Source organism: Nerophis ophidion, linkage group LG09 (assembly GCF_033978795.1).
Source record: "Nerophis ophidion isolate RoL-2023_Sa linkage group LG09, RoL_Noph_v1.0, whole genome shotgun sequence".
NCBI classification, from domain to species: Eukaryota; Metazoa; Chordata; class Actinopteri; order Syngnathiformes; family Syngnathidae; genus Nerophis; species Nerophis ophidion.
This window is the reverse complement of record NC_084619.1, coordinates 8,027,210-8,142,268: the sequence shown is the minus strand read 5'-3', so window position 1 is coordinate 8,142,268 and position 115,059 is coordinate 8,027,210. Positions and strand designations below refer to the sequence as shown.

Below are 115,059 nucleotides of genomic sequence, written 5' to 3'. Positions count from 1 at the left end.
ATATATATATGTATATGTATGTATATATATATATATACATATGTATGTATATATATATATATATACATATGTATGTATATATATCACTTTGATGCCCCTGAATACAAGTCACCATGTCGTACGGTCAATGACGTTTATCACTGAAACCATCTAATTTGAGCACAAAGCACTTAACATCTTACTGTATAAAAAAATAAAAAAAAAAGATTAATAAGTCAACTTTTAAACTGTCTTGGTACACTCACCTGCACATGCGTGAACAAAGCGTATTTGGAAAGCAGATGTTGGGGCTGCACAAAGCAGCTGCAGATGGGAGTAACACATGATCTAAATGTGCAGCCCTCATCTGGCATGACCTGGTCCGGAACTACATGCTTCCAAAGAAAGTACAAACATGTTCCCAGCAGGCACGAGACATTGATACAATGTTGATTGTACAAACATGTCCCTTTTAAAACTGACTTTGAAACAACGTTGCAAAATAAATGTATTTGTAAATTGAAACAACGTTGATGTGCAACGTTGGAGCCATGTGGTTGGTTGGGAAATGACCAAAATTCAATGGTCGAATCAATGTCACAACCTGACATTGAATAAACGTCATCAAAAAGCATGATTGATTGATTAAGGCTTTTATTAGTAGATTGCACAGTTCAGTACATATTCCGTACAATTGACCACTAAATGGTAACACCCCAATAAGTTTTTCAACTTGTTTAAGTCGGGGTCCACGTTAATCAATTCATGGTAGTTTAAACGTACAGTATTTGTGTTGTAGAATATTGGTTATGAAATGACAAAATTTCAAAGGTCAAATCAACGTCAGAACCTGACATTGATTAGATGTCATCAAAAAGCATGTTGTTTCAACGTTACATATGTTTTGTAGAATATTGGTTAGGAAATGACTAAATGTCAATTGTCAAATCAATGTCAGAACCCAACATTGAATAAACGTCATCAAAAAGCAAGTTTCAATGTTACATTTGTGTTGTAGAATATTGGTTTGAAAATGACCAAAATTCAATGATCAAATCAACGTCACAACCTGACATTGAATAAACGTTGTCAAAAAGCATGTTAATACAACGTTATGTTTGTGTTGTAGAATATTGGTTTGAAAATGACCAAAATTCAATGATCAAATCAAAGTCACGATCTGACATTGAATAAACGTCGTCAAAGAGCATGTTGTTTCAACGTTATCTTCGTGTTGTAGAAATATTAGTTTGAAAATGACCAAAATTCAATGATCAAATCAACATCACAAACTGACATCGTCAAAAAACATGTTTTTTAACATCACATTTGTGTTTTAAAATAATGGTTGGAACATGATCAAATTTCAATGGTCAAATCAACGTCAGAACCCAACGTTGATTAAATGTGTCAAAAAAAGTATGTTACATTTGTGTTGTTGAATATTGGTTGGAAAATGACCAAAATTCAATGGTCAAATCAATGTCAGAAACCAACATTGATTAAACGTCATCAAAAAGCATCTTGTTGCACGTTGTATTTGTGTTGTAGAATATTGGTTGGGAAATGACTACATTTCAATGGTCACAACCTGTCATTGAATAAATGTTGTCAAAAAGCATGTTGTTTCAACGTTTGATTGATTGAAACTTTTTTAGTAGATTGCACAGTTCAGTACTAATTCCGTACAATTGACCACTAAATGGTAGCACTCGAATAAGTTTTTCAACTTGTCCACGTTAATCAATTCGTGGTAGTCAACATTGTTTAAACGTTGTCAAAAAGCATGTTGTTTCATTGTTACATTTGTGTTTTAAAATATTGGTTGGAAAATGACCAAATTTCAATGCTCAAATCAACGTCAGAACCCAACGTTGATTAAATATGTCAAAAAGCATGTTGTTTCAATGTTACATTTGTGTTGTAGAATATTGGTTGGGAAATGACTACATTTCAATGGTCACAACCTGACATTGAATAAACGTTGTCAAAAAGCATGTTAATTCAACGTTATGTTTGTGTTGTAGAATATTGGTTAGGAAATGACTAAATTTCAATAATCAAATCAATGTCAAAAAAACAACATTGATTGAATATCATCAGAAAGCATGTTTTTTCACGTTGTATTTGTGTTGTAGAATATTGGTTTGAAAATGACCAAAATTCAATGATCAAATCAACGTCACAATCTGACATTGAATAAACGTTGTTAAAAAGCATGTTGTTTCAACTTTACATTTGTGTTGTAGAATATTGGTCAGAAAATGACCAAATTTCAATGGTCAAATCAATGTCAGAACCAGACATTGATTGAACGTTGTCAAAAATGCATGTTGTTTCAAGTATTTGTGTTGTAGAATATTGGTTTGAAAATGACCAAAATTCAATGATCAAATCAACGTCACAACCTGACAATGAATAAACGTTGTCAAAAAGCATGTTGATTCAATGTTATGTTTGTGTTGTAGAATATTGGCTAGAAAATGACCAAATTTCCATGGTCGAATCAATGTCAGAACCCGACATTGATTTAACGTTGTCAAAAAACATGTTTCAACGTTACATTTGTGTAGTAGAATATTGGTTAGGAAATGACTAAATTTCAATGGTCAAATCAACGTCAGAAGCCAACATTGAATAAACGTCATCAAAAAGCATGTTGTTTCTACGTTACATATGTTTTGTAGAATATTGGTTAGAAAATGACCAAATTTCAATGGTCAAATCAACATCAGAACCAGACATTGATTGAACGTTGTCAAAAATGCATGTTGTTTCAAGTATTTGTGTTGTAGAATATTGGTTTGAAAATGACCAAAATTCAATGATCAAATCAACGTCACAATCTGACAATGAATAAACGTCGTCAAAAAGCATGTTGATTCAACGTTATGTTTGTGTTGTAGAATATTAGCTAGAAAATGACCCAATTTCCATGGTCAAATCAATGTCAGAACCCGACATTGATTAAACGTTGTCAAAAAACATGTTTCAACGTTACATTTGTGTAGTAGAATATTGGTTAGGAAATGACTAAATTTCAATGGTTAAATCAATGTCAGAAACCAACATTGATTAAATGTCATAAAAAGCATGTTGTTTCACGTTGTATTTGTGTTGTAGAATATTTGTTTGATAATGACCAAAATTCAATGATCAAATCAACGTCACAACCTAACATTGAATAAACGTTGTCAAAAAGCATGTTAATTTAACGTTATGTTTGTGTTGTAGAATATTGGTTAGGAAAAGACTAAATTTCAAAGGTCAAATCAACATCAGAACCCAACATTGATTAGATGTCATCAAAAAGCATGTTGTTTCAACGTTACATATGTTTTGTAGAATATTGGTTAGGAAATGACTAAAATTCAATGGTCGAACCAACGTCAGAACCCAACATTGAATAAACGTCATCAAAAAGCATGTTGTTTCAACGTTACATTTGTGTTTGAAAATATTGGTTAGGAAATGACAACATTTCAATAGTCAAATCAACGTCAGAAGCCAACATTGATTAAACCTTGTCAAAAGAGTATTTTGTTTCAATGTTACATTTGTGTTGTAGAATATTGGTTTGAGAATGACCAAAATTCAATGATCAAATCAACGTCACAACCTGACATTGAATAAACGTCAAAAAGCATGTTAATTTAACGTTATGTTTTTGGTGTAGAATATTGGTTAGGAAATGACTAAATTTCAATGGTCAAATCAACGTCAGAAACCAACATTGATTAAATGTCATAAAAAGAATGTTGTTTCACGTTGTATTTGTGTTGCAGAATATTTGTTTGAAAATGACCAAAATTCAATGATCAAATCAACGTCACAACCTGACATTGAATAAACGTCAAAAAGCACGTTAATTTAACGTTATGTTTGTGTTGTAGAATATTGGTTAGGAAATTAACTAAATTTCAATGGTCAAATCAACATCAGAACCTGACAATGATTAGATGTCATCAAAAAGCATGTTGTTTCAACGTTACATATGTTTTGTAGAATATTGGTTAGGAAATGACAAAATTTCAATAGTCAAATCAACGTCAGAAGCCAACATTGATTAAACCTTGTCAAAAGAGTATTTTGTTTCAATGTTACATTTGTGTAGTAGAATATTGGTTTGAAAATGACCAAAATTCAATGATCAAATCAACGTCACAACCTGACATTGAGTAAACGTCAAAAAGCATGTTAATTTAACGTTATGTTTGTGTTGTAGAATATTGGTTTGAAAATGACTAAATTTCAATGGTTAAATCAATGTCAGAAACCAACATTGATTAAATGTCATAAAAAGCATGTTGTTTCAACGTTACATTTGTGTTTTAAAATATTGGTTAGGAAATGACAAAATTTCAATGGTCAAATCAACGTCAGAACCCAACATTGATTAACCGTTGTCAAAAAAGTATGTTGTTTCAACGTTTGTGTTTTAAAATATTGGTTGGGAAATGACTACATTTCAATGGTTTCAACCTGACATTGAATAAACGTCAAAAAGAATGTTGTTTCAACGTTACATATGTGTATTAGAATATTGGTCAGGAAATGACTAAATTTCAATGGTCATATCAATGTCAGAACCCAACATTGATTGAACGTTGTCAAAAATCATGTTGTTTCAAGTATTTGTGTTGTAGAATATTGGTTTGAAAATGACCAAAATTCAATGATCAAATCAACATCGCAACTTGACATTGAATTAACATCAAAAAGCATGTTTTTTCACGTTAAATTTGTGTTTTAAAATATTGGTTGGAAAATGACAAAATTTCAATGGTCAAATCAATGTCAGAACCCAACATTGATTAAACGTCGTCAAAAATCATGTTGTTTCAAGTATTTGTGTTGTAGAATATTGGTTTGAAAATGACCAAAATTCAATGATCAAATCAACGTCACAACCTGATGAATAAACGTCGTCAAAAAGCATGTTTTTTAACATCACATTTGTGTTTTAAAATATTGGTTGGAAAATGACCAAATTTCAATAGTCAAATCAACGTCAGAACCCAACATTGATTAACCGTCGTCAAAAAAGTATGTTGTTTCAACGTTTGTGTTTCAAAATATTGGTTGGGAAATGACTATATTTCAATGGTCACAACCTGACATTGAATAAACGTCAAAAAGAATGTTGTTTCAACGTTACATATGTGTTGTAGAATATTGGTTAGGAAATGACTAAATTTCAATGGTCAAATCAATGTCAGAAACCAACATTTATTAAACGTCGTCAAAAATCATGTTTCACGTTATATTTGTGTTGTGGAATATTAATTAGGAAATGACCAAATTTCAATGGTCAAATCAACGTCAGAACCCAACATTGATTGAACGTTGTCAAAAATCATGTTGTTTCAAGTATTTGTGTTGTAGAATATTGGTTTGAAAATGACCAAAATTCAATGATCAAATCAACATCGCAACTTGACATTGAATTAACATCAAAAAGCATGTTTTTTCACGTTAAATTTGTGTTTTAAAATATTGGTTGGAAAATGACAAAATTTCAATGGTCAAATCAATGTCAGAACCCAACATTGATTAAACGTCGTCAAAAATCATGTTGTTTCAAGTATTTGTGTTGTAGAATATTGGTTTGAAAATGACCAAAATTCAATGATCAAATCAACGTCACAACCTGATGAATAAACGTCGTCAAAAAGCATGTTTTTTAACATCACATTTGTGTTTTAAAATATTGGTTGGAAAATGACCAAATTTCAATAGTCAAATCAACGTCAGAACCCAACATTGATTAACCGTCGTCAAAAAAGTATGTTGTTTCAACGTTTGTGTTTCAAAATATTGGTTGGGAAATGACTATATTTCAATGGTCACAACCTGACATTGAATAAACGTCAAAAAGAATGTTGTTTCAACGTTACATATGTGTTGTAGAATATTGGTTAGGAAATGACTAAATTTCAATGGTCAAATCAATGTCAGAAACCAACATTTATTAAACGTCGTCAAAAATCATGTTTCACGTTATATTTGTGTTGTGGAATATTAATTAGGAAATGACCAAATTTCAATGGTCAAATCAACGTCAGAACCCAACATTGATTGAACGTTGTCAAAAATCATGTTGTTTCAAGTATTTGTGTTGTAGAATATTGGTTTGAAAATGACCAAAATTCAATGATCAAATCAACGTCACAATCTGACATTGAATAAACGTCAAAAAGCACGTTAATTTAACGTTATGTTTGTGTTGTAGAATATTGGTTATGAAATTAACTAAATTTCAATGGTCAAATCAACATCAGAACCTGACATTGATTAGATGTCATCAAAAAGCATGTTGTTTCAACGTTACATATGTTTTGTAGAATATTGGTTAGGAAATGACTAAAATTCAATGGTCGAACCAACGTCAGAACCCAACATTGAATAAACGTTGTCAAAAAGCATGTTGTTTCAACGTTACATTTGTGTTTTAAAATATTGGTTAGGAAATGACAAAATTTCAATAGTCAAATCAACGTCAGAAGCCAACATTGATTAAACCTTGTCAAAAGAGTATTTTGTTTCACTGTTACATTTGTGTAGTAGAATATTGGTTTGAAAATGACCAAAATTCAATGATCAAATCAACGTCACAATCTGACATTGAATAAACGTCGTCAAAGAGCATGTTGTTTCAACGTACCTTCGTGTTGTAGAATATTGGTTTGAAAATGACCAAAATTCAATGATCAAATCAACATCGCAACTTGACATTGAATAAACATCAAAAAGCATGTTTTTTCACGTTAAATTTGTGTTTTAAAATATTGGTTAGGAAATGACCAAATTTCAATGGTCAAATCAATGTCAGAAGCCAACATTGATTAACCGTTGTCAAAAAAGTATGTTGTTTCAACGTTTGTGTTTTAAAATATTGGTTGGGAAATGACTTCATTTCAATGGTCACAACCTGACACTGAATAAACGTCAAAAAGAATGTTGTTTCAACGTTACATATGTGTTGTAGAATATCGGTCAGGAAATGACTAAATTTCAATGGTCAAATCAATGTCAGAAACCAACATTTATTAAACGTCGTCAAAAAAAGTCTGTTGTTTCAATGTTACATTTGTGTTGTATAGGTTTGAAAATGACCAAAATTCAATGATCAAATCAATGTCAGAACCCGACATTGATTAAACGTCAAAAAAGTATGTTGTTTCAACGTTACATTTGTGTTGTGAATATTGGTTGGGAAATGACCAAAATTCAATGGTCAAATCAACATCACAACCTGACATTGAATAAACGTCATCAAAAAGCATGTTTTTTCACGTTAAATTTGTGTTTTAAAATATTGGTTAGGAAATGACAGAATTTCAATGGTCAAATCAATGTCAGAACCCAACATTGATTAACCGTTGTCAAAAAAGTATGTTGTTTCAACGTTTGTGTTTTAAAATATTGGTTGGGAAATGACTATATTTCAATGGTCACAACCTGACATTGAATAAACGTCATCAAAAAGCATGTTTTTTCACGTTAAATTTGTGTTTTAAAATATTGGTTAGGAAATGACAAAATTTCAATGGTCAAATCAATGTCAGAACCCAACATTGATTAACCGTTGTCAAAAAAGTATGTTGTTTCAACGTTTGTGTTTTAAAATATTGGTTGGGAAATGACTTCATTTCAATGGTCACAACCTGACATTGAATAAACGTCAAAAAGAATGTTGTTTCAACGTTACATATGTGTATTAGAATATTGGTCAGGAAATGACTAAATTTCAATGGTCATATCAATGTCAGAACCCGACATTGATTAAACGTCGAAAAAGTATGTTGTTTTAACGTTAAATTTGTGTTTTAAAATATTGGTTAGGAAATGACAAAATTTCAATAGTCAAATCAACGTCAGAACCCAACATTGATTAACCGTTGTCAAAAAAGTATGTTGTTTCAACGTTTGTGTTTTAAAATATTGGTTGGGAAATGACTTCATTTCAATGGTCTCAACCTGACATTGAATAAACGTTGTCAAAAAGAATGTTGTTTCAACGTTACATATGTGTATTAGAATATTGGTCAGGAAATGACTAAATTTCATTGATCATATCAATGTCAGAACCCAACATTGATTAAACGTCGTCAAAAATCATGTTTCACGTTATATTTGTGTTGTGGAATATTAATTAGGAAATGACCAAATTTCAATGGTCAAATCAATGTCAGAACCCAACATTGATTGAACGTTGTCAAAAATCATGTTGTTTCAAGTATTTGTGTTGTAGAATATTGGTTTGAAAATGACCAAAATTCAATGATCAAATCAACGTCACAACCTGACATTGAATAAACGTCAAAAAGCACGTTAATTTAACGTTATGTTTGTGTTGTAGAATATTGGTTATGAAATTAACTAAATTTCAATGGTCAAATCAACATCAGAACCTGACATTGATTAAATGTCATCAAAAAGCATGTTGTTTCAACGTTACATATGTTTTGTAGAATATTGGTTAGGAAATGACTAAAATTCAATGGTCAAATCAATGTCAGAACCCAACATTGAATAAACGTCATCAAAAAGCATGTTGTTTCAACGTTTGTGTTTCAAAATATTGGTTAGGAAATGACAAAATTTCAATAGTCAAATCAACGTCAGAACCCAACATTGATTAACCGTTGTCAAAAAAGTATGTTGTTTCAACGTTTGTGTTTCAAAATATTGGTTGGGAAATGACTATATTTCAATGGTCACAACCTGACACTGAATAAACGTCAAAAAGAATGTTGTTTCAACGTTACATATGTGTTGTAGAATATTGGTCAGGAAATGACTAAATTTCAATGGTCAAATCAACGTCAGAATCCAACATTGTCAAAAAAGTCTGTTGTTTCAACGTTTGTGTTTCAAAATATTGGTTGGGAAATGACTATATTTCAATGGTCACAACCTGACACTGAATAAACGTCAAAAAGAATGTTGTTTCAACGTTACATTTGTGTTGTAGAATATTGGTTAGGAAATGACTAAATTTCAATGGTCAAATCAATGTCAGAAACCAACATTGATTAAACGTCGTCAAAAATCATGTTGTTTCACGTTGTATTTGTGTTGTGGAATATTGGTTGGAAAATGACCACATTTCAATGGTCAAATCAATGTCAGAATCCAACATTGATTGAACGTTGTCAAAAAAGTCTGTTGTTTCAATGTTACATTTGTGTTGTAGAGGTTGGGAAATGACCAAATTTCAATGGTCAAGTCAATGTCAGAACCCAACATTGACTGAACGTTGTCAAAAATCATGTTGTTTCAAGTATTTGTGTTGTAGAATATTGGTTTGAAAATGACCAAAATTCAATGATCAAATCAACATCACAACCTGACATTGAATAAACGTCGTCAAAATGCATGTTGTTTTAACGTTACCTTCATGTTGTAGAATATTGGTTTGAAAATTACCAAAATTCAATGATCAAATCAATGTCAGAACCCGACATTGATTAAACGTCAAAAAAGTATGTTGTTTCAACGTTACATTTGTGTTGTGAATATTGGTTGGAAAATGACCAAAATTCAATGGTCAAATCAACATCACAACCTGACATTGAATAAACGTCGTCAAAATGCATGTTGTTTTAACGTTACCTTCATGTTGTAGAATATTGGTTTGAAAATGACCAAATTTCAATGGTCAAATCAATGTCAGAACCCAACATTGATTAACCGTTGTCAAAAAAGTATGTTGTTTCAACGTTTGTGTTTCAAAATATTGGTTGGGAAATGACTACATTTCAATGGTCACAACCTGACACTGAATAAACGTCAAAAAGAATGTTGTTTCAACGTTACATATGTGTTGTAGAATATCGGTTAGGAAATGACTAAATTTCAATGGTCATATCAATGTCAAAAACCAACATTGATTAAACGTCGTCAAAAATCATGTTTCACGTTATATTTGTGTTGTAGAATATTAATTAGGAAATGACCAAATTTCAATGGTCAAATCAACGTCAGAACCCAACATTGATTAAACCTTGTCAAAAAAGTATGTTGTTTCAACGTTACATTTGTGTTGTAGAGCAATGGTCCCCAATCTTTTTGTATCCGCGGACCGGTCAACGCTTAATATTTTGTCCCGGGGGCGGGGGGGTCATTTTTTTTTTTTTTCTTTGTCATGAAAAAGGGAGTTTTTTGTGGTTGGTGCACTAATTGTATGTGTATATTGTGTTTTTATGTTGATTTAATTTAAAAAAATATATATATATATATATTTTTTAAATAAATATGAATAAAAAATTCTTCTGCGGCCCGGTACCAATCGGGCCACGGCCCGGTGGTTGGGGACCACTGTTGTAGAGTTTGGGAAATGACCAAAATTCAATGGTCAAATCAACGTCAGAACCCAACATTGTTTAATTAAATGTTGTCAAAAAGCATGTTTTAACGTTATGTTTGAGTTGCTCAAGGTCAGGACCTCATCCAACAAGTTCTCAACGTTATTTTCCCGTCTTGTGCCTGCCGGGCTGACAGTATTTTCCATGTCAAATATAGTTATGAGTCGCCAGCACAGTCCACTCTTGGTGATCTTCAGTTATTCAATTTGAAGAAACAACCATGGAGGAGAGTAATCAAGACAAAGTAGCTCGGTCCCAAATGGTTTTCAGAGAGATCCATTTTTGACGAGGTGTTCACGTTTGACAGGTCCGAGTGGTCCAAGTCTGCCTTCGTTCCCCACAGCCCTTCAACGATATGGCACACTTTATTTGGACAAGCCCGTGACAAAACACAGAGTGTCCACATGTCAGCGGCCTCGAACGTGCTGCACTTTGTCAAGAAAATTGTTAGTGATCGTGTGTCAAAATTGGCGCAGCTGGTACGTTTGATGCGAGCGCCTGCACAAGCTAGTACCTGCATGCCGGCATGACCTTCACCTAAAAGCTGGTCCTGGACGGTTTCAATTGGACTGAACTGCAACGCAGGTTATCTCAAGCTGCGAATAGGGCGAGTTGGGTCAAGGAACAAGACAGATGATAGGATTGGGATGAAGCCATAGTGACAACAATATCAGAGAAATGATTACTATTGTCGGTATTAGCGTACTAAACTTGACATATTTCTCCCTCCTACTTAAGCCAGAAATTTCAACAATGGTCCTTAAAGGCCTACTGAAATGAAGTGAAGTGAATTCCATTTATATAGCGCTTTTCTCTAGTGACTCAAAGCGCTTTACATAGTGAAACCCAATATCTAAGTTACATTTAAACCAGTGTGGGTGGCACTGGGAGCAGGTGGGTAAAGTGTCTTGCCCAAGGACACAACGGCAGTGACTAGGATGGCGGAAGCGGGAATCGAACCTGCAACCCTGGAGTTGCTGGCACGGCCGCTCTACCAACCGAGCTATGCCGCCCCAAATGAGATTTTCTTATTCAAACGGGGATAGCAGGTCCATTCTATGTGTCATACTTGATCATTTCGCAATATTGCCATATTTTTGCTGAAAGGATTTAGTAGAGAACATCGACGATAAAGTTCGCAACTTTTGGTCGCTAATAAAAAAGCCTTGCCTGTACCGGAAGTAGCAGACGATGTGTGTGTGACGTCATGAGTTGTAGGGCTCCTCACATCCTCCCATTGTTTATAATCATAGCCACCAGCAGCTATAGCAATTCGGACCGAAAAAGCGACGATTTTCTCATTAATTTGAGCGAGGATGAAAGATTCGTGGATGAGGAAAGTTAGAGTGAAGGACTAGAAAAAAAGGTGAGTGCAGTGGGAGCGATTCAGATGTTATTAGACACATTTACTAGGCTAATTCTGGAAAATCCCTTATCTGCTTATTGTGTTACTAGTGTTTTAGTGAGATTATAAAGTCATACCTGAAAGTCGGAGGGCTGTGGTGACCGCCCGTGTCTCTGAGAGAAGCCAATGGAGGAGCCAAGATGACAGCTCCTGCAGGAGGACGCTAACTCCGCACAAGTCTCCGGTAAGAGCCGAATTAATACCAAAATGTTCTCATCCAAAAACTTTCCATGTTAAGGGATTAAGCAGATAAGGGATTCTGGAAAATCCCTTATCTGCTTATTGTGTTACTAGTGTTTTAGTGAGATTATAAAGTCATACCTGAAAGTCGGAGGGCTGCGGTGACCGCCCGTGTCTCTGAGAGAAGACAATGGAGGAGCCAAGATGACAGCTGCTGCAGGAGGACGCTAACTCCGCACAAGTCTCCGGTAAGAGCCGACTTAATACCAAAATGTTCTCATCCAAAAACTTTCCATGTTAAGGGATTAAGCAGATAAGGGATTCTGGAAAATCCCTTATCTGCTTGTTGTGTTACTAGTGTTTTAGTGAGATTATAAAGTCATACCTGAAAGTCGGAGGGCTGCGGTGACCGCCAGTGTCTCTGAGAGAAGACAATGGAGGAGCCAAGATGCTGCAGGAGGACGCTAACTCCGCACAAGTCTCCGGTAAGAGCCGACTTAATACCAAAATGTTCTCATCCAAAAACTTTCCATGTTAAGGGATTAAGCAGATAAGGGATTCTGGAAAATCCCTTATCTGCTTATTGTGTTACTAGTGTTTTGGTGAGATTATAAAGTCATACCTGAAAGTCGGAGGGCTGCGGTGACCGCCAGTGTCTCTGAGAGAAGCCAATGGAGGAGCCAAGATGACAACTGCTGCAGGAGGACGCTAACTCCGCACAAGTCTCCGGTAAGAGCCGACTTAATACCAAAATGTTCTCATCCAAAAACTTTCCATGTTAAGGGATTAAGCAGATAAGGGATTCTGGAAAATCCCTTATCTGCTTGTTGTGTTACTAGTGTTTTAGTGAGATTATAAAGTCATACCTGAAAGTCGGAGGGCTGCGGTGACCGCCAGTGTCTCTGAGAGAAGACAATGGAGGAGCCAAGATGCTGCAGGAGGACGCTAACTCCGCACAAGTCTCCTGTAAGAGCCGACTTAATACCAAAATGTTCTCATCCAAAAACTTTCCATGTTAAGGGATTAAGCAGATAAGGGATTCTGGAAAATCCCTTATCTGTTTATTGTGTTACTAGTGTTTTGGTGAGATTATAAAGTCATACCTGAAAGTCGGAGGGCTGCGGTGACCGCCAGTGTCTCTGAGAGAAGCCAATGGAGGAGCCAAGATGACAACTGCTGCAGGAGGACGCTAACTCCGCACAAGTCTCCGGTAAGAGCCGAATTAATATCAAAATGTTCTCATCCAGAAACTTTCCATGTTAAGGGATTAAGCAGATAAGGGATTCTGGAAAATCCCTTATCTGCTTATTGTGTTACTAGTGTTTTAGTGAGATTATAAAGTCATACCTGAAAGTCGGAGGGCTGCGGTGACCGCCCGTGTCTCTGAGAGAAGCCAATGGAGGAGCCAAGATGACAGCTTCTGCAGGAGGACGCTAACTCCGCACAGGTCTCCGGTAAGAGCCGACTTAATATCAAAATGTTCTCATCCAAAAACTTGCTGGTTGACATGTGGTAGAGAAACATGTTCGCTAAAGCTTCACAACAAATAAAGAAACACCCGGCTGTGTTTCGGTGGCTAAAGGCAGCTGCAATCCACCAACAGCATTCTTCTTTGACGTCTCCATTATTAATTGAACATATTGCAAAAGATTCAGCAACACAGATGTCCAAAATACTGCGTAATTATGCGATGAAAAGAGAAGACTTTTAGCCGTAAGTGGTGCTGGGCTAAGATATCCGCTCAACCAATAACATCACAAACACGCGTCATCATTCCGCGACGTTTTCAACAAGAAACTCCGCGGGAAATTTAAAATTGTTATTTAGTAAACTAAAAAGGCCGTATTGGCATGTGTTGCAATGTTAATATTTCATCATTGATATATAAACTATCAGACTGCGTGGTCGCTAGTAGTGGCTTTCAGTAGGCCTTTAATATTTGGTCACATGTCCCTTAGCAAGTTTCACTGCAATAAGGCGCTTCTGGTTGAATTTTTGACCATTCCTTTTGACAAAATTGGTGCAATTCAGCTAAATTTGTTGGATTTCTGCCATGGACTTGTTTCTCCAGCATTGTCCACATATTTAAGTCAGGACTTTGGGAAGGCCATTCTAAAACCTTTCTTCTATCCTGATTTAGCCATTCCTTTACCACTTTTGAGGTGTATTTGTGGTCATTGTCCTGTTGGAACACTCAACTGTGCCCAAGACCCAACCTCCAGGATGATGATTTTAGGTTGTCCTGAAGAATTTGGAGGCAATCCTCCTTTTTCTTTGTCTCATTTACTCTCTGTAAAGCTCCATTGGCAGCAAAACAGACCCGGAGCACAATACTACCACCACCATGCTTGACAGGAGGTTTGGTGTTCCTGGGATTAAAGGCCTCACCTTTTCTCCTCCAAACATATAACTGGGTGTTGTGGCCAAACTGCTCAATTTTTGTTTCATCTGACCACAGAACTTTCCTCCAGAAAGTCTTATCTTTGTCCATGTGATGTCAGTTATTGGATGTTATTGGACACTCAAGACAGCCATGACATTATGTTCTTTACAAGTGTATGTCAACTTTTGACCAGGACTATATGTTGCAGGGGTAGGGAACCTGTGGCTCTTTTGATGACTGCATCTGGCTCTCGGATAAATCTGAGCTAACATTGCTTAACACGATAAGTAACGACTAATTCCACTTGTAATCAAAGTGTTAAAAATAACGTTCAAAATATTAAACATTCTCATGCATTTGAATCCGTCTATCCTTTTTCTACTGCACTTTATTCATTAGAATTTTTTTTGGGGTGAAGTGAATTGAAGTGAATTATATTTATATAGCGCTTTTCTCTAGTGACTCAAAGCGCTTTACATAGTGAAACCCAATATCTAAGTTACATTTAAACCAGTGTGGGTGGCACTGGGAGCAGGTGGGTAAAGTGTCTTGCCCAGGGACACAACGGCAGTGACTAGGATGGCGGAAGCGGGAATCGAACCTGCAACCCTCAAGTTGCTGGCACGGCCACTCTACCAACCGAGCTATACCGCCCCTATACTTGCCCTCCTGGGGGTTCTTCAGACCACCAAGCACCGACATGAAAGCCTGTTTCAGGGTTACGATATTTTTTAAATTTTTCAATAAGTCTCTTCAGTTGCTTTCCAGCCTTTGTCTTTTTCTGTTTCGTTCTCGCTCGCACTCTGGCTCCAGCTCCAACCCTGTCTCTCCTCCTGGCTGCTGCTTATAAAAGAGCGACAGGTGATTAGATAACAAGGCCCTACGCACCTGTCGCTGATTTCGAGGCCGGTCCTGGCACACCCCGCTTCGCTGCAGGCCCGCAGGCCACGCCCCCCTCCACAGTTAGCTTCAGAATATCAATGTCATTACAAAGAATAAGAGACCGATTATACTCTAGTAATGTTTGTCTAACTTAAAAATGCACGTGTTTAGTTGTGTTCAGTGTTAAAAAAGAATATTATATGGCTCTTACGGAAACACATTTTAAAATATTCGGATTCTTGGCTCTCTCAGCATAAAAAAGGATCCCGACCCCTGGTCTATGGAGTTATATATTGCAGGGAGTTTTCTGTGCATGTGTAAAAGAGTTAAGTTGTAAATAAAGTTGTGTGAGCTCACATCCGTTATCTCTGACCTCAAACAACAACGAGGCTTGATTGTAAATCAGACTTATCTTACATATCCTCCATGTTGCAAAGGGGCTGTCGGCCACTGTTTATACTCTCTGATCAGGTTTGAAACAAGCAAGGCCCCCCTTTTGCCCTCTTAGCTAACTCCCAGGATGTCTCCCGTGTTTACTAAGCATAAACAGGCGTCAGCGTGAATAAAACTTCACCGAGAGTTGCCGTTTCATCAGATCACTGACGTAGACGACGGCTGCCCAAACCTCAAACTCCTGGCACTCAGGGGCTATTTAAAGCCCAGCAAGGTTAATGTAACATAAATGTTTACACTACGTCGAGCTTCTTTGCCCCGTTCTAAAGGGCCAAGCAACATTCCAAACTAAATATTGTGATACTACACAGATATTTCTAGACATGCAATAAGAGAAAGAACATTTGCCGGGTTTATAATCACCTTGTTGTTGTGTATGATTTGTTTTGACAGTTTTCCCCCTGCCTCCAGGTAACAAAATATTATAACATTTATTTTTTTTCACATGGAAAACACATTAGCAGGCTGTCAATGGCACGCCACAGCAGCAGGTGGTGCCATAACGCCAACTAATAATGTTACCCGAAATGCTGAAAGCATTTTACAGAAAACGCATCACAAAGAATAATGAATGAATAGAAATTGGCTCACTTGGGGAGACATTTTTTTTTAAACTGTGACTGCATTTCCTCTTAAAGGCCTACTGAAATGAGATTTTCTTATTTAAAGGGGGATCGCAGGTCCATTCTGTGTGTCATTTCGCCATATTTTTGCTGAAAGGATTTAGTAGAGAACATCCACGATAAAGTTCGCAACTTTTGGTCGCTAATAAAAAAGCCTCGCCTGTACCGGAAGTAGCAGACGATGTGCGTGTGACGTCACGGGTTGTGGAGCTCCTCACATCTGAACATTGTTTATAATCATGGCCACCAGCAGCAAGAGCGATTCGGACCGAGAAAGCGACATTTTCCCCATTTATTTGAGCCAGGATGAAATATTAGTGGATGAGGAAAGTTAGAGTGAAGCAATAAAATGAAAATAATGGGTTGTACTTGTATAGCGCTTTTCTACCTACAAGGTACTCAAAGCGCTTTGACACTACTTCCACATTCACCCATTCACACACACATTCACACACTGATGGTGGGAGCTGCCATGCAAGGCGCTAACCAGCACCCATCAGGAGCAAGGGTGAAGTGTCTTGCTCAGGACAAAACGGACGTGGCGAGGTTGATACCAGGTGGGGATTGAACCAGGGACCGTCGGGTTGCGCACGGACACTCTCCCACTGCGCCACGCCGTATAAAAAAATAAAAGTCGACGGCTCCAGGCGACGGCAGTGGGAGCGTTTCAGATGTAATTAGACACATTTACTAGGATAATTCTGGAAAATCCCTTATCTGCTTATTGTGTTAATAGTATTTTAGGGAGATTATAAAGTCATACCTTCACGGTGGCAGAGGGGTTAGTGCGTCTGCCTCACAATACGAAGGTCCTGCAGTCCTGGGTTCAAATCCAGGCTCGGGATCTTTCTGTGTGGAGTTTGCATGTTCTCCCCGTGAATGCGTGGGTTCCCTCCGGGTACTCCGGCTTCCTCCCACTTCCAAAGACATGCAGCTGGGGATAGGTTGATTGGCAACACTAAATTGGCCCTAGTGTGTGAATGTGAGTGTGAATGTTGTCTGTCTATCTGTGTTTCCCGTGCGATGAGGTGGCGACTTGTCCAGGGTGTACCCCGCCTCCCGCCCGATTGTAGCTGAGATAGGCGCCAGCGCCCCCCGTGACCACAAAAGCGAATAAGCGGTAGAAAATGGAAATGGATAGAGTCATACCTGAAAGTCGGATGGCTGCGGTGAACGCCAGTGTCTCTGAGAGAAGCCGAGGAGCCAAGATCACAGCTGCCTATTTGAGCTGCAGGATGAGGTCGCGTAATCCACTGAAGTCTCCGGTAAGAGCCAACTTAATATCACAATTTTCCCATCCCAAAAACTTGCTGGTTGACGTAGAGAAACATTTTCGCTTGACCGCTCTGTGTTAAAACTTCCCAACAAACAAAGAAACACCGGCTGTGTTTCGGTTGCTAAAGGCAGCTGCAATCCACCGCTTTCCACCAACAGCATTCTTCTTTGACGTCTCCATTATTAATTGAACAAATTGCAAAAGATTCAGCAACACAGATGTCCAAAATACTGTGTAATTATGCGATGAAAAGAGACGACTTTTAGCCGTGTGTGGTGCTGGGCTAATATGTCCCCTCCAACCAATAACGTCACAAACACGCGTCATCATTCCGCGACGTTTTCAACAGGAAACTCCGCGGGAAATTTCAAATTGTAATTTAGTAAACTAAAAAGGCCGTATTGGCATGTGTTGCAATGTTAATATTTCATCATTGATATATAAACTATCAGACTGCGTGGTCGCTAGTAGTGGCTTTCAGTAGGCCTTTAAAGGCTAACACCTGCCCTGCAAACCCCAAAAGGTACAAGCGGGAGAAAATGCAGCTGCTTAAGGCACCCCAGTTGATTGGAGGACGCGGCCAAAGCAGGTACTCAGACTTGTGTGATTTTTGGACAAAAAATTAAAAAACATCTTGGAGACGCCGTCTGCTCTGCATAGCGAAGTATGATGAATTTGAGGACCGGAGTGATATCCATGCATTTTCTACCGCTTCTCCTTCTCAAAGTCGGGCAAAAAGTGCGGTATACCCTGCACAAGTCGCCACCTCATCCCAGAGCCAACACAGGTAGACAACATTCACACATTAGAACCAATTTAGTGTTGCCAATTAACCTATCCCCATGAGTAGGAGGAAGCCGGAGTACCACACAGAATGATTACATTTCTTTTCACTCGATAAAACACAAACATTGTTTTCTGTATTGTTTTACCTGGCTGCAAGCGACTTGGCAAAGTTGTTGTTTACCTGCACTTCGCCTGTTGTCTCTGCATTTCAAGGTCTCAGATTGACAGAACATAACGTATTTTACAATTTTTTGGTACTGAAGCATTTTCAAGCTTAAAAATGACTAAAGTAAAAAAAACAGTATTCTAGTAATATTGACCACTAGACGAGTCAAATCAATCAGATTGGATTAGAAGACTGTAAAGTTGACTAAGAGGTGTTGTTTGAAAACAATTATTTATAAACTTATTTTTTATGCTCTCACTAGGAAAATATTAGATTTATAATTAATGCGGAAATAAATTAATCGCAGTTATATCCAGTAGCAATTAACAGCAACAAACGAGGGATAACAAACAGGAAACACAACAAAATCCAGTGGCTGGTATGAAACTGTTTAGCCAGAAAAACATTTTTTTAAGGATTACTGACAATTTACAGTTGTTTAATAGCGAATATGTTTAGATATATGTATACATTTTTAGCTGAATTTTGATTGTAAATTGTGGATTGTTTTTTTAATCAACACAAAAATGTGTTATTGATAAAGGTTTTTATCAAACAAAAAAGGGCCATATAAAGCTATAACAAAGTTTAAATAAAATAAATACGTTATATTTAAAATTGTTATATCCTTATCATAATGGAGTTTTTTTATGAAGTTACTTTTCATTGTTCTAAAATGCAAGTGTCCATCCATCCATTTTTCTACCGCTTATTCCCTTTGGGGTCGCGGGGGGCGCTGGCGCCTATCTCAGCTACAATCGGGCGGAAGGCGGAGTACACCCTGGACAAGTCGCCACCTCATCGCAGGGCCAACACAGATAGACAGACAACATTTTCACTCACATTCACACACTAGGGCCAATTTAGTGTTGCCAATCAACCTATCCCCAGGTGCATGTTTTTGGAAGTGGGAGAAGCCGGAGTACCCGGAGGGAACCCACGCAGTCACGGGGAGAACATGCAAACTCCACAGAGAAAGATTCCGAGCCTGGATTCGAACCCAGGACTGCAGGAACTTCGTATTGTGAAGCAGATGCACTAACCCCTTTTCCACCGTGAGGCCCTAAAATGCAAGTAATAAATGTAAATTAAAGTTAAAAAGGCATGCAATAATACTGTATTGGTTTGAAACTATATCATGTTGGCAATATAAACGCAATGATGCAACACCGCTCATGCTTTTGCACCCTTGCTAATTAAAGGCCTACTGAAAGCCACTACTAGCGACCACGCAGTCTGATAGTTTATATATCAATGATGAAATATTAACATTGCAACACATGCCAATACGGCCGCTTTAGTTTACTAAATTACAATTTTAAATTTCCCGCAGAGTGTCCTGTTGAAAACGTCGCGGAATGAAAACGCTTATGTTGACGCGTGTTTGTGACGTTATTGGTTGGAGCGGACACTTTATGCCATCACGGCTGAAAGTGGTCTGCTTTAATCGCATAATTACACAGTATTTTTGACATCTGTGTTGCTGAATCTTTTGCAATTTGTTCAATTAATAATGGAGACTATAGAGAAGAATGCTGTTGGTGGATTGCAGCTGCCTTTAGCAACCAAAACACAGCCGGTGTTTCTTTGTTTGTTCCATCCATCCATCCATCCATCATCTTCCACTTATCCGAGGTCGGGTCGCGGGGGCAACAGCCTAAGCAGGGAAACCCAGACTTCCCTCTCCCCAGCCACTTCGTCTAGCTCTTCCCGGGGGATCCCGAGGCGTTCACAGGCCAGCCGGGAGACATAGTCTTCCCAACGTGTCCTGGGTCTTCCCCGTGGCCTCCTACCGGTTGGACGTGCCCTAAACACCTCCCTCGGGAGGCGTTCGGGTGGCATCCTGACCAGATGCCCGAACCACCTCATCTGGCTCCTCTCGATGTGAAGGAGCAGCGGCTTTACTTTGAGTTCCTCCCGGATGGCAGAGCTTCTCACCCTATCTCTAAGGGAGAGCCCCAAACTCATTTCGGCCGCTTGTACCCGTGATCTTATCCTTTCGGTCATGACCCAAAGCTCATAAATGGGTTGTACTTATAAAGCGCTTTTCTACCTTCAAGGTACTCAAAGCGCTTTGACACTACTTCCACATTTACCCATTCACACACACATTCACACACTGATGGAGGGAGCTGCCATGCAAGGCGCCAACCAGCACCCATCAGGAGCAAGGGTGAAGTGTCTTGCTCAGGACACAACGGACGTGACGAGGTTGGGACTAGGTGGGAATTGAACCAGGGACGCTCAGGTTGCGCACGGCCACTCTCCCCACTGCGCCACGCCGTCCCTGACCATAGGTGAGGATGGGAACGTAGATCGACCGGTAAATTGAGAGCTTTGCCTTCCGGCTCAGCTCCTTCTTCACCACAATGGATCGGTACAACGTCCGCATTACTGAAGACGCCGCACCGATCCGCCTGTCGATCTCACGATCCACTCTTCCCTCACTCGTGAACAAGACTCCTAGGTACTTGAACTCCTCCACTTGGGGCAGGGTCTCCTCCCCAACCCGGAGATGGCACTCCACCCTTTTCCGGGCGAGAACCATGGACTCGGACTTAGAGGTGCTGATTCTCATTCCGGTCGCTTCACACTCGACTGCGAACCGATCCAGCGATCTTTGTTTGTTGTGAAGCTTTAATATGGAAAAGAGCGGTCAAGCGAACATGTTTCTCTACCACATTTCAACCCGCATTTTTCAATGAGAAAATTGTCTTAATAAGTCGGCTCTTACCGGAGACATGAGCGGAGCTTGCGTCCTCCTGCAGCTGTCAAAGAGGCAGCTGCGACTTTCTTGGCTCCTCCATGGCTTCCATCAGAGTCACTGGCGGTCACCACACCCCTCCGACTTTCAGGTATGACTTTATAATCTCACTAAAACACTAGTAACCCGATAAGCAGATAAGGGATTTTCCAGAATTATCCTAGTAAATGTGTCTAATGACATCTGAATCGCTCCCACTGCGTCACCTTGTTTTTGTTTTTTTCTAGTGCTTCACTCTAACTTTCCTCATCCACAAATCTTTCATCCTCGCTCAAATTAATGGGGAAATCGTCGCTTTCTTGGTCCGAATCGCTCTTGCTGCTGGTGGCTATGATTATAAACAATGTGAGGATGTGAGGAGCTCCACAACCCGTGACGTCACGCGCACATCGTCTTCTACTTCCGGTACAGGCGAGGTACACACACTCACATTACTCAAGCATCCATCTACATGCAATTCAAACTCTGTTCTTCCACTCCTAACACTCTTGATAGTGATGGCTATTATCTTTGATAAGGGTCTTTCCCCCTTCCACGGTCCTCTGCATGTCATTCTAAAGAGTCTTTAAGTGGGTGCTTGCCTAAGTTTAGTGCAGACTGATCCTGTGTGACTCCAGGCAGGTAGCGTAAGAAACACGAGGGTTGTGCTATGCGACTAAAGCTTTGAAAGATTTTGATTGATTAAAACTTTTATTAGTAGATTGCACAGTTCAGTACATATTCCGTACAATTGACCACTTAATGGTAACACCGGAATAAGTTTTTCAACTTGACGGCGTGGTGCAGTGGGAGACTGCCCGTGCGCAACCCGAGGGTCCCTGGTTCAATCAATCAATGTTTATTTATATAGCCCCAAATCACAAATGTCTCAAAGGACTGCACAAATCATTACGACTACAACATCCTCGGAAGAACCCACAAAAGGGCAAGGAAAACTCACACCCAGTGGGCAGGGAGAATTCACATCCAGTGGGACGCCAGTGACAATGCTGACTATGAGAAACCTTGGAGAGGACCTCAGATGTGGGCAACCCCCCCCTCTAGGGGACCGAAAGCAATGGATGTCGAGCGGGTCTAACATGATACTCTGAAAGTTCAATCCATAGTGGCTCCAACACAGCCGCGACAGTTCAGTTCAAGCGGATCCAAGACAGCAGCGAGAGTCCTGTCCACAGGAGACCATCTCAAGCGGAGGCGGATCAGCAGCGTAGAGATGTCCCCAACCGATACAGGCGAGCGGTCCATCCTGGGTCTCGACTCTGGACAGCCAGTACTTCATCCAAGGGAGGGGGGACATAGGAGAAAGAAAAGAAGCGGCAGATCAACTGGTCTAAAAAGGAGGTCTATTTAATCTCCACCTAGTACCAACCTCGTCACGTTCGTTGTGTCCTGAGCAAGACACTTCACCCTTGCTCCTGATGGGTGCTGGTTGGCGCCTTGCATGGCAGCTCCCTCCATCAGTGTGTGAATGTGTGTGTGAATGGGTGAATGTGGAAGTAGTGTCAAAGCGCTTTGAGTACCTTGAAGGTAGAAAAGCGCTATACAAGTACAACCCATTTATTTATTTATTTATTTTTTATTAGCGACCAAAAGTTGCAAACTTTATCGTCGATGTTCTCTACTAAATCCTTTCAGCAAAAATATGGCAATATCGCGAAATGATCAAGTATGACACATAGAATGGACCTGCTATCCTCGTTTCAATAAGGAAATCTCATTTCAGTAGGCCTTTAACTTTTACACGAACCCTGTTCAACATATAAAAGGTACAGTTACCATGAAGTGCAATAATTATTAGTGGAGATGTAGAAAATGGATGGATGGACGGATACACATTAGCTCCTGCTGTACACAACAATACAATAGATTCATTCTATGTGGCCTCTTCCTAAGAAATGCAGCTAAAAATCATTCATATTTTAATACTACGAATCCCCACCATCATGCTGACATTCTTCAAACGCCAAGGTTTTTGCGTCAAAGTCAGTGGTCATGTGTTGCACTGAAGGCAGCACATGACTTCATTCTGCAGCACAAGAATTGGGATAACAAATAACGGTGTTTCTTCTGCGCGCGCATTAATACTGTTCAGCCTGCATTGTGGTCACATGACGCGGGAGGTGTGACACGGCTGAAAATGCGGAAGGAAGAGCCGTCCTCCTCAAACATGCACACAAACTACCTGGAGCTTTAAGGACAAGCAAGAGACATCAGGTTGGCATTAATGTCGACATCGGCCGGACTTTACAACATAAAGTAAGTTGTTTTGACGTCGTTAAAAAAATATTTACGCTTGCGGGAAGTTTGATTTTGAGACGATAACTTTTTCTAGTGCGACCAACATGATATCGAATCGAGAAATAGGATTACAGTCAATATGTATTCTGTGAAATGTTGTATTTTTCTGTCCCATTGTATAAACGTTTTTATTTATTTATTAATATTTACCTGTAAACCATAGCCGTTTTACGCTTGACTTGAAGGACACTTCATTAGGTACACGTACACAATGTTGCATGGCTGGGTGGATCGACACAAATATCGGTCATATCGATACCAAGGATATCAAATACTTTAGATTAGGGGTCACCAAGCTTTTTGAAACCAAGAGCTACTTCTTGGGTACTGATTAATGCAAAGGGCTACTAGTTTGATACACACTTAAATAAATTGCCAGAAATAGCCAATTTGCTCAATTTACCTTTACCTCTGTTATTATTAATAATTAATGATATGTATCTTTGTGGAAACACTGATCATCTTAATTATCTTTCACAATTAATATACCGTATTTCCTTGAATTGCCGCCGGGGCGCTAATTAATTTAAAACCTCTTCTCACTCCTGCGCTTACCAAAGGCATGCGGTAAAAGTAAGCATGCACTAATTATTTTCAAACCTCTTCCCATTCCGGCACTTACCAAAGGCATGCAGTAAAAAATTGAGTGTGATGTAAGCTTGGACCTTACATCTTACTGAATAGCTCTTAATCTTCTTCCCTTTATGCGATTTTCAAATGACCGGTATTGAAATCAGCCTCCTACATTTTGAAAATGATGACAAGGGAAGTGTCACAAGTTTGACCAGGCGGTACAACTAAGCATGCGCTAATTACTTTGGGAATAATTCAAGGCAGGCGCATACTATATGCTCTGCGGCAATTCAAGGAAATACGGTACTTTAGATCAGGGGTCACCAAGCTTTTTGAAACCAAGAGCTACTTCTTGGGTACTGATTAATGCGAAGGGCTACCAGTTTGATACACACTTAAATAAATTGCCAGAAATAGCCAATTTGCTCAATTTACCTTTAACTCTATGTTATTGTTAATAATTAATGATATTTATCTTTGTGGAAACACTGATCATCTTAATTATTTTTAATTATTTTTCACAATTAATATACCGTATTTCCTGAATTGCTGCCGGGGCACTAATTAATTTAAAACCTCTTCTCACTCCTGCGCTTACCAAAGGCATGTGGTAAAAGTAAGCATGCGCTAATTATTTTCAAACCTCTTCTCACTCTGGCACTTACCAAAGGCATGCAGTAAAAAATTGAGTGTGATGTAAGCTTGGACCTTACATCTTACTGAATAGCTCTTAATCTTCTTCCCTTTACGCGATTTTCAAATTACCGGTATTGAAATCAGCCTCCTACATTTTGAAAATGATGACAGGGGAAGTGTCACAAGTTTGACCAGGCGGTACAACTAAGCATGCGCTAATTACTTTGGGAATAATTCAAGGCAGGCGCATACTATATGCTCTGCGGCAATTCAAGGAAATACGGTACTTTAGATCAGGGGTCACCAAGCTTTTTGAAACCAAGAGCTACTTCTTGGGTACTGATTAATGCGAAGGGCTACCAGTTTGATACACACTTAAATAAATTGCCAGAAATAGCCAATTTGCTCAATTTACCTTTAACTCTATGTTATTGTTAATAATTAATGATATTTATCTTTGTGGAAACACTGATCATCTTAATGATTTCTCACAATAAATATATATTTTTGATGACATGTTTTAAATCGGGTAAAATCCGATCTGCACTTAAGTTAGAATATATAACAAATTGGACCAAGCTATATATCTAACAAAGACAAATCATTATTTCTTTTAGATTTTTCATAACATTTTTTTAAATAAATTCAAAATACTTTGAAATAAGATTTAAATTTGATTCTACAGATGTTCAAAATTTGCCAGAATATTTTTTTTGAATTTTAATCATAATAAGTTTGAAGAAATATTTCACAAATATTCTTCGTCGAAAAAACAGAAGCTAAAATGAAGAATTAAATTAAAATGTATTTATTATTCTTTACAATATTTTTTTTTTACTTGAACATTGATTTAAATTTTCAGGAAAGAGGAAAAAGGAATTTAAAATGTAAAAAGGTATGTGTTTAAAAATCTTAAAATAATTTTTAAGGTTGTATTTTTTCTCTAAAATTGTCTTTCTGAAAGTTATTAAGCAAAGTAAAAAATTAAATGAATTTATTTAAACAAGTGAAAACCAAGTCTTTAAAATATTTTTTTGCATTTTCAAATTCTATTTGAGTTTTGTCTCTCTTAGAATTAAACATGTCAAGCAAAGCGAGACCAGCTTGCTAGTAAATAAATAAAATTAAAAAAATAGAGGCAGCTCACTGGTAAGTGCTGCTATTTGAGCTATTTTTAGAACAGGCCAGCGGGCGACTCATCTGGTCCTTACGGGCTACTTGGTGCCCGCGGGCACCGCGTTGGTGACCACTGCTTTTGATCGTTCTCCATCCATCCATTTCCTACCGCTTATTCCCTTGGCGTTCTATTTTTTACAAATACATGTTTACTAGTTTGTTTTGTTGCTTGTAACATTTCGGATATTGTTGCATTTATAGATTGTAATATTGTTTACAATCTCAGGGGAAGCCATTAAATGAGTAATTTTTGCTGTTATTTTTGCTGTATTGACTAGTTTTGCTCATTGAAATTAAAGAGAACAAATGAACCATTTAGTCTTTTTTTGAAATTGTTACTTTTTTCACATAGATGTCCATCCATCCATCCATTTTCTACTGCTTGTCCCTTTTTGGGGTCGTGTTCAATCGAATATTCTATAGTTTTCATCCATCCATTTCCTACCGTTTGTCCCTTTCGGGGTTGCTGGAGCCTATCTAAGCTGCATTTGGGCAAAAGGCGTCGTACACTCTGGACAAGTCGCCACCTCATGGCCGTATTCTATAGTTGCCAAAAGTTTTTTTCCTGTGTTCTATTCGGATTCAAATTGTGATCAGCAAATTTAAAGCAAAACCCCCCAAATTATTCAACGTTCTTGCAAAATGATTATATTTACTTAAATGTGCGTTATTGACCACCACTCGTGGACTCTTCATTAGGTACACTCGCACAATATACTTTCAGGGTTGAAATCCTGGAAGTTATGTGCTTTAATGTGAAGTGAAGTGAATTATATTTATATAGCCCTTTTCTCAAGTGACTCAAAGCGCTTTACATAATGACACCCAATATCTAAGTTACATTTAAACCAGTGTGGGTGGCACTGGGAGCAGGTGGGTAAAGTGTCTTGCCCAAGGACACAACGGCAGTAACTAGGATGGCACAAGCGGGAATCGAACCTGCAACCCTCAAGTTGCTGCCACGGCCACTCTACCAACCGAGCTATGCCGCCCATAATCAGTTTGCTGCTTCATTTTTCATTTTTGTTTATTCAGTGCATAACCAACATACAAAATATTGTCTTTTAAAAATAGAAGCTGCAAAGGTATTTTTGTGTTGTTGTTTTTTTTATTTTTTTTTTACAGCGCGATGATTACAGAGCTGTAGAGTGTCCAAATGAAGGCCTTGCTCATCAGCACTGAGAGCGCCGAGGTCCTCTTCCACTGGACCGACCCAGAGTTCCAGCAAAACATCCAGGAGCAGTATGGCGCCTCTCAGGAAGAAGGCCAGGGGGTGAGAGTCAGTGAGAGGTCCGCAATAAAATGTAATTATAATAAAATGCTTTGTATTATTTTGTAGCTGCCAGCCTTTGAAGACAGCATCAGCACCTTGTTTGCCCCCATCATCATCTCCTGCAGCTCCATGGTGGACAGGCTTGGGGACAGCTACACCTGCTTCACCACAGAGAACAACCACATCTATGTGCTCCACCAGGTACACGAGCTGCCCCTCGAAAACAAACGCTGCATTCATTTCCATTTACACGCACTTTAACCCCTAAGTCAGGGGTGTCCAAACTTTTTCCACTGAGGGCCTCACATTGAATAACCAAAGCAAGCGGGGGCCATTTATTTTAAAAACCAATACAACCAATACACTCAGTCTTGATCCCGGGGACCCCAAAGGGTTTTGGTAAAAATAAAATGTTAAAAATGTGTCGTCGTTCAATATTATTATTTTTATTATCATTCAAGTTTTAAATCTCTAGATCAGGGGTGCCCATTACGTCGATCGCGAGCTACCAGTCGACCGCGGGGGGGGTGTCAGTCGATCTCCAGCCAGGCTTTTAAAAAAAATAGACCTAAAAATTTGTGATCATCAATCTTCACCAAATGACATTCACGGTACCGGAGGGTCTTGTGAGATGACGCTGGCTGCTGCAAGATCATTATTATGAAAATATGACCGAGAGGAAGGCGAGAAACACTTTTTATTTCAACAGACTCTCGCGCCGTACCTTCCGTCAAAACTCTAAAGGCCGACTGCACATTTCCTATCTTCACAATAAAAGCCCTGCTTCATGCTGCCTGCGCTAACAAAAAGAGCATAAATCTTAAATCTTTAAAAACGTCATATTGACAGATAGACCTAATGTTGATCTAGAGCAGGGGTGCCCACACTTTTTCTGCAGGTGAGCTACTTTTCAATTGACCAACTCGAGGGGATCTACCTCATTTATATATATCATTTATATTTATTTATTTATGAAAGAGACATTTTTGTAAACAACTTAAATGTGTTTAATGATAATACAAGCATGTGTAACACATATAGATGTCTTTCTTTCACGAAGACAAGAATATAAGTTGGTGTATTACCTGATTCTGATGACTTGCATTGATTGGAATCAGACAGTAATGATGATAACGCCCACATTTTCAAATGGAGGAGAAAAAAAGTTGTCCTTTCTGTACAATACCACATGAAAGTGGTTGGTTTTTGGCATCTAATTCATCCAGCTTCCATACACTTTACAAGAAAAACATTGGCGGCAAATTCCGTAGCTTGCTTGATTGACATTCACGGTACCGGAGGGTCTTGTGAGATGACGCTGGCTGCTGCAAGATCATTATTATGAAAATATGACCGAGAGGAAGGCGAGAAACACTTTTTATTTCAACAGACTCTCGCGCCGTACCTTCCGTCAAAACTCTAAAGGCCGACGGCACATTTCCTATCTTCACAATAAAAGCCCTGCTTCATGCTGCCTGCGCTAACTAAATACAGAGTCTCGGAAAACTGGTGTGCACAAGCGATCCCTCAGAAAGCTGGCGTGCACAAATGATGTGCACGCCAGCTTTCCGAGACTCTTATTTTGTTAGCGCAGGCAGCATGAAGCAGGGCTTTTATTGTGAAGATAGGAAATGTGAAGTCGGCCTTTAGAGTTTTGACGGAAGGGACGGCGCGAAAGTCTGTTGAAATAAAAAGTGTTTCTCGCCTTCCTCTCTGTCATTTTTTCATAATAATGAACTGGCAGCAGCCAGCGTCATCTCACAAGACCCTCGGGTGCCGTGAATGTCAATCAAGCAAGCTACGGAATTTGCCGCCAATGTTTTTCTTGTAAAGTGTATGGAAGCTGGATGAATTAGATGCCAAAAACCAACCACTTTCATGTGGTATTGTACAGAAAGGGCAACTTTTTTTCTCCTCCATTTGAAAATGTGGGCGTTATCATCATTACTGTCTGATTCCAATCAATGCAAGTCATCAGAATCAGGTAATACACCAACTTATGTTCCTGTCTTCGTAAAAGAAAGACATCTATATGTGTTACACATGCTTGTATTATCATTAAACACATTTAACTTGTTTACAAAAATGTATCTTTCAATAATAAATAAATATAAATGATATATATAAATGAGGTAGATCCCCTCGAGTTGGTCAATTGAAAAGTAGCTCGCCTGCAGAAAAAGTGTGGGCACCCCTGCTCTAGATCAACATTAGGTCTATCTGTCAATATGACGTTTTTAAAGATTTAAGATTTATGCTCTTTTTGTCAAAGAAAACCATGTTTATTGAAAAAAACACAAAATATGCAATGTTTTCACACAATAACATTTTTAAGTAGAATGTTTGAGAATATATAATAATTGGAGCCGGAAAAAGGTCAACAACTCATAAGACCATTGATTTTAATTCACTATTATTTTTTGTGCAATGACACTTAAAAACAAAACACACTGATCCAAAAGGGTCCTACTCATTAAAGTGTTAAAAAATAAATTATAATTTTTTTTTTTTACTGTTTACTTTTAACACAATGGTCTCGAGATCATTGTGCGGTTCGCAGCCGAGTGTGAAGCGACCGGAATGAGAATCAGCACCTCCAAGTCCGAGTCCATGGTTCTCGCCCGGAAAAGGGTGGAATGCCATCTCCGGGTTGGGGAGGAGACCCTGCCCCAAGTGGAGGAGTTCAAGTACCTAGGAGTCTTGTTCACGAGTGAGGGAAGAGTGGATCGTGAGATCGACAGGCGGATCGGTGCGGCGTCTTCAGTAATGCAGACGTTGTACCGATCCGTTGTGGTGAAGAAGGAGCTGAGCCGGAAGGCAAAGCTCTCAATTTACCGGTCGATCTACTTTCCCATCCTCACCTATGGTCATGAGCTTTGGGTCATGGCCGAAAGGATAAGATCACGGGTACAAGCGGCCGAAATGAGTTTGGGGCTCTCCCTTAGAGATAGGGTGAGAAGCTCTGCCATCCGGGAGGAACTCAAAGTAAAGCCGCTGCTCCTTTGCTCCTTCACATCGAGAGGAGCCAGATGAGGTGGTTCAGGCATCTGGTCAGGATGCCACCCGAACGCCTCCCTAGGGAGGTGTTTAGGGCACGTCCAACCGGTAGGAGGCCACGGGGAAGACCAAGGACACGTTGAGAAGACTATGTCTCCCGGGTGGCCTGGGAACGCCTTGGGTTCCCCCAGGAAGAGCTAGACGAAGTGGCTGGGGAAAGGGAAGTCTGGGTTTCCCTGCTTAGGCTGTTTAGGCTGTTGCCCCCGCGACCCGACCTCGGATAAGCGGAAGAAGATGGATGGATGGATGGATGGTCTCGAGATCAACTTCAGATTCATCCGTCAATTATAAGTTTTTTTTTTGTTTATGTTTTTTGTTTGTCCGTTTTAGGCCATTCTTAAAAAAAAAAAAAAAACAGCTCCGTTTTTTTATATGGCAAACACAAAATATCCAACATTCGCCCCAAAAAATATCTCAAAGTGGAATATTTAATGTGACGTAACTGGAGCCTTGAATTGGTCAATAATTCATAATTGGTTTTGATTCACCAATTTTTTTTTTTTTTAAAGAAAGAAACAGCCTGCTGGCAGCTTTGTGTTATTAGAGTAAACATTGCAACATGTTCTTGTTACATTTCACCTTTTTGTGTTTTACATTTTTTTCCATAGTATTTTTAAATTGTGCCGTGGGGCCGTTAAAAAATGACCTGCGGACCGCAAATGGCCCCCGGGGCGAACTTTATTCACTAAGTGCATAAATTATTTTCACATAAACAAACCCTCTCTGTAGCCTAAATCCATTCCTTCACAATGACGCATCAGGTTGGTCATGTGATGCTCGCAGAGGAACCAAGCCAAGTTTTACACTTGAATGCATGATTTCTGCTCACATGTTTCCTATGACAACTGCATTAAATCAAAAAGTACACAATGATGTATAAAGTTTAGAATGCATGCACCTTTTTAGGAACACCTGCACTAATGAAATTTGTTTCTAATATTTTGACCATCCATCCATCTATTTTCTACCGCTTGTCCCTTTTGGGGTCGCCAGGCCTGCTGGAGCCTATCTCAACTGCATTCGGGCGGAAGGCGGGGTACACCCTGGACAACTCGCCACCTCATCGCAGATATTTTGAGCATTTTATAAATATTATCACATCCCTCTACTGCAGGGGTCGGCAACCTTTACCACTCCAAGAGCCATTTTGACCCATTTCACACAAAAAAAATAAGACAATGGGGGCCGCAACCATTCTCGCGAATATCTGCTGGTGGTCACCCAGAGAACAATTAAAAGGGCGTGCTATGTAGCCATTGCCTTTGACGACTTCTACAACATGTACAAACAGCTTGCCAGTCCAGTAACATGTTGTATGTAGCTTCCGTAGATACACGTACACGACTGCAAGGCATACTTGTTCAACAGCCATACAGGTTACACTGAAGGTTGTGATATAAACAACTTTAACACTCTTACTAATATGCGCCACACTGTGAACCCACACCAAACAAGAATAACAAACACATTTCGGGAGAATATCTGCACTGTAACACATTATAAATGCAACATAACAATTACCCAGAATCCCATACATCCATGACTCTTCCTGGCTATATTATACACTCCGCTAGCACCAAAGAGCACTGGTTCTTGAACAGTTTGTAAATAAAAAAGTGTATATATTGAAAGTTTCACCATAGAAAACTATTTAAATATGAATAATCGTGTACGACCCTAAATGCTGTTTAAGTTCATTTTATGGAAGGTGCTTTATGTTCATTTACCCAAAATGGGACTATTTACTTTATTTGCATGCTTGGAAAAATTATAGGGTACACTTTATTTGTAATTATTACATTTGTCTCAATAATTTGATGACGTAACTGTTTAATTGCATATATGGCGGAAGGATCCGTGTGGTATTATGGTTTGGACACAAGGTATTATGGGTAATGGCAGTCAAGTATGGGGGAATTGAGCCATACAGTTTTTGGACCTCACTCTTACTTTTTCTAACTCATCCTTACTGTAACAAAGTCGCTTTATTTTTCCATTCATTTGCTCTACGTTGTTATTGTTTTACGTTTTTGAACAATTAAGTTCACAAAGTAAACGATACAAAACGAAGAGGAGCGTCTGGAGTTTTATTTTGTTGTTGCCGCAGCAAGCGGAGCAGGAGAAAGTAGAGGAGTGTCAAGCTAAGGCTTCATTAAGAATCTACAAATAGGTTCTGGACTCGCCAAAAGCCCATATTTTAGTGAAGGTTTGTACAATTTGAGCACAAAATAAAGGATTGAATAACTAACCAAAACATCTGCTACACGAGCTCGCGCACAGAAGTCCCTTTGGTGCCCTCACAAACGATCATAAATCACAACAATCTTTAACTTTAACAACTATAATCCTACAATAATAAACATTCGAACAAGTTAAATCCACTTACATTAACATTGGCAACGGAGGAGTGGATGGAAAAGGAGCAGGCAGACGGTAAGAGAGAAGGGAGGGATCGGTGTGCTTAAAAGAAATGCCACTGTAAAATAAGTCTGCTTTGGCATCTTTTTCCAGAAAAGTCTGGTCTCATCACAATTAAAACTTGCTGTGGTGCGAAGCCTGCTATATCGACTCTTCTAAATTTGTGAGCACCAGTAATGTACTCCTCGTAAAGTCTTTCTTTAACACCACAGCAATTCTCTCCTTCCCATGCTGGTTTGTTCTCTTTTGGGTACTCGTATTGGGTTAGCAAAATGGACAAAACTTGTCAAAAGCTGAAAAGACTCAAGTAGTGTAGTGTACTGCACAGCAAGTGACGTGGAGGACTCCGCCGCTCAAAAAATGTGGCGCCCTACTTTTTGCCTGCAGCCTGAACACAAAATGAATGAATGAAACATTCCTACACAGAGACATGGTTCGCACATGGTGGCATATTTGACTGGACCTGAACGTTCATAAATCGAAAAGTTTGCAAATACCGTATTTCCTTGAATTGCCAGCCGGGTATATATTATGCGCATGATACGTTTCACCGCTTGGTCAAACTCGTTTTGCAGAATAATTACCATGTGCCTCGTTTTACCGCCGGGTCAAACTCGTCACGTCACGAGTGAGACTTCACCTTGACAACAACAGTTTTCTAAAATGGACTTTCAATCAAAGCAGGAGGTAATAATTAAAGGAAGATCTCCATCGAGACAGAGAGACTTTTAAAACTGAAGAAAGATAAGGAAGACTTCTAGAAACAAGTTATCGATGCTTTTGTTCAGAAGGAGCTGCGCATGGACTTCATTTATAAGTAAAGATAAGACCATAATAACGTTTTTTTTTTTTTAATTAAATGTGCTTTTCATGATGGTATCCTTACATCACACTCAAATTTATAAGCGCAGGCCTAAATACACAGCATGCCTTTGGTAAGCGCCGGAGTGAGAAGAGGTTTTAAGTGAGATACCGCCCCAGCGCTAATTCAAGGAAATACGGTATTTCGTATATCGAGTTGAAAGTATGAAAATACTAAACTTAAAACAGTTTTTTGTTTTTAAAGAGGAGCATTAATTTGTGTTTGGCTAAACTTACCAGTCATGATAGTTAATTAAATTAATGGCATGACGCAGTAGGTCGAATGATGCGGACACATTTGTTACTGGATATTTTCTAATACGCTTCTGACTTGGAATCTTTGTATGTGTAATAATAATTATTTAATGCCTGTTTACATTGACAAATATTTTAGATTGCGATATTGTTCAATGAAGGATACTTATTACATATGTCTAGCTTTTGTGCTATTCTTTGCTCAGCTGTTGCGTAGCTGCTAGCTCCTAGTAGCCTACAGACTACCATATTTACCTTTTCTGAATGACTTGACTAAAATAGAACAAAATACCAACCTTGTGTGTTTATTAAATGTTAACAGCTGTGCACAAGTAAACACTTGAGAGTTTACATGCAAGCCGATATCATCCGATGCTTGTTTTTTTTTTTTTTTTGCTGATATCAGACCAATATCCGTTGTTAATATCGGATCAGGACACTCCTACTAAATATAGTCCATCCATCCATCCATTTTCTACTGCTTATTCCCTTTTGGGGTCGCGGGGGGCGCTGGCGCCTATCTCAGCTACAATCTGGCGGAAGGCGGGGTACACCCTGGACAAGTCGCCACCTCATCGCAGGGCCAACACAGATAGACAGACAACATTCACACTCACATTCACATATATTCTATTTTCTTAAAGTTAAGTTAGCACTGGGTAGTTTCATCCATTTTGGAAGCTCACATTTTGTGTCCCCCTTCAGTTTGACGAGTGTCTCTACATCGCCGTGAACGGCGACGGGCAGGAGGAAGAGGATGATCTGAGGAGGAAGATCTACGTGACCAAGAAGATGATCGAGGTGCTCTTCGGCATGGTCACCCTCAGCGGCGGCCTGCTCAGGAGGGAGTAAGAGAGGACGGCAACACGCACTGTGACCGCCAACTGACATCCATGTGTACCATCGTGTGTTCTGTTGATCTCCAGGCTGCGTCCACAAGACACGGAGCAAAGAGGCCGTCTGTGGAAACACCTGCAGGGCCTGCTGGACTCTTATAGCAACCTCCGAGAGAACGACCAGAGCTTCTTAGTGGAGGTAGGTGTAGGTCAGGTGTCACCGCAAGGACCAGATGAGTCGCCCGCTGGCCTGTTCTAAAAATAGTTCAAATCGCAGCACTTACCAGTGAGCTGCCTCTATTTTTTAAATTGTATTTATTTACTAGCAAGCTGGTCTCGCTTTGCTCAACATTTTTAATTCTAAGAGAGACAAAACTCAAATAGAATTTGAAAATCCCCAAAATATTTTAAAGACTTGGTCTTCACTTGTTTAAATAAATTCAGTTATTTTTTTACTTTGCTTCTTATAACTTTCAGAAAAACAGTTTTAGAGAAAAAATACAACCCATCCATCCATCCATCTTCTTCCGCTTATCCGAGGTCGGGTCGCGGGGGCAACAGCCTAAGCAGGGAAACCAAGACTTCCCTCTCCCCAGCCACTTCGTCTAGCTCTTCCCGGGGGATCCCAAGGCGTTCCCAGGCCAGCCGGGAGACATAGTCTTCCCAACATGTCCTGGGTCTTCCCCGTGGCCTCCTACCGGTTGGACGTGCCCTAAACACCTCCCTAGGGAGGCGTTCTGGTGGCATCCTGACCAGATGCCCGAACCACCTCATCTGGCTCCTCTCGATGTGAAGGAGCAGCGGCTTTACTTTGATTGGTTTAGCTCGGTTGGTAGAGTGGCCGTGCCAGCAACTTGAGGGTTGCAGGTTCGATTCCCGCTTCCGCCATCCTAGTCACTGCCGTTGTGTCCTTGGGCAAGACACTTTACCCACCTGCTCCCAGTGCCACCCAAACTGGTTTAAATGTAATTTAGATATTGGGTTTCATTATGTAAAGCGCTTTGAGTCACTAGAGAAAAGCGCTATATAAATATAATTCACTTCACTTCACTTCCTCCCGGATGGCAGAGCTTCTCACCCTATCTCTAAGGGAGAGCCCCAAACTCATTTCGGCCGCTTGTACCCGTGATCTTATCCTTTCGGTCATGACCCAAAGCTCATGACCATAGGTGAGGATGGGAACGTAGATCGATCGGTAAATTGAGAGCTTTGCCTTCCGGCTCAGCTCCTTCTTCACCACAACGGATCGGTACAACGTCCGCATTACTGAAGACGCCGCACCGATCCGCCTGTCGATCTCACGATCCACTCTTCCCCCACTCGTGAACAAGACTCCTAGGTACTTGAACTCCTCCACTTGGGGCAGGGTCTCCTCTCCAACCCGGAGATGGCATTCCACCCTTTTCCAGGCGAGAACCATGGACTCGGACTTGGAGGTCCTGATTCTCATTCCGGTCGCTTCACACTCGGCTGCGAACCGATCCAGTGAGAGCTGAAGATCCCGGTCAGATGAAGCCATCAGGACCACATCATCTGCAAAAAGCAGAGACCTAATCCTGCGGTCACCAAACCGGAACCCCTCAACGCCTTGACTGCCCCTAGAAATTCTGTCCATAAAAGTGATGAACAGAATGGGTGACAAAGGACAGCCTTGGCGGAGTCCAACCCTCACTGGAAATGTGTTTGACTTACTGCCAGCAATGCGGACCAAGCTCTGACACTGATCATACAGGGAGCGGACCGCCACAATAAGACAGTCCGATACCCCATACTCTAAAATACAACCCTAAAAACGATTTTCGGATTTTTAAACACATATACCTTTTTACCTTTTAAATTCCTTCCTCTTCTTTCCTGACATTTTAAATCAATGTTTAAGTATTTTTTTTTTCTATTGTATAGAATAATAAATACATTTTAATTTAATTCTTCATTTTAGCTTCTGTTTTTTCGACAAAGAATATTTGTGAAATATTTCTTCAAACTTATTCGGATTAAAATTAAAAAAAATGTCAAATCTAGAAAATCTGTAGAATGAAATTTAAATCTTATTTAAAAGTCCTTTGAATTTCTTTTAAAAATTTTGTTCTGGAAAATCTAGAAGAAATAAGGATTTGTCTTTGTTAGAAATATAGCTTGAACCAATTTTGTATATATTCTAACAAAGTGCAGATTGGATTTTAACCTATTTAAAACATGTCATCAAAATTGTAAAATTAATCTTAATCAGGAAAAATTACTAATGATGTTCCATAATTTTTTTTTTTTTTTCAAAAAGATTAGAATTAGCTAGTTTTTCTCTTCATTTTTTTCGGTTGAATATCCAATTTTAAAGAGTCGAAATTAAAGATAAACTATGTTTCAAAATTCTATTTTCATTTTTTTCGTGTTTTCTCCTCTTTTAAACCGTTCAATTAAGTGTTTTTTCATCATTTATTCTCTACAAAAAACCTTCCGTAAAAGGAAAAAAAATGTACGACGGAATGACAGACAGAAATGCCCTTGGCATTAATCAGTACCCAAGAAGTAGCTCTTGGTTTCAAAAAGGTTGGTGACCCCTGGTGTAGGTTGTAATGATACCTTCTAAGGTGCAGTTGCAAGTTAGGTACTCTACACTGAAAAATAGAGGTACCAGAATTGACCTAAAATAGTACTCTATCTGTCGCTGGGGATGTACCTTTTTGAGAGACTTTACTGTACTCTTCAGTCCAGGTCTATTGATTGATTGATTGATACTTTTATTAGTAGATTGCACAGTACAGTACATATTCCGTACAATTGACCACTAAATGGTAACACCCCAATAAGTTTTTCAACTTGTTTAAGTCGGGGTCCACGTTAATCATTCTATTTGTGTACATTATAAAATTGTACCAGTTAAAATACAAACATTCTAACACACTTTTAATTTTCCTGAAGGAACTCTCCTGAAGGAATGAATAAAGTACTATCTATCTATCTATCTATCTATCTATCTATCTATCTATCTATCTATCTATCTATCTATCTATCTATCTATCTATCTATCTATCTATCTATCTATCTATCTATCTATCCATCCATCCATCCATCCATCCATCCATCCATCCATCCATCCATCCATCCATCCATCCATCCATCCATCCATCCATCCATCCATCCATCCATCCATCCATCCATCCATCCATCCATCCATCCATCCATCCATCCATCCATCCATCCATCCATCCATCCATCCATCCATCCATCCATCCATCCATCCATCCATCCATCCATCCATCCATCCATCCATCCATCCATCCATCTATCTATCTATCTGTGAATGAATGATGGGTTCCCACTTCTTTGTGAGCGCTTTGAGTATCTAACAATAGAAAAGCGCGATATAAATCCATCCATCCATCCATCCATTTTCTACCGCTTATTCCCTTTCGGGGTCGCGGGGGGCGCTGGCGCCTATCTCAGCTACAATCGGGCGGAAGGCAGGGTACACCCTCCAATTCATTATTATTATCTATCTATCTATCTATCTATCCATCTATCCATCTATCCATCTATCCATCTATCCATCTATCTATCTATCTGTGAATGAATGATGGGTTCCCACTTCTTTGTGAGCGCTTTGAGTATCTAACAATAGAAAAGCGCGATATAAATCCAATTCATTATTATTATTATCTATCTATCTATCTATCTATCTATCTATCTATCTATCTATCTATCTATCTATCTATCTATCTATCTATCTATCTATCTATCATCTATCTATCTATCATCTATCTATCTATCTATCTATCTATCTATCTGTGAATGAATGATGGGTTCCCACTTCTTTGTGAGCGCTTTGAGTATCTAACAATAGAAAAGCGCGATATAAATCCAATTCATTATTATTATTATCTATCTATCTATCTATCTATCTATCTATCTATCTATCTATCTATCTATCTATCTATCTATCTATCTATCTATCTATCTATCTATCTATCTATCTATCTCAGTGGTTCTCAAGTGGGCGTACGCGTACCCCTGGGGGTACTTGAAGGTATGCCAAGGGGTACAGGAGATTTTTTAAAAATAGCAACAATTAAAAAATCCTTTATAAATATATTTATTGAATAATACTTCAACAAAATGTGAAAAGAAATACAACAATGCAATATTAAGTGTTGACAGCTAGATTTTTTGTGGACATGTTCCATAAATATTGATGTTAAAGATTTTTTTTTTTGCAATCCCCAAAGAGGGCACTTTAAGTGGATTACTTCTATGTGTAGAAATCTTTATTTATAATTGAATCACTTGTTTATTTTTCAACAAGTTTTTAGTTTTATCTTTTTTTCCATATAGTTCAAGAAAGACCACTACAAATGAGCAATATTTTGCACTATTATACAATTTAATAAATCCGAAACTGATGACATAGTGCTGTATTTTACTTCTTGATCTCTTTTTACGGTGGCAGAGGGGTTAGTGCGTCTGCCTCACAATACGAAGGTCCTGCAGTCCTGGGTTCAAATCCAGGCTCGGAATCTTTCTGTGTGGAGTTTGCATGTTCTCCCCGTGAATGCGTGGGTTCCCTCCGGATACTCCGGCTTCCTCCCACCTCCAAAGACATGCACCTGGGGATAGGTTGATTGGCAACCTTAAATTGGCCCTAGTGTGTGAATGTGAGTGTGAGTGTTGTCTGTCTATATGTGTTGGCCCTGCGATGAGGTGGCGACTTGTCCAGGGTGTACCCCACCTTCCGCCCGATTGTAGCTGAGATAGGCGCCAGCGCCCCCCGCGACCCCGAAAGGGAATAAGCGGTAGAAAATGGATGGATGGATGGATCTCTTTTTATCAACAATAAATGCTTTGCTCTGATTAGGGGGTACTTGAATTAAAAAAATGTTCACTGGGGGTACATCACTGAAAAAAGGTTGAGAACCACTGATCTATCTAATCCCATACAGCCCAAAGTGCAACACAAGGCAGAAAGCTCTTAAATAGCTGATATTGCCAGAATTATGTAGTGAAGTGAAGTGAATTATATTTATATAGCGCTTTCCTCAAGTGACTCAAAGCGCTTTACATAGTGACACCCAATATCTAAGTTACATTTAAACCAGTGTGGGTGGCACTGGGAGCAGGTGGGTAAAGCGTCTTGCCCAAGGACACAACGGCAGTGACTAGGATGGCACAAGCGGGAATCGAACCTGCAACCCTCAAGTTGCTGGCATGGCCACTCTACCAACCGAGCCATGTTTGTGCATGAACACATAATTATTCATTCATTAACAGGGCTGTTGGTAATGTTTACACAGATGTCTAGAGCAGGCCTGGGCGGTTATTTGGACTCAGTGGGGCCACATTTAGAGAAAAAGAATGTGTCTGGAGACCGGTATGTTTATCTATCTATCTATGTATATATATATACAGTCGCGACCAAAAGTTTACATACACATCACATGGACAAAGATAAGATCTTCTGGAGGAAAGTTCTGTGGTCAGATGAAACAAAAATTTAGCTATTTGGTCACAATACGCAGCGATATGTTTGGAGAAGGGCTTCATGGTGGGAGAGGGGTTAGTGCGTCTGCCTCACAATACGAAGTTCCTGCAGTCCTGGGTTCAAATCCAGGCTCGGGATCTTTCTGTGTGGAGTTTGCATGTTCTCCCCGTGAATGCGTGGGTTCCCTCCGGGTACTCCGGCTTCCTCCCACTTCCACAGACATGCACCTGGGGATAGGTTGATTGGCAACACTAAATGGTCCCTAGTGTGTGAATGTGAGTGTGAATGTTGTCTGTCTATCTGTGTTGGCCCTGCGATGAGGTGGCGACTTGTCCAGGGTGTACCCCGCCTTCCGCCTGATTGTAGCTGAGATAGGCGCCAGCGCCCCCCGCCACCCCAAACGGGAATAAGCGGCAGAAAATGGATGGAAATGGATGTTTGGAGAAGAAAAAGTGAGGCCTTTAATCCCGAGAACACCATGCTTGGTGATGATAGTATTATGCTCTGGACCTGTTTTGCTGCCAATGGAACTGGTGCTGTACAGAGAGTAAATGGGACAATGAAAAAGGAGGATTACCACCAAATTCTTCAGGACAAACTAAAATCATCAGCCCGGAGGTTGGGTCTTGGGCGCAGTTGGGTGTTCCAACAGGACAATGACCTCGAACGCACGTCAAAAGTGGTAAAGGAGTGGTTAAATCAGGCTAGAATTAAGGTTTTTGAATAGCCATCCCAACGTCATGACTTAAACGTGTGGACAATGCTGAAGAAACAAGTCCATGTCAGAAAACCTACAAATTTACCTGAACTGCGGCAATTTTGTCAAGAGGAGTGGTCAAAAATTCAACCAGACGCTTGCCAGAAGCCTGTGGATGACTACCAAAAGCGCCTTATTGCAGTGAAACTTGCGCCCAACTGCGCCCAAGACCCAACCTCCCGGCTGATGATTTTAGGTTGTCCTGAAGAATTTGGAGGTAATCCTCCTTTTTCATTGTCCCATTTAGTCTGTGTGAAGCACCAGTTCCATTGGCAGCGAAACAGGTCCAGTGCATAATAGTATCACCACCATGCTTGACGGTAGGCTTGGTGTTCCTGGTATTGAAGGACTCACCTTCTCTCCTCCAAACATATTGCTGGGTATTGTGGCCAAACAGTTAAATTTTTGTTTCATCTGACATTCCAGGGACAAAGATAAGACCCTGTGGAGGAAAGTTCCATGGTCAGGGACATATAACTAAATTTTAACACTGCTGTACTGTATACTTTTGACCCAGCAGATTTGCTCACATTTTCAGTAGACCCATAATAAATTCATAAAAGAACCAAACTTCATGAATATTTTTTGTGACCAACAAGTGTGTGCTCCAATCAATCTATTACAAAAAAATAAGAGTTGTAGAAATTATTTGAAACTCAAGACAGTCATGACTATATATTCTTTACAAGTGTATGTAAACTTTGATTGCAACTGTATATAAATATACACACACATAAATAAGCTGAGACAATCTGCTGTAATATATTTGTGTGTTTGGGTCCTATTTTTAGGAACACTAATACAAAAACTCCCAATAATGTTTGACAGAATGCTAAAACGTAATGACAGACCACCTTAAAAAAACAAAATGGAATTTAACATTTTCTACTGAATGACACACCCAGACAGTACATGACAATACTGTGGGATTTACGATATTAACTATGAACGGTAAAACACCGAATATTGACAACATACGAACGGCGCTCTGACTTCTCACGTCCCTTCTGGAACGAAATATTTTACAATCTAGCAAAACACAAGAAAAATGCAACAAACACGGCGAAATATGAATGCGAAGGGTAAAAAAACATCACTGGATTAAATATCACTTTTCTTGCAGTACTTTGTTGTGAAAATCTCCTTCCGCGTCTGTCCCTGACACTCGCATTTCAGGCTTGCCGTTCTGGAAACACTCTGTGGAAACGCTCCCCACCCACACTGCTTAGTACCTCGTCTGAGCAGCTGTGACTTAGATTACCATAGTAACTATTTTTTTATGCCAAAGTGCAGATTCCAACCATTGAAATACTTTGTATAGTTCAAGACTTCTGGTAATTTGAAAACATCACTGGACATCATAATGGCAGCTACAGTTTCCATCTCAAAGATCGAAATAAATTATTTAGGAATGTCCGGCGGGCCAGATTGAAAAGCTTAACGGGCCGTGTGCGGCCTTCGGGACTTAATATGTCCAGGTCTGGTCTAGAGGGCGCCTACTTTCCAATGTATTTTACATTCAACCCTTCTTCGATTACGCTTGCACCTCCTGGTACCCCAGCACCTCCAAAACCCTCAAATCTAGACTCCAAACATCCCAGAATAAGCTAGTCCGGTCACTTTTAGACCTCCACCCCAGATCACACCTCAATCCAACCCACTTCTCCAAAGTGGGCTGGCTCAGGGTGGAGGACAGAGTAAAACAACTTGCACTGAGCCTGGTCTATAAAATCCGCTACACCTCCTTGATACCGAAGTACATGTCAAACTACTTCCCATAACCACAACACCAGGGGCAGCTCCACAAACCACGTAAAACCCAGATTCCGATCCAACAAAGGTCTTAACTCATTCTCTTTCTATGCCACATCAATGTGGAATGCACTCCCAACAGGTATAAAAGTAAGTGCATCTCTATATTCCTTCAAAACCGCTCTAAAACAACACCTCCAGGCAACTTCAACACTTTACTAATACCCTCCTCCATTCACATCCCATCTCTCCGGATTATAAACAACTCAAATGTACTTCTAATGTATATACTTGTTCTTATGCTATGTGAACTCACTATGTTCTCTGCTGGCTGTACATATCCTACTAAATAAGACCTACACTGTTTCAATGTCCACATTTCTCTGTTGATGCAATTGTTGATGACTGAAGTTCTGATATCAACCAAAGCTCCTCATCCCACCCCCCGGATTGTAAATAATGTAAATAATTCAATGTATATACTATGATGATTAACTTGTGTGATGACTGTATTATGTTGATAGTATATATTTGTACCATGAATTGATTAACGTGGACTCCGACTTAAACAAGTTGAAAAACTTATTGGGGTGTTACCATTTAGTGGTCAATTGTACGGAATATGTACTGAACTGTGCAATCTACTAATAAAAGTATCAATCAATCAATCAATAGTATATCCCGCCTTCTTCCGGCTTCTAGGATGTAATGATGTAACTACGAGCGTACGTAACACATAGGTGTTGTTCACTAATAATAGCGAATTGGATAGTTAGCGTTTGTTGTGATCCGCTGCCCGGCTCATATTGTGGTTCTGATTTTTGGGTCTTTTTGTGTTTTCGTTTGGTTTTGGACTCATTCGGTTCCGGTGTGTGCGCCTCTCAGTTGTTTCCATGGTTTGTCATTGTTTTCACCTGCCGTTTGCCCCTGACACGCACGTGTCTTGTGATTGCTGTCTTTATTTAAGCCTGCCTTCTACGTTCATTCAGTCTTGCTTCCTAATTTGCCATACACAACAAGTGATGACGTTTGTTCTCGGTTCTGTTTATCCTAGCTTCCATGTTAAGGCTCTTTAGTGTTTCCTAGCTCCCATGCTAGTTCTTTTGCTTTCGTCTAAGTCTGTTTTATTCTAAAATAAATCATTTCCTAGCTGCATGCTCTGTCCAAAGCCAGTCGCATCCTTGGGAGAACACAACCCGCATCACCATGCGACCAACGCGTCACAGCGTTAGCAGTCATTGAATGTATGTTCTATCATAACAACAACATGACTGCAAATTGATTGTTGCTTCTCTTTGACTGCGTTTGTATGTTTGCACGCGTTCCCTGCGCATATGTGTTGACGAGACTGGGTGAGTGACAGCCGAAAACACAGATTATTTTATAAAAGCCGGTAAAAAAATGTAATACACAAACTTTGTAATTGTGAAAAATATACACTGTTTTAACAAAAATCGGGCTTCACGGTGGCAGAGGGGTTAGTGCGTCTGCCTCACAATACGAAGGTCCTGCAGTCCTGGGTTCAAATCCAGGCTCGGGATCTTTCTGTGTGGAGTTTGCATGTTCTCCCCGTGAATGCGTGGGTTCCCTCCGGGTACTCCGGCTTCCTCCCACTTCCAAAGACATGCACCTGGGGATAGGTTGATTGGCAACACTAAATTGGCCCTAGTGTGTGAATGTTGTCTGTCTATCTGTGTTGGCCCTGCGATGAGGTGGCGACTTGTCCAGGGTGTACCCCGCCTTCCGCCCGATTGTAGCTGAGATAGGCGCCAGCGCCCCTTGCGACCCCGAAAGGGAATAAGCGGTAGAAAATGGATGGATGGATTAACAAAAATCTGTTGTGTTAAACCACTAATGGTAACTAACACAAGCGAGCTAATGGTCCATCAATTCATCCATTTCCTACTGCTTGTTCCATTCAGGGTTTCGGGGGGGGGGGCTTAAGTCTATCTCAGCTGCATTCGGGCGGAAGGCGGAGTACACCCTGGACTAGTCACCACCTCATCACAGGGCCAACATAGATAGACAGACAACATTCACACACTAGAGACCATTTAGTGTTGCCAATCAACCTATCCCCCAGGTGCATGTTTTTTGCGGTGGGAGGAAGCCGGAGTACTCGGAGGGAACCCACGCCAGTCACGGTGTTCTTGTTATATATTTTGCTTTGAAAAATGTAACCGTTAACAAGTTTAAAACAGACCCTTTAAGTTAATTCTACCTCTTATTCTTTCATCTACCTCATTTTTTTGCACATTTGTCTACTGCACATATTGTAAATAACGATGCCTTCTTTATACATCTGTTTTTTTTATTGTAACAACCGAAAGGGGGAGGGAAAAGCATGTCTATATTTTCAATGTTTCCATATTAGAATTAACTAAAAATGGATGCATTTTTCAAGGTAAAAAAAACAACTATCTGCATTATACTGTATGTCCATCCATCCATCCATCCATCCATTTTTCTACCGCTTATTCCCTTTCGGGGTCACGGGGGGCGCTGGCGCCTATCTCAGCTACTATCGGGCGGAAGGCGGGGTACACCCTGGACAAGTCGCCACCTCATCACAGGGCCAACACAGATAGACAGACAACATTCACACACTAGGGACCATTTAGTGTTGCCAATCAACATATCCCCAGGTGCATGTCTTTGGAGGTGGGAGGAAGCCGGAGTACCCGGAGGGAACCCACGCAGTCACGGTGTTCGTGTTAAATATTTTGCTTTGAAAAATGTAACTGTGAACAAGTTTAAAACAGACTCTTTAAGTTAATTATACCTCTTATTCTTTCATCTACCTCTTTTTTTTGGCACATTTATCTACTGCACATATTGTAAATAACGATGCCTTCTTTATACATCTGGTTTTTTTATTGTAGCAACCGAAAGGGGGAGGGAAAAGCATGTCTATATTTTCAATGTTTCCATATTAGAAATAACTAAAAATGGATGCATTTTTCAAGGTAAAAAAAACAACTATCTGCATTATACTGTATGTATTATATTAGAACCAAGCATCACTGTCTTGTAATCTTAGTCATTTATTAGTGCAGTTTCAACCACTAGATGGCAGCAACATTTAGTAGTTGCTAAATTGCTTCATACATATGTATGTATAACATTTATTTAATGCTTATAAATGATGAATCACACTCGAGGCCACATTGTGTGAGTACAAAGATCAACTCATTGATGCTACTTGTCAATATTTGTGCGTCTTGCCCTGCCAGGCGGTGGAGAGGCTGATCCACCCCACGCTGTGTGAGCAGTGCATCGAGTTCCTGGAGCGGCGTTTAGTCCAACAGCTTAACAGCAGCGTTGAGAGAGCAGGAGAGGAAGTGCAGCATGCCTTCATCTTGGTGCACACCAAACTGTTGGCCTTCTATTCCAGGTGCGGCCTCTGAAGCAGTTCCACGTTTGCTTTTGTGTCTTCCTGTATATAGCACAAACATTTTCTTTGATTTTTCTTCTGCAGTCGCAATGCCAGCACACTTGCCACTTCAGACCTCTTGGCCCTCATCATCATGGCACAGAATATGTATCCTAGCAACATGGACCTTGATGACCGTGGATCTGAGGTAATGGGGCACTAATCATCCGCCTTTCTTTGAAATTATCCCCTTTTTCGTTTTAACAATGTTACTTGTAATTGTTATTGTGAAGGATGTTGAAAGTACGAGCGGCTCCGGTCCAGAGAGCTTCTACACGCCCCAGCCTTCGCCTACAAACTCCAGTAGTTCAGGTAATTTTCTGAATGTTTTGATTACGGCTGTGAATCTTTGGGCACCACATGATTCCATTCAATATGATTCTTGGGGGGGAACAAGTCAATTCAGAATCGATTTTCGATTCAAACTCAATACTTTATTAAAGCTTTGCTTCTTCCTACTCCTTTTCGGACATGATGTATTGTGTATTGCGAAATGATGAAATTACCTGATTTATAATGTTGTATGTATGTCATGTTCAAAATAAACAAAGAAAAGAAAAGAAAAATAACATTGGATGCCAGTTCATTGATTACTACATTCCTCCATGAAATAGATAAACATATCTGATCAATTTATTTAGTACTCAAAAGAAAACTGGTTTTGCTTAATAAAATGTTTCCCAGACATTTGACAAAGTCAAATACAAATAAGGCTTATTAAACTATGTATTTATGAAAACCTTATACATAACGAGAGAAGTATCCAACACAAAGTAAATCTGTACAGTAAATACGAGCATCGACATCAACAATATGATTTGCCTGGGTGGCTGGATTGAAAAATAAATAGATAATAATAATAGCATACATATATATATATATATATATTTTTTTTTTTATTTATTTATTTATTTTTTTTAATTTATTTATTTTATCATTTTTTTATTATTTTAATATATTAAGAATTGTTGCAAATAAAAATTGCAATTAATCTGAAAATCTATTTTTTTATTTTTATTTTTTTTTTATGATACAAAACGGCAGTATTCCCCAGTCATGCTTTTCTATAAAATCTGTCTTTGTCTCGATTTAAAAATGCTTGCGATTCGGGGCGAAGTGCGTAACATACACAAAAATTAAATGGGAAACACAACATCTAACAGGAATTAATCAACTTTTATTAAACTTTTAATTCTCTCAGGGTTTGAATAAAACATTGTATTTGTGTACTTTGTGTATTTGTGTGTGGGACGGCGTGCGCAACCCGAGGGTTCCTGGTTCAATCCCCACCTAGTACCGACCTCGTCACGTCCGTTGTGTCCTGAGCAAACCACTTCACCCTTGCTCCTGATGGGTGCTGGTTAGCGCCTTGCCTTGCATGGCAGCTCCCTCCATCAGTGTGTGAATGTGTGTGTGAATGGGTGAATGTGGAAGTAGTGTCAAAGCGCTTTGAGTACCTTGAAGGTAGAAATGCGCTATACAAGTACAACCCATTTATCATTTATTTACTGCCTAGTAACTTCTGTTGTAGCCCCTTATGTGGAACGTACCACCACAATTGAATGAAGTGAGTTCAGTAATGCAATAACACAAGGATAGGATGGATTGGATTGACTTGTATACATCTCACAATGCACAAGGGGGAATTCACGGTATGTGGTTGCAGCGCAGATTAAAAAAATCCACAAAAAAGTGTTAAAAGTAGAGCAAAAATCACAAAAGTGCCACTCTTTGTTGCGTAGTCCCGAAATAGTTTAAACCGAAAAGTGAAATAACAAGAATGAAACATTAAAAAACACAAAGGGGGACAAAAAAGAGCACAGAGCTTGTCAAACCAGCTGTCGTTTCAGTGGCGCCATCTGTATAACGCAGGGGTGCCCACACTTTTTCTGCAGGCGAGCTACTTTTCAATTGACCAACTCCAGGGGATCTACCTCATTTATATATATCATTTATATTTATTTATTTATGAAAGAGACATTTTTGTAAACAAGTTAAATGTGTTTAATGATAATACAAGCATGTGTAACACATATAGATGTTTTTCTTTCACAAAGACAAGAATATAAGTTGGTGTATTACCTGATTCTGATGACTTGCATTGTTTGGAATCAGACAGTAATGATGATAACGCCCACATTTTCAAATGGAGGAGAAAAAAAGTTGTCCTTTCTGTACAATACCACATGAAAGTGGTTGGTTTTTGGCATCTAATTCATCCAGCTTCCATACACTTTACAAGAAAAACATTGGCGGCAAATTCCGTAGCTTGCTTGATTGACATTCACGGCACCCGAGGGTCTTGTGAGATGACGCTGGCTGCTGCCAGTTCATTATTATGAAAAAATGACAGAGAGGAAGGCGAGAAACACTTTTTATTTCAACAGACTTTCGCGCCGTCCCTTCTGTCAAAACTCTAAAGGCCGACTGCACATTTCCTATCTTCACAATAAAAGCCCTGCTTCATGCTGCCTGCGCTAACTAAATACAGAGTCTCGGAAAGCTGGCGTGCACAAGTGATGTGCACGCCAACTTTTCTGAGGGATCGATTGTGCACGGCAGTTTTCCGAGACTCTGTATTTAGTTAGCGCAGGCAGCATGAAGCAGGGCTTTTATTGTGAAGATAGGAAATGTGCAGTCGGCCTTTAGAGTTTTGACGGAAGGTACGGCGCGAGAGTCTGTTGAAATAAAAAGTGTTTCTCGCCTTCCTCTCGGTCATATTTTCATAATAATGATCTTGCAGCAGCCAGCGTCATCTCACAAGACCCTCCGGTACCGTGAATGTCATTTAAGTGACGTCTTGGTGAAGATTGATGATCACTAATTTTTAGGTCTATTTTTTTTAAAAGCCTGGCTGGAGATCGACTGACACACCCCCCGCGGTCGACTGGTAGCTCGCGATCGACGTAATGGGCACCCCTGGTATAACGCAATGAAAAACTAAAAATGAGTGATAAATAACACAAAAACACAATCTTTACACCAAAATTCACTTATTCATCAATATTGTTTAAAATTAAATGATGTTCCTAAATAAAAAAAAGTGTCTTTAAAATAAATGTAATACTTCAAAAAGTCAAACTTTTAAAATACCTTTTGAATAAAAAGTTTAAATTTGTTGAAATTTTTACCAAGCTGCATAAAATGGGATTTGTGTTCATTTTGAAATTTGTCTTCTGGCAGAAAAACAAGTGAGACAAGAAACTTCTGTGTTTGAGTTTTTGGATCCAGACATTCAGGTGGGTATCCATTTCCTTCGCAAGGAGGGTTATGTAATCGTGCCGCCGGTTAGTCAGTAAGGTAGTTAGCAACATACCTTAAAGTTTTGGGTGTATTTTCATGAAACTTTCTGGAAATTTCCTCCACCGTCACCATCTTCTGCCTTGCAATGTCCACTTATTATAAGCAACTTTGGGCTTGTTTTTTAAGGTGCGGTTGCTTATTTGGGCTTGCTTTTCTCTCCCCACAATAAAACAAAAAGTAGGTTGTTTTTCTTTTCTAAAAACAACCTTTTCCTGGGTGAGACTGAGAATGTTTGGCAGTAAGTGGGGAAAACCTAATTAACTTAATTTTTTTTTACAGGATTTTGACCAATCCACGTCTATATGTATGAACTGGTGAAGCCTGCTCGGATGAGAGGTGGAATGTTTTCTAATACAATCATTCACGGTTGTGATCGATTGAATGCCCTGAGACTGCAAGTTGGTCAGAATATACCATAGAAAATTCTCAACATTAATTGATCTCTATACAAAGACGTCATGTCGTCATTGAGGATTGTCATTTAGTTAGTTATTGAATATTTTTTGTAACAAAGCTCAAAAAGTTATGAGCAGATTTTGATGAAACTTTCATGAAGGAAACAAGTGCTTAGATTTTGGGGGTTATACTGTCTGGATTTAGGATTTTTTTTTCAAGTTTTCTTAGCTATCGGGACATACAGTGGGGCAAAAAAGTATTTAGTCAGCCACCGATTGTGCAAGTTCTCCCACTTAAAATGATGACAGAGGTCTGTAATTTTCATCATAGGTACACTTCAACTGTGAGAGACAGAATGTGGAAAAAAATCCAGGAATTCACATTGTAGGAATTTTTAAGAATTTATTTGTAAATTATGGTGGAAAATAAGTATTTGGTCAACCATTCAAAGCTCTCACTGATGGAAGGAGGTTTTGGCTCAAAATCTCACGATACATGGCCCCATTCATTCTTTCCTTAACACGGATCAATCGTCCTGTCCCCTTAGCAGAAAAAGAGCCCCAAAGCATGATGTTTCCACCCCCATGCTTCACAGTAGGTATGGTGTTCTTGGGATGCAACTCACGACGAGTTGAGTTTATACCAAAATGGATACATGGATGATACAGCAGAGGATTGGGGGAATGTCATGTGTTCAGATGAAACCAAAATAGAACTTTTTGGTATAAACTCAACTCGTCGTGTTTGGAGGAAGAAGAATACTGAGTTGCATCCCAAGAACACCAGACCTACTGTGAAGCATGGGGGTGGAAACATCATGCTTTGGGGCTGTTTTTCTGCTAAGGGGACAGGACGATTGATCCTTGTTAAGGAAAGAATGAATAGGGCCATGTATCGTGAGATTTTGAGCCAAAACCTCCTTCCATCAGTGACAGCTTTGAATGGTTGACCAAATACTTATTTTCCACCATAATTTATAAATTATTTAAAATTCCTACAATGTGAATTCCTGGATTTTTTTTTCACATTCTGTCTCTCACAGTTGAAGTGTACCTATGATGAAAATTACAGACCTCTGTCATCATTTTAAGTGGGAGAACTTGCACAATCGGTGGCTGACTAAATACTTTTTTGCCCCACTGTATTGCCTGTTGGAGGTTTGCGCTCTCTGAGTGCCTTTTTAGAATTGCATTTGTTGTACTTCTGAGACATAAATACACAGAACATGAATCAAATTTGTGTCCAGATGGCAGAAGACAGCCTCCACGCTTTGGACGTTCCTCCCCCTGACCCCTCCACACCCCGAAGGGTGTTTTTAGAAGTGGCCCACAAGGAAGGGCTGTATCCCATGATGCCTCACTCCATGTACTGTCTTCCACTGTGGCCTGGCATCACACTGGTGTTGCTCGCTAAGGTGCGGGGATGCGCTCTCGTTGCGTTCTCCCCCTCGCTCAGTCTGACGCCTTGTTTTTGCGATAACCCTCACCAGGTTCCCACCAGTGCCGTGGCCGTGTCTGTTTATATGTTCCTGGAGGCCTTTGCCAAGCTGGAGAAGCGTTTAAGTGAAGGCCTGGAAGGATCCTCTGCTACCAGGAGCCAACCAACAATACATGACATTAGAAGCAAACTGGACAAGTTCATCAAGGCTCTAGGCCCCAGTGAGATTAAGGTACGTCTGTGGTGTGCATGTTTTTTTGCACGTTCATCATCATGGAGCATTATCGCGTGATTTTTTTTTTTTTTAACATGAGGCAAGGTTGTCAAACTTGTTTTGTAAGAGGGCCACTTGTAACAGTGAATGTATATGAATATACAGTAAACGTCTTATTATTACACTATTGCAGAGTCATGTATGATATTTTGCCAACAAATTGATTGATCATTTGCTTTGAAATCATAAATCAAGTTACAAGCAGATATTTAAAAAGAAATGATTGGAAAATGTTGATGAGATTACATTAAGGTTTAAAAATATGCCATCCATCCATCCATCATCTTCCGCTTATCCGAGGTCGGGTCGCGGGGGCAGCAGCCTAAGCAGGGAAGCCCAGACTTCCCTCTCCCCAGCCACTTCGTCTAGCTCTTCCCGGGGGATCCTGAGGTGTTCCCAGGCCAGCCGGGAGACATAGTCTTCCCAACGTGTCCTGGGTCTTCCCCGTGGCCTCCTACCAGCTGGACGTGCCCTAAACACCTCCCTAGGGAGGCGTTCGGGTGGCATCCTGACCAGATGCCCGAACCACCTCATCTGGTTCCTCTCGATGTGGAGGAGCAGCGGCTTTACGTTGAGTTCCTCGCGGATGACAGAGCTTCTCACCCTATCTCTAAGGGAGAGCCCCGCCACACGGCGGAGGAAACTCATTTCGGCCGCTTGTACCCGTGATCTTATCCTTTCGGTCATGACCCAAAGCTCATGACCATAGGTGAGGATGGGAACGTAGATCGACCGGTAAATTGAGAGCTTTGCCTTCCGGCTCAGCTCCTTCTTCACCACAACGGATCGATACAACGTCCGCATTACTGAAGACGCCGCACCGATCCGCCTGTCGATCTCACGATCCACTCTTCCCCCACTCGTGAACAAGACTCCTAGGTACTTGAACTCCTCCACTTGGGGCAGGGTCTCCTAAAAAAAAAAATTAAACTTTTAAATTAAAGTTTAAAAAATATGCATTGCATCCAATACATTTTTTGTCAAAATTGAAATAAAAAAGGTGTTTAGCAAGAAAGGTCAAGTGATTTGTTTGATGCACAATATTTCTAGGCTTTTGCAGGTCAAATAAATTACATGGTAGGCCATCATTTGATGTGGCCTGCCACTTCATTGTATGTGGGCCATGTAATGTGGTCCACCACATTATTTGAATTGGCCCAACATATCATCTACGTCAGCTCTGCAGGCGAGCTACTTTTCAATTGACCAACTCGAGGGGATCTACCTCATTTATATATATCATTTATATTTATTTATTTATGAAAGAGACATTTTTGTAAACAAGTTAAATGTGTTTAATGATAATACAAGCATGTGTAACACATATAGATGTCTTTCTTTCACGAAGACAAGAAATAAGTTGGTGTATTACCTGATTCTGATGACTTGCATTGATTGGAATCAGACCGTAATGATGATAACGCCCACATTTTCAAATGGAGGAGAAAAAAAGTTGTCCTTTCTGTACAATACCACATGAAAGTGGTTGGTTTTTGGCATCTAATTCATCCAGCTTCCATACACTTTACAAGAAAAACATTGGCGGCAAATTCCGTAGCTTGTTTGATTGACATTCACGGCACCCGAGGGTCTTGTGAGATGACGCTGGCTGCTGCCAGTTCATTATTATGAAAAAATGACAGAGAGGAAGGCGAGAAACACTTTTTATTTCAACAGACTTTCGCGCCGTCCCTTCCGTCAAAACTCTAAAGGCCGACTGCCCATTTCCTATCTTCACAATAAAAGCCCTGCTTCATGCTGCCTGCGCTAACAAAATAAGAGTCTCGGAAAGCTGGCGTGCACAAGTGCTGTGCACGCCAGCTTTCTGAGGGATCGCTTGTGCACGCCAGTTTTCCGAGACTCTGTATTTAGTTAGCGCAGGCAGCATGAAGCAGGGCTTTTATTGTGAAGATAGGAAATGTGCAGTCGGCCTTTAGAGTTTTGACGGAAGGTACGGCCCGAGAGTCTGTTGAAATAAAAAGTGTTTCTCGCCTTCCTCTCGGTCATATTTTCATAATAATGATCTTGCAGCAGCCAGCGTCATCTCAGAAGACCCTCCGGTACCGTGAATGTCATTTAAGTGACGTCTTGGTGAAGATTGATGATCACTAATTTTTAGGTCTATTTCTTTTTAAAAGCCTGGCTGGAGATCGACTGACACACCCCCCGCGGTCGACTGGTAGCTCGCGATCGACGTAATGGGCACCCCTGATCTACGTGGTCCGCCACATTATTTTGTGTGGTTCGCCCCATTATTTTCTGTGTTTCGCCAGGTAACTTTATGTGGCCCATCATGTAATTTATGTGGTACGCCACGTCATTTAACATGGCCTTCCATATCATTTTGTTTGGTGCCCCATGTCATTTTGTGGTCTGCCACGCAATTTTTTGTGGTGCACCACATTATTTTAATTAGCCTGCCATATCATTTAACGCGGCCTGACATATCATTTAGAGTAGCTTGACATTTCATTTTGTTTGGTTCCCCACGTCATTTTATGTAGTCTGCCTCGTCATTTCATGTGGTCCGCCACGCCATTTACTGTATTTTTCGGACTATAAGTCGCTCCGGAGTATAAGTCGCACCTGCCGAAAATGCATAATAAAGAAGAAAAAGAACATATGAGTCGTACTGGAGTATAAGTTGCAATTTTTGGGGAAATTTATTTGATAAAACACAACACCAAGAATACACATTTAAAAGGCAATTTGAAATAAATAAAGAATAGTGAACAACAGGCTGAATAAGTGTACTTTATATGAGGCATAAATAACCAACTGAGAAGGTGCCTGGTATGTTAACCTAACATATTATGGTAAGAGTCATTCAAATAATTATAACATTTAGAACATGCTATACGTTTACCAAACAATCTGTCACTCCTAATCGATAAATCTCATGAAATCTTCTACGTCTAGTCTCTTGTGAATGAGCTAAATAATAGTATTTGATATTTTACTGTAATGTGTTAATAATTTCACACATAAGTCGCCACTGAGTATAAGTCGCCGGCCAAACTATGACAAAAAACTGCGACTTATAGTCAGAAAAATACGGTAATGTGGCCCGTCACGTCATTTTATGTGGTCTGTCATGTTATTTAAAGTAACCTGCCATATAAAAAGTAAAAGTTAAAGTGCCAATGATTGTCACACACACTAAGTGTGGCAAAAGTATTATTTGCATTTGACCTATCACCCTTGATCACCCCCTGGGAGGTGAGGGAGCAGTGAGCAGCAGCGGTGGCCACGCCCGGAAATAATTTTGCTGATTTAACCCCCAATTCCAACTCTTGATGCTGAGTGCCAAGCAGGGAGGTAATAGGTCACATTTTTATAGTCTTTGGTATGACTCGGCCGGGGTTAGAACTCACAACCTACCGATCTCAGGGCGGACACTCTAACCCAGGCCTGGGCAATTATTTTACTCGGTGCGCCAGATTTAGATAAAAAAGTTTGTCTGATGGCCGGTATATCTATTATTAGGTACCCTAATACAACCTCACATTAATGATAGGAAATCTAGAACTACGGTTATGACAAACTGCCTTAAAAAAACTGAAAGAAATTTGACATTTTTTTACTGAATGAGACACCCAGAATGTACATGAAAATAAAGAATGTGGGATTTACAATATTAACTACCAATGATAAAACATTGAATATTGACAACATATTTTACAATCAACCGAAACAGGACCAAAATGCAACAAACATAGTGAAAAACCCCCCACCTACAATCTGAGATATTTCATAGTGACCATAGTAAGTCATTAGATGACCATAGTAACTAATTAGATGACCATAATAACTAGTATATGATGCAGATTCCAAGCATTGAAAGACTTAGTAAAGTTGAAGACTTCCGGTCATTAGAGAACATAACTGCACATTATAATGGCGGCTACACTTTCCATCTTAAACATCCTAAACAATTATTGGGGAATGTCCGGCGGGCAAGATTGAAAAGTTAAACGGGCAGCATGCGGCCCCCGGCCTTAATTTGCCCGGGTCTGCTCTAACCACTAGGCCAGAGCTTCTCAAATGGGGGTACGCGCACCCCTGGGGGGTACTTGAAGGTATGCCAAGGGGTACGTGAGATTTTTTACAAATATTTTAAAAATAGCAACAATTCAAAAATCCTTTATAAATATACTTATTGAATAATACTTCAACAAAATCTGAATATAAGTTCAAAAACTCTGAAAAAAAATACAACAAAGCAATATTCAGTATTGACAGCTAGATTTTTTGTGGCCATGTTCCATAAATATTGATGTTAAAGTTTTCTTTTTTTTGTGAAGAAATGTTAAGAAAGAAGACATTTTAAGTTGATGATTACTTCTATGTGTAGAAATCTTTATTCATAATTGAATCACTTGTTTATTTTTCAACAAGTTTTTAGTTACTTTTATGTCTTTTTTTCCAAATAGTTTAAGAAAGACCACTACAAATGAGCAATATTTTGCACTGTTATACAAATTAATAAATCAGAAACTTATGACATAGTGCTGTATTTTACTTTTTTATCTCTTTTTTTTCAACCAAAAATGCTTTGCTCTGATTAGGGGGTACTTGAATTAAAAAGATGTTCACAGGGAGTACATCTCTGAAAAAAGGTTGAGAACCACTGCACTGGGCCACTGAGTAGGCAATTTTGTTTGTTCCACCACGTCATATAATTTTCTTTGGTCCGCCACATTATTTGATGTGGTTGGCTACATTATTTTCTGTAGACTGGCACGTCACTTTATGTGGTCTGCAAAAGCCTGGAAATTATAAAGCACTTTCTGACAAATGTATTTTTTTTTTAAATTTTGACAGAAAAATGTACTGCATGCATCAGCACATGTTCTACATTACAATATAACTCATCTTGTAACAAGATATTCCAAGCATAATTTTTTGGGTTATCAAAAATAAATACTTTAATATCTGCTTGTCACCTTGACTTACGACTTCACTGCTAGTCATCCATCAATCGATATATGGTAATCAAAAACAGGTGCCTACACAAACTGTGTAACGATGCTATTATACGTTAATGGGACAACGTGGCGCAGTGGCAGAGTGGCCGTGCGCAACCCGAGGGTCCCTGGTTCAATCCCCACCTAGTACCAACCTCGTCACGTCCGTTGTGTCCTTGAGCAAGACACTTCACCCTTGCTCCTGATGGGTGCTGGTTAGCGCCTTGCATGGCAGCTCCCTCCATCAGTGTGTGAATGTGTGTGTGAATGGCTAAATGTGGAAGTAGTGTCAAAGTGCTTTGAGTACCTTGAAGGTAGAATAGAATAGAATAGAGTTTTATTGTCATTATTGCAATGAACAGGTTCAAAGAACAACGAAATTGGAGCAGCTCCTCCTAAGGTGCATATACAATATGGTAGTATAAATAGTAAAAAAAAAAAAAAGATAGAGATGACAGATGTATATGTATATGTATCCACACAGATGCATATCTGCATGCATATGAATACATATACACACATACATAAAACATTATTGCACATTGTAGTCCGAAAAAATAGAAAAACATTTAAACATTACACATGAGGACATGATGGACATATTGTCCTCACTCAGTGCCTGTTTAGTGCTACTATGGCTCTTGGGTAAAAGCTATTTTTTAGTCTATTGGTGCTCGCTTTTAGCTTTTAGAAAAGCGCTATACAAGTACACCCCATTTATTTATTATTTAATATTAATTAATATTCACTGCTACCAGTGAAGGCAGCCATAATTGCAATGTAGCCCTCAATAAAAACGAGTTTGACACCATTACTATATTTCATACGATACAAAGATGTAAAAGTATTGATGATAATATTTTAAAAATATGGAAGATTTTTATATTCATAATCAATTATTATTATTATTATTATTAAACTAAGGAGATAAAATCAAAAAAAGTACCACTGTTCAAAAGTGAAACACTTTTTTTCTCGGTTAAGTCTTCACAGTTACAAAATGTCTGGAGCGAGTTTAAAACCCGAGCTTTTGCCCGAGGTGGACCTGGGTTCAACAAAGAGTGAGTGTCTTTGCATTCTTATGAATGTTTCCTGGTCGGTGCAAACCATTTAAGAGTTCCTGTGTTTTTCTCGCAGTCTCCTCCCGTGGTGTAAGAACATGAAGACCCAACTGTGCGGCGTTTACCGCCAGTGCTTCCTTAGCAACTCCGGACCCGCCGAGGCAGCTCGGAAACTCTCGCCTGGTCTGCTGGAGCGAGCTCAGACTATGTTGCAGTGTGTACCCGTCTTCTTTCTGGAGGGGAACGTCATTCTGTTTTACTCCCCGCTCTTTCTGACCCTCGCAGGGAGAAGCTGATGGACTGGAAGGACTTTCTGCTGGTGAAAAGCAGGAGAAATATCACCATGGTGTCATATCCTGTCATTGGAACAATCCCTTTCTGACTGATTTATTGCAGTACGAATTGCAATCCAGAAAGTACGGAGGAATGTGTCACTCCCTCTCCTCTGTCTTTTAAACCTTGACCCACTTCTCCCTACATACCTGGAGGACTTCCCAGGCCTCATCCACTTCATCTGCGTGGACAGATCCACTGGCCAGATGATCGCGCCGTCACTCAACGTCACAGAGCGTACAACATCAGAGCTGGGAAAAGGAGCCGTGGCTCAGTTCATCAAAAGCAAGGTGAGTCTCGTACGTTACGTACAGTACAGGTCAAAAGTTTGGACACACCTTCTCCTCATTCAATGTGTTTTCTTTATTTTCATGACTAATTACTAGGGCTGCGAATCTTTGGGTGTCCCACGATTCGATTCAATATCGATTCTTGGGGTCACGATTCGATAATATATCGATTTTTTTTCGATTGGATTGGATTCTCGATTCAAAAACTATATTTTTCCGATTCAAAACAATTCATTCAATACATAGGATTTCAGCAGGATCTACCCCAGTCTGCTGACATGCAAGCAGAGTAGTAGATTTAAAAAAAAAAAACCTTTTATAATTGTAAAGGACAATGTTTTATCAACTGATTGCAATAATGTAAATTTGTTTTAACTATTAAACGAACCAAAAATATGACTTATTTTATCTTTGTGAAAATATTGGACACAGTGTAAGCCACTGTGACACTATTGTTCTTTTTTTTTATTTTTATAAATGTCTAATGATAATGTCAATGAGTAATTTTTAATCAATCAATCAATGTTTATTTATATAGCCCCAAATCACAAATGTCTCAAAGGACTGCACAAATCATTACGACTACAACATCCTCGGAAGAACCCACAAAAGGGCAAGGAAAACTCACACCCAGTGGGCAGGGAGAATTCACATCCAGTGGGACGCCAGTGACAATGCTGACTATGAGAAACCTTGGAGAGGACCTCAGATGTGGGCAACCCCCCCCCCCCTCTAGGGGACCGAAAGCAATGGATGTCGAGCGGGTCTAACATGATACTGTGAAAGTTCAATCCATAGTGGCTCCAAGACAGCAGTGAGAGTCCCGCCCACAGGAAACCATCTCAAGCGGATCAGCAGCGTAGAGATGTCCCCAACCGATACAGGCGAGCGGTCCATCCTGGGTCCCGACGAGCGGTCCATCCTAGGTCTCGACTCACTGCTATGCTGAAATTATAACTAATATTGATACTGTTGTTGATAATATTAATTTTTTTTTCACTACTTTTGGTTTGTTCTGTGTCGTGTTTGTGTCTCCTCTCAATTGCTCTGTTTATTGCAGTTCTGAGTGTTGCTGGGTCAGGTTTGGTTTTGGAATTGGATTGCATTGTTATGGTATTGCTGTGTAGTGGTTTGTTGGATTGATAAAAAATAAATAAATAAAATCGATTTTTTAAAAATGAGAATCGATTCTGAATCGCACATCGTATTCGAATCGATTTTTTTCCCACACCCCTACTATTTACATTGTAGATTGTCACTGAAGGCATGACAACTACGAATGAACACATGTGGAGTTATGTACTTAACAAAAAAAGGTGAAATAACTGAAAACATGTTTTATATTCTAGTTTCTTCAAAATAGTCACCCTTTGCTATGATTTCTGCTTTGCACACTCTTGGCATTCTCCCGATGAGCTTCAAATGGTAGTCACCTGAAATAGTTTTCACTTCTCAAGTATCATAGTTTTGGTGCCTTCAGTGACAATCTACTATGGAAATAAAGAAAACCCATTGAAAGAGAAGGTGTGTCCAAACTTTTAGCCTGTACTGTGTAGCGATCACTACTTTGTGTTTACTGTACATGCTCCAAATATGGCCGAGGTGTTTATTCATCCTTAACAGTGAAAACGACAAGGTGTTTAATGGAGGGAGGCTGTTATCTCAAAAATGTTACAGTTCATTATATAACACATACTTTGTTACCTTTAATAAATACTAGGAATGTATGAGAAAGGACACTCTTTTTCAATCAATCAATCAATCAATGTTTACTTATATAGCCCTAAATCACTAGTGTCTCAAAGGGCTGCACAAACCACTACGACATCCTCGGTAGGCCCACATAAGGGCAAGGAAAACTCACACCCAGTGGGACGTCGGTGACAATGATGACTATGAGAACCTTGGAGAGGAGGAAAGCAATGGATGTCGAGCGGGTTTTTGACCACATAGTTCATGTATCAATAACTTATTTGCACACTAGGCACAAAAATATTTCTTATACATTCATTTATTTTAATGTGGCCCGCCATTAATAGATTTGTTTGCATAAACACATCAAAACACTCCTGGTCTGCCAGAGGATAAGAAGACCGAGCAGGAGGGATCTGTGTTGCTAACTTAGGGTCCTATTCCCCCATTAGCACTTACCTTAAGTCATTTTTTTTTTACGCATGTTTGTCTTTTTAGTATTTTCCCATCCAGCCCTCTCCGCATAAATCAGGCAAACGTGCTTCAGTCGTGAATGAAGGCTCATTTTTTTTCTTGGTTGCAGCGTGGATTTTGACTAACACTTGTGAATGTCATTGAAATCCATAAATAAGATAACACATTACGTTTAAAAATCTATATCAATCCAGGCAGTGCTTCATTCACATCAATGTGTGTTGCCATGGTGATCTAGTGTGTGTGTGTATATGCACGATACAACCGCTTTGTCTGCCTGGCTGAATGTAAACAATAATCCAAAGATGAAACTTTATTTACTTGATATTATAACCAACATGATGTTTGTGTTGTTAAGAGTTCTGTTTAGTATGAATATTTTTGAACCCGTGACGCACCAAAAGAGGCTTGACACCGACTTGTGCGTGTGTGTGCGTGCGTGTGTGTGTGTGTGTGTGTGTGTGTGTGTGTGTGTGTGTGTTCTGGCAATGCTTACTTAATGGGGACATCGCTCTGTTTACACAGTCACCTCTAGGAGACCTCTGACGGTATGGGGACAAAAAAAAGGTCCCCCTAAAGTCAGATCCATTCTGAAGATGCATAAGTGATTTTTAAGCTTTGGCCCATAAAACATGTTTAAAGGTCAGTTTGAGTGTAAGACATTTGCACAGCAGCCCAAATTGCATCCGTACAAATTTGTGTGAATTATGCAAAATTGTTGAAATTTGGCCCCCATGAACCATATTAACTGTTTTTCTCCAGGGTCCCCAGTAAGAATGATCAGCACATTACTTCATCCAATCCAATCCACTTTATTTATATAGCACATTTAAACAACAATAACGTTTCCAAAGTGCTGCACAGCCATGTTAAAAACAATATTAAAAAAACAATATTATGCTCCACCAATGACTGAATAAAAACAAAAAAATAATAAATATAAAACCAATATAAAAACAAATATGATTAAAAACTATTTTAAAGGGTAAAATCAATTAAAAGAGTAAAATAGAAATCAAAGTGTATAAAAAAACACAGAGGACAACAGAGGACCACACAACTCACGTAGTGTTAAAAGCCAAAGAATAAAAGTGGGTCTTAAGACGAGACTTAAAACACTCCACTGTGGAAGCAGTTTGAACATGGAGGGGCAGAGTGTTCCAGAGCTTAGGGCCGACCACAGAGAAGGCCCTGTCTCCCCTGGTCTTAAGTCTGGTCTTGGGCACCACCAGCTGGAACTGGCTCTCGGACCTCAGAGCGCAAGCAGGAATGTAAATTTGGATGAGGTCCGAGATATATTGAGGTGCCAATCCATGTAAAGATTTAAAAACAAACAGCAATGTTTTAAAATCAATTCTAAAATGAACAGGGAGCCAGTGCAAACTCTGAAGAATTGGGGTTATATGCTGGCGTTTCCTGGCCCCTGTTAAAAGTCCTGCTGCCGCGTTCTGGACTAACTGCAACCGGGAGAGAGCTTTTTGGCTAATGCCAGCATAAAGTGCATTGCAGTAGTCCAGGCCACTTGAAATAAAAGCATGCTCGACTTGTTCAAAAAGGTTCAAAGATAAAAACGGTTTAACCTTTACTAAAAGACGAAGGTGATAAAAACACGATTTTAAAACGCCATTGACTTGTTTGTCTAGTTTAAAATCGCTGTCTATAGTGATTTTAAGTAATCAATCCAGAAAATTAAAGACGTGTATGAGCTAACTGGGCAGTGGCCAGTTTACCAAATTTTTTATGCCTTCACAACCTGTAGAAAAGGTGGTCCCCACAAGTGATGATCAAAAACTTGGTCCCCATTCTAAATGATAACCTGTGCGTGCGTGTGTGTTTGATGTTAACTCTCAAAAATCAATCAAATCAATTGATAAACACTACATTGTGTATGTATTTTCTATTAAATAGTTACATATACACAAGGATCACTGTCCAGAGGACATGGGGTTAAGGGTTAGAGGCAACATGCCTGGATGTTGGAACACATCAAATACCGTATATGTGCCGTCCCCTTCCGCTGTTGTCCCACTCACTAAACAACAATGTGCATTTTGATATTTTTATAGTTAATACAGAGTGGCACTATGGTCCTTTTATCCTCATGTCAATGGATGTTTCCAGGTTTCCCAATTGAAGTGATCAGAATACATTTGATGGTTTACTTGTCCTTTCTTTTATTATTTCATTATGTGCGGCGTACACTGCATCCAAACTTCAAGTGCAATATCATGTTTCACGTCCTTGGGGCGCTGCACGTATTCCAGCCTCAGAGACACATAAGAACAAAAGTACTTAAATGGGAACTACTTCTTTTAGATTTTGCCTATCACCAGCAATGTTTATGTAAGACAAGCACACATGTTGTTTTATGCATTCTAAAATAGAATACCATGAATTGATTAACGTGGACCCCGACTTAAACAAGTTGAAAAACTTATTGGGGTGTTATACCATTTAGTGGTCAATTGTACGGAATATGTACTGAACTGTGCAATCTACTAATAAAAGTATCAATCAATCAATAAAAGTATCAGTTGTGCGCAAATAAACGCCAGCAAAAGTCTGCAGAATGAATCCATAGGAGTGACTGTATTCTGCCTATAAAGCCCTTAAAAAGATCCAAACACCTCCAACATTTTATACATGTAATGTTGTAACAGGTACATTCATAACAACATGTAATATTTACGTATTTCGTTCATTAATTTAAAAAACGCATCACATTTCCTTTTTAGTGCAAGAACATCACTGTGAACTACTCATTGCAGGCTTTGTGAGAGCCAGCAAGCAAAATAAAATATCACTTACTGTACACCGTCTCCTCTCACTGGGATGCCGACTGTCGGGGTGTTCAGATAGTCCTGTTGAGATAAGAGAATGACTCGTTATTCTCCTGAAGAGAAAGAGGGAATGCATGTCTTTTTTGCCATTTCTGGGTCTAAATTGGCTGTCAAAGTGCACTAACTTCTGTTTATGCCCACATCATTTCAGTGTATATATATATATATATATATATATATATATATATATATATACATATATAATATGTATGTATGTGTGTGTGTATACATATATATATATATATATATATATATATGTATGTATGTATGTATGTATGTATGTATGTATGTATGTATATGTATATATGCATGTATGTATGTCTGTATGTATATTTATGTAAATGTGTATTTATGTATATATTTGTGTATATATATACTAAATGTGTGTGTGTGTGTGTGTGTATATATATATACATTATATATGTGTATATACTTATACAAATATATGTGGCACAGTGGTAGAGTGGCCGTGCGCAACCCGAGGGTCCCTGGTTCAATCCCCACCTAGTACCAACCTCGTCACGTCCGTTGTGTCCTGAGCAAGACACTTCACCCTTGCTCCTGATGGGTGCTGGTTAGCGCCTTGCATGGCAGCTCCCTCCATCAGTGTGTGAATGTGTGTGTGAATGGGTAAATGTGGAAGTAGTGTCAAAGCGCTTTGAGTACCTTGAAGGTAGAAAAGCGCTATACAAGTACAACCCATTTATTTATCATTTATATATATATATATATATATATATATATATGAGTCCATATTATAATAATATGTAATTAATTATTGTTATAATTGGTTATCAAAAGGATGTGAAAGATCAACCCCTACCTTGTTTACCTCAGTGACGACCTTCATTTTTTGTATGTTGATAGGACGTTTTAATGAGCAGCTTGTTTGTTGAATTTTTTTGCTGTTTTTTTTTTTCTGCACCGTGACTAGGGGAGGTTGTTTGGATTGGGGCCGATAAATAAATGCTGCGTTTTGGGGACTTAAAAGTCCAATTAAAGGCAGAGCCACTAGATGGCGATAAAATTGCTTCAGTCAGACCAATGGATGTTTATATACGATATGGATACATTGCTCGGGTTTGTATTTATTAAACTCCTGTCGTGAACTCATGCCGTCTCGCTGGCCAAATTGAAAAAAATGCAGGCCGTAGTTTGGACACTCTGGTTTTAAATTAACTTTCACAATCTCCGAGGCGAGAAAGGAGCTCACCAACTGATGTTGATTGATTGATTGATACTTTTATTAGTAGATTGCACAGTACAGTACACATTCCATACAATTGACCACTAAATGGTAACACCCCAATAAGTTTTTCAACTTGTTTAAGTCGGGGGTCCACGTTAATCAATTCATGGTAGAGCAGCATAAAGAAGTTACCTCTCTGTCCTCAATTTGCTGCTAAATGTAGCTGATTGACGTTGGCGCTTATAATAACAATATCGACAATACTTTTCTGATATTCTTGGAGTGTATTGTTGGTGCTTTTTCGCTGTTTTTTTATTGGGTTTTATCGTCGAAATAGACACAATTATGTCATGGCTCCATTGTAAGTGGACTTTTATTTATGTTTATTTAAGAGTCAGAATGCATTTAAAAAAATAAAAAAAAAGACCTGTTCTCATAGGGACTGTTTAATTAAAAAAAAAATGTGCAGTTTCCCTTTTAGTCAATGCGAGAATAAGCGAAAGACCAGATTCGGCCCACATTTAAGGGTTTCTCCACCCAAAGCATACACTTTGGATAAGGGCGTGCAATGACAGCCAGAAGTCAAGGGGGATAATCCTGTTCAGCCAGAATCCACGCAGTTGCACATGAAAAAATAAGGCCCTTTGTGAGTAATCAGACCCCCTTTTTGATACTCTCTTTCAGAAAAATGACTAACAACAAATATAAAGAGGTTTGGTAGAGACTGACATGAAAGCATGTACAGCCCTTTGAGACACTAGTGATTTAGGGCTGTATAAATAATCATTGATTGATTGATTGATTGATGTATTTCTCTTCTCAATGAGCAGTGTGTGCTGTTGTGGGCCCTGCCCCCATCTAAAAGCACTCACAGGTGGCGCCGTCTTGCTTAGCGACACACCCTCAAAGAAAAGTTAATTTGTATTTCCAAACAAGCTTCATGTTTTTTCTCACTTTTTTGCAATTGAGGTGTTAATTGGAGCATTTACAGTACATTTCTGTTTGCTGCATTGAAGGTGTGGAGGCTCGTGAGCACATCGCGACGCTATCTCCAAAAAGGTTATTCCACTGTCACGTTGCGAGACGGAGACTTCTATTTTTGCTACTTCCTGTGGTTTGAAAATGAAACTGTAAGTTTCCCCTTTCGATCCGGCTTGGATTTTGTTGTCAAAAGCAAGTGATGAATGATAATCTTAATAATCTAATCAGGGCTACAAATTGGAGGCGATGGAAATTCCTGTCCTACCTGATGACTCAGCCCCCATTGGGATGATCGCCTGGGACTACTACAGGTAATACCTTATTTTTGCACATGTGCTTTACTCTACATCCAGAGGCATGTGAAAAGTCTGCGAAAACAAGCTTTAGAGAATTTATTAGTAGCCAGGGAAAAGGTATATTTTTGACTTTGACGGATGTAAACAGAGGTCACAACACTGGAACTATATTACCCAAGGGGGTGTGGCTACAAGATAGTGTTGCCAAATGGGAGTTATTTGCATACATGTTATGGAAAATGTAACATTACATTTTCAAAGGTATTAATATTGGCATATTATCTACTTAAAAAAATAAAAGATTCTGTGGTGCATTAAATGGGACGTGTAAGTGTCAAAAAGACAGCGAAAAAAAAATGTAGAAATGCACCCAATTGCAGCAAATGTAGTCTTGATTTTAAAATGTTCTTTAAAATTAGTTTTTCGTGGCAGCGCTTCATGTTGATAAAAATGTTCCTCCTCTTTTCGTCAGTCTTTATTTATTTTTTTTCTCAGAGTGCCTTATCTATTATTTATTAGGAGTGCCCCGATTAAAAATTAATATTAGGTATTGTTCCAAAAAGAGTAAAATACCAAGTATCAGATTATATTGGCTTGCATCTAAAAGCTTCAATACAAGCGGTCCTGCAGCATGTTTACTTGTGCAAAGCTGCCAGTCAACATGTAAATCTCCTCCAGTAAGCACACAAGATTGTTTTTTCTTCTCGTCATTTACAACAGGTAAACATAGTAGGGTAGCAGCTACACAACAGCTAAGCGCACAAAAGCACACAAGCTAGATATACGTACTAAGTATCCTTAATTAAACAATATTGCAGTCTTAAAGGGGAACATTATCACAATTTCAAAAGGGTTAAAAACAATAAAAATCAGTTCCCAGTGGCTTGTTTTATTTTTCGAAGTTTTTTTCAACATTTTACACCTTCCGGAATATCCCTAAAAAAAGCTTTAAAGTTTTTGATTTTTGCTATTTGCGATGTGACTGTCCATTTCCCTGTGACGTCACACAGGGCTGCCAGTACAAACAACATGGCGGTTACCACAGCAAGGTTAAAGCGACATTAGCTCGGATTCAGACTCGGATTTCAGCGGTTTAAGCGATCCAACAGATTACGCATGTATTGAAACAGATGGTCGGAGTATGGAGGCAGATAGCGAAAACGAAATCGAAGAAGAAATTGAAGCTATTGAGCGAATAGCTATTGACGCTATTCGGCCATAGCATGGGTGTACCTAATGAAGTGGCCCATAGCATGGCTGCCTTATTAGCATCGCCGGTAAAATGTGCGGACCAAATGATCAGGACTTTCGCATCTTGTGACACTGGAGCAACTTAAATCCGTCGATTGGTAAGTGTTTGTTTCGCATTAAATGTGGGTATCTAGTTTCAAATGTACATATAGCTAGCGTAAATAGCATTTTAGCATCGATTAGCGTAGCATGTTGGCATCGATTAGCTGGCAGTCATGCCGTGACCAAATATGTCTATCCATCCATCCATCCATTTTCTACCGCTTATTCCCTTTTGGGGTCACGGGGGGCGCTGGCGCCTATCTCAGCTACAATCGGGCGGAAGGCGGGGTACACCCTGGACAAGTCGCCACCTCATCGCAGGGCCAACACAGATAGACAGACAACATTCACACTCACATTCACACACTAGGGCCAATTTAGTGTTGCCAATCAACCTATCCCCAGGTGCATGTCTTTGGAAGTGGGAGGAAGCCGGAGTACCCGGAGGGAACCCACGCATTCACGGGGAGAACATGCAAACTCCACACAGAAAGATCCCGAGCCTGTATTTGAACCCAGGACTGCAGGACCTTCGTATTGTGAGGCAGACGCACTAACCCCTCTGCCACCGTGAAGCCCTAAATATGTCTGATTAGCACATAAGTCAACAACATCAACAAAACTCACCTTTGTGATTTCGTTGACTTAATCGTTGCAAATGCATCTGCAGGTTATCCATACATCTCTGTGCCATGTCTGTCTTAGCATCGCCGGTCAAATGTGCAGACACTCTCGCAAATTCAATGGGGGTCTGGCGGCAGATTTCTTGCCAGTGGTGCAACTTGAATCCCTCCCTGTTAGTGTTGTTACACCCTCCGACAACACACCGACGAGGCATGATGTCTCCAATGTTCCAAAAAATTGTCGAAAAAACGGAAAATAATAGAGCTGAGACCCGGTGTTTGTAATGTGAAAATGAAAATGGTGGGTGTGTTACCTCGGTGACGTCACGTTCTGACGTCATCGCTAAAAGACCGATAAACAGAAAGGCGTTTAATTTGCCAAAATTCACCCATTTAGAGTTCGGAAATCGGTTAAAAAAATACATGGTCTTTTTTCTGCAACATCAAGGTATATATTGACGCTTGCATAGGTTTGGTGATAATGTTCCCCTTTAAACATTACATTTGTCAATATAGACAAGTATCAAATACTTATAGTTGCATATTACTTACACATACAAACTCTCAAAGGTAGAACGTATTAGAAAGTATCCTATCCAGTAATGTTAAGACTGCAATATTGATAATTAAGGATACTTAGTACATAAGTACTTAATTCAACAATATTGCTATATTTTGAAATATAGCAAGTAGACATGCTGCAGGACTGCTGGTATTGAAGCTTTTAGATGCAAGCCAATATAATCTGATACTTTGTATTTTACTCATTTTGGAATGACACCTAATATTAATATTCAATCGGGACACTCCTGATATTATATAGCTATATTATAACTATATTTTGTACATAAGTACTAAGTATCCTTAATTAAACAATATTGCAGTCTTTTTTCTTTCTTTCTTTCGATCTGTAGTTTATTTCTAATATGAACACACTTACAGCATAATACATCACACAATTTCATCATTTGACTTTACATCATGTCCGAAAAGAAGTAGGAAAAAGCAAAGTTTATTTAATCCTACCCCTTTCCCACTTCAGAGTTTTTACAAATACATACATTCATTTACTGACTTTTTTTTTTAATAGTAAAATGACATCCGTGAATGAGTAATACAACAGTTCTGTAATATATAATTAAGTCTTAAACATTACATTTGTCAATATAAACAAGTATCAAATACTTGTAGTTGCATATTACTTACACATACAAAGTCTCCAAGGTAGAAAAAAGTATCCAGTAACAAACGTGTCAACTTACTGCGCCATGACTTTAAAGGCCTACTGAAAGCCACTACTAGCGACCACGCAGTCTGATAGTTTATATATCAATGATGAAATATTAACATTGCAACACATAACTATAACATATAGAACATGCTATACGTTTACCAAACAATCTGTCACTCCTAATCGATAAATCCCATGAAATCTTCTTATTCGATGTCGCTTCTAAACAACTCTGCCAACTCCAAAGGTATGCGCCGCTTCCTCTTGTCATTTCCTGCTGCATATTTATATCACTACGTCCAGCTTATAATCTGCAGTACATGATCTCCTTTTCGGTGCCATTTTTGTTCAGCCTTTCTCAGTTTTTATAAATTACCGCCAAAGATAAAATGATCCATTATAATAGCTATGGCAGTAGCATATAGCATATAGCAGTTAGCATCCCATGACCTACAATACACTTCTGCCATGACCTACAATGCACTTCTGCCATGACCCACAATGCACTTCTGCCATGACCCTCCCTTGCAGAATTCTTATAGGTTGACGTGTGTGTGACGATTGCTGACATTTTCTTCGTCTCTTCCGCGAATGAGATAAATAATATTATTTGATATTTTATGGTAATGTGTTAATAATTTCACACATAAGTTGCGCAGCCCTGGCAAAACTATGAAAAAAACTGCGATTTATAGTCTGAAAAATACGGTAATCAGTTAAAGCGTTTTTGTTCGCTGACATCAAATCTTCCCAAATTTTTTTAGCTCATTGTGGAAAAGTTTAACAGCTTCTACTCTGGAGTGTGTTCTCTATAAACCCCACTATGCATTTCAGCTTTACAGATGCCACATCTGTGTGTGGTGGTGAAGACATTTACTACCAGGCATAGCGGTATTAGTTCTTGTAAAAATATCCACGGCATTCTAGTCGCACCACCTACCTGTGTCTGTTTCACGTGCAACCGTACTTGAGGAATTATGGTAAAACTAACTTATTCGAATGGATGGTTTTTTAAAGGGAAGCCTTTTGATTGATTGATTGATTGAAACTTTTATTAGTAGATTGCACAGTTCAGTACATATTCCGTACATCCATCCATCCATCCATCATCTTCCGCTAATCCGAGGTCGGGTCGCGGGGGCAGCAGCCTAAGCAGGGAAGCCCAGACTTCCCTCTCACCAGCCACTTCGTCTAGCTCTTCCCGGGGGATCCCGAGGCGTTCCCAGGCCAGCCGGGAGACATAGTCTTCCCAACGTGTCCTGGGTCTTCCCCGTGGCCTCCTGCCGACTGGACGTGCCCTAAACACCTCCCTAGGGAGGCGTTCGGGTGGCATCCTGACCAGATGCCCGAACCACCTCATCTGGCTCCTCTCGATGTGGAGGAGCAGCGGCTTTACTTTGAGTTCCTCCCGGATGGCAGAGCTTCTCACCCTATCTCTAAGGGAGAGACCTGGAAACTCATTTGGGCCGCTTGTACCCGTGATCTTATCCTTTCGGTCATGACCCAAAGCTCATGACCATAGGTGAGGATGGGAACGTAGATCGACCGGTAAATTGAGAGCTTTGCCTTCCGGCTCAGCTCCTTCTTCACCACAACGGATCGATACAACGTCCGCATTACTGAAGACGCCGCACCGATCCGCCTGTCGATCTCACGATCCACTCTTCCCCCACTCGTGAACAAGACTCCTAGGTACTTGAACTCCTCCACTTGGGGCAGGGTCTCCTCCCCAACCTGGAGATGGCACTCCACCCTTTTCCGGGCGAGAACCATGGACTCGGACTTGGAGGTGCTGATTCTCATTCCGGTCGCTTCACACTCGGCTGCGAACCGATCCAGTGAGAGCTGAAGATCCCGGCCAGATGAAGCCATCAGGACCCAATCCCGCGGCCACCAAACCGGAACCCCTCAACGCCTTGACTGCGCCTAGAGTTTCTGTCCATAAAAGTTATGAACAGAATCGGTGACAAAGGACAGTTCCGTACAATTGACCATAAAATGGTAAAAACCCGAATAAGTTTTTCAACTTGTTTAAGTCGGGGTCCACGTTAATCAATTCATGGCCTCAGAGATTGTGTTGTGTTCCCCTCGCAGGAAACTGCTGCGCTACTACAGTAAGAGCCACCAGGGCGAGGTGGTGAAGTGTTACGAACTGCTGACGGTCCACCTGGGCGTCATCCCCACCGAGATCATCCTGCAGCACTGCAGACAGCTGGCCAGCAAGCTGTGGGAACCCTCTCGTAATCCCCTCCTGTAGCCACGCCCACCAGTAATACACTTTCCTCCAATGATTTATTTTGGACATTTGTATCTGCCACCAACATTACTGACTTCACTACACACATTTACTGTACTCTTACTATCATATGGATACCACATTATGTTAGATACACTTGTCCAGTGACATTCAACACACGTGCTGTATCAACAAATAATCATTCTATTGAACAATAGGATAGGATAGGTCTTTATTGTCATTGCACAAGTAAAACATCTTGTTTATTGCTGTAGAATGCCCTGGCATCATCAAACCGTAAGCTGTTTGTAGTATTTTGGGATAACCAAATTTAGCTCCATAAGGCGGGTCAGGGGGTTCTGCAGCCAGCCACTAACAGATCAACTCCCCATTTGCAGATGTGCGGTTGAAATATGACTTGAACAAACCGTCGGAAAATGGGATTTTCCAGAGTCCATCCGTCCATCCCTTTTTCCACCGTTTATTCCCTTAGGGGTCGCTGGGGGCGCTGGTGCCTATCTCAGCTACAATTGGGTGGAAGGCGGGGTACACTCTGGACAAGTCGCCACCTCATCGCAGAGCCCACACAGATAGACAACATTCACACACTAGGGCCCATTTAGTGTTGCCAATCAACCTATTTTCCAGAGTCGTTTTAGGGATTTTTGCGTCAATTGACAAAAATGCGTCTAAAATATTGATTTTGTCATGGTGAGAATAGTTTTACGTGTTTGATAATTATGAATAATTTCCAGAGCTGTGTTGCTACCAACATGTATTTGTCTTACCACAGTCGCTCTCTCTCTCTCACTCTCTCTCTCTGTCTCTCGCTCTCTCAGAAATACTTTATTAATCCAGCCATCCATCCATTTTCTACCGTTTGTTCCGTTCGGGGTCACGGGGGTCGCTGGAGCCTATCTCAGCTGCATTCGGGCGAAAGGCAGGTACACCCTGGACAAGTCGCCACCTCATTACACGGCCAACACAGATAGACAGACAACATTCATACTCCCATTCACACTCTACGGCCAATTTCTATCCATCCATTTTCTACCACTTATTCCCTTCGGGGTCGCGGGGGGCGCTGGTGACTATCTCAGCTACAATCGGGCGGAAGGCGGGGTACACTCTGGACAAGTCGCCACCTCATCGCATGGCCCACACAGATAGACAGACAACATTCACACTCACATTCACACACTAGGGCCCATTTAGTGTTGCCAATCAACCTATTTTCCAGAGTCGTTTTAGGGATTTTTGCGTCAATTGACAAAAATGCGTCCAAAACATTGATTTTGTCATGGTGAGAATAATTTTACGTGTTTGATAATTATAAATAATTTCCAGAGCTGCGTTGCTACCAAAATGCATTTGTCTTACCACAGTCTCTCTCTCTCTCTCTCTCTCTCTCTCTCTCTCAGAAATACTTTATCAATCCATCCATCCATTTACTACCACTTATTCCCTTCGGGGTTGCGGGGGGCGCTGGTGCCTATCTCAGCTACAATCGGGCGGAAGGCGGGGTACACTATGCACAAGTCGCCACCTCATCACAGGGCCAACACAGATAGACAGACAACATTCACACTCACATTCACACACTAGGGACCATTTAGTGTTGCCAATCAACCTATTTTCCAGAGTCGTTTTAGGGATTTTTGCGTCAATTGACAAAAATGCGTCTAAAATATTGATTTTGTCATGGTCGGAATAATTTTACGTGTTTGATAATTATGAATAATTTCCAGAGCTGCGTTGCTACCAACATGTGTTTGTCTTACCAGAGTCTCTCTCTCTCTCTCTCTCTCTCTCTCTCTCTCTCAGAAATACTTTATTAATCCATCCATTCATCCATTTTCTACCGCTTGTTCCGTTACGGGTCACGGGGGTCACTGGAGCCTATCTCAGCTGCATTCGGGCGGAAGGCGGGATACACCCTGGACAAGTCGCCACCTCATTGCACGGCCAACACAGATAGACAGACAACATTCATACTCCCATTCACACTCTACGGCCAATTTCTATCCATCCATTTTCTACCACTTATTCCCTTTGGGGTCGCGTAGAAATATTTATTTATAATTCAATCACTTGTTTATTTTTCAACAAGGTTTGAGTTATTTTTATATCTTTTTTTCCAAATAGTTCAAGAAAGACCACTACAAATTAGCAATATTTTGCTCTGTTATACAATTTAATAAATCAGAAACTGATGACATAGTGCTGTATTTTACTTCTTTATCTGTTTTTTTTTTGACCAAAAATGCTTTGTTCTGATCAGGGAGTACTTAAAATAATTTAAAAAATGTTGACTGGGTGTACATCTCTGAAAAAAGGTTGAGAACGGCGTGGCGCAGTGGGAGAGTGGCCGTGCGCAACCCGAGGGTCCCTGGTTCAATCCTCACCTAGTACCAACCTCGTCACGTCCGTTGTGTCCTTGAGCAAGACACTTCACCCTTGCTCCTGATGGGTGCTGGTTAGCGCCTTGCATGGCAGCTCCCTCCATCTGTGTGTGAATATGTGTGTGAATGGGTAAATGTGGAAGTAGTGTCAAAGCGCCTTGAAGGTAGAAAAGCGCTATACAAGTACAACCCATTTATCATTTATTTATTTAACCACTGCTCTAAAAGCTATAGATTTTTTTGTCACATATGCATGCACAGTAGATGGCAGTATTGTCCTGTTTAAAAGTGTCACAACATTGCTGTTTACGGCAGACGAAAACGTGACTGCTGTTGTTGTGTGTTGTTGCCGCGCTGGGAGGACGTTAATGAGACTGCCTAAAAAAAAAAACACATAAATAAATAAATGGGTTGTACTTGTATAGCGCTTTTCTACCTTCAAGGTACTCAAAGCGCTTTGACACTACTTCCACATTTACCCATTCACACACACATTCACACGCTGATGGAGGGAGCTGCCATGCAAGGCGCCAACCAGCACCCATCAGGAGCAAGGGTGAAGTGTCTTGCTCAGGACACAACGGACGTGACGAGGTTGGTTCTAGGTGGGATTTGAACCAGTGACCCTCGGGTTGCGCACGGCCACTCTCCCACTGCGCCACGCCGTCCCGAAGAAACCAAAAACTCGCCCTCGATCATTCAACAGTTATAACGTCATTGGGCAGGCACTCTCTTTATATCGTGGGAAAGCGGACGTGAAAAAAGGCTGTCGACACGTTACTCGGGTCCGCATTGAGCTGGAGGGGGCGTGGCCTCCAGCTCCGCCTGAATTTCGGGAGATTTCCGGGAGAAAATTTGTCCCAGGAGGTTTTCGGGACAGGCGCTGAATTTTGGGAGTCTCCTGGAAAATCTGGGCAGGGTTGACAAGTATGCATGATGTAAAAAAGGCAGTAAATTTAACAACTTCAAAGAAAAACTAAAAAAAAGAGAGAGAAAAAGAAAAAAAAGTGCACAATACTTATATGATGTAATAAAAAAATAAGATATAACATCACAACATAACATGTATCTTAGCATCAAAACAGGCTCATATTTTAGTGCTGGCAGCTGCAGGCGTTGATAAGCTAACATTTAAAAAAACATTTGTGACGGCCTTGTATGTTGTGACTAGTTTAACCTCATCGAGTACTGAGTTCCACACATTTGCACTTCTTACTGACCAGGCCGACTTGCTGAAAGTGCTCCTGCGCAGAGGAATATAACAGTCACCTCTGACAGAGCCTAGGGTGAAACGCTCACGGCTGTTTCTTTGGCTGATGAACTCTGCCAGAGGATGTGGAGCCAATTCAAGTTTCAAGTTTATTCACAATACCATACAACAATTACTGTAGTGGTGAAATGTCATCATTTAAAGATGTTGGTACGTGAAAGGGTCCCCCAAATAAGCTAAAAGAATCTTTTGACAGGGGGTCCAAAGGACAGTATATATATGGAAAGATGAAAACATGGTAGCAAGCACAACAACAAAAAACAAAAACAAAACAGCAACAACGCTATATAATAAACACAAGAGAATGAATGAATGAATGAAATAAGTTTATTTCGGTCATATAATCAATCAAATCAAATCAATCAACCATTGTGTGTGATCAGTTTTACAGTACATGTTATATGTATACAAGAATGCACATTTACACATAAAAGAAAAGAAAAAGAATGACCAAAAAAGGAATAGGCTGAAGCCAAAGCTTATATTTGCCTATCCTATACCTTCACAGAAAATTAGATTGCCTGGAACATCAACATAAAAAAATAAATACATCAAAAATCAATGGGATGAAAGTAATTGTGACTATATTTTATCATTTTCAATTATTTCAGCTTTCAATGTTTTCTTAAACCTTACCAAAGAATTGCATGTCTTCAGCTCATCACTGAGCTTGTTCCACCATTTGACTCCTAAAACTGTAATACATTTGTATTTTATATTTGCTCTCGCTTTACCCATTTCAAAAATCGATATCCCCCGTAAATTATAGTTTTCTCCTCTTAAATGAAATAGCCTGCGAATAAAAGCTGGAAGGCTGTTGTTCTTTACTCGAAACATAATTTCCATTGTTTTTAAAAACACACTGTCGGAAAATTTTAACACATTTGAACTCATAAATAAGGGATTGGTATGTTCATAGTAGCAGGCTTTGTGTATTATTCTAATGACCCTTTTTTGAAGTTTTATGATTGTTTCTATGTTTGTTTTATAAACATTTCCCCAAATTTCAACACAATACGTTAAATATGGAAAAATATTTATATATATATAATAATACGAATTTCTTGCAGTCCTGGGTTCAAATCCAGGCTCGGGATCTTTCTGTGTGGAGTTTGCATGTTCTCCCCGTGAATGCGTGGGTTCCCTCCGGGTACTCCGGCTTCCTCCCACTTCCAAAGACATGCACCTGGGGATAGTTTGATTGGCAACACTAAAATTGTCCCTAGTGTGTGAATGTGAGTGTGAATGTTGTCTGTCTATCTGTGTTGGCCTTGCGATGAGGTGGCGACTTGTCCAGGGTGTACCCCGCCTTCCGCCCCATTGTAGCTGAGATAGGCGCCAACGCCCCCCGCGACCCCGAAAGGGAATAAGCGGTAGAAAATGGATGGATGGATAGTACTAAAGCAAGCATACACATACATACATACATACATTCATACAACCATGCAAAACCCAACAGTAGTCTACCCCCCATGAGGCATTAAAGATAAGTGGTTAATAGGTAAGTTTTCAGTTTATTTTTGAAGTTGGAGCATCTTGAGGCTCTCATTAAGCTGGTTCCAAATCTTTGGTCCCCTGCATACGACACTGCGAGCGGTACAAGCCAGTAAACGATGTTTACCTGTTATCAGATCTAAGTTACGAGTGTTGTGGGCATGCTGGGGATGGTAGATAGGAACCAAGCTACAGAGCCTAAGATTCAGCCTGTAAATGACTTGATAGGTTAAACAAGCATTTTGATAAATATTGAACTCTGTCAGTCTTAAGAGATGATATTTATGAAATAGATGACGAGTGGGGGCATTAAACAGGGCCCGTATCATTTTCTTTTGCATGGATCTTAATTTGTGAAGGTAAGTAGGGAAGGTATTACACTAGATGATATTACAGTCGTGTAGATGTGGTTCAAAGAGAGTTTTGTACAAGGTAAGTAGAGTATAAAGAGGAAGATAATGACGAAGGTGAAAGAACAGGCCAACATATTTGGATCATTTGTTTAACAGATGGCTAATGTGACATTTAAAATTGAGGTATTCGTCAATGATGAGCCCCAGGAATTTTGTGGAGTATACTCTCTGTATTTCCTACCCATTGATGTTGATATGGCAGTGCTCAGTAATTGTCCGTTTTTTATTAGAACGAAATACAAATAAAATGTGTTTTATTTACATTAAGTAAGAGCTTATTGCATTTGAACCAGGAATCCACTTTCACAAGCTCTGAATTGACAGTTTCTTGTAGATCGTGTAGGCTCCTGTGTGAGGTAAACAAATTTGTATCATCAGCAAAAATTATTTCATGAAAAGTTTCGGAGGAGTTTACGAAATCATTTATGTATTGGATAAAAAGGAGAGGCCCCAAGATGGATCCCTGGGGAACCCCATAATTTATGGTCATACAGGGTGAGTTGTGATCATTGACGGATACACGTTGTTGTCTTCCGTAAAGGTAAGAACGGAATTCAAGCAGTCACTTTTAAGTCTGCAAATGTGTGAAGACTCCCAGTTTAAAACATTGTATTTTTTTTTACATTGGCACAGTGGTCGTGGAACTGTGGACCAGCTCTATACTCTCGGCAGGGTTCTTGAGGGTGCATGGGAGTTTGCCCAACCAGTCTACATGTGCTTTGTGGACTTGGAGAAGGCATTCGACCGTGTCCCTCGGGAAGTCCTGTGGGGAGTGCTCAGAGAGTATGGGGTATCGGACTGTCTTATTGTGGCGGTCCGCTCCCTGTATGATCAGTGTCAGAGCTTGGTCCGCATTGCCGGCAGTAAGTCGGACACGTTTCCAGTGAAGGTTGGACTCCGCCAAGGCTGTCCTTTGTCACCGATTCTGTTCATAACTTTTATGGACAGAATTTCTAGGCGCAGTCAAGGCGTTGAGGGGTTCCGGTTTGGTAACCGCAGGATTAGGTCTCTGCTTTTTGCAGATGATGTGGTCCTGATGGCTTCATCTGGCCGGGATCTTCAGCTCTCACTGGATCGGTTCGCAGCCGAGTGTGAAGCGACCGGAATGAGAATCAGCACCTCCAAGTCCGAGTCCATGGTTCTCGCCCGGAAAAGGGTGGAGTGCCATCTCCGGGTTGGGGAGGAGACCCTGCCCCAAGTGGAGGAGTTCAAGTACCTAGGAGTCTTGTTCACGAGTGGGGGAAGAGTGGATCGTGAGATCGACAGGCGGATCGGTGCGGCGTCTTCAGTAATGCGGACGTTGTATCGATCCGTTGTGGTGAAGAAGGAGCTGAGCCGGAAGGCAAAGCTCTCAATTTACCGGTCGATCTACGTTCCCATCCTCACCTATGGTCATGAGCTTTGGGTCATGACTGAAAGGATAAGATCACGGGTACAAGCGGCCGAAATGAGTTTCCTCCGCCGGGTGGCGGGGCTCTCCCTTAGAGATAGGGTGAGAAGCTCTGCCATCCGGGAGGAGCTCAACGTAAAGCCGCTGCTCCTCCACATCGAGAGGAGCCAGATGAGGTGGTTCGGGCATCTGGTCAGGATGCCACCCGAACGCCTCCCTAGGGATGTGTTTAGGGCACGTCCAGCTGGTAGGAGGCCACGGGGAAGACCCAGGACACGTTGGAAAGACTATGTCTCCCGGCTGGCCTGGGAACGCCTCGGGATCCCCCGGGAAGAGCTAGACGAAGTGGCTGGAGATAGGGAAGTCTGGGCTTCCCTGCTTAGGCTGCTGCCCCCGCGACCCGACCTCGGATAAGCGGAAGATGATGGATGGATGGATGGATGGATGGCACAGTGATGATAGTGCCTAGGTTTTTTATCCATAACTTGAATTGCTTGTTTTGTTGTTTGTAATTTATTAAACAATACACACAATTTGTACCATATTTTCCGGACCATTGGGCTCACCGGATTATAAGGCGCACTGCCGATGAATGGTCTAGTTTCGATCTTTTTACATATATAAGGCACACCGGATTTTAGGACGCATTAAAGGAGTCCATATTATTTTATTTTTTTCGAAATGGAAAACACTTCCTTGTGGTCTACATAACATGTAATGGTGTTTTTTTTTTTGGTCAAAATGTTGCATCGATTATGTTTTACGGATCATCTTCAAGCCGCTTCCAGATGCGCCGTTTTGTGGTGGCGGTCTTATTTACGTGGCTCACTTTCGACGGCGTCTTCTCCCCGTCATCTTTGTTGTAGCGGTGTAGCGTGCAAGGACGGGAATGGAAGAGGTGTCAAAAGACGTAGCTAACTGTTTTAATATCATTCAGACTTTACTTCAATCAATAACGGACCGGCATCTCCTCATCCGTGGCTCACTGGTGCAATAACATCGCCGGAAATGTGTCCCGTTAAAAAAACGTCCGACCGGAACTCTCTAATAACTAAAGTTCCTTGGGTGAATAATATAAACTCACTACACCGGTAGGTTTTAGCGCTTTCATGGCCAGTTTACTGATAGATATAAGTAAGAACTTTACACCACTTTATATTAGAAATGGCAACAGCAGAAGATGAATGTCCCATAACAAGAAGATCGTGAAAGAGAAGAAGCTTATCGACTACAGACTACAAAGGCGGACGCACGTAATTTTTCAGGACTTATGCCGATCCCAAATACAGATCAACAGGTACCAGAAGGTAAGAAAAGTCACTTTTGCATAACATTGCGAAACAAAATGCCAGATAATGTCTTACCTCATACACACAGCATAATAATAGTCGTATGTTGAAGTACAGTACAATCCATCAAGCGGTGCGGCATTATAGCCTAACAAAGTCATACTAAAAAATGTTGATAGATTTTTGAACGGCGTGTGTGATGTTCTATATTTTCAATGGAACGTATAATATTTGGGTGTTGTTTACTTGAGTCATATTGCAGTCTACACCTATCTCTTGTGTATGACTGCCATCATATTGCAGTCTACACGTATCTCTTATGTTTGACTGCCATCTACTGCTCACACTTATAATTTCACCATGTACCAAATAAAATAGCTTTGAGGTGAAAGCAAAACCAGAAACATTCCGTACATTAGGGGCACCTGGTTATAAGGCGCACTGTCGGATTTTGAGAAAAAATAATGATATAGTCCGTAAATTTACGGTAAAAATAATCATTTTAATATTCCTAATATGTCCGTGTTGCGAATGTTAGCGACATGTTAAATGTGGAAATACAGCTAATATTCTGTGTCATAATTTCCATGTTTCGACTTTAAGAATAGGTGCGTCCACCTTGTCAATTCAATACAGTTTACTTCACTTATTTTCACCTAAAATGTTGCATCAGATAGACATAAATTAAAAAAATATTACCGCAAAAAATTACAATATCTGGCCACTTTTTAAAAAAAAAAATTCACACCACAATGCAACCAAACGAATAATATATGTGCAAAAAAATATATATATTTGTATTTATTTTTTTAGATGAAGCCCCAGGTGTATGTGTTTTTTTTTTAATAAATAAAACAATGCGTCATGATGCTACCTACTGTACAGAGTTGTAGCAAGAAGCAAACAGTCCCATTATAATGTGTTTATGAGGGCTGTTGAACAGGTGCAGTAGTAAAATGTACAGTATGACAGATTTACAGTCGGCTGTAGATACCTTATATCAGGGGTCGGCAACCTTTACCACTCAAAGAGCCATTTTGACCCGTTTCACAAAATAAACAAAACTATGGGAGCCACAAAACTATTTTTAAATTTATAATGAAATAACACTACATACTGAGGTCTTTTTTTTTTTTGCTTTGTGCTATGTATATACCGGGGGTCTCAAACACGCGGCCTGCATCTTAATGTGAAAATGTAATGTTAGTTTGGCCCGTGAGTTTTATATGAATGCATCTTGATAGCATCACACTTGTCAACCATCTCAATCTTCCCGGGAGACTACCTAATTTTAGAATAACTTTTTTCTCGAATATTTGCTTATTTTCACCCAGACTACAATGAAAAGGGCGTGCTATCGTGACATTTCCGGAGAACATCCTAACTGTAACACAACAGAACAAATACCCAGAATCCTATGTATCCCTAACTATTCCAGGCTACATTATACAATCCTGCTACCACCAATAACCCCCCGCCTCCCCCTTTATTGGTTGAGGTGGGCGGGGTTGGAGAGGTGGGCAGGGTTTGGTGGTAGCAGGATTGTAAAATGTAGCCTGGAAGAGTTAGGGATGCATGGGATTCTGGGTATTTGTTCTGTTTTGTTTATGTTGTGTTACAGTAGAAGCATTTAAGTCTCACCTTAAAACTCATTTGTATACTCTAGCCTTTAAATAGACTCCCTTTTTAGACTAGTTGATCTGCTGTTTCTTTTCTTTTTCTTCTATGTCCCACTCTCCCTTGTGGAGGGGGTCCGGTCCGATCCGGTGGCCATGTACTGCTCGCCTGTGTATCGGCTGGGGACATCTCTGCGCTGCTGATCCGCCTCCGCTTGGGATGGTTTCCTGCTGGCTCCGCTGTGAACGGGACTCTCGCTGCTGTGTTGGATCCGCTTTGGACTGGACTCTCGCGACTGTGTTGGATCCATTGTGGATTGAACTTTCACAGTATCATGTTAGACCCGTTCGACATCCATTGCTTTCCTCCTCTCTAAGGTTCTCATAGTCATCATTGTCACCGACATCCCACTGGGTGTGAGTTTTCCTTGCCCTTATGTGGGCCTACCGAGGATGTCGTGGTGGTTTGTGCAGCCCTTTGAGACACTAGTGATTTAGGGCTATATAAGTAAACATTGATTGATTGATTGATACAGTGCGGATGTTTTCCCAAAATGTGTTTTTCATCCTTGTTTGGTGTGGGTTGACAGTGTGGCGCATATTAGTAAGAGTGTTAAAGTTGTTTATATCACAACCTTCAGCGTGACCTGTATGGCTGTTGATCAAGTATGGCATCCAGTCACTGACACGTATACGACAAAGGCCACGTACTACATGTGACCGGCTGGCACGCAGATAGCATGGGGTTGAAAGCGGTCACGATAAAATGGTTGAGAGGCCGTTAGCAGATAGCATGAAGTAAAATCGAGCGCGATGACATGTTTTAGAGGACGATAAAGGCGTTGCTATCATGGCACGCCCTCTGTAATATTGTCAGGATGAAAATCGGAGAAATCTTACCCTGGTAGAGGCACTGAAATCCGGAGGCCTCCCGGAAAAATCGGGGGAGTCGGCAAGTATGCGGCTCCGGAGCCGTGGGTTGCCGACCCCTGCCTTATATGGACTGATGATGTAACTTCCTGTCAAATCCATCTCAAAAGCTTGTCTAACCTTTTGTAGTCAAATTCACTAACTTCTCCAGCAAATCCCCGAGGGTGTTGTGTGGTAAAGGTCGGCCTCGCTGCTTCCCAGCAGCTGCACGGGCCCGCTCTGAGAATGTAGGACATTAGCATCACCACAGGCTGACGGCAAGAAGATGGAAGAAGGCTGCACACTGAGTTCATCTTAGTGTCAGGGTTGACCATCCACGTCACAGCGCTCCCGTGAGGTCATTCACAGCTCCTGCAGCCACCAGCTCCCTCAGGAAGAGCTTCTCAGCGCTGACGTCATGCACCACCTGCAGGTACAACAACACTCACAGTAGAGCACTGACCTCCTCCAAGGCTAACAACCATTCAAGTCTTTTAGAACATCTTTCCTGCACTCACTATTCAATAAGAAATAGGTCAAATGTTGAACATTCTTAAAGGCCTACTGAAAGCCACTACTAGCGACCACACAGTCTGATAGTTTATATATCAATGATGAAATATTAACATTGCAACACATGCCAATACGGCCTTTCTAGTCTACTAAATTGCAATTTTAAATTTCCCGCGGAGTTTCCTGTTGAAAACGTCGCGGAATGATGACGCGTGTTTGTGACGTTATTGGTCGGAGGGGACATATTAGCCCAGCACCACTTACGGCTAAAAGTCGTCTCTTTTCATCACATAATTACACAGTATTTTGGACATCTGTGTTGCTGAATCTTTTGCAATTTGTTCAATTAATATTGGAGAAGTCAAAGTAGAAAGATGGAGGTGGGAAGCTTTTAGCCTTTAGCCACACAAACACACGGTGATTCCTTGTTTAAAATTCCCGGAGGTGAAGCTTTACTATGGATCAGAGCGGTCAAGCCAACGTGGTTCGCGACCACTTGTCAACCGGCAGGTTTCGGTCAGAAAATTGTGGTAAAAAGTCGGCTCTTACCGGAGATCAGCGGAGCTTCTGTCCTGCTGCAGCTTTGTGACTTCTCTCAGAGACTGGCGTCAACACACCTGTGGACACACCCCCTTTGACTATCAGGTACTATTTAATCTCACTAAAACACTAGCAACACAATAGAAAGATAAGGGATTTCCCAGAATTATCCTAGTAAACATCTAAATCGCTCCCGATGCAGTCGCCTTTTTTTTTTTTTTTCCTAGTCCTTCACTCTAAATTTCCTCATCCACAAATATTTCATCTTCGCTCAAATTAATGGGGAAATTGTCGCTTTCTCGGTCTGAATAGCTCTTCTTGCTGGAGGCTATGATTATAAACAATGTGAGGATGTGAGGAGCCCTCACACCGGTGACGTCATCGTCTGCTACTTCCGGTAAAGGCAAGGTTTTTTTTATTAGCGACCAAAAGTTGCGAACTTTATCGACGATGTTCTCTACTAAATTCTTTCAGCAAAAATATGGCAATATCGCGAAATGATCAAGTACGACACATAGAATGGACCTGATATCCCTGTTTAAATAAGAACATCTCATTTCAGTAGGCCTTAAAATCAATGAGCACATGCGAAAACTATTTAAAATATTAGAAAATTGGTGTGCGGGAAAAAAAAGGTGTTTCAAAGGTGAATCTTAATGAGTTTGTGAAAAACACTATTCTTTTCAGACACAATAGGGGGACTTCTTCACCACAATCGATCGGAGCTGAGCCGGAAGGCAAAGCTCTCAATTTACCAGTCGATCTACGTTCCCATCCTCACCTATGGTCATGAGATTTGGGTTATGACCGAAAGGATAAGATCACGGGTACAAGCGGCCGAAAAGAGTTTTCTCCGTCGGGTGGCGGGGCTCTGCCTTAGAGATAGGGTGAGAAGCTCTGCCATCCACATGGTGAGGAGCCAGATGAGGTGGTTCGGGCATCTGGTCAGGATGCCACCCGAACGCCTCCCTAGGGAGGTGTTTAGAGCACGTCCGACTGGTAGGAGACCACGGGCAAGACCCAGGACACATTGGGAAGACTATGTCTCCCGGCTGGCCTGGGAAAGCCTCGGGATCCCCCGGGAAGAGCTAGACGAAGTGGCTGGGGAGAGGGAAGTCTGGGTTTCCCTGCTTAGGCTGCTGCCCCCGCGACCCGACCTCGGATAAGCGGGAAAAAATGGATGGATGGACAAAAGGGTGGCTCCTTTTTTGCAATGAATTTGATGAGTTTGAGAAAGGTATTTAAGCGTCAACATTTTTTTTAAATCCTGGATTTGCACACGTTTTATGTAGTTGGTGAAAAAAACGTTGATATTAAAGCATTAACAAAAAGTCCTATATTTAGTAGAAGTGTTAGACCTGTTGATCTTTGGAAACCTCACAATTTCAATATGATTTGAGTTCTGGGGGTCACGCTTCGATTCAAATTTGATTCCCAATCCAAAACGAAGTGAATTTTATTTATATAGCGCTTTTCTCTCGTGACTCAAATCGCTTTTTACATAGTGAAACCCAATATCTAAGTTACATTAAAACCAGGGAGCAGGTGGGTAAAGTGTCTTGCCCAAGGACATAACAGCAGTGACTAAGATGGCGGAAGCGGGCATCGAACCTGCAACCCTCAAGTTGCTGGCAAGGCCAATCTACCAACCGTAGCCCGGTTTGTTATGTTATTGTTTTTAAGTATTATTTAAAATCAATACTTTTTTCAATAACATTGGGTGCCAGTTCTATGACAAACTACATTCCTCCATAAGATAAACAGCTCTGTTTATGTCATTATTACTTAAAAGAAAACTGTTTTGTTTTTATTAAATTCTACCCAAACATTCAATAAAGTCAAAAACAAATATGACAACAAAAGAAATATCCAACATTTCTCTGTTTTAAAGTAGATCTGTACAGCATATTCATCAACAATATGATTTGCCGGATTGGCTGTATGTATATGTATATGTATATGTATGTGTATATGTATATATATATGTATATATGTACCAACAGCAATAATATAATGAAATATATTTTTTGGGAGGAAAGCATTTTCCACAAATTTTACTTTCCAATTTCAGCAAGACAAAAAGCCTGGAAATATTGTTGAAAAATAAACAAGTGATTCAATTATAAATAAAGATTTCTACACAGAAGTAATCATCAACTTAAAGTGCCCTCTTTGGGGATTGTAATTGAGATCCATCTGGATTCATGAACTTCATTCTAAACATTTCTTAACAAATAAAGAAATCTTTATCATCAATATTTATAGAACATGTCCACAAAAAAATCTAGCTGTCAACACTGAATTGTTGCATTTCTTTTCACAGTTTATGAACTTACATTCATATTTTGTATTATTCAATAAATATATTTATAAAGGATTTTTGAATTGTTGCTATTTTTAGAATATTTAAAAAAAAATCTCACGTACCCCTTGGCATACCTTCAGGTACCCTCAGGGGTACACGTACCCCCATTTGAGAACCACTGCTTTAAATCATGTTACGGCTACTCTGTCGTTCCAAAAAGGTTTCCAAAAATAAAAATAAAGTTTCCAGAGTAGCCTTGAAGAGGAGGTTTTATGACGCACTAAATTCTTGAATAAGCACTGGCGGAGATATTTCTAGATTCAAAATGTTCATTTATTTTCACAAACAAAAAATATTCACCGTGGTTGTCTTTCTATATAATCAAAAATAAACTTATTTAGTGGTAAACAAACTATTTCACTCCTTCAGCATGACGGACAGACAAAGGCCACCCAGCTGTGCCGTCTTCTTAATTATCCATCAATTTCATCATTGGCATGATTTGATTCCATTGTCAAAACAATTAAAAAATAAATAATATAAATAGGCTCCAACACATGTAGATAATGGATTTCTCAATGTAAAGCACTTTGTTTCTTTTGAGATAAAGTTCTATATCAATGTTATTTACTTCACTTTGAACTGAACTCGGAGGCAGGTATGCACCACATTTATTAAAACCCCCCAAAAATTGTAGCGTTCTGGCAAAATGTATTTATTAAATAAATAAATAAATAATAAATGGGTTGGACTTGTATAGCGCTTTTCTACCTTCAAGGTACTCAAAGCGCTTTGACACTACTTCCACATTTACCCATTCACACACACATTCACACACTGATGGAGGGAGCTGCCATGCAAGGCGCTAACCAGCACCCATCAGGAGCAAGGGTGAAGTGTCTTGCTCAGGACACAACGGACGTGACGAGGTTGGTTCAAGGTGGGATTTGAACCAGTGACCCTCGGGTTGCGCACGGCCACTCATCCACTGCGCCACGCCGTCCCTTAGGAAAACGGTTAATCAGTTTCACGTAATCCTGCTCAATAACCGTGATTTTGGAAAAAAACCGAAAAAAAAAACATCTCTTTGGTGGAGGTCCATCCATCCATCCATCTTCTTCCGCTTATCCGAGGTCGGGTCGCGGGGGCAACAGCCTAAGCAGGGAAACCCAGACTTCCCTCTCCCCAGCCCTTTCGTCCAGCTCTTCCCGGGGGATCCCGAGGCGTTCCCAGGCCAGCCGGGAGACATAGTCTTCCCAACGTGTCCTGGGTCTTCCCCGTGGCCTCCTACCGGTTGGACGTGCCCTAAACACCTCCCTAGGGAGGCGTTCGGGTGGCATCCTGACCAGATGCCCGAACCACCTCATCTGGCTCCTCTCGATGTGGAGGAGCAGCGGCTTTACTTTGAGTTCCTCCCGGATGGCAGAGCTTCTCACCCTATCTCTAAGGGAGAGCCCCAAACTCATTTCGGCCGCTTGTACCCGTGATCTTATCCTTTCGGTCATGACCCAAAGCTCATGACCATAGGTGAGGATGGGAACGTAGATCGACCGGTAAATTGAGAGCTTTGCCTTCCGGCTCAGCTCCTTCTTCACCACAACGGATCGATACAACGTCCGCATTACTGAAGACGCCGCACCGATCCGCCTGTCGATCTCACGATCCACTCTTCCCCCACTCGTGAACAAGACTCCTGGGTACTTGAACTCCTCCACTTGGGGCAGGGTCTCCTCCCCAACCCGGAGATGGCATTCCACCCTTTTCCGGGCGAGAACCATGGACTCGGACTTGGAGGTGCTGATTCTCATTCCGGTTGCTTCACACTCGGCTGCGAACCGATCCAGTGAGGTAATGCTCATATATTGTGGACTGACCTGAGCCTTCATGGCAGCCATTGGTATGGTCTCGTAGTAGTGGAGCGGAGAGTGAGGATGCTGCATGTCGTAGCCAAATCCTGCCAGGCTGACGTGGTCACACAGCTGCAGAGCCATCACCACAGCACCAGCACCCAGTGTGGGCACCATCTAGGCAACACAACACAACCACCTACACTTTCTTGGACAATGGTAAGGCGTCGACTTGTAGGTTAAAGGCCTACTGAAATGAGATTTTTCTTATTTAAACGGGGATAGCAGGTCCATTCTATGTGTCATACCTGATCATTTCGCGATATTGCCATATTTTTGTTGAAAGGATTTAGTAGAGAACATCGACGATAAAGTTCGCAACTTTTGGTCGCTAATAAAAAAACCTTGCCTTTACTGGAAGTAGCAGACGATGTGTGCGTGACGTCACCGGTGTGAGGGCTCCTCACATCCTCACATTGTTTATAATCATGGCCACCAGCAGTAAGAGCAATTCGGACCGAGAAAGCGACAATTTCCCCATTAATTTGAGCGAGGATGAGGATATTGATAGTGAAGGAATAGAAAATAAATAAATAAATAGATGAAATAAAAAACGACGGCTCCGGGCGGCGGCAGTGTGAGCGTTTCAGATGTAATTAGACACATTTACTAGGATAATTCTGGAAGATCCCTTATCTGCTTATTGTGTTAATAGTGTTTTAGTGATATTGTAAAGACATACCTCAAAGTCAGATGGCTGCGTTGAACACGCCAGTGTCTCAGAGAGAAGCCAAGCTCACAACTGCCTTTTTTGACAGCCACTGCAGGAGGACGCATAATCCACTGATGTGTCCGGTAAAATATAGATCACAATTTTCCCATCCAAAAACTTGCTGGTTGACGTAGAGAAACATGTTCACTTGACCGCTCCGTGTTAAAGCTTCACAACAAACAAAGAAACACTGGCTGGGTCTTGGTGCTAAAGGCAGCTGCAATACACCGCTTTCCACCAACAGCATTCTTCTTTGACGTCTCCATTATTAATTGAACAAATTGCAAAAGATTCAGCAACACAGATGTCCAAATTACTGTGTAATTATGCGATGAAAAGAGACGACTTTTAGCCGTGTGTGGTGTTGGGCTATTATGTCCACTACAACCAATAACGTCACAAACACGCGTCATCATTCCGCGACGTTTTCTAGAAGAAACTCCGCGGGAAATTTAAAATTGCAATTTAGTAAACTAAACCGGCCGTATTGGCATGTGTTGCAATGTCAGGATTTTGGTAGTAGTGGGTTTCAGTAGGCCTTTAACAGTTTTCTGTTGAAAACGTCGTGTAATGTTGACGTGTACGCGTGACGTCACGGACTGTTAGGAAATATTAGCGCTGCGCACACACACAGCTAAAAGTTGTCTGCTTTAACCGCATTATTACACAGTATTTTGGACATCTGTGTTGCTGAATCTTTTGCAATTTGTTCAATTAATAATGGAGAAGTCAAAGTAGAAAGATGGAGTTGGGAAGCTTTTAGCCACACAAACACACGGTGATTCCTTGTTTAAAATTACCGAAGGTGAAGCTTTACTATGGATCAGAGCGGTCAAGCGAACATGGTTCTCGACCACTTGTCAACCGGCAGGTTTCGGTGAGAAAATTGTGGTAAAAAGTCGCCACTTACCAGACATCAGCTGAGCTTGTGCTGTCCGTATAGCTGCCGTCGACTTCCATCAGACACTGGCGTCAACACACCCATGGATACACCCTTCCGACTATCAGGTACTATTTAACTCACTAAAACACTAGCAACACAATAGAAAGATAAGGGATTTCCCAGAATTATCCTAGTAAATGTGTCTAAAAACATCTGAATCACTCCTAATGCAATCGCCTTTTTTTTTTAACTTTTTTTTTTTTTTCTAGTCCTTCACTATCAATATCCTCATCCATGAATCTTTCATCCTCGCTCAAATTAATGGGGAAATTGTCGCTTTCTCGGTCCGAATAGCTCTTGATGTTGAAGGCTCACATTATAAACAATGTGAGGATGTGAGGAGCCCTCAACGGGTGACGTCATCGTCTGCGACTCCGGTAAAGGCAAGGCTTTTCTGTTAGCGACCAAAAGTTGCGGACTTTATCGTGGATGTTCTCTACTAAATCCTTTCAGCAAAAAAATGGCAATATCGGGAAATGATCAAGTATGACACATAGAATGGAGCTGCTATCCCCGTTTAAATAAGAAAATCTCATTTCAGTAGGCCTTTAAATAACCCCACTTGGATGACACATACACACCTTTCCTTGTTTCACAGAGTATCTCTGCAGGACTTCCGCAGTCTTGCGAATGATCTCTGGGTGGAGGATCCGAAAGTTCTCCGGTCTCAGGGGAATGTAGTTCACCACCTCCTTCCAGAACCACAGCTTGGACCACAAGCTCTGCGAGACCCGGGAGGTAAGATGCTCGTCGTGTGTAATGGTTTTACATTTCAAACTGCAACGCACCAGAGGTTGTTTAGTGATGATAGAAGTCAGCCAGTCCAGGTCCAGACTCTTAAAGACCGCGAGAGCAACAATGTCGGTCTTGTTGTAGTCGTCGGCAGAGCCGGGCGCTCCCTCTGGGTACGTCACGCGAATGGTGGTGTGAGAACCAGCGTCTCTCTCGTAGCCCGGCACTGGAGCGTTGTTCATCCTGGGGATATCAGCATGTTAACATCAGCACTGAACCTCTGGTCCAAACCTGACCTTCGACCCCAGATATGTCCAGTATCTTTCCGTCAGTTCGGGAGCTCGCTCTCATGAAGATACGTGTTTGCCATGAGAACTAAGGTTCTAAAGTTGGAAATCGGTGTGCAAGGAGAAAAAAAATGTGTGTGTATATTAAAGATGCGCGGAAAGGCAATTATATCATCCGCATCCCCAAAGTCGTCATCCACCCGCCGTCCACCCGAGCCAACTTTTTATCTGAACCGCAACCGCCCGCTGAAATGCATCAGAGGTCGGCCACCTTTACCACTCACAGAGCTATTTAAACCTGTTTCACAGAGTACTGAAGACAATAGGAGCCGTTAACATTCTCGTGAATATCCAATGGCGTTCATCCTGATGACAAGAATAAGGGCGTGCTGTGAAGCCGTTGCCTTTGACATCTTCAACAACATGTACAAACCGATTGTTAGTCCGGTAACATGTTGTATGTAGCTTCCGCAATCACACGTACAAGATTGAAAGGCATACTGGGTGATACAGAGTACACTGATGGTTGTGATATAAACAATTGTAACACTCTTACTAATATGTGCCACGCTGTGAAGCCACACCAAGCAAGATTGACAAACACATTCCGGGAGAACATCCTCCCAGTAACACAACATAAACGCAACACAACAAATACCCAGAATCCTTTGTACCCATGACACTTCCTGAATATATTTTACACCCCCGCGCCTCCAACCCCGCCCACCTTACCGACGCATGGGGGTGGCGGCGGGGTTTGCTGCTTGCGGGGTGTATAAAATAATCAGGATGTGTCATGGGTACAAAGGATTCTGGGTATTTTTTGTGTTGCGTTTATGTTGTGTTACTGGGAGGATGTTCTCCCGAAATGATTTGTCAATCTTGTTTGGTGTGGCTTCACAGCGTGGCGCATATTACTAAGAGTGTTAAAATTGTTTATATCACAACCATTAGTGTACTCTGTGTCACCCAGTATGCCTTGCAGTCGTGTGCGTGTTGCTGCGGAAGCCACACACAACATGATGCTGGACTGACAAGCAGATCGTGCATGTTGTAGAAGGCGACTTAGCCAATGGCTTCATAGCACGCCCTGATACTTATTATCTGGGTGATTGCCGGCAGTCATTCTAGAGAATATTAGCCCTCTCCTATTGTTTTCTTCGCTTTGTGACACGGGTCTTAAATGGCTCTTTGAATGGTAAAGGATACCGATCCCAGAACCATGTATATCAAATATTTCCGGATGGTTCCCGCCCGAATCTAATTAAAATCTATTTTTTCGTCATGTCACCCGCCCGACCCGCGGACCCCGCGGATGAGACCGCAAACCGCGCATCTCTAGTGTATATATGTATATATGTCTGTGTATATGTATGTATATATATATATATATATATATATATATATATATATATGTATGTATATATAACCATGTAAATATACAGACATATACACATTTATATACATATAAATACATACATATATATATATACATGTATGTGTAAATATATAAATATATATACACACACATATATATATATATATATATATATATATATATATATATATATATATATATATATATGGCTTCACGGTGGAAGAGGGGTTAGTGCGTCTGCCTCACAATACGAAGGTCCTGCAGTCCTGGGTTCAAATCCAGGCTCGGGATCTTTCTGTGTGGAGTTTGCATGTTCTCCCCGTGAATGCGTGGGTTCCCTCCTGGTACTCCGGCTTCCTCCTACTTCCAAAGACATGCACCTGGGGATAGGTTGATTGGCAACACTAAATTGGCCCTAGTGTGTGAATGTGAGTGTGAATGTTGTCTTTCTATCTGTGTTGGCCCTTAGATGAGGTGGCGACTTGTCCAGGGTGTACCCCACCTTCCGCCCGATTGTAGCTGAGATAGGCGGCAGTGCCCCCCGCCACCCCAAAAGGGAATAAGCGGTAGAAAATGGATGGAAATGGATATATATATAATATATATATATTTGATCATAATAAAAGTATGAAATTCTCAGGATTTCAATATTTCAAAAATTCCTCCGATTGTGTATTTTTCTGCACTTTTGCAAGACTATTGTGAGCACCTGTGCAAAATATCAACTGCATTACACACCTGATGACAACATCATATTGATCGATATGAGATCCAAGATGGCTCCCAAGCAGGACCCCCCCACTGCCCACGACCACACAACGCCTGCACCCCTGCCCACTCCTCCTCAGCGACGGTGGCAGGTCCCTCTGAGGCAGAGCGGCCAGGGCCTGAGCCAAATGCTCTTCGCTCCCTCGTAGGCCGAGGGGGGGAGGCATGTCCCAGCCGACGTCTCGCAGCACAAACACTGGAAGGTCCATCAGGCCCGAGCAGCGGGGCAGAGACTTCAGGCGGTCCACACACCAGTGGGGCTGACACGCTCTCCACAAGTGGAAGGCCGAGCGGTTCAACAAGTCCTGCAGACCGAGACAAACAGAGGAGAGAGCGGAATAGAAATGTGGGAATGTAACGCTTGTTAAAGGTGTGCTCGTACCAGGTGTCTGGGATCCTGCTCATCAATGACAGAGTGTTTCTGCAGGGGGAAATATGCTGGAAGAAGAATGGCAGAGTAGCATCCCACTAGGAGAACCACACTGACGCTAAGGTTCTCGCTTCTGTGAGACAAGAGCACATTGTTAGTTTCACGGTGTACAGTCAATCCTAGTGCTGTCAAATGCTTCAATCCAGGGGGGTCAAACTCATTTTAGATCATGGAGAAAAGTCTACTCCCGCCGCTTTTTCTTTTTTTTTTTTTTAAGTGCCTCACTCTAACTTTCCTCATCCACGAATCGTTCATCCTCGCTCAAATTAATGGGGAAATTGTCGCTTTCTCGGTCCGAATAGCTCTTGCTGCTGGAGGCTATGATTATAAACAATGTGAGGATGTGAGGAGCCCTACAACTTGTGACATCACGCGCACATCATCTGCTACTTCCGGTACAGGCAAGGCTTTTTTATTAGCAACCAAAAGTTGCGAACTGGTAAAATCACGGCACGATTACTTAAAAATAAAGACAACTTTAGATTGTTTTCTTTGTTTAACAATAGAACAAGCTGTTAGAATAATTATGTATATTTTATCACACAACTATTAAGCTTAAAGTCCTACTGAAAGCCACTACTAGCGACCACGCAGTCTGATAGTTTATATATCAATGATGAAATATTAACATTGCAACACATGCCAATACGGCCGCTTTAGTTTACTAAATTACAATTTTAAATTTCCCGCGAGTTTATTGTTGAAAACGTCGCGGAATGATGACGCGTATGATGACGTGTATTTGGGACGTTATTGGTTGGAGGGGACATATCAGCCCAGCACCACTTACGGCTAAAAGTCGTCTCTTTTCATCGCATAATTACACAGTAATTTGGACTTCTGTGTTGCTGAATATTTTATAACTTGTTCAATTAATAATGGAGACTAACCCTGTTTGTTTGTTGTGAAGCTTTAACACAGAGCGGTCAAGCGAACACGTTTCTCTACGTCAACCAGCAAGTTTTTGGATGGGGAAATTGTGATATTAAGTCAGCTCTTACCGGAGTCTTCAGTGGATTATGGGACCTCCTGCAGCAGCTGTCAAAAAAGCAGCTGTGATCTTGGCTCCTCCATGGCTTCTCTCAGAGACTCTGGCAGCCATCCGACTTTCAGGTATGACTTTTAGAATCTCACGAAAATACTATTAAGTCAAAAAGCAGATAAGGGATTTTCCAGAATTATCCTAGTAAATGTGTCTAATTACATCTGAAACGCTAACACTGCCGTCGCCCGGAGCCGTCGCTTTTTCTTTTTTTTTTAGTGCCTCACTCTAACTTTCCTCATCCACGAATCTTTCATCTTCGCTCCAATTAATGGGGAAATTGTCGCTTTCTCGGTCCGAATAGCTCTTGCTGCTGGAGGCTATGATTATAAACAATGTGAGGATGTGAGGAGCCCTACAACCCGTGACGTCACGCGCACATCGTCTGCTACTTCCGGTACAGGCAAGGTTTTTTTATTAGCGACCAAATGTTGCGAACTTTATCGTCGATGTTCTCTACTAAATCCTTTCAGCAAAAATATGGCCGTATCGCGAAATGATCAAGTATGACACGGCGTATGGGACGGCGTGGCGATGTTGGTAGAGTGGCTGTGCCAGCAATCTGAAGGTTGCTGGTTCAATCCCCACTTTCTACCATCCTAGTCACGTCTGTTTTGTCCTTGGGCAAGACACTTCACCCATGCTCCTGATGGGTCCTGGTGAGCGCCTTGCATGGCAGCTCCCGCCATCAGTGTGTGTGTGTGTTTGTGTGTGTGTGTGTGTGTGTGTGTGTGAATGGGCGAATGTGGAAATACTGTCAAAGCGCTTTGGGCTCCTTAAAAAGGGGTAGAAAAGCACTATACAAGTACAACCCATTCACCATTTACATAGAATGGACCTGCTATCCCTGTTTAAAATAAGAAAATCTCATTTCAGTAGGCCTTTAAGGGCCGTTGCTATAGTTATTGTCAATTGTGCTGAAGTGGTATTTTTCTTTGTCTGGCAAACCAAAAGATTGCAAGCCAGTCTCGTATCAGTGTTTGTGTCCAGGATCGGCCTGCTGACTGCCAAGGTCCAACACCGCCGTGACGCGGACAGAGCAAAGCCAAGGTGATATCACCAGCGTCAACACATTTGCATTTTAGTATAATCATACATTGCGTCTAACGATAGTTTTAGTGATTTAACCAAGGAACTCCCAAATAAATAGAGGAAGCACGCAAGCTAGACTTTTAAAACATAGTTTGGATCTGTAACTAGAATACAGCCCAAAACACGTCTCCTCATTGAGCCAAATTGAACTCTGTCTCTGCACGATTCCTTGCTTCTCGTCTGGTTAATAAATGTCATCAGTGTTTGAACCTGACACAAGCGCATTCTGAAAGTGTACAAATCATAATGTTGTTGGGGGTTTAATTACACTTAGAGATAGAAATAGTATCCATCCATCCATCCATTTTCTACCGCTTATTTCCTTTGGGGTCGCGGGGAGTGCTGGTGCCTATCTCAGCTACAATCGGGCGTAAGGCGGAGTACACCCTGGACAAGTCGCCACCTCATCGCAGGATATAAATAGTATTCTATCTCTATTTGTCGTTATTTATACTTTCTGAACAAATGATGTGATAAAGTTCATCAGTCAACTCATTGGTGTTCCTTTTCAATCCATCAAGATAAACCCAATAACAGAATGAAATTACAGGATGTTATTTATGTAGTTTGCTCATTTTCAACATCATGTGGTTGATTTTTTTTTTTTTTACATATGTAGCGTTATCTACAAAGATACAAAGAATTGCTATTGTGACATCTAGTGGACACATTTAGAACAGCGGTTTCTTTCATTCAAAAATTCCAGCTCATTTTTATTCTCGGCAAACTCATCCCGCGCCGTACGTTTGACACCCTTGCTTTAAAGGGACGGCGTGGCGCAGTGGGAGAGTGGCCGTGCGCAACCCGAGGGTCCCTGGTTCAATTCCAACCTCGTCACGTCCGTTGTGTCCTTGAGCAAGACACTTCACCCTTGCTCCTGATGGGTGCTGGTTAGCGCCTTGCATGGCAGCTCCCTCCATCAGTGTGTGAATGTGTGTGTGAATGGGTGAATGTGGAAGTAGTGTCAAAGCGCTTTGAGTACCTTGAAGGTAGAAAAGCGCTATACAAGTACAACCCATTTATCATTTAATCAGACTAATCACACTTTTGAATTTGGATTAATCATGACTAATCAAAGGTTATTATTGCTCGCTCGCAATCATAGAATAACTTGAAAAAGAGCCAAACATTTGGACACAAATGGAATCTTATTGTCGGAATGTCACACAGGAACATTTTGTAGGTGTTTTACTTGAACGCACCAATCAATCAATCAATGTTTATTTATATAGCCCCAAATCACAAATGTCTCAAAGGACTGCACAAATCATTACGGCTACAACATCCTCGGAAGAACCCACAAAAGGGCAAGGAAAACTCACACCCAGTGGGCAGGGAGAATTCACATCCTGTGGGACGCCAGTGACAATGCTGACTATGAGAAACCTTGGAGAGGACCTCAGATGTGGGCAACCCCCCCTCTCTAGGGGACCGAAAGCAATGGATGTCGAGCGGGTCTAACATGATACTGTGAAAGTTCAATCCATAGTGGCTCCAACACAGCCGCGAGAGTTCAGTTCAAGCGGATCCAAGACAGCAGCGAGAGTCCCGTCCACAGGAAACCATCTCAAGCGGATCAGCAGCGTAGAGATGTCCCCAACAGATACAGGCGAGCGGTCCATCCTGGGTCCCGACGAGCGGTCCATCCTGGGTCTCGACTCTGGACAGCCAGTACTTCATCCATGGTCATCGGACCGGACCCCCTCCACAAGGGAGGGGGGGACATAGGAGAAAAAAAAGAAGCGGCAGATCAACTGGTCTAAAAAGGAGGTCTATTTAAAGGCTAGAGTATACAGATGAGTTTTAAGGTGAGACTTAAATGCTTCTACTGAGGTAGCATCTCGAACTGTTACCGGGAGGGCATTCCAGAGTACTGGAGCCCGAACCACAATTAAAACTTACTAACAGTTTTATGTAAAGACCGGTCAAGGTTTATTTTGAAGCAATATTTACCAGCGCGTCTACTCACTCATTGTTGTATTGCACTGACCGTAAAATACCCACAGCCTTCCAGTGTAAAGGAACATGTAGTGAAAATAAATTGTGAGATGAATCTGCATATATACATGATTAAAGCCATCATTTTGTGTGATTAAATCAAATGAGATATTATTCAGCCCAGCGGGCACAAGATATTGATACAACGTTGCAAAATACCAACCCCGTTTCCATATGAGTTGGGAAATTGTGTTAGATGTAAATATAAATGGAATACAATGATTTGCAAATCCTTTTCAACCCATATTCAGTTGAATATGCTACAAAGACAACTTATTTGATGTTTTTTTTTGTGCAAATAATCATTAACTTTAGAAGAAGTTGGGAAAGGTGGCAATAAATACTGATAAAATTGAGGAATGCTCATCAAACACTTATATGGAACATCCCACAGGTGTGCAGGCTAATTGGGAACAGGTGGGTGCCATGATTGGGTATAAAAGCAGCTTCCATGAAATGCTAAGTAATTCCCAAACAAGGATGGGGCGAGGGTCACCACTTTGTAAGCAAATTGTCGAACAGTTTTAGAACAACATTTCTCAACGAGCTATTGCGAGGAATTTAGGGATTTTACCATTCATGGTCCGTAAAATTATCAAAAGGTTCAGAGAATCTGGAGAACTCACTGCAAGCAAGCAATGATATTACGAACCTTTGATCCCTCAAAAACCGACATCGGTGTGTAAAGGATATCACCACGTGGGCTCAGGAACACTTCATAAAACCACTGTCTGTAACTACAGTTGGTCGCTACATCTGTAAGTGCAAGTTAAAACTCTACTATGCAAAGCCAAACCCATTTATCAACAACACCCTGAAACGCCGCCGGCTTGGCTGGGCCCGAGCTCATCTAAGATGGACTGATGCAAAGTGGAAAAGCGTTCTGCGGTCTGACGAGTCCACATTTCAAATTATATTTGGAAACAGAGGATGTGGTGTCCTCCGGAACAAAGAGGAAAATAACCATTCACACTGTTATAGGCGCAAAGTTCAAAAGCCAGCATCTGTGATGGTATGGGGGTGTATTAGTGCCCAAGGCATGGGTAACTTACACATCTGTGAAGGCACCATTAATGCTGAAAGGTCCATACAGGTTTTGGAGCAACATATGTTGTCATCCAAGCAACGTTATCATGGACGCCCCTGCTTATTTCAGCAAGACAATGCCAAGCCACGTGTTACAACAGCGTGGCTTCATAAAAAAAGAGTGCAGGTATTTTCCTGGCCCGTCTGCAGTCCAGACCTGTCTCCCATCAAAAATGTGTGGAGCATTATGAAGCGTAAAATACAACAGCGGAGACCCCGGACTGTTGAACGACTGAAGCTCTACATGAAACAAGAATGGGAAAGAATTCCACTTTCAAAGCTTCAACAATTAGTTTCCTCAGTTCCCAAACGTTTATTTAGTGTTGTTAAAAGAAAATGTGATGTAACACAGTGGTGAACATGCCCTTTCCCAACTACTTTGGCACATGTTGTAGCCATGAAATTCTAAGTTAATTATTATTTGCAAAAAAAATTAAGTTTATCAGTTTGAACATCAAATATCTTGTCTTTGTAGCATATTCAACTGAATATGGGTTGAAAAGGATCTGCAAATCATTGAATTCCATTTATATTTACATCTAACACAATTTCCCAAGTATGACTCAAAGCGCTTTGACACATTCACACACTGATGGCCATGCAGGGCCCTAAACACGACCCATCAGGAGCAAGGGTGAAGTGTCTCGCTCAAGGGCACAACGGACGTGACGAAGTTGGTCGAAGGTTGATTGTTTGATTGATACTTTTATTAGTAGATTGCACAGTACAGTACATATTCCGTACAATTGACCACTAAATGGTAACACCCCAATAAGTTTTTCAACTTGTTTTAGTCGGGGTCCTCGTTAATCAATTCATGGTCGGTGGGAATCGAACCAGGAACCAGCCCAAGGTTCAGGGTTAACCCCTTAGTTTACCCTTGCCCAGGGCCTCTAATGATCTGAGAGTGAGATTATGTTAATGCTGTGTTTATTTTATTTCATTTTTAATTTTCTTACCTGCTGAGGAAAAAGTGCTCTGATTGCATTTGTTTGGCGTCTTGTTTGTGAGCCGCAGGCGCCGCCGCCGCAGCAGCTTCTGCAGCCTCCGGCAGCAACGCAGACCTGCCGTGTGTCCCTTCTTCTACACTCAAGCCGTTCAGGATCGCCATGGTAACCTCACCTCAAACACACGCTGATTAGAAGTGGTCGTCATCTTTAATTCCTTGACTGTTTAAATATAGCTGGCCGTGCGAGTGAAGTACAGTCCGTCACGTAACGCTGCATGATGGGGGGGAAAAAAGACGGCATCGATGTCCAGTGTGGCTAAAATGGCCGCTGCTGTCAGATTACCTCACCCGAGTCTTCCTTGCACGGCTTACACATTAACTAGTCGAGGCCTGGACGTTGTCGGTGGAAATGTTTTCCAGACAAATGACTATTAAGCTTATTGTGTGTCATGTAAAATGATACCTGCATGCTTTTGAATGGAACACTCCCTCATGACGCAAAGGTTAGGTTTGTTCAGCATTGTTTAGCACTATTGAACACACTCCCTACCTCGCCTGTACACTGTACACCCGGGATGTTCAACCGGAGGGGGGGGTCAAGTACGGCTAAGGCAGGGGTCAGCAACCTTTTTAAAACCAAGAGCTACTTCTTGGGTACTGATTAATGCCAAGGGCTACCAGTTTGATACACACTTAAATACAATTGCCAGAAATAGCCAATTTGCTCAATTTACCTTTAATAAATAAATCTGTTTATCTATAAATACTGGCTCACCAGCACTGGCTTCCTGTGCACTTAAGATGTGACTTTAAGGTTTTACTACTTACCTATAAAATACTACACGGTCTAGCTCCAGCCTATCTTGCCGATTGTATTGTACCATATGTCCCGGCAAGAAATCCGCGTTCAAAGGACTCCGGCTTATTAGTGATTCCCAAAGCCCAAAAAAAGTCTGCGGGCTATAGAGCTTTTTCATTTCGGGCTCCAGTACTCTGGAATGCCCTCCCGGTAACAGTTCGAGATGCCACCTCAGTAGAAGCATTTAAACTCATTTGTATACTCTAGCCTTTAAATAGACTCCCTTTTTAGACCAGTTGATCTGCCGTTTCTTTTCTTTTTCTCCTATGTCCCACTCTCCCTTGTGGAGGGGGTCCGGTCCGATCCGGTGGCCATGTACTGCTTGCCTGTGTATCGGCTGGGAACATCTCTGCGCTGCTGATCCGCCTCCGCTTGGGATGGTTTCCTGCTGGCTCCGCTGTGAACGGGACTCTCGCTGCTGTGTCGGATCCGCTTCGGACTGGACTCTCGCGACTGTGTTGGATCCATTGTGGATTGAACTTTCACAGTATCATGTTAGACCCGCTCGACATCCATTGCTTTCCTCCTCTCCAAGGTTCTCATAGTCATCATTGTCACCGACGTCCCACTGGGGTGAGTTTTTCTTTGCCCTTATGTGGGCCTACCGAGGATGTCGTAGTGGTTTGTGCAGCCCTTTGAGACACTAGTGATTTAGGGCTATATAAGTAAACATTGATTGATTGATTGATTGATATGAAAATGGGCATTTCTGTCCGTCATTCCGTCGTACATTTTTTTACCTTATACGGAAGTTTTTTTATAGAGAATAAATGATGAAAAAAACACTTAATTCAACGGTTTAAAAGAGGAGAAAACAGGGAAAAAAAAAAATGAAACATAGTTTATCTTCAATTTTGACTTTTTAAACTTCAACCAAGAAAAAGAAGAGAAAACTAGCTAATTCGAATCTTTTTGAAAAAATCAAAAAAATAATTTATAGAACATCATTAGTAACTTTTCCTGATTAATATTAATTATTGAATTTTGATGACATGTTTTGAATAGGTTCAAATCCAATCTGCACTTTGTTAGAATAAATAACAAATTGGACTAAGCTATATTTCTAACAAAGACAAATCATTATTTCTTCTAGATTTTCCAGAACAAAAATAAAAAAAAAATGTCAAAAGACTTTGAAATAAGATTTAAATTTGATTCTAACGATTTTCTAGATGTACCAGACTCATTTTTTTGAATTTTAATCATAATAAGTTTGAAGAAATATTTCACAGATATTCTTTGTCAAAAAAAAAACAGAAGCTAAAATGAAGAATTAAATTAAAATGTATTTATTATTCTTTACAATAATGAAAAAACAAGAATTGAACATTGATTTAAATTGTCAGGAAAAGAAGAGGAAGGAATTTAAAAGGTAAAAAGGTATATTTACTGAAGGTCTTAAGTGTTGTACGTGCATACAAATGTTTTAAATTACATTTTTCTCTAAGATTATATTTCTCTTCTTTTGTAGAGTTAAAGGTAAATTGAGCAATTTGGCTATTTCTGGCAATTTATTTAAGTGTGTATCAAACTGGTAGCCCTTCGCATTAATCAGTACCCAAGAAGTAGCTCTTGGTTTCAAAAAGGTTGCTGACCCCTGCTCTAAATGCATTTGTATAAAATGTGTTCGCCCCCTAAAAATGACATCAAATGACGAGGACAAACCCTTGCGTCCGGCTGGATCATCGTCACTGAGACCGGTTGACAGCTACTCACAGAATCAACCTGCAGCTGTGAGTCACTCATTAACCAAGCGCTGAAAACTGGAGAACATTCTCAGACTGTGTTTTAGGCTCGTGAGCTGCAGATGTGAACGTTTGTGATCAAGGTTGCTGATAACAATCTGTTCATCATCCATAATCAGTTTTTGAAATACCAGGTACTAGAGAATAAAGCAACATGAACATAGTTCTCTGGTCCGAGTGGCTGTGTGAGAGACTTGTGTAAATATTGATTGAGTCGGTGGAAGTTAACAATAATGAACTGGTTCACCAAACCGGAACAGAGACTCACTAGGGATTTGGGGCCGGAAAACTGATTGTGTAACGTCTGTTTGGTCTTGTTTTAGCAGTTAAATGAACACTTAGCATCTAACAATCTATGTGAAACCTTTCAATCCGGTTTCAGGGCAAATCACTCCACGGAGACAGCCCTCGCAAAAATGACTAATGATCTATTGCTAACGATGGATTCTGATGGGTCATCTATGTTGCTGCTCCTCGATCTTAGCGCTGCTTTCGATACCGTCGATCATAATATTTTATTAGAACGTATCAAAACACGAATTGGTATGTCAGACTTAGCCCTGTCTTGGTTTAACTCTTATCTTACTGATAGGATGCAGTGTGTCTCCCATAACAATGTGACCTCGGACTACGTTAAGGTAACGTGTGGAGTTCCCCAGGGTTCGGTCCTTGGCCCTGCACTCTTCAGCATCTACATGCTGCCGCTAGGTGACATCATACGCAAATACGGTATTAGCTTTCACTGTTATGCTGATGACACCCAACTCTACATGCCCCTAAAGCTGACCAACACGCCGGATTGTAGTCAGCTGGAGGCGTGTCTTAATGAAATTAAACAATGGATGCCCGCTAACTTTTTGCAACTCAACGCCAAAAAACGGAAATGCTGATTATCGGTCCTGCTAGACACCGAACTCTATTTAATAATACAACTCTAACATTTGACAACCAAACAATTAAACAAGGCGACACGGTAAAGAATCTGGGTATTATCTTCGACCCAACTCTCTCCTTTGAGTCACACATTAAAAGCGTTACTAAAACGGCCTTCTTTCCTCTCCGTAATATCGCTAAAATTCGCTCCATTCTGTCCACTAAAGACGCTGAGATCATTATCCATGCGTTTGTTACGTCTCGCCTCGATTACTGTAACATATTATTTTCGGGTCTCCCCATGTCTAGCATTAAAAGATTACAGTTGGTACAAAATGCGGCTGCTAGACTTTTGACAAGAACAAGAAAGTTTGATCACATTACGCCTGTACTGGCTCACCTGCACTGGCTTCCTGTGCACTTAAGATGTGACTTTAAGGTTTTACTACTTACCTATAAAATACTACACGGTCTAGCTCCATCCTATCTTGCCGATTGTATTGTACCATATGTCCCGGCAAGAAATCTGCGTTCAAAAGACTCCGGCTTATTAGTGATTCCCAAAGCCCAAAAAAAGTCTGCGGGCTATAGAGCGTTTTCATTTCGGGCTCCAGTACTCTGGAATGCCCTCCCGGTAAAAGTTCGAGATGCCACCTCAGTAGAAGCATTTAAGTCTCACCTTAAAACTCATTTGTATACTCTAGCCTTTAAATAGACTCCCTTTTTAGAACAGTTGATCTGCCGTTTCTTTTCTTTTTCTTCTATGTCCCACTCTCCCTTGTGGAGGGGGTCCGGTCCGATCCGGTGGCCATGTACTGCTTGCCTGTGTATCGGCTGGGGACATCTCTGCGCTGCTGATCCGCCTCCGCTTGGGATGGTTTCCTGCTGGCTCCGCTGTGAACGGGACTCTCGCTGCTGTGTTGGATCCGCTTTGGACTGGACTCTCGCGACTGTGTTGTATCCATTGTGGATTGAATTTTCACAGTATCATGTTAGACCCGCTCGACATCCATTGCTTTCCTCCTCTCCAAGGTTCTCATAGTCATCATTGTCACCGACGTCCCACTGGGTGTGAGTTTTCCTTGCCCTTATGTGGGCCTACCGAGGATCTCGTAGTGGTTTGTGCAGCCCTTTGAGACACTAGTGATTTAGGGCTATATAAGTAAACACTGATTGATTGATTGATTGTTTTCCTCAATGTTATAGTAAACAATAATAAGCTTATTTTTCATTATTATTATTATTTATTATATACATTTTATGAGGCACTCAGGGTCGCAATACTGCACTTAGAAATGCAAGCATAAATAAATCTTGCAGCAAAGCAACAATTGTCAGGTTCAAACACTGATGACATCTATTAAACAGACAAGAAGCAAGGAATCATGCAGAGACAGAATTAAATTTGGCTCAATTGAGGAGAGACGTTTTTTTTTAGCTGTACTGTAGTTACAGAACCAAACTTCGCTCTAAAGTCCAGGCCAGTGATTCTCAACCTTTTACCCCCTGTGAACATTTTTCTAATTCAAGTACCCACTAATCATAGCAAAGCATTTTTGGTTGGAAAAAAAGAGATAAAGAAATAAAATACAGCACTATGTCATCAGTTTCTGATTTATTAAATTGTATAACAGTGCAAAATATTGCTCATTTGTAGTGGTCTTTCTTGAACTATTTGGAAAAAAAGATATAAAAATAACAAAAAACTTGTTGAAAAATAAACAAGTGATTCAATTATAAATAAAGATTTCTACACATAGAAGTAATCATCAACTTAAAGTGCCCTCTTTGGGGATTGTAATAGAGATCCATCTGGATTCATGAACTTAATTCTAAACATTTCTTCACAAAAAAAGAAATCCATAACATCAATATTTATGGAACATGTCCACAAAAAATCTAGCTGTCAACACTGAATATTGCATTGTTGTATTTCTTTTATGAACTTACATTCATATTTTGTTGAAATATTATTCAATAAATGTATTTATAAAGGATTTTTGAATTGTTGCTCGACAATCTCGACAGCCCCGGTTAGACACAATATAGGATTATACAAGAAATGCAAATGTGTTGACGCTGGTGATATCGCCTTGTCTCTGCTCTGTCTGCGTCACGGCGGTGTTCGGCCTTGGCAGTCAGCAGGCTGTTCCTGGACACAGACACTGATACGAGACTGGCTTGCAATCTTTTGGATTGCCAGCTTTGCACAGACAAAGAAAAATACCACTTCAGCACAATTGACAATAACTATAGCAACGGCCCTTAAGCATAAGAATTGTGTGATAATGTGTACATAATAATTCTAAGAACAATTGACAACATTTTTTATTGCAATATTGCACCTTCCGCCCGATTGTAGCTGAGATAGGCGCCAGCGCCCCCCGCGACCCCGAAAGGGAATAAGCGGTAGAAAATGGATGGATGGATTGCACTCTTTTTCCTCCCATACATCCATCTTCTTCTGCTTATCCGGGGTCGGAAGCACAAAGCGCACGGACTTTGCGTGCCGGTCCAATCATATAATATCGACGGCTTTTTACACTAACAAGTGAATGCAAGGCATACTTGGTCAACAGCCATACAGGTCACACTGAGGGTGGCCGTATAAACAACTTGAACACTGTTACAAATATGCGCCACACTGTGAACCCACACCAAACAAGAATGACAAACACATTTCGGGAGAACATCCGCACCGTAACACAACATAAATACCCAGAACCCCTTGCAGCACTTACTCTTCCGGGACTCTACAACATACACCCCCCCGCTAGCCCCCCACACACCTCAACCTCCTCATGCTCTCTCAGGGAGAGCATATCCCAAAATCCAAGCTGCTGTTTTGAGGCAAGTTTAAAAAAAAAAAAAAAATGCACTTTGTGACTAAAATAATAAATATGGCATTTTTTTTTCCATAACTGGAGTTGATTTATTTTTGGAAAACCTTGTTACATTGTTTAATTTATCCAGCATCACAACAAAATTAGGCATAATAATGTGTTTGATTCCACGACTGTATATATCGGTATTGTCACGCCTGTGGACTATGTTGTGTTTTTGTTATGTTTGGTCATGTTATCTTTTGCTTTTTTGGACATTCAGTTCTTGCGTTTTGCACTTCCTGGTTTGTTTTGTTTCCATAGTTACTCATTAGTTTCCACCTGGTCTCCAAGTCACGCCCCTGTCCTCAGCCTCACACCTGTTAGTAATCATCATCATAGTCATTATTTAAACCATTCTGTTTCTGTCCTCAGCCTGGCAATTTTACCTACCGACCTACTCTCATGACCACGCACCTACCTGTCCTTCATCTACCTTCATGCCTTGCCACGCTGTTTATTGTCTATACCACGTAAGTTTTGTGCCACAGTTAGTATCTTTTCTTTGTTTGTATATAGTCATGCCATTGTGGTGTTTTTGTTTTGAGTATAGTCTAGTTCAGGGGTCACCAACCTTTTTGAAACCAAGACCTACTTCTTGGGTACTGATTAATGCAAAGGGCTACCAGTTTGATACACACTTAAATAAATTGCCAGAAATAGCCAATTTGCTCAATTTACCTTTAATAAATAAATCTATTTATATAAAAAGAAAAGGGTATTTCTGTCTGTCATTTTTGTTCCTTTTACGGAAGGTTTTTTGTAGAGAATAAATGATGAAAAAACACTTAATTTAACAGTTTAAAAGAGGAGAAAACACGAAAACAAGGAAAATTAAATTTTGAAACTTTATCTTCAATTTCAACTCTTTAAAATTCAAAATTCAACCGAAGAAAATGAAGAGAAAAACTAGCTAATTAGAATCTTTTTGAAAAAATTTAATAATTTATGGAACATCACTAGTAATTTTTCTTGATTAAGATTAATTTTAGAATTTTGATGACATGTTTTAAATAGGTTAAAATCCAATCTTCACTTTGTTAGAATATATAACAAATTGGACCAAGCTATATTTCTAACAAACACAAATCATTATTTCTTCTAGATTTTCCAGAACAAAAATTTTAAAAGAAATTTCAAAAGACTTTGAAATAAAAATTTTAATTTGATTCTACAGATTTTTTAGATTTGCCAGAATAATTTTTTTGAATTTTAATCATAAGTTTGAAGAAATATTTCACAAATATTTTTCGTCAAAAAAAAACAGAAGCTAAAATTAATTAAATAAAAATTTATTATTCTTTACAATAAAAAAAATTAATTACTTGAACATTGATTTAAATTGTCAGGAAAGAAGAGGAAGGAATTTAAAAGGTAAAAAGGTATATGTTTAAAAATCCTAAAATAATTTTTAAGGTTGTAATTTTTCTCTAAAATTGTCTTTCTGAAAGTTATAAGAAGCAAAGTAAAAAAGTAAATTTAATTTATATAAACAAGTTAAAACCAAGTCTTGGATTCTCAAATTCTATTTGAGTTTTATCTTTCTTAGAATTAAAAATGTAGCGCAAAGCTTGCTAGTAAATAAATACATTTAAAAAAATTGAGGCAGCTCACTGGTAAGTGCTGCTATCTGAGCTATTTTTAGAACAAGCCGGCGGGCGACTCATCTGGTCCTTATGGGCGACCTGGTCCCCGCGGGCACTGCGTTGGTGACCCCTGGTTTGGTTTAATTATCCGCCATTGTGTGCGCCCTTTGTTTTCCTGTTTTGTATTACAGTGTTTAAATAAATTAAACAAGTACTTACATTCATGTCGGGCTCGTTCCAATCATCCTTTGCGTAGAAGAAGCAAAACAAATCCAAGTCCATGTCCTGACAGGTATCGGTTGATATCGGAATCGGATATTGGCAAAAAAGCCATTATCGGACATCTCTATTTACAATACATTTTTCCGAGCGCCATCCAGCTGGGTCAATCCTACACCGACATACCAATACTAATAAAAAAAAAAACACATTTCTTTCCAATACAAGACTTTTTATTCATTCAACAACGCCTGTTTTCTTTCAAATCAACATGATGCTACAACTGTATAGTTACGTAGAGCAAAACCGCGTCACCATGGCGACGGCATTATCCTGTCAGATGATAATGTCTGAATAGAGGCACACTTTTATTAAAGCACCATGCATGCATCTTCTGGTTGTCGGATCGGAGTCTTTTCAGAAGAAAGGCTATAGTGCGGTATGGAAATAAATAAATGGAAAAAAAAAATAAAAAAACAGCGTAAGCAACACAACACTGCACACCATAGACGGAATATTAAATGATCTTGGTGCGCTTTTGGAAACATGCACCGCGCTGCACTTCTGCAGCTAATTACCCCAATTTCTAAAATGATACTTCTTTTCTAATCTTTTTTTTTTTTTTTTTTTTTTACAGTAATACGCCAAGCAAGCAAACCAGCTCCCATTGAGCGTCTTCTCCTAAAACATTTCCATAATGACGGCAGAAGTATTCACATCTCGATCCCGTATGTAATCTCACTTTTCCTACATCGATTTGTCTTATTTGTTCGGACTCCGTGATTGATTATTGTGTCACTGGATTGTCTTTGGTTGAAGCGGACCACCACTAACAAGTCACACACACACACTTAAAGGCCTACAGAAACCCACTACTACCGACCATGCAGTCTGATAGTTTATTACAGTGGGGCAAAAAAAGTATTTAGTCAGCCACCGATTGTGCAAGTTCTTCCTCTTAAAATGATGACAGAGGTCTGTAATGTTCATCATAGGTACACTTCAACTGTGAGAGACAGAATGTGGAAAAAAAATCCAGGAATTCACATTGTAGGAATTTTAAATAATTTATTTGTAAATGATGGTGGAACAAAAAGTATTCGGTCAACTGATGGAAGGAGGTTTTGGCTCAAAATCTCACGATACATGGCCCCATTCATTCTTTCCTTAACACGGATCAATCGTTCTGTCCCCTTAGCAGAAAAACAGCCCCAAAGCATGATGTTTCCACCCCCATGCTTCACAGTAGGTATGGTGTTCTTGGGATGCAACTCAGTATTCTTCTTCCTCCAAACACGACGAGTTGAGTTTATACCAAAAAGTTCTATTTTGGTTTCATCTGACCACATGACATTCTCCCACTCCTCTGCTGTATCGTCCATGTATCCATTTTGGTATCAACTCAACTACTCGTGTTTGACATCTACCAGTATTTTTGACATCTTGTGTTGCTGAATCTTTTGCAGTTTGTTCAATTAATATTGGAGAAGTCAAAGTAGAAAGATGGAGTTAGGAAGCTTTAGCCTTTAGCCACACAAACACACGGTGTTTCCTTGTTTAAAATTCCCAGAGGTGAAGCTTTACTATGGATCAGAGCGGTCAAGCGAACATGGATCCCGACCACTTGTCAACCGGCAGGTTTCGGTGAGAAAATTGTGGTAAAAAGTCGCCATGCAGCTGCCGTGACTTCCCTCAGAGACTGGCGTCAACACACCCGTGGACACACCCCTCCGACTATCAGGTACTCTTTAACTCACTAAAACACTAGCAACACTATAGAAAGACAAGGGATTTCCCAGAATGATCCTAGTAAATGTGTCTAAAAACATCTGAATCGCTCCCAATCCAATCGCCTTTTTTTTTTTTTTTCCTAGTCCTTCTCAATCAATATCCTCATCCACAAATCTTTCTTCCTCGCTCAAATTAATGGGGAAATTGTCGTTAAACTCAACTCGTCGTGTTTGGAGGAAGAAGAATACTGAGTTGCATCCCAAGAACACCATACCTACTGTGAAGCATGGGGGTGGAGACATCATGCTTTGGGGCTGTTTTTATGCTAAGGGGACAGGACGATTGATCCGTGTTAAGGAAAGAATGAATCGAGAGATTTTGAGCCAAAACCTCCTTCCATCAGTGAGAGCTTTGAATGGTTGACCAAATATTTATTTTCCACCCTCATTTACAAATAAATTCTTTAAAATTCCTACAATGTGAATTCCTGGATTTTTTTTCACATTCTGTCTCTCACAGTTGAAGTGTACCTATGATGAAAATTACAGACCTCTGTCATCATTTTAAGTGGGAGAACTTGCACAATCGGTGGCTGACTAAATACTTTTTTGCCCCACTGTATATATGCTGAAATCTTAACACTGCAACACATGCCAGTTTACTAAATTGCAATTTTAAATTTCGCACAAAGTATCCTGTTGAAAACGCGTGCGCGTGACGTTACGGATTGTAGCGGACTTTTTGATCCAGCTATAAGTCGTCTGCTTTAATCGCATAATTACACAGTATTCTGGACATCTGTGCTGCTGAATCTTTTGCAATTTGTTCAATTAATAATGGAGACGTCAAAGAAGAAAGATGTAAGTGGGAAGCTGTGTATTGCGGCCGCCTTTAGCAACACAAATACAGCCGGTGTTTCCTTTTTTCCCATTCCCGAAAGCTGACGGTGAAGCGTTACTATGGATCAGAGCGGTCAAGCGGACATAGTTCCCTAATACATGTCAACCGGCAGGTTTCGGTGAGAAAATGGTGGCAATAGGTCGGCTCTTTCCGTAGACATGAGCGGAAAGTTTGCGTAGTTCTTCCTGCAGCCCCCTGACCGTGGAGGGGGGAGAAAAAAAATCTCAGCCCGGCTCCCTTGCCTCGTCGAAACGTGACTTCCCACGGAGACACTGGCGGTCACGAACGTATAATCTCACTAAAACACTAGTACCACAATAACCAGATAAGCCACTGGGTGTGAGTTTTCCTTGCACTTATGTGGGCCTACCGAGGATGTGGTAGTGGTTTGTGCAGCCCTTTGAGACACTAGTGATTTAGGGCTATATAAGTAAACATTGATTGATTGATTTTCCAGAATTATCCTAGTCTTTTTTTTTGGAGACCCTCCATAACCTGGAGGGTTTCCAGCAAGCATGGACTTGAATCCCCCCTGTCCGAAGTGGCTAACCGAACTCCGTCGCAGGCTGGAGCTGAGGACCCATTAGGAGTGGGGCCGGGAATATTGTCAAACAAACATTGGACCCGGTTCATTACAGGGGGGGGTAAGAGGACTTGCCAAGGGGGGTAAGGGATGAATATAGGCTGTCAGGCCCAAGTAGTAAGGCCGGATTTTGTTTTGACGGTGTGGTGGTGGAACGTGAAGAGGTAGTTCATCCACAGTCTAACGCGTGTCCCATGTTGACGAAAAACCAAGTATTTGTGCTGTCTGGGCGGCTTGGGCGCGGGCCCACCGACGGGCGGATACCCGAACTGGAACCCCTTGGCTCTATCTGGAACCGGGTGGCCAGGGCAAGTCACTCGGGGCGGCCCAGACACAAGCAGGGGGCTCTACAGCTTAACCACGTTGAAGCTATGGGGGAAAGTGATTCCATCCGGGAGTGACAAGTGCGTGTGTTCAATGTTCCCTTAAACCAGCCAAATGCCTCGTCATCTAATTAGTGACGCGCATGAATGGATGAATGAGATTCCCACTGTCCCTACCCACTGTCTTTTTTTTCCCTCTAGTCCTTCACTCTCACTTTCCTCATCCACGAATCTTTCATCCTTTCTCAAATTAATGGGGAAATCGTCGCTTTCTCGGTCTGAATCGCCCTAGCTGCTGGTGGCCATGATTATAAACAATGTTCAGATGTGAGGAGCCCTACAACCCGTGACGTCACGCGCACATCGTCTGCTACTTCCGGTACAAGCAAGGCTTTTTTATTAGCGAACTTTATCGTCGATGTTCTCTACTAAATCCTTTCAGCAAAATATGGCAATATGGCGAAATGATCAAGTATGACACATAGAATGGACCTGCTATCCCCGTTTCAATAAGGAAATCTCATTTCAGTAGGCCTTTAAGAAGGTGTTCAAGCACCATGACATCAGTGGCGGTCGGCCTTTTTGCATGGCGTCTCGATGTGTTACACACACAGCAGGTCCACGTCCGTACAATCACTGCACGCCTCACAACAACAACAACAACAACAACACACACACGGACTATGTGGGAAGTCAGCTGCCTCGGTATACAGTAGGTCCAGAAATAAAGGCATTTACATCAGTTTTACTACGTGCATAAGGAAAACGAGTGAATGAAATCTCCTCCGCAGACGTTTAACAATCTTCCAACAGGCTAACCCATTACGCAAAATGATTACGAGCTCGTACCGAAAAAAGTCTTTAAGGCAAACGTGAAGAATGAAGCAACACAACATGGATATGCAGCATTTTTAAGTGCACCGTATCTCACCTCGCTTGACAAGCTTATTAGGTACCCTTTCATGTAAAAAAAAAAAAAAAAAAAAAAAAAAATCAACAACACCCCTGCAATAAGCTTCAATGCTCCACCCTACGAAATATATCTGATTTTATCGACGCATAAAAACATTTCTAATAAAGAGCAACAATTCATCAAAAGCAGAGTGTGTCTTGCAGGGCTGTTGTATTATATTGTTATTTTTATGTTACTAATACATCAGCATACAGTTTTTCCTTGAATTGCCGCCTCTTCTCACTCCTGCGCTTACCAAAGGCATGCGGTAAAAGTAAGCATGCGCTAATTCAGGGGTGCCCATTACGTCGATCACGAGCTACCAGTCGACCGCGGAGGGTGTGTCAGTCGATCTCCAGCCAGGCTTTTTAAAAAAAAATAGACCTAAAAATGAGTGATCCTCAATCTTCACCAAGACGTCACTTAAATGACATTCACGGTACCGGAGGGTCTTGTGAGATGACGCTGGCTGCTGCAAGATCATTATTATGAAAATATGACCGAGAGGAAGGCGAGAAACACTTTTTATTTCAACAGACTCTCGCGCCGTACCTTCCGTCAAAACTCTAAAGGCCGACGGCACATTTCCTATCTTCACAATAAAAGCCCTGCTTCATGCTGCCTGCGCTAACTAAATACAGAGTCTCGGAAAACTGGCGTGCACAAGCGATCCCTCAGAAAGCTGGCGTGCACATCACTTGTGCACGCCAGCTTTCCGAGACTCTTATTTTGTTAGCGCAGGCAGCATGAAGCGGGGCTTTTATTGTGAAGATAGGAAATGTGCAGTCGGCCTTTAGAGTTTTGATGGAAGGGACGGCGCGAAAGTCTGTTGAAATAAAAAGTGTTTCTCGCCTTCCTCTCTGTCATTTTTTCATAATAATGAACTGGCAGCAGCCAGCGTCATCTCACAAGACCCTCGGGTGCCGTGAATGTCAATCAAGCAAGCTACGGAATTTGCCGCCAATGTTTTTCTTGTAAAGTGTATGGAAGCTGGATGAATTAGATGCCAAAAACCAACCACTTTCATGTGGTATTGTACAGAAAGGACCACTTTTTTTCTCCTCCATTTGAAAATGTGGGCGTTATCATCATTACTGTCTGATTCCAATCAATGCAAGTCATCAGAATCAGGTAATACACCAACTTATATTCTTGTCTTTGTGAAAGAAAGACATCTATATGTGTTACACATGCTTGTATTATCATTAAACACATTTAACTTGTTTACAAAAATGTCTCCTTCATAAATAAATAAATATAAATGATATATATAAATGAGGTAGATCCCCTCGAGTTGGTCAATTGAAAAGTAGCTCGCCTGCAGAAAAAGTGTGGGCACCCCTGCGCTAATTATTTTAAAACCTCTTCTCACTCCTGCGCTTACCAAAGGCATGCGGTAAAAGTAAGATTGCGCTAATTATTTTAAAACCTCTCACTCCGGCACTTACCAAAGGCATGCAGTAAAAATTTGAGTGTGATGTAAGCTTGGACCTTAAATCCTACTGAATAGCTCCTAATCTTCTTCCCTTTATGCGATTTCAAATCACCGGTGTTGAAATCAGCCTCCTACATTTTGAAAATGATGACAGGGGAAGTGTCACGAGTTTGACCAGCTGGTAATACTAAGCATGCGCTAATTATTTTGCGAAGGCAGGCGCATACTATCTGCCCTGCGGCAATTCAAGGAAATACGGTAATTAGAGGCTGATTTTCTTGAGCTGTAGCACCAAGGAGAATTTGAGACACACAGGGGGAAAAAAATCATATTTGAAGGTTAAAAAAATAAATAAAAAAATCACAATTATGACCATTAATACCTATTGTTTTGTTATAGTGTTATTGACATAATTCTACAAAAAAAAATGTTTTGGTTAGGTAATATATCAAATGACATATTTTAATTGGTTTCTTAATGCAATTCTACGACTTTATTCACCCCAAAAAAATGGCAACTTTTTTTGTGAAATGATTACTGCATTTTTGTAAAATTGTTATTTTTCTGCAGTGCTATTTGTCTGTCGTCTGGTCAAATAGGAATTTTTTGGTAGCCCCCAAAAATTTTGTTTTTACTTTATCCAAGTACAACCAAAACTTTTTTTTTAATAATAAGCAAATATCTTGACTTAATTTTATTTTAAAATGATGGGCGACAAAGAAAAATACATTTGAAAAATAAAATAATAACTAATACTTTTTACTGTAATGCAATTTAATTCATTTAAATCATGTTTAAATATTCTCCAATTTACATGTTAAACATTTTAACACGTTTTTTTATTTATTACGATGACTTTTTTCTTTTTACAAAAACAATGACGTTATTGGTGAAACAATTTACAACAGTTTTGTAAAAAAAAAAAAAAAAAAAAATCTCTTTTTTTTTCTGTATTCCAATAAACTGACTTTTTTTTAGCACCATAAAATGTTTTGTTTTTACCAATTCTACCACTTTGTTGAAGTAAAATTACAATTTGAGTTGGAATAAAAATCATATCTTGAAAAAAAAAAAAAAAATTATGACACATTTTTATGTTTAATTTTATTCTTATAAAATTAAGACTTTTTTTATTTAAATCATGTTTAAATATTCTCCAAATTACATGTTAAACATTTTAACACTTTTCTTATTTTTTTATGATGACTTGATTTTTTTTTTTTTACAAAAAAAATGACATTGTTGAAACAATTTACTGCTGTTTTGTAAAAAAAAACAAGAAAAAAACGTTCCCTCTTTTTTTTCTGTATTCTAGTAAACTGACTTTTTATTTAGCACCATAAAATGTTTTGTTTTTACTAATTATTTTACCACTTTGTTGAAGTAAAACTGCAACTTTGGGGTTGGAATAAAAATCATATTTGAAAAAAAAAATAATAATTATAACTAATCATTTTTACTTTAATGTCAATTTTAAAGTTCAATTTTATTCTTATAAAATTAAGACTTTTTTTCATTCAAATCATGTTTAAATATTCTCAAAATTACATGTTAAACATTTTAACACATTTCTTATTTTATTATAATGACGATTTTATTTTTACAAAAAAAAATTACATTGGTGAAACAATTTACTGCTGTTTTGTAAAATAAAAAAATGTTCTCTCTTTTTTTCTGTATTCTAGTAAACTGACTTTTTGTAGCACCATAAAATATTTTAGTTTTTACTAATTATTTGACCACTTTGTTGAAGTAAAACTACAACTTTGGGGTTGGAATAAAAATCATATTTGAAAAAAATAAATAAAAATTATAACTAATAATTTTTACTTGAATGTTACAATTTTATTCTTATAAAATTAAGACTTTTTTTTTCACTTAAATCATGTTTAAATATTCTCAAAATTACATGTTTATTTTTATTAATATATTTTTATTTTATTGTGATTTTTAATTTTTTTTAATTTTTACACCCGAAAATATTGGTGAAATATTTTACTGCGTTCTTTTAATTAGTTCCCCCTTTTTTCTGTATTCTGGTAAAATTAAACTTTTTTGTAGCACCATAAAATGTTTGGTTTTTAATAATTATATTACAACTTTGTTGAAGTAAAACTACAACTTTGAGGAGGAACAAAATTCATATTTGAAAAAAGAAAAATTTTAATTATACCTAATCATTTTTACTGTAATGTTACAATTAAGACTTTTTCATTTAAATCATGTTTAAATATTCTCAAAAATACATGTTAAACATTTTAATGTTTCTTATTTTATTATGACTTTTTTCTTTTTACCCAAAAAAAATGACATTATTGGTGAAACAATTTATAGCATTTTTGTAAAATAATTAGTTTTCTCCCTTTTTTCTGTATTCTGGTCAAATTTGACTTTTTTGTAGAACCATAAAATGTTTAGTTTTTACTAATTATATTACAACTTTTTTGAAGTAAAACTACAACTTTGGGGGACTAAAATTATAATTGGAAAAAAAAATCATAATAATTACTTTTTTTACTGTAATG

General features: G+C 40.3%; 2 protein-coding genes across 6 annotated transcripts; one reads left to right on the top strand and one right to left on the bottom strand.

The window, feature by feature from the left end:
* Positions 1-23,391: 23,391 nt before the first annotated feature.
* On the top strand, positions 23,392-76,827 carry hps1 (HPS1 biogenesis of lysosomal organelles complex 3 subunit 1). Of its 4 annotated transcripts, none has more exons than XM_061910204.1 (18): positions 23,392-23,523; positions 27,076-27,223; positions 27,290-27,424; positions 34,520-34,662; positions 34,741-34,849; positions 45,866-46,026; positions 46,111-46,213; positions 46,299-46,377; positions 49,249-49,304; positions 51,011-51,433; positions 57,427-57,503; positions 57,580-57,717; positions 57,789-57,857; positions 57,985-58,126; positions 65,338-65,451; positions 65,531-65,613; positions 70,840-71,014; positions 72,806-76,827. In XM_061910204.1, exons 2-17 carry the CDS (start codon positions 27,107-27,109, stop codon positions 71,000-71,002), a joined length of 2,112 nt encoding a protein of 703 aa, XP_061766188.1. In that variant the 5' UTR covers positions 23,392-23,523; positions 27,076-27,106; the 3' UTR covers positions 71,003-71,014; positions 72,806-76,827. The 4 variants fall into 4 exon arrangements, with proteins under 4 accessions (XP_061766188.1, XP_061766186.1, XP_061766189.1 ...); XM_061910202.1 differs by having other exon boundaries at positions 71,821-76,827; XM_061910205.1 differs by lacking the exon at positions 72,806-76,827 and having other exon boundaries at positions 51,011-51,178; positions 51,254-51,433; positions 70,840-71,258.
* A 3,907-nt stretch (positions 76,828-80,734) lies between these two features.
* On the bottom strand, positions 80,735-98,928 carry st3gal7 (ST3 beta-galactoside alpha-2,3-sialyltransferase 7). Of its 2 annotated transcripts, none has more exons than XR_009808069.1 (8): positions 98,457-98,919; positions 92,232-92,352; positions 91,820-92,154; positions 89,473-89,659; positions 89,266-89,406; positions 86,997-87,146; positions 82,827-82,894; positions 80,735-82,191 (listed from the first exon to the last, which is right to left on the bottom strand). XR_009808069.1 is itself a non-coding variant. In XM_061910200.1 (8 exons), exons 2-8 carry the CDS (start codon positions 98,606-98,608, stop codon positions 82,105-82,107), a joined length of 1,173 nt encoding a protein of 390 aa, XP_061766184.1. In that variant the 5' UTR covers positions 98,609-98,717; positions 98,790-98,928; the 3' UTR covers positions 80,735-82,104. The 2 variants fall into 2 exon arrangements, 1 of the variants encoding a protein (XP_061766184.1); XM_061910200.1 differs by lacking the exon at positions 82,827-82,894 and having other exon boundaries at positions 98,457-98,717; positions 98,790-98,928.
* Between the last annotated feature and the right edge of the window lie 16,131 nt (positions 98,929-115,059).

What these genes read in the sequence shown, in the direction of transcription:
- hps1 (XM_061910204.1), top strand. Translation starts at nt 27,107, where the DNA reads ATGAAGGCCTTGCTCATCAGCACTGAGAGCGCCGAGGTCCTCTTCCAC. An exon ending in TACAAACTCCAGTAGTTCAG is followed by an intron (nt 46,378 to 49,248) that starts GTAATTTTCTGA and finishes GTCTTCTGGCAG; the next exon opens with AAAAACAAGTGAGACAAGAA. An exon ending in ATCGCCTGGGACTACTACAG is followed by an intron (nt 65,614 to 70,839) that starts GTAATACCTTAT and finishes TTCCCCTCGCAG; the next exon opens with GAAACTGCTGCGCTACTACA.
- st3gal7 (XM_061910200.1), bottom strand. Translation starts at nt 98,608, where the DNA reads ATGGCGATCCTGAACGGCTTGAGTGTAGAAGAAGGGACACACGGCAGG. An exon ending in GAGCACTTTTTCCTCAGCAG is followed by an intron (nt 92,353 to 98,456) that starts GTAAGAAAATTA and finishes CTTGTCTCACAG; the next exon opens with AAGCGAGAACCTTAGCGTCA. An exon ending in TCATCACTAAACAACCTCTG is followed by an intron (nt 89,407 to 89,472) that starts GTGCGTTGCAGT and finishes CGGGTCTCGCAG; the next exon opens with AGCTTGTGGTCCAAGCTGTG.